General features: G+C 40.1%; 1 protein-coding gene across 1 annotated transcript; it reads right to left on the bottom strand.

The window, feature by feature from the left end:
- Positions 1-31,370: 31,370 nt before the first annotated feature.
- LOC115783911 (voltage-dependent T-type calcium channel subunit alpha-1I-like) lies at positions 31,371-117,817 on the bottom strand. Its single transcript, XM_030734905.1, has 35 exons — positions 117,711-117,817; positions 109,129-109,262; positions 102,607-102,704; positions 95,329-95,488; positions 86,856-87,204; positions 84,525-84,617; positions 79,446-79,770; positions 78,782-79,170; positions 74,883-75,034; positions 74,199-74,384; positions 72,611-72,728; positions 72,300-72,455; positions 71,210-71,300; positions 70,115-70,269; positions 69,174-69,878; positions 68,481-68,581; positions 67,363-67,486; positions 67,080-67,148; positions 65,558-65,736; positions 65,038-65,164; positions 64,741-64,866; positions 64,533-64,622; positions 64,197-64,389; positions 63,170-63,321; positions 62,030-62,139; positions 58,381-58,514; positions 57,869-57,939; positions 52,625-52,703; positions 52,238-52,359; positions 50,317-50,772; positions 44,199-44,348; positions 38,661-38,795; positions 36,369-36,570; positions 35,693-35,814; positions 31,371-35,451 (listed from the first exon to the last, which is right to left on the bottom strand). The coding sequence occupies exons 1-35, from the start codon at positions 117,798-117,800 to the stop codon at positions 34,726-34,728; spliced, it is 6,669 nt and encodes a 2,222-aa protein (XP_030590765.1). The 5' UTR covers positions 117,801-117,817; the 3' UTR covers positions 31,371-34,725.
- Between the last annotated feature and the right edge of the window lie 25,085 nt (positions 117,818-142,902).

Here is a 142,902-nt window from a genome sequence, read left to right as displayed (position 1 = left end):
GTGTATTTGTGCTGGTGTCCCAACAACTCATATATGATGAATTATTGGCAAACCACTGATTTTTGTGACGTGCAGTTGCTCAAAAATCAACATTTTCTTTTTTTTTTTTTTTGTCATTCCAGGCAGGTGGCTTCTGGCCAGGATACAGTTCACCATTAGCTTCTGTCTTACTTGCTGAGTTGGCATTATCAGAATGCCTCTGCTGTCTGTTCCCTATTGGTTACAAAGCCTGATGAACATGCAGCTTTTCGAATGGATATTTTTTATTTTAATGTGTATAGAGCTATTCAGGCTTACTGGACCTTGCACAACATACACAGTTTATTGCTGAGCAAGATGAAAATATTATGTGAATGCTTCGAATACAGTTTACAGCTTTGAATTTGCACAGTCTGCAGGAATCTGCTTTCTCGAGGAGGCATTTAAAAAGTGGCTGCTTCAAAAACCTACAAAATCACACAGTCTTTTGTAGGTTTACATTAATATTTTATGGGTAGGTTTATTTCAAAATAATGATAATCTAAGAGGTTAATATATTTTTAAATGGCTAGAAATGTTTTATCTTGAGGAAGCCTTTATTTTCCACTCAGTTTGGCTCTGGAGCTATGAACACAGGGCAGGCAGAGAGAAAACCTGTTGTAAATGATCATCTTTAATTGCACTGAAAAACGTGTGATGCTAAATGGACCAGATTCATATAGCAGTATTTGGGTATTCAGAATCACTTCACTTCAGTGGCCGGCACAGTCTCTGGATCTGAACCCTATTGAGCTGTTGTGGGAGCAGCTTGACCGTATGGTACGGAGGAAGACACCACCAAGCCAATCCATCTCCAGGAAGCATGGGATGAAATCTAATCATATTAATTTGAAAGATTTGACAGCTAGAATGCCAAAAGTGTGCCAGGCTATAATTGCTGCAAAAGTTTGTTTTTTTTTTTAAATGAAGGCAAAGCTTCAAGAAGACATTCATCATTTCCATTTAAATCATTATTTCTGACTCTGACAATGTCAACATGTCCTATTCATTTGCTATATTTCCTATTCAGTCTTATTTCATGTGTTTCTATGGAAAACAAGACAATTTCCAAGTGATCCCAAACTTTTGAGCGGTAGTGTATGTCCATGTTGATCACACTGTCCATAAACCAGACTTATTTTGCATGGAACTGACCTTTCCAAACCCGGTGCCTGTGGAGAAAGTGGCAGGGGTTTGTCAAAGTTCATTTAAGTATAATTCCTGTCTACAGGTCACCTAGGTGGGTGTACAGCTGGGGGTGTCTTACCCACTCCCTGCAGATTCACAACTGACTGGACTCGAGCCATGAGAGGAAATGGCAGAAATGGATTAAAATGGTTGTTATCCCATTCGCTGTTACAAAAGCACAACATGTTACAGATTAGTAACACATCCAAACAAAAAGCAATAATACTTAAGCAATAATAATAATAAAAAGCCCTTGTGTTAGAAATGGGGGGTAATAAGGCTTGACAAAAAAAAACAGAAAATCCCCCTGCCATTGACTAAATGCCTAAAACTCATCTCTATTCATCAAAATTACATATTTAGAATTTTTCCCCCCATGAAAATAATTCATTCAAATGAATTGAATTGATGTAACTCTACATCACTGTCTCATTCACTATGTGCAGGACTATCAATATGCAAATTAGTCACAGCCTGGCCACGTCTTTCTCTCTTTATGAGCACCAATGTATCACAAGTTCTTTTGCTATATTGAGGGAGGAAAGCACAGAGTTGTTGCAGGGGAGCGGAAACAAGTTACAGAACACAGTTTAAAGATTCCACACTGCAATTGTATTGGACGAGGCCTCTTTGGCAGCTGTTAAAACTAAATTGTCACTACAAATAAAGAGCAAATAAGGAGATCCATTCAGACACACAGTGAAACAGAGAGCAGAGGAGCTAAGCAAAACTGCTTGGTCCATATTGATATGATAGTATCACTCCATGATATGAATTTGCCATTCCACCACATTCCAAAATTGCTCTGTTGGACTGACATCTGGTGACTGTGGAGGCCATTTGAGTGCAGTGAACTCGCTGTCATTTTCGAGAAACCAGTTTGAGATGATTTGAGCTTTGTGACATGGTAAATTATCCTGCTGGAAGCAGCCATCAGAAGATGGGTGCACTGTGGCCATAAAGGGATGGACACAGTCAGCAACAATACTCAGGCAGGCTGTGGTGTTTAACCTTGTTCCCTATTGCTAGTAGTTACTCCCACCAAGCAAGCTAGTGCAGTTAGTTCTAGAGGTCTTGATTTATGAAAGTCTGGCTCTCTGGGTCAGTGTTTAAGAGTGTGTCATTGGCACTCACTGGACCGCTACTTTAGCTCAAAAAGACCATATGGACATGTTAACAAAGGTAGAGGCTTGATTTTTATTTAAATTGGTCTTTGACTACAGGTGACAGATGTAAACTTTACCTGTCATAAAGTGACCAGTTTACTTTAGCAGGAAAACAGTTGAGACAGACATTGAAGATCAATAAGCTGATCGACTATCCTCAATACACAGTCAACTATGTTCTGAGCTGCTTCCCAGAAAGAAAAAAAAAAAGTGGTTTGGCCAAGCACATATTTGTTTAACCTCTTTGTTCCTGTTGTTAGAGGGGATATAACAGTTTCAAATGGTCCCCACAGGGTTCAGTATGTGTTTGAAAGGTCATACGATAATTATCCATCAATTACACATGCCCATGCTTGAATGTTCACCTGAACCGGCCCAGCTGTGACCTCTGATTCTATCTGTCTCATGTGACTGCTCAGCTTCACTGTGCTGCTGCCTGAGCCCTCTGGCCCTGGAATTGCTCACTTCTCCCAGAATACCAAAGAGGCAGGTGGGCTTCATGTGGTCTGTTAACTTCTGGGACTAATATCGGAATATAAAACAATGACCTGTGGATGGGAGGACCTGTTTAGGAGCCAAGCTCAGAGCTTATTAAGGAATATATATTGACATAAGGCAGCAACCAATAAGGATGGTTAAGGCTGTTCATTATGCAGGTGAAGGTGATTCAGTGAATTTGGTTTTCTGCTCTTGCAACTCTGAAACTTATTTTATATATTACTATACTGCAGCACTAATCTTTTGCCATGCTGAACAGCAGGAGGCAGTATTTACCTTTGTTTCCCCCCCAAATGGCTTTAACTGCAAAATGTGTGAGGAAGTTGCCTCACAGCATTGCAGATACAGTATTTTATATCAGACATGTTGTGTCTATTATTGCATCCACGTTCATGCAGGAGCAGGGAGGAACAGCGAGAACAGTAACTTCTTTGAAACAGTGTCACACTGAGGCAACGTTACCATCCCACTCTCTGCAACACAATCTGCACGTCATTAGCAAAGCAGCGTTTCCCCAGGGTGAGAGTTAGAGGAAAAACAGGGGGAAGCAACATCAGGAAGATAGTGTGCTGAAAAGACAGGGGAAATGGAAAAAGTGAAAGAGCAGGAAACAAAGGGAGAGTCAGCCCGGTGTGATTTTAAAGAACCTGGTTAAAAAAGAAGAAGAAAAATGGAGATAGACTGTCTTCTCCCTTCCCTACTTTTACTCTCTTTTACATAGACAGCCAGTTGATCTGAAGTGAAGGTCGAGGGGGAAAGCAGCACATAGATTATGCAGCAGAGCAGGCAATTCATCAGCGCTGTTGGCATGCTGTCTGATTAATAATCGAAACTCCAACACGCGCTTGCAGCTTATGTCAGCTGTCAGTCATGTTCTGATGGAAGAGTATAATTTCCCCCTTAAGGCATCTGTCATTTGTGCTGAGCTAATGCCAACTGCATACTTCTTGCACAACCATGGCACCACTTATCCAAGAGGGGTATAGCAATACTCTGGCTTAAAAGTATACAGATATTTTTTACACATGCCACAAGTTTTGACTTGTCAGGTGCAGCACCCTTTAACAGAATAACAACCCCAGACCATCATTCATGCTCAGTATTTTCTTGCTATTAAACCCAGTGTCCTGTGTAGCCACCAGTTAACTGTGTGCAGCAAAACTCTGCAGCAGTGTCAGATTTCCAAACTACTTGGGTTTCCTTAAGACTAAGGATACTATATGTATCCTCCACATGCTTATGTGAAGATACATTTTGAATGTGTTGCACAGGAAAGATGTACTTTTTGGAAAAATTGCTTTGAATCTTTAAAAAAAAAAAAAAACATTTCCAGTAGCTTAATGAAAACCTTGGCTCCTGCCTCAAGCAGTCTTTTCTTAAAATTATCTTAACAAGAAGCATAATTGTTATGCCAGCATGGACCCACACGCTCTGTCTGGTTTGCACTCTGCATGGTAAAGGTTAGGTAAGCCTCCAAAGTGCTGCAGATTTGAGTCATCTCTCTAACACAGTATCATCGCTATCACAGATTGCAGTGCTGTTCGTTCATCTCTCACTCAGTTCTATGGGAACTTGTTTTTCTGCGTTTGTTCCAGCTGCCTGTGTTTTTAATTAAAAATTCAGTGTGTTTTTTTTTTCCTGCACACTATTAAATGTAAAATTTCATTGACAGTAAATGGGCTCATGCCTTAGTGTTTGCACTGCACTCCATCTCTCTCCTCTCCTTCCCTCAGCAGATGGCTCCACCACAGGAATGGGCTCAGAATCGTCAAGTAAGAGCCCAGCAGCTTTCTTTTTGTCTTTCTTTCTATCTCTTCCTTCGTATTCTCTCTCTCTCTCCTTTTTTTCCCCCCATTTTTGTCCTGCAGTGTTTGCATTTCTGGCCATGGATGAGCGGATGGAAGCCAGCAAGAGTTTTCAGTCCTTCCACCTGAGCATCAAAGTCCTTCTGTGGGTGATGGAGTAAGGACAAGTCTGTCCTCACTGTGCTCTTTCCTCATCTGAAAGCTGCACAGACAGAGATACAAGAAGAAAAAAAAAAGGAGGAAGAAATGTTTCCAGAGAATGACATTGCTTTTTTTTTTTTTTAGAAGGTGAATTACATGAAGCATAGATAAAGAGACAAGGCTGTGAGTATGCACAGAAAAAATACAGAGAGAAGGGATACATTCTGAAAATGGTGCTAAAAATAACCAAAAAGCAAACAAACAAACAAAAGAAATTTAATCTAAAAGTCAGGAAGAGGGAAAAAGAGAAACTGGCAGGGTGTGCAAAAATAACACAAACGCTTTAGTTTCAGACTCTGTTTAGGGGTAAATTGCTGCATCTGATATGGTGGTGGGATCACCTCATGCTCATGAAGAACACATTCACTGACACATGTGAAATTCAGGGCAAGATCAAATCATCCCCTGGTGTAACCTCATCTCCATGGCAACAGCTCAAGTGACCTTGCCTAATTTGTACCATAACAACCGACAGTCGTGGAAATATGCACCAGGTGAAATGAAAATAATTCTGCACACAGAGCTACCTGCCTCTGCGTCTCCTCAGCTAGCAGGGCAGATAAACCTGGAGGAGAGCTGAAGCTGAACAAATGACAATTACCAGCAAAGTCTGCCTGACTAATGCAAAACAATGAAAAGGGCATCGCTGGAAGAGATTGTTGTTTTCATTTATATGAAGCCACAGATGACAAAGGTGAGCAAATAAACGCGTGCTTCTTTTCTGCATGATCGAGAAGGGTGACTTTTTCAGTACTTTGATGAGCTGCAGCATCATTAGAAGACCATTAGCATCCCCTGTGTTTAGTTATTGATCTCGGGCTGTGGCACCCAAAGCTTTCTCATTACGCGCTGAATCCACGATGCTCTTATTCTAATCTTTGTCAGTCACTAGTGATCATTGTCCTCGAGGTGTATTGGCTTTTAGCTGCTCATTACTAGTTGATTGCCATTCATTCTGTTTTCATCGGTATGGATGCAGCATCGATCTGATTCCTGTGTATCACGGACCGCAACAGGCATTGGGTGCTTTTACTGTTAAAAAAAATATATTGGAGACATTTATAACATGTCAGTTTTCTTTGATTCAAAACCTGCTGCCCAACCTCTCCATTACATCATGCTTTACTTGGCGACTCTTAAGTTATCTAATCTTAATCTGGCTGCTGTCTGACTTGCGATAACTACAGTGATGTGAAAAAGAAAGTTTTCACAGTCCTGTGAACATTACAAACCATGCTTCAAAAGAGTGTAGAACCACCTTTAGTAGCCATAACTTTAAGTAATCACTTTCTCTGTGTCTTTATGTCACTCATGTTGTTGTGGAGGACTTTTGCCCCACTCATTTTATAATGTTGCTTTAGTTCATTGAGGTTTCGGGGCATTTGTTTATGCACATCTCTCTAAAGGTCCCACCACAGCATTTCAATTAGTATGAGGTCTGGAGTTTGTTGCTGTCGCAGCATCTTGATTCTGTTCTTATGCTGTAGATTTGCTGCTATGTATGGGATCATTGTCCTTTTGCATCACCAGTTTCAGTCAAGCTTTAGCTGTTACATACTGTCATATTTGACTCTAGAACACTTTGATATACAGGGGAGTTCATGATCACCTCAATGACTGCAAGGTGCCACCAGGCTTGACAGTTGGTATGAGGTGTTTGTGTGCACAAACATGATGTTTGTGAACTATGTTTTGCCAAACATGGTGCTGTGAATTATGGCCAAACATCCTCACTTTGGTCTCATCTTTCCAAAGCACATTGTTCCAGGAGTCTTGTGGTTTGTTCAGATGCAGCTTTACACACCTAAGCTGTGCTGCCATGTTCTTTTCAGAGAGAGAAGAGTCTTTCTCCTGGCAGCCCTTCCAAACAAGCCATATTTGTTCAGTCTTTTTCTAATTGTACTGTCATGAACTTTAACGGTTGACATGCTAACTGAGGTCTGTAGATTCTAAGATATAGCTTTCGCATTTTTGCAGTTTCTCTGAGCATTGCACTGTCTAACCTTGGGGTGAATTTGCTGGAATGCCCACTCCTGGGAAGATTGTGCCATTGTGTTAACACGCATCTTAATACTGCAGAACTGCCAAAACCTCTGCTTTTACAGAGGTGCTCACACTTGCTGAAGATCACTGAATCAAGTGCATTTGATTAGCAGCACCTGGCTGCTACTTATCCTCTTAATTCCTATGGAAGCAGTAAGACTGTACATTGTTTTTCACAGGACAGTATCAGTCCTGTGAAAACTTTCCATGAGTGTAACTGGAGACCTAAATATGGTCTTGGAAAACACTTTGCTCATTGGTGGGTTAACACTGAAGATTTCATAAGAATTCATTTATGTATATATAAGGGAATGGGGCAACCTCTGGTACTGAAAAATTAATTCAATGTGGAAATGCCAAAACTTGCAGTTGAAGTGGCCAATTGAGGCTTTCACCACTAGGTGATGTCACAGCATCTAAGTCCATCATTATATACAGTCTTTTGATTCAGGGTCATTAATCTAATATTTCTCTTGCAGTTACTGTAAGGTTTATAGTTTTTAGGATGGTAATTTTATGACTGAAGGCAAGGTAGCTGAAAATGTAGCTGAGTTTGCATTTGATTGACAAATAGTAGTCTTTGATTTAACAACGCCAAACACACAATAGTGGAAGATGCTTAGGTTCAACTCACATAAGGTTAACATTGTGACAGATTCTTTGATTTTATTATTCCAACACATGCTTTGGTCATAACGGCATCTTCATTGCCATGTTGATGAAGCACAGGCTGTAGTGTGTTCTCCTCTGTTTACTCCTTTCCAGGAAAATGCTGATGGTGCAGTTTTCTAACCCATCCCCTCTCCTTCACAGCACACTTTTCTGTCCCATGAATTATGTATATGATTAATTAGGCACATCATTACAGTATATGGTCAACTGGAAACTCCCCTTTGTTCTAGTTCAAACATGCAATGGACATTTTTTTTTCCTTCCCCTCTTTCCTGCCATCATTGTCGGCTGTGTGTGTGTGTGTGTGTTATGGATGAGAGGGAGGGCCCTGGGTATTTGTTGTATCCCTTGGGATGCTGCATGGCATTGCGCAGGGGAATACAATAAAATAGCAAGATAACAAGATAAAAGCCTCATGTTGGACTTCAAAGCGGAACAGCTGCTTGAATAGAAGCAGAGTGAAACACAGTCTGCGCCTTGGTGATTTCAAAGAACAAGTCCACACTGATGGAAGGCTTGAAGAGGACACACGGGATGCTGTGTACAAACACACAGGTGTACACGTGATTGTGTGAATATTTAAACACGGTGCTGCACCAAAGAATGCACCTCAAATCACACTGTACTTAATTCGAAGCAACCAGCCTCTTCTTGCTGCTGCCTTTTGTACTCTTCTGCTTATCCTCACTGGAATGATCAAGTTGAGCCATATTAATCCAAACCTCACTGAACTCCACTTCTTTATGATACACAATGTCACATGAATGTTTAGCACTAAGTCACCTTAAGGTATAAATCTCCCTGCGAACAACAATAAATAAATAGATTCTCGGTAGATGCCAAATTCCTCAGCTCAAGGTGCCTCATCATTTATTGATCGATGCTGTGCTCACGAAGGTGGGCTCTCCTGGCTCCTTGGAGACAGTTAAACAGACACATAAATCCTTTTGCTCATGACAGGAGGGACGGGATGTTCGGACACTTTTCTGCGCCAAATGCCCCAAGCAAAGCTTGCATTTTCTCAAATATATGCACGCACTCACACATTTTACAAGCTTTTAATGCAGTAGGCTTGCACCATGAAGTAACAGGAGGTGTTGGTGGGTGGTTCTGCATTGTGAATTCTGTGGCCTTTCATCGATCCCGGGCTTCAATAGCTCTGTATTGATTGTCCCTCTTTTCTTGTACAAAGATCAGTCATATACAGTACCTGTCCACTGATGCTCTGCAGCCAGCAGTGCTGTCTTTTATCTTTGCCCAGCGGTGAGATTATGCAGACAAGTCGGGGATGAACAAAAATTAAAAGGCTATAGTGCTAATTGTGTCTCATAGCAGCAGCTTTTGAAAGGCCTTAAGATTTAAGTGTCAAAATGGTGAGGCGATGAATGCGTATGTGACTGGGTCTGTTATCATCCGCGCTACTGCTCAGCTACAAATACTATCAGATGGCATTACTCTGATGTACAGTATTTGTGCGCACCTGTGCGTCTCAGCGTGGGTGTTTACGCCTGGCTCCGACCATTTTCCTGTAATCATCTTGTGTGCTTTTGCGATGAGTAATGAAGCACTGGCTGTCTGGCGGATGCTGTTTGATCATGCAAATCAGCACCACACTCATTCCCTGCAAGGATATTGCAGCCAATGCTGGACACTGAGCAAGGCCGACCTCCTCCTGGCTGATTTACTCTGCCCTCTTCCCGCTGCCCCTGTGAATGACACCACAGCACTAATGGAAAGGATGATGGGGAAGGAGGGAGGCATAAAGAAGGACAAGGAAGGTGTGGAGAAGAGGGTGAAGGAAAGAAAGTTAAAAATGGAATAGAGTAGAAAATTAGCAGCAGGGGAAGAAAAAAGAAATCTGTGTACACTCAGTCCAAGGTATGGACTGCTTTTCAAATGAAATCGTCACTTATCCTTGCATTTCACCTAGTAAAGCATACACACAAACATGTTTTCTGACTCTTCCACTTAATCCACTCATGGATGCACCAGTTAGCTCGAGATATTATAAAGCTGAGTAGCATGTGGCATGACCACACATTAAAAAGGAAATAGGAAACAAGAACAAATGCAAAGAATAGAATCCAGTTCTGTTAAGGTGTGGCATCTGAGAGCTGGACTACCCACATCTATGTCTGCGCGTATGTGCAAGTCACTTGTTTCCAAATATGCGATTGTGTGTGTGCTGGGAGATGAAGTCAATGAGTACTGACATTTGCACTGATGTGCACTGAAATGGAAAATTCGGTGCGGACTGACAAACACCTGTCTCTCACCTCAAAACGATGAGCAGGTCCACTCTAAAATTCGACACAGAAGCATATACCAGCATTTGTATATGTAATGATGCATGTAGCTTTTGCTTTCACAGAGGTTGGCTTTCATAGTTCGGTAGCTTCCTCATGTCGGTGTGTTTGATAACATAAATGAAAGTAGGAAATTTTGACCTTTGAGGACACTGAGCCAAATATTTAACATCAATATCAACCAGAGATGAAAACAAATTCATTCCAAATGATATGCTACATGTACACTTATCACATGGTTTTGAAATGTTGTGAGTCATGATATTCTGCTTGATGATTGGTTAACATTTTTCTTTCAGGTTCAGTTGATTCCCACTGGTTACATCTCGGACCTGAAGCCAGTGGGTAAAACTTAGCACACAAAATGTAGTCTGACTTAACAAGGTTCAAATCCAGCAAAAAGATGAATTCAGCACATTACTGTGTCGAATGTTTAGACAGGGTCCCTTTCTAATCGATTTTTCCCACTTGCTCAAATTTAATTTCCGTATCATAACAGATAACAGTTCTGTGACAGTTCTGCTCCTGCTAAGTGTTTCATCAACCTAAAAAGCTGTGAGTGCCTTAAAAGCAAATCAACAACGTCCAAAGCTAAAAGATGAAGCTGCTGCAGAAATGCCAAAAACAGTTCCTCTAATAGCTACTTGAGGTTGGCTCTAAAAGCGAGTTATTCTCCATAGACCACCAACTTTACAGCAGAAACAAACATTTAAAACCTTGTAAAAAAAAAAAACCCGAAAAGACAAACAACAACAAAAAACCCTTTTAGTAACTACAGTAGTGATTCTAGGCAAAATCACAGGGGGCCTTCCAACCAGTGTTCAACCCTGTTATGCTATAAATAATATGACACCACCACTATCAACAACAGTCCTATAATATGACAAGTAAAACATTACCCTAGATATGGCAGACTGTATTTATTTCAGTAACAATTCCCAAGACCAAGTTGACCAGTTATAAAGTGTTAACACACCAGCTACTAGCTTCTATGTTCTTTCAGCCTGATAGCTATGCTAACAACTCTACTGTTAGTATATCAACTCTGACATAACTGGCCTGAGGCCCCCAACCTGTTGTCTTCCTTTGTCTGATGGCAAGTGCTGCCTCTGTGTAATTGTAGCTAATTCTCCCCTTCATTTGAATAAGGATAGATCACTTGGAAGAATTGAACATGATTTATTGAAATACCGAATTCAATTATTGAGCTATTTGGCAATTAGATGCTGATGAACCATCATAGCAGAATGGAATCCCAGTAATGACAGGAATTAGATCAGGAACCCCTGGAGTGTAGACACTGTTGGTGGAGGAGGAAGTGAAGATAGAGGCTTGGATGGGGCTCTGCCTGACCAGAGTGAGGTGGAGGATGAGGAGGAGGTGTGTTGCATGAATGAGAGTCTGAAATGCAGAATGATAGAAGAGCGCTGAGATGGAGGCCGATTGGCTCAGGGAAAGCAGGCAAGACAATTATTGGACTAAAGTAATGATGTCAGTATTGAGTTTGACAGTGTGGGAAAGTGGAAGCGATTTAAAAAATAGACTAGCATCCTGAACATGCAGAAAATGTGTGATTACAGAGCTTCCTTACAGAACTTACACATAAGCTTCGTGACACTGTCCCCATTTAAATGTGATCACAAACTAAAGATGTGGATTTTTTTAAGTGTCAGGTGTGACACCAACGCAGGCAGCTACATCAGGTGGCTTTCTACTAGGCCTTACCTCTGCAAATTTGAGTGACTGAACTTGACCTCTTGACCACATCGGTGGTGTTCAGGGGCGTAGGAATGAGTTTCCTATTGGGGGGGGACACATATCAGAAACCTGACAGATCCATAAATACTCTGAGAAAAGCACTAAAAAAATGCTATTTGATCTTTTACTTTCTTATTTTTCAAATGTTTCTTGGAAAAATAGTGTTGTGTACACTTATATGATTGCATGTATAATTTACACATGTATATGTTTTATAATCGTAGAACGTGGGCAAACTGGCTTGATCACAGATAAATGTTACCAGTGCATAGATAACTGTTACCAGTGCATAGTTACCAATGCACAGATAACTGTTACCAGTGCACAGATAAATGTTACCAGTGCACAGATAAATGTTACCAGTGCAGAGATAAATGTTACCAGTGCACAGATAATTGTTACCAATGCACAGATAAATGTTACCAATGCATAGATAATTGTTATCAGTGCATACACAAATATTACCAGTGCATAGATAATTGTTACAAATGTATAGGTAATTGTTACCAGTGCACACATAAATGTTACCAATGCATAGTTACCAGTGCACAGATAATTGTTACCAATGCATAGATAATTGTTACCAGTGCATAGACAAATGTTACCAGTGCACTAGCATAAAGTTTCATTACAAATGTATGGAGCTTGGGGGCCCCCTGGTAGTGGTAGCCGCATATGTCGCCTGTGCCTCAGTCCGGCCCTGTTCGTGGCAATGATCCCGACAGACTGTTTTACCTCATTCAAGAGTTTCTGACTGCTGCCGCTGTCTCCCACCTCCCAAACACTCAGAGCCATTCAGAGGAAGGGGGGAGCGCATGTTGTGCCTTCAAAATAAAAGCACGTGAGTTAAAGATTTCAAAATCAAGTATTTTTCTCCTCTGCTGTGTAATTTTTGGTTGGGACAAATGCACCTGTCTCCAATATTGGGGGGGACCTCCATCCCACCCGGTTCCTACGCCTATGGTGGTGTTAGTGCCTTATGGAGCATTTTCAGTGGAATTATCTGATAAGCAATATGGCTTGATGTAAAATTCTAGTATTTTATAAGTCTCTTTCTAATTAGCAGGTATCTGTATGATGCAGCTTGCTAACCAGGGTAGCTACACTTAGCACATAACTTGGCAATTCAAATTGTCATCCAAAGGGGGTGGGGTGGGGGGGGTCACTTTCAATTCCAAGAAAAACCAGGAGACAACAAACTGATGGGTGTCATCAAATTGCCTGTCTTTCTTTTCTGTAGTGAGTGAGCGGTTCAAAATAAACAGCGTGAGCGACTGTGAGTTTGATCTGAATGAAATGAAAAACCTCAATTGACTGTGAGAGCCACAGTTCAAGCTGCAAAAAGTGTATGACAGATTTTATGCTTCACCTAGTGTACACCATATCCCCTCTGTTACTACAGCACACAGCTTTGTGAAAATAATGAGATCACACGTCCCAGGTGAGTGCTGGACCGCTGGAAAGCCTGTGTGGGCTTGGAAAGCGGGAGATCCTTATTAAGCTGTTTGTTGCTGTCAGAATCAAAACGGGTCATACTCAATACCAAACACAATTCAAGGCCATGTAAGTACTGTATTTTTGCAGCATTAAGTAATTTAACAGGCATGTTTGCAACTTATTGTGGTCTAGAAGAAGTGCACATATCATGTGAATGTAGACATGCATGCCAGAGAGGGGAGCATGTGATGACACCCAAAGAAACATTACTAACTCATGTACACAGTCATCACTTTAATACTGCAAAAATACAGTACTTCCAGTTTCTTTACAAGTCATATTAAACATTAAATAATGTGGATTCTAAGTCTTTCTAGACAATGGGACTTGATAATCTAAGCTTTATGCATACCCGAATTACCCCTCGGGCATACAGTGGCAAAAAGAGTGGACATCCATGTTACTGTTTTTAGCTGGCTGCATACCATATGTGCAAGAGAGTGAACATCTGCCACAAAGCAGGGAGGATACATACGCATGGACAACAGATCAGCAGCAAGTAGATCCATTCCCTGGAGAGAGCAGAACAGGGTCACGTGGCACAATTCCAGTTCCAGCAAAGAAACCAAAGAAAATAGCTCACAGTGTCACTTGAGACTAGGGAAGTAATAAAATACCCAATCTTTTATCCAATGTGCAATGCCTAAACAAGGACGAGCTGATCTGGAAGTCCAAATTAGATTTTATTTGTTTTGTAATAAATTTAAATCAAAGCAGGTTTAAATTTTCTTTTTATATGGCAGCAACATATTTGTGGCTGTAGTATTCGTTTGAAAGAGGAAAAACAGATCTGTTAGTGGAGGGCTTTGGGTACTGATAGATGTCAGAATGTAACAGAAAAATGATTAAAACAGTCTGAATACAGTATTGACTGAACCTCCTTTACATTTAGATATGTGACTAAATAAGCAGCTCTATAGGTCCAATTCAAGAAAACAAGAGTGAGAGCACAGGTTCAGATGAACTGGAAACATTGTACTCAAGGAATCCTGGCCATTTTCTTTTCTCCACTGTATACTATCTCACCATTGGCTTTTTATTAAAATTTACAGTATCAAAGTGTCTATCCTCTGAACAGAGCATGAACACTGATGAACAAGAAAGCCTATCCAACAGTGTGACCATTAAAGGAAGAGACAAAAAAACTCCCTCCAGGTTCTTGTTCCATCACTGATCTTAGCATCCTCATATCAGTCATTTAATAAATTCATCTCCTTGAAGCATGCCTGCGTCACATCTTTCCTCTTATCTGCCCATTAGTATCTGCCCTCACCTCATCTCCCTTTCCGCCACATTACCATCAAAGGAACTGACATCAAAAGTGCCACATAGCGACCCATTTGAATGCACTTGCTGCTTTGCTCATGCTTACAAGACTAAATAACACAGCATTCATGTGCACGTCTTTTTTATGACTTGTAGTCCACTGTAGTTAAAGTCAGACTTTGAAGGCTGAAATGATTTCACTGATAAATGTGGTTAAGTGGAGAACCACTTTAAAGATGAATATGGTGAAATTAAAAGCATTTAGGTAAAAGCTGAGAGTTTCAAAATGTCTTTTCGTGTGAAAGAGCTTTTTATTTTTGGACACTCACGGACATTTTTCATCTCCAGCTGTTTCATATTTGATTATGCAGGTAAGGTAGCAAGAGTGCAGCATCACACCTGGCTGTAGCTCCCATTTGAGTGAAATGTCATTTTTTTAAAAGTAACAGACTGTGTGAAAACTTGCCTGTTATAACCTGTCTAAACACCTGAAGCTGTTTTATTCTATGCCACAGTTCTTTGGACTGTTAACTTTTAACATGTGAGGTCACCAACCATTGAGCTAAAGGTAATGTTTGCTAACTTTATCAACATGTGCTAAAGATGTTATCTCACAGTGATAATGGCTTATTGGCCCAATGCAAATATACCTAAAAATGGTATCAATTTTCAGTAAATTGACCCACCTGTTCTATAGTTTCTTTTTTGTAATTATGTATTGTTAGCATTTTATGTGATGACTGATGCACACGGATTAATTCTACTGCCTTAAGTGCACTGTATCGATTAGCTTACTAAGACTAATTAGTATGGCTTCATGATGCTTAGGATGAGATTGTCATTTATTGCTACCAAGCATTTATTTAATGCTTGGTGGTATAGCTAATTTAGAAATGGAACATAAATCGCTAACTACACTTCACCTTAATTTGTGTTGCAGTAATGTTCATGGTTAACCTGTAGCAAAAGGGTGTTACAACTGTGCCCTTCATGAGACGTCACAATACCAGACTTTTTGTAGTCAGTACCAATACCAGTAGAAATACACAATACCAAACTCCATACCAAAACAAAGTGATTGTCCCATGTACTTAAACCTAACCTTCTTTGTTAAAAAGTCATTTTAAAACACCAACATGGAGGCAGATCATTCAGTTTAAATGTGAATATTATATTTTGCTGTCAAGACACAGACTGAAATGTTAGGATGGTTTCTGAGTAGCCTACTAATGTTACGGTTGCATTATGTTAGCATAAGCATTTAATGTTAGCCATTGGTAATATTTTAGCTGATGGAACAAAGTTGATTTCATAATGTGCGTTTCAGGATAACTAAGAAGTCAAATACTTTGGATTTTTTTTTTATTGTGAACTGAAACTTACTCAGCTTGAATGCTTTGAACAGATCAGGATGTCAGTCTTTTAGGTGCTTTGCAAAATTAAAAGTATTTCTTCCCTTGGTCCAAAAAAAAAAAAAAAATCCCAAACAAAAAAAACCATGATAATATTGTTTGCATATTGCCTTTTGTATAGTTCCCTTGAACACAAAGGACTTCCACAGCTGAATCTGCCTTTTATATCACCCTCCGAATCACCCTCGGAATATCACTCTCCCTCTGCCGCTGGGTCTTGGACTTCCTTACAGACAGACCTCAGGCAGTCAGAGTTGGTACCAGGACATCAGAAACAAAGACAGTGAGCACTGGGACCCCACAAGGCTGTGTGCTCAGTCCTCTCCTGTACACCCTCTTCACCTACGACTGCATCCCCTCCCAAAGCAACACCTCCATCGTCAAGTTTGCTGATGACACCACCGTCGTTGGGCTGATTACTGGGGAAGAGGAAGCAGCCCAATGACGGTGGTGTCGTCATTGGGCTGATTACTGGGGGAGAGGAAGCAGCTTACAGGGAAGAGGTGGCCCAGCTGGTGTCCTGGTGCCAGGAAAATAATCTCTCCTTAAATACAGAGAAGACTAAGGAGATGATTATTGACCCGAGGAAGAGAAGAGACCAGCATGCTCCATTATTCATCAACGGGACTCAGGTGGAGAGAGTGAAGACCTTCAAATTCCTTGGCACCCACATCAGTGAAGACCTCACCTGGACCTACAACACAGCACAGACTGTCAAGAAAGCTCAACAGAGACTCTTCTTCTTAAGGAAACTGAGGAAATTCGGATTATCCCCCAAGCTCCTCAGCAACTTTTACAGATGCACTGTGGAGAGCATCCTGACAAACTCCATCACGGTGTGATATGGAAACTGCACCACTCAGGACAGGAAGGCTCTCCAGCGTGTCATCAAAACAGCACAATTCATCTGTGGAGCTGCCTTCCCATCACTACAGGACACTTATAATACCCGGGTAATAAAGAGGGCACACAACATCATCAAGGACCGTACCCACCCACAGCACACACTGTTCACACTCCTGCCGTCTGGCAGACGTTACAGGAGTGTAAAAGCAAGAACAACCAGACTAAAAAACAGTTTCTATCCACAGGCCATCAGGCTACTGAACCACTGACTGATTACCAAACTGTGATTACCTGCCTTTCTTTTCATCTGTATATATAATATATATCTGTATATATTGCACTTGCTTTATTATTTATTTATTTTTATTTTCTACTTTTACTTTCCTAATATACTAGTTCTTAAATTTTATTTTAACTTAGTTGCTTATTTCAATTGTTTGTAAGGCAGTCGCAAGTAAGAATTTCATTGCTCAGCATAACCACAGTGTTTTGCGGTGTACATGACAATAAACTTCTTGAATCTTGAATCTTGAATCTATCAGTCAGTCTGAACAGAGCTGTCAAAGCAGTCGTCATCGTCTACGTGTAGTTTTGGTCTGTCATTTGTAGTTGTGCTTGTAGGCTTCCTTCTTCTTCGTCTTCAGCATGTAAGAATAGACTAGAACCCCCTTAAGTGTCAGAAGAACTGCCACCTCAGTACATGCTGTCTACGGTACCTGCAGTACCAAAGAAAAACAAGTTACACTGTGTTTTTGGTGTTTTGGTATCAAATGGTATTGGTTCTGGTCACATTCCTGCCATAGACAGGACCCATAGAAGATGATGGCAAAAAGCCATTTCCCAATCAGCTTCCAATGAAAGATGAATAAGACCTTGTTCTGAGTTTATGTGAAGCTAGTGTGAGTCTTCAACAGTTTGAGAGTCAAATCATATAGAGTTACCATATTGTTTAGATAAAAGTCCCTTCGTTGCTGAGCTGGCTGGAACACAAACACAAAAATTGGGGATTTCTTACTAAACAGACTGTAACTTTGACAAATATCCACTGATGTGTCTTGCTCATATTAGCCACAGATAAACACTGAAATATATTTTCTTTGCTAAGAACCAGATTTGGATTTTGTTTTCTGTCACTTACATTGGAAGCACACTAAGAACAGATTTCAGCCAATCTGGACAGAAGGATTGATTACAGCAAGCAATATCTGTTCAGTATTCACATGGCACATTATTCCTTTTTTTTTTTTCCTTTTGCTAGATAATTATATTTATCTGAAAATAGGATGTTTAATGGCTGTAAAACAAAACTATAATGGCAGCTGCCATTTAAGAAATACAAGGTTTAGGTTATACATGCCTTAAGTAGCTGATACGGAGGTGCCAGGGTTAAGTATAATGATTAAAATGCTTATGGCACACCCTAATGATAAGTGTAGGGATGGATGTGTGTTTTCTTTTTTTCTTTTATTAGTCTCTTTTCTTCTGTGCCTGACTATCTTACTATTTCTTGCATCTTGTCATCTCCCGCCTTTTTCTCCTTGTGTTTATTTCACATTATATGATCTGTTTTTCCTCCGTAACCTTTCTCCCTCTCGTGTACCCCCTTTCTTTGCCCTCTTTAGTTAATGCAGACATGGCAGACGCAACTCCAATATGGATACATCCTGTGCATGAAGTGTTGGCTTCAGTTTCACTTCCTGAGCTCCTGTGGTTATACAACATATGTTCAAATACTAAATTTGGCCATTTTTTTTTTTTAATTTACCAGTCAAGTGGCTGTATAGCAGTGTGACACACTCAGTTTTACTTTGCCTCACTGATGCTCTCCTAAATGTTTTTGGCACGTGTCTTCAGTGCTTTCTTTCTTTTTCTTCAACCTCATTCATCTTTTCGCCTGGTTTTGTCTGCAGCGCAGCCTTCCTGTGTCCATCTGTCTCTTTCGCTCTTTCCTTGTTTTTTACTCACTCACTAAACTAGCTCTGTCTGTCAGTGATATTGTCCCTGTATAGATGCAGACACAGAAAGGACAAAAGGCAACATTTGCTGCAAAAGAGGCCAGGGTGGCTTCTTGATCCGAGTTTCAGCAAAAGGCAGGAATATTTGACAGCACACGTGTTTGCAGCAAAGATGACAAAGTGTCTGCCTCTTACTCACATGTGCATGTACACACAGCAGACTCTTAAGTAAACAGGGCACACAGGCTCTCCAGTGGAGAAGAAATGCTTTCCCAGTGTGGGCCTACGTGCTTAGCTGAGTGACTAATTGCAGTGATAAAAATGAGGTAATGAGAAGGGAGATAAAAAACTTGCTGGATTCAACCTGGGGAGGTGCGTCGCTTAACACAAATTCATAGAGATTAAAGAAGTAAAATGTAGTGATGCAGATGGGCAGTAAATGAGATAAAACACAACTTTCAAACACAATGACAACACATCAACATGATATTGCTTCTAAATAGCGTGCTGCCTCTGCTTCCAGCTTTTTACTTTTCATGTTACATGACCAGAAATGGTTAGCGTTAGGTAATGGACAGGGACAGAATGTCGGCTTTGCATAAAACTGATGTGTAGGCTGCTTTAAACAAGACTGGACAACCCAAAGACTGTACAGAAAAGATGAATGTAGCCGCCAATTTGACACACATAGGTTTCTGGACTTTTTGAAGCCTAAACCTCAGTGTTCACTGCCATGTTGATCTTTTAGAGTCAGAAGTGATTATGTTTGGATGAGAGGGTGGCATGCAAAGCAATAATCTATAATGCTTATTTAGTGCTAAGAAACATATTAATAAACCACTAGAAATTTAACAAAACTGAAGCACAATCTTACAGGATGGGCTGTATCTCACAGCCCTCTATTTGTCAGATAATTCCATGAAAAAAGAGAGGCAAGAGGCACTGCTACCACAAACATGACGGATAAGTCCAGTTCAGTGACTTGAATAAGTGAAGTTGAGGCCTAGAAGACAGCTATCAATAGAGTGTACTGTGCCTGCACACTAGGGTTGGGTGATTTCCTCCATAGTCCTATTGTCCCCGTGGCATCGCCAATCACCCATAGCAAAAAACAAAAAACAAACCAAAAACAACCCCAAAACAAAACACAGAATAACCAGTTCAGTTGACAGATAACACACACATTAGGAGCATTTTTCATTACCGACATGAAGAAATGTTCACATTTTCACATACAATGGTGAATGCTTTAACCTATTGTCATTTCTCATTCTCAATTAGGCAACATAAGTGGACAGATATCAGCTGAACAGCTAAAACTGTATTAAGTCATAACACTTGCTGGCTCTTTACTAATTTATCTTAGACCTGTAGTTCTGTTGTGTGGTCCAGTTTTCCACAGACAAAAATGCCTAATGGGGAAAAAAGTTAAGGAGACAAGATAAATGAGTGTCTCTGCAAATGCTTAAAAATCAGTCCAGTAGTCAGAAAGAACCTGTTTTCTCTAATTTGACTGTGATGGATCAGCATCGCTGCTTCACATTTTAAAAGTGCACAGACATCCGGGCATGAATTTCTGTGTGTTTGCTCGTGCACGCCCAGACGCACCCATGTTACAGGGGTCTGTTATATGTGGAAAGTCACCATGAAAACTATAGTGGGGCAGATTCTGTTTATTAGGGTCATAATGCTGAGATTAATTTAATGCATCAATGGGGAAATGAGCTAAAAAAATCACCTTAATTGGTAAGTTATCCCCATTCATTTGTCAATTATTGATCCCTGTTATCATCGTCTTATTGGCACAACCCTGCCATACACCTATCAATCAAAGCGCCCATGCCCCAATAACTTTAAATGGTTAAAGCTGAATGGCTGATCTATTAAAAAGGGGTGGGGTGGGGGGAGACTATCCATAGAGACCAAACCTGTTTTGTACCAGGCTGCAAACACGCTCTTCTTAAGGCACTTTGAGATGAATTTCTATGGGGATTTACTCCCTTTTGGACGCTTGGGGAAGAAACAGACCAGGGAACATGCACTATTAGGCACACATACATGACATTAATTAACATGCAAACAGCAAAAAAAAAAAAAAAAGCACAGTATGCCATGTTATTATTTTGTGATACCAGACTGTCCTGCAGTACATCACAAACACTAAAGTTTCACTTCAGTCTGAACTTCTTAAATCTTCTTTCTTAAATATGTATATTTGAAAAAGACATTGATGCATCAAAACCCTTGACTCTGCCCTTAAATTGAGACATGAGTTCAGTAGTCAAGATAACAAGAATATTACATAAAATGCCAACATAGTTGTATTTATAATGAAATGAATAGGCATGATGAAGAGTATAACTTATTCCAGACCTATGCATGCAAACTTAAGGTGCTTGAAATTCATGTGTGTCTTCATAGTTTGCCCTTCACTGCAACCTTGTGTTGCGCATTATGCAAATTCACGTGTGTCTGAGTTCAAGCTGATGTTCTGCCCCGTACTTTTACTCTCAGTGGGCTCATAGCTCTGCATGCATGGGAGCTTACAGCTGAAAGCTCTTAACACCAGGACTCAGGTGTAAAAAAAACTGAAGCTTTTCAAAATGCAACAGACATCAAACTGAAACGTCATTAAATCCACCTAGCACCTCTGGCGTGGTTCAATAATACTGGCTCAGTTGCTTCACTTTAACCCGAGACAGAAGGTCAGTTCATGCATATTGATTAAACTGTACTCAGTAAAAACACAGTTCGGTCATACATATTTACAGTACTGGAACATGCTGAGATAAGTAAAACGTCAACAAAGAGGTCCGGGTTCGTATACCGCCCGACTTTGAAATAACATTCATGTATAACTGCTTTGAAGCTCAAAGATTACCAAGGTTGCCATATTTAGGTCCAACTAAATATGAAATAAATACATTGCATGAATTTAAAAAAACTGCCTTTGTTGCCCAGGATGCTCCATAATTAGGAGGCCAAAGGATGAACTTTGTTTTGTTCATTATAATTCACAACAGAGGAGAGCTAAAAATAAATAAATAAAAAATAAACCAAAAGTGCATCAGACAATATTCAGTAATCTTATATAACTTTCCTTAGCCAGCATGATTTAAATTTCTTCTGATGCGTTAGCTTTGTTAACCGAAGTGAATTTTTAAAGGTAGTGTTTCTGCTTGCTTTCACTTATCCTCAGAAAAATAATAGGCCAGTAAAATACATATTTAGTGTCAATGAAAACATGTAGGACTTTTTAGAAAAGTAGAAAATGAAGGACACACTTCCCAAGTCCTCTAATTCTGATTAAATATCACATCGTTTTTACAGTTTGGCAACAGAATTGGACTCAATCTTCAATAAAATACTTCATGAGGACAAATGAATTACATGTTTCAGGCAATATGGCTGCAGCGGTACAGCTGCCTCCCTAGCCTGGACCCTCAAGTATTTTGTACTCAACACACACGCTTTAGTAAAACAAAGGTCTTGAGTCTGAAGAATCTTCTGTTCTATCTTTACTGAAGAAAGCAAAGTACAAAACATTAAGGAAATCTTGACTTTTTTAATTTAACTTAATTTTACCGCATAGTACAGTGTAATGTAGGTTGAAAACTGTGTTGCTCTAGGGTCCAGTGACTTCTGGTGCCTTTTCCTCATTTCCTACTAGTATACAAAACCTCATAACATCATAACCAGCTTCTTCCCACAGTCCAAAGACATGCAGTTAGTGGGGTTAGGTTAATTGTTGTTTCTAAATTGCCCATAGAAGTGAATGGTTGTTTCACTCTGTTGACTGGCAACCTGTTCAGGGTGTACCCGCCTCTTTAATTTAAGCTTTAATCACTAGAAAGAATAATGTCATACTCCGTCTTCATGTGGAACAAAGGCCCCAAAAGGCCATGGTGAATTCAACTCTTCTATTTACTCATAAAACTGCAACCCAAAAATGTGCATCTAAAATTGTAGTGTGTATTTCCTGTCTTTTTTAATCCTTATTTTGGATGTTATAATCCTTAATTTTTCTGTATTTCCCAGTTTTTCTTTGCATGTCTCAGTTTTCCAAGTTTCATCCCTACAGTAAATGGCTAAATGCTGCAGAGGTTGGGAGCATCCCATTATCTGCTGGTCCAGCTGTGCAAAGGACTGTGGGAAGTGCCTGCAGAACTCTGGTGCTACTAGTACTTGATCAGTAGCACTCCCAGAAAGTTGCTATTTTCACTGTTCTTATTCAGATTTTTCCCAATTTATTTATTCATCATTAGCATTCAGCTACAAATAAAAATAAGGGCAATCAATGGCCAACATTAGAACACAGTGTAGGCACAGACTGTATATAAAAGGTAGATGTATTCCAGGTCTGAAAAGTAAAGCCAGCAGGTTGCAGCTGCTCTGTTTAGAAAAAAAAGTCAGATTGTATAGAAGTCAATGGGAAAATTATGCTTTATGTCCTTTTATCTATGACCTCAAAATACTTTCCTCATAGTTTTATGAATAAAACATTTTTCTTATGTTGTAAATTGTGGTCCTGAGTGTAGTTCAAAAGTATGATAAACCAGTGTACATTTTAGTGAGGGCATACTGTGTGATTGGCAAGTTGCTACCCTATGAGTGTGCAATGTCCTTCGATTTCCCAGTCTGATCCACTCCTGGTTCACAGCAGTATGGTGACAGCCAAAATGCTCAGCTCGAGACTTTGCAGCAGAACTTCACTAACCACTGGGTGACATCACGGTGGTTACATCTGTGGGCTGTACACAGTTGATGGACGGTGCTGGCGAGCACAAGACTTTTGACTAATTTCAAATATCCTTGAATCTTTACCATATGCCAGTAATATTTCTCTGTCTAATCATAATGATGTTTGTGCAAGTACAAAACTGACCCTGCGATATCAGAAATCCAGCTATAAGATGTTAAGGAGGAAGTTCTTTTGTGATTGTTTTTGTTGATGAATAAAATAAAAAAGCAGTTGTGATGATGAACTCTGCCACATTCATCCATAGTATCCGGCAAAGAGCTGGATTTATTTATATCTTGAAAACCTCCTCCTAGAATTAATGGTCTGTCCTTGAATTTTAATAAACACTTTGAGATGTAAGAATATTATGGTTTGAAGCTTTTATTTTTCTCTCGTCATTTTTAACATTTGCAAACCAGTGAGGGCATGAAGCAATTCCTGCACACAGCATCACACAGTGGATTACCTGCAAAAGCCCATGACTGTTTTTGTCTCTCAAGATATTCTCCATAAACATTTCAGTGCCATTAGGAGATCAGTCCTTGTGTCACTGCTTGCAAACAACACTGTCAATATGCAGCTTAGCCATGGCTAATAGTGCTTAGACGTGCTGCAGTTTGTAAGTGTGGGCTTTGATGGCAATGACTGAAAAAGAACGAGGCTGCCCTGTGCATTTTAAGTTATATGGCATGTTACTCGTGTATGTGGGAGATTGATTGCAAGAGATTGGATAAGATTCGCATACGCCTTTCCTGCTTTTGCTGTAATTTGTCAACAGACCCTGTCACTATTAGAGAAAAGATTCTTTTGCAGCACTGAGTAGCACAAAGAAAAGTAACACAACACAGCAGACACATGCAAAGGCTGCCTTAGATGTCTTTCAATGTTCCATCGAAAAGGAAGAAAATCTGCAACCTGTCAGACTACACTGTAATTCACTATACAGCGTTGCATACAAAATTCTGCCTGAGAGTGGTTACATTTTTGAAATGTTTGATTTTTTTCTCCTTTGTGCTATGCACCTCTGCAAAGTTTTCTTGCTGCTTTTCCTGTAATACGACGGGATCACATCACAACAGAAGTGTGCAGAAAACATGTTTGACAGGTTAAGACAGTTTGTTTAGCCATGTTGCATGTGCTATCCTACACAACAAAGCAACATTTAGGGTGTCAGACTATTCAGCAGATACCCACCATAATGCATTTTGATCAACACAGGAAATTAATAATGCAGGAAACAGCAGTCCATTGTACACAATTGTCTGCTTGAGTGTGCAGAAAGCATTTGCAATTTGATAAACTGCTTTCATGATATGCACACAGCAGGTGCATGTGTCGATGACATTGAGATTAAACTGGTAGTTTCGATAAAGTAGGTTCCGCAAGAAGACTCATGTCTTTGTGCACTTAAAACAGTACTATGTAGAACCACGGATGGAACCCTGCCTGCTTTCTTTAGAAGTAGAACTATACAAAATCGGTCTCTGGAGCTTGAAAAAGGCGACTGGACTTCTTTTTGTTTCTTGAAGACGTTTCACCTCTCATCCGAAAGGCTTCTTCAGTTCTCAACCAAATGGTGGAGAGACCCACGCCCCCTTCACACCTGGGCACATGTGTTCCAGCACATGATCAATAGAGGGTCATAACCACCTCCAGGGGACTACGCCCACAGGGGTTTAAATACCTGGGTCTCTCCACCATTTGGTTGAGAACTGAAGAAGCCTTTCGGATGAGAGGTGAAACGTCTTCAAGAAACAAAAAGAAGTCCAGTCGCCTTTTTCAAGCTCCAGAGACTACTATGACCTGGATAACTGAGAATCTACACAGACATATACAAAATCGCATTTCTCTGGTTTTCACATTTAAATATAACAGTGGTGTCCCAAGCTGTGCGTGCCATTTGATGGCGCAGCTACAGACATTCTGAGAGCAGTGAGAAGGAACCAAAAGAGTAAAAAGGCACCCAACCAGATGACTCAACAATGAGCTGAAACTTGCTGCATAATTGAGTGGGTTTATAGGAGTAGAGACAGATCATCTGGGGCAAATGGAGCAAACGGAAACCAGCTGTCAAGGGGAAAAAAGTAATGCAACTGGAAATCCTAATTAATGTATGAGAGAGATTGTTGTTATTCTACAGTAATGTTAGACCTGTGTGGGGTGGCGCCTTGTTTATCCAAACTTACCACCTGAATGAGGAAAATGGGATTATGCCAACTATTAGATTTTGTTTTGCAGGTGAAATAAAGGTCAGCGACATTGTTTTCTTTCCTGAAGCTGTGTGTCACTCAGTGTCATATGTGCTAAAAAGAAAAAAAAAAGTTTTCTCAGAAAAACTGAGGGAGTTTTGCCAATCTTCAAATTTGTTTTCATGTTAAGGAAAACAGCAGAGTTCTATATTATAACAAAGCAGAGATATGACAGCTGGGGTTTTAAATCTGGCTCCTGCAAACAGTGCTACCATATTAGAGAACTGTTGGAGCTTGCGTCAAATAAATCTTTCAAAGCAGTCACTCAGCATTGTTACAGTATTATTTTTCACTATTATCTTACAAAACAGCAGGCCAGGTGTTGAGGAAACCAGTCAATCATCCATCACAATGAAAGCGTAGCAAGGCTAAAACTAGCAATGTCAGCGCTGCTCCCAATCTCACAGTTTCAGCTGTCACAGCTCCTCTTTCTCAGCTAATGGCTTTAGGTTGCAGAGAAAAAGTGGAAGAAACAGGGAGAAGAGAGTGAGTGGGGGGAAAATGGTGTCTGTGAAGGGATAAGTTTCAGGCATTAGCAGTGACAAGCCAACTACCTTGGAGAATCGTGTTGGGTGCAGCCACCCCTGCTAGCACGCATAGGTGGGCCCCATATGGGATAAGTAAGGGCAAACATTATGGGCCCCATAAGGTTTTGTCCGCGGTTTCCATGGTGGCCCTACAGGGATTTGCCCAGATAGATTTTAACCGGCCCTGAATATGTGTTCATTGGGACCCAGACGGTCCATGCATGCATGGGCTATGCATGGACCCTGCATGGGCCTCATGTAAGTCAACCATCTGGGTCCCAATGAACACATATTCAGGGCCGGTTAAAATCTATCTGGGCAAATCCCTGTAGGGCCACCATGGAAACTGCGGACAAAACCTTATGGGGCCCATAATGTTTGCCCTTACTTATCCCATATGGGGCCCACCTATTAGGGTTTAATCCCGGGATCCGGGATTCCCGGGAAATGCGATCAGAACCATTTCCCGTTTCCCGGGAAACGTTAGACGGGAAACCGGGGAAAAAGTCGCGCGCGTCGATTTGACTTTCAGAAAGAAAAGAAAGCTAAAGTTAAATTTAAGGAAATATTGAGAGAAGGGTTCGTTTAATGCGAAAAGCATTACTCTTCATTTCAGGCACGTTCAGCCTCCGTTTAAGGCTGGCTTCAGCCTTCATCTCAAGCGTTTTAATAGAGGTATTACACAGTTGTGCTTTTTTCCTCTTTAATTTGTTGAAATCGTAGGCAATGTGTTTACCCTAAGGTATTTTGTATTATATAATTTTATATTATTATATATTGTTATATTGCATTATATAGCCTATAAAATATGCCTGCCCTGAACAATAAAGAAATATCTGTTTAACTTCGAGTGTTTCTTTTCCTCGTTTGCAGCTTACTAACAATCATGAATTAGGATACGGGCCTAATGTGTGAAGAAATTATCATGAAATAGATTGCTTTAACATATTTCGCTTTTAAAATGGAGTTGAGTAAAATGTATATTTTTTAGGCTATAAGGATTGGCCAGTTTTTCAATAGACGATTCACAGCGAACCTACTTTAACCCTCAGACACGGTGTTATAAATTTGTTGTTGCCAGAATGGCAATGACCAAGTCGTGGTGCATTACTCAAGGCCCTGTGTTATGCCATATTATAGTGAAGTACGGTAGTTAACTTTTCAATGACTATTACAGCGTTCCACTGGTGGAGATATAGCGCAACAGATGTCGCCACGACAGCGTGGCTGAGCCTTTATCAATGCTGTGGAGATGAACCGTATTGTTTTGCACCAGCAGTTGTAAAATATCTTGGTATAATTCCATGTACAATGGAGGAATATTCGAATTATATTTGTTAAGGGAGTGTTGAGGAACGATACAACACCGCATAGCTCGAGCACTCCAATGTCGAGATGTAGGTTTTATTGCGTTAATCAAGCCAACGTTGCCCCCTACTGGGCATAACAGGACATAGCTGGAAAGCTACCTCTACAATATCACAATAGGTTAAGGCCGACACAGGCTACAGAAGGCCTAATTAAAATAAAAAAATAAATAAACTTTTTCCCGGGATTCCCGGGAAATGGCTCGTCATTTCCCGGGATTTAATTCATGTCATTTTCGGGAAAAATATTAAACCCTACCACCTATGTGTGCTGGCAGGGCACAGACTGCATATAAACATAGCTGCTGGGATGTCATCCATTGGTTTGTAAAGCCCAGTTTAGAGCCTCGGTCATGTCAGGATTTTGGTGACTCCCATGTTTTTTTGGATCCAGAAGTAACCTTCTTTAGATGAGTACAAAAAATACCTGCTAATTATCCATACACCCTCTTCTGCTTATCTTGTTCAGAGTCGGGGCTGGGTGGGGTGGGGCTGGAACCTATCCCAGCTGTCATAGGGCAAGAGGCAGGGTACACCCTGTACAGGTCGCGTGACTTCATTGCCACATCAAGAGTCGCCATGTCATAGTGGACGTGATGCAACCAAGGAGGGAAAAATATGTATTCAACCAAAGGTAAGTTGTTTCTGGAGGTTGCTGGCTGTTGCTGGGTGAAATTGGTTACAAAGTGGCTGGACCAAAAACCTCCTCATGATTGCTTTGACTTCTAGCAGATTGTTGTAGTCACCTGTAGTTTCCACGGAGGACAGCTGACTTGCCTGTAAACACTCGCCAACTACTTGCAGAGCTGCAGTAAATCTTGAAAAACTGTGAGGCAAATTGGAAATGTAGAATGTTCACCTTCAAGGTAAAAGCTTTGCTGTAACCAACACATTTCAAAAAACACAACTTTTACTTTGAAGGCCAGCAATCTCTGTTTGTGGTTTGTATTACACTTTTCATTGTTTCACTACCACTCAGAGAGTAACTGAGAGTAGTGTTTGCAGTCTCCGGACAATTGCAGCAATCTGGTAGCAACCAAAGAAATCGAAAGGAGGCGTTTGTCAACCATTTGGGGAATACACAATTTCCTCTAGCACCTAGTTGCTAACTACTACTAGCTGGTGATTGCTAGGGGTTGGTGGGGTCACTGACTGGTCTCTGGGCTTTAGCAATCGATTTCCCAGCAACTGCCACCAGTCTCCAGCAACCACTCCCCAACTGATCGGGGAATGCATGTTTTTGCCTCACAGCCAGTGGTTACCAAATGGTCACAGACTGGTCTCTAAGCCTGTGTGACTGGGACCTCATTCGCCTCAAAATGGCAGACAAGTTAACATCATGAGGTTAGCGGTCACGTGTCTGCCAAACCTCACACTACAAATGCTTTTTGTCTAAGTGACCAAATTCCAAACTTAAAAAAGTATAAAAAGTGGTACATTAGCTACATGTTCCTGGCCTGTAAACATATTTATTTCCGCTGTAAAGGTGGAAGTGTATGATAGTTTATGTCACTGTTCAAGCCAGTTTCAAGCAGCCCTGCAGTTTTTTGGTAGAACCTTGTAGTTACTGTGGCGGTGGAGAAGCTGGAAAGGACTAACACACAAACATTGATGCAAATTATGTAAAAAGTTCATAAAGGCCAGAGAGCTGCCTATTTGAATTAGAGCAAATAGGGAAAAGTGTGGCTACTGTGCCTGTTTAATTCATCCTCTGAAGTCACAGAGAGAGGAGCTGGGAAAGAGAAGACAGAGAAAAGAGTGGGCACAAACAACAAAGAGACATTCAAATGAGACAAAGAAAATGTAAGAACTGGTTTAGATTTCAAAAAGTTTAAATACTGTCTGGAGATTGATAGCTATTTTCTCTGATCTTACACATTCAGCTCATTTCACTGCCACTTTATTCATCTTTTTATTGTGCCACCTTCACAACCTGCCTTTATCTGACTTTCTCCCTCGAGCTTGCGATGCAATCAGTGGGTCTGGACAACTCCCATGGGCAGTTAGCCTTGACAGCTGACAGCGACTGGTTTCAATACATGCCCTTGATGTGTGTGTATGTGTGTGTGTGTGTGTCAGGAAAGACTCAGGTGTGGACTGAGAGTAAAGGATTCAATGACTGACATGATTAGATAGATGAAAAAAGAGAGAAGTAAGGGAAGTGGACTTCATTTTTACAGTAATAATCCCACACAGCTGCATCAGGAAATGGAATGGCATTCATTTATCATCATTTTCCGAACCTTCAAAGGGAAGAAAATTTTCTCCATAACATTTTCCTTCAGTTTGACTTCTCTCACATCAGCAGCTTGATATCACCGTTTCACGGTCCACGTTACTTCCTTAAAAATGGACAGGCAGGCCATCTCCTCGCACATCAAAACATTCTGCTGGCTTACGTGACTCATTAAGTGACAGAGCACTAAAAAACACATCCTAATTTACTCACTTTTTTGGGGTGAATAAAAGGCTTCTCCCCCCACCCCCCACGCCCTCCTGGGAAAAAGCAAAAAAGCAAAAAAAAAAAAAAAAAAAAAAAAAAAAAAAGCATATCTGCAGTTTGAAAACAAGTTGGATGTTGTCAGAAGTTTGTTGTTCCTCCCTTTCTTCCTCCCTCCTTGCCCAGAGAAAAACTCAGTAATGAGACATATCTGTGTGGATCTTGTTTATCAGTTTGACAAAACTTTGGGGTAAGAATTCCTTTGACAGTGCACTGTTTGTCTTGATTTTTCAACTACCTTTTGACCTAACATCTTTGGCAGACAAATTTGAGATAAATGAGAAAGGATTTTTTTTTTCTTCTTTGCAAAGAAGCCTTAACCCACTTTAATACATTTCATCCAAGACAGTGATAACATATCTCGACTGAGGTGTTTGGGGCATTTTTTTCTAATCAGACATACTGTAAATAAAACAAGGGTGAGCATCAACAGTCTAAAAATCTCCCTTTCCTGCAGGGTCTTGCTGCACAGAAGCACAGTAAAGTTAAGCAGCAGGCATCTAGGTGAGGTGAACATCTTATTTATTTTTTTTAACCAAAGAAGGCCTGATGTGTCAGGGGGCCTGTGTGCTGCCATAGGAAATAATCAATCAAAGAAGCGCATAAGCCCCCCCAAAGGCTTGGATATTGACCTTTGGAGTTAATGAGGCTACTTGTACTCATCTGGAGTTGGAAGGAAGCCAGACAAAAAGCTGCAAAAATTTCAGATGACAGGACTTGCAGATAACTGAAGTAATGACACTACCACTTGCACATTTACACTTGCATCCACACATACTTTTGGAGACTCATGCACATTTGCCACTCACCACACACACACACACGCACACACCTCTACTCTCCTGCGGTGACATTTGAAGGACAGGGGCCTGGAGGGAGAACAGGTTTTGAGAGGTTAGATGAGGTGGAGGGCTGGCTGGTTGAGGGTGTGAGGTAAACAACACCTCTGAGTTCAGCGTGCATGCCTAATGCGCTCTCTCGCGCTGACGGCTCCGCTGGGCAAGACTGCCGATGACAGGCTGTCTGGAGAAGTCTCCTACTCCTGCACCATCTCACTACCTCGGTCTCTCGCGCTGTCTGTTAGCTTTACTCTGTCCAGCTGTCCGTGTCGGGTGTGGACAGCTTTTGGTGCAGTCTCTGGCTTTGTCTTCCCTGCTTGACATAATCCAACCTCTTTCCTCCTGCTGTCATGCCACAAGCTTAATAATTAAAAAAAAAAACACACACACACAGGCATACAAATGAAGACTGAATGTATGTGATTTTACATAAAATGTAATATTTTATCATTTTATATTTGTGTGTTGGAGGAGAAACATTTTCTTTTTTCTGGTGACTGATTTTCAGTGGTCTCAAAGCAGCAGTTAAAAACATCCGGGGCATTCCCTTCACCTTTTTACAGCTTTATGAAATGCATACTAATGATATATTCATGGTCACTGGCAGCAATGCACACATGCAGATCAAAATACAAAGATATGTACAAATGTGAATTGTACACTCTTAAGGTGTGTTCAGACTGAAGGTGAAGCAAATTTTAGAGACGGACATGACTTTATACAATATAGAGTGTACAGGTGGACATGGGTTTGATAAAGGCAGCGTGGACGGGGGGAGCAAAAACACATTTGAAAAGATGTGCGCTTTTTCTGAGTCTTTGCACTCATAAATATACAAGAAGACAAGGAGGGGGGAAAAAAAAGGTCTCAGAGCAAACGGCAGAAACATCTTGGTAGGTTTTGAAAGTAAGTCTAAGTGAGAGTTGTAGCACACACGTAGTGTATGAAGGCACACTCTACTCATGCACAAATTTGGTGCGTTGTTAGCTTGTTGTGTCTAATTTCCGATGCCTGTAGTGTGTAAACCCACAGTGCACAAAACACTCAAGCCGTCAAACCTGTGCGAATAAAGCAAGGCGAAAATTTGCTTTGCTTTCTGTCTGAGCACAACTTTACAGCTATCTTTAAAATTTAACTAGTGGTTTTTACCCCCCGACCTGAGTTTGTTAGCCTCATTTACTCATATTATCCAATTGGAGCCCATCTCCCTACTGACTGGTTTTAGAGAGGGCAGAGGTGACCTGTTGGAAGTTGAGACGAGCAGAAGCGAAAACAGACAGTAATGAGTACTGTTGTGTTCTGAGGAGATAAAAATCACATTGACATCATTTACTCAGGGCATACACATAGAACATTTATTGCTGTGAAGTCAGGCTTTAACCTTTGATGCCATATTCAGTGACACAAGGATTTGTCTCAGAAAGATAGGAGGATATATCTTTGATGCTAAAACAGCCCTTGGTTGCTTCGTGTTTTCCCTCTTCGACCTTTAACTCCAGGTACCCTCAGTGACAAACAGGACACTTCAGGAAAAGGCAAACACTTCACCTGAAGTTACAAACGCACATGCGCATGCACTCCCTCACACAGACGCACACACACGCACGCGCGCACACACAAATGCCTCACTTAATACCCAACACCATGTGCTAAAACATAGTCATCAAAGTGATTTTGCATGATTAAAAAAGGTCAAACCCTCAGATTTTCTCACATCACCTCATTCCTCTTGAGAAATGAAAAAAAAAATAAGGTAATGATCGAAACACCAGGGATACAACAGTCTACCTCTGGAAATCAGGCTTAAAGATGAGCGTCTCCTTTTCGGATGGAGTAGTTAATCAAGTGGTGGAAGCCAAAATAAGTTTCCATTAAAAGACGCAAAGTCTTGTTCCGCTGTTACAGTTTCAGCTTTTCATATCAAACCATGGTGTGTTGAAAGGGCTGCTACAACATACTGTATGTGTGAAGAGATGGGGAAAAAAGAGAAGATGAGTGCATCGCGGTGTCATTTCAAGAATAAGCATACTGTATTGCAATCCCAGAATCATGCTTAAGGGACACAAATGTGCCCATAATCGATATGTTATGGTGTAACGCTCAAATTAAAGCTTTCATAGAGATGGTGCACGCTGTTTGTGGTTTTTAGCATAGGAGACTAAAAGCAAACAAAGTTCCCTGGTGTGCAGGAAATGTCTTTGAGCTAGAGAGTCCCCATGTGGTGAGTGAGTATGGCTGGTCCCACCTCTGGTTGTCCTCTGAGACTCCAACATCTGGAAAATAAAATCACGAGGAACCAGTGTTCCCAAAGAGAAATGTGCTGGAGGGAACAATCACTTCAGCGCACAAAGTTTGTTTGAAATTTTTTGCTTCGTTGTTTTATACACTGTCCACACCTTAGAAAAAATGTTAGAAAACTGGAAGCCACTGGCAGACAAAAAAAAGTCCTAGACAACAAAGTCAAAGACACTGCATGGGTTAAATTAAATAGGGACAAATTAACGGCAACACTTGCACGTGCCTATTCTCTTTTCTACAAAAATAGTGGAATAGAAATCACATGGTTATCACCCAACATTGACATCTCAATACACTTCTTTATATAGTTAAAAATCGTGGTTAAATGCAAACCCATCATGCAGTCAAGGTCAACACTTGAGTTTTTTTGTCCATTCGCTTTAAATCCTTAAACATAGTGAGAGGAAGTGGTGCCAAAAGGTGTGTGCTTTAAGTCTCACTTGAGTGAGGGAGCTGCACATTTTCAGTGCAAGAAAAGCCGCCCCATGCACACAATGCGTGCGTCTTCTGACCGGGTTTGTGAATCTCCATCCAACCTAGCTCTCCGTTATGCTATATTTCTTCATGTTCATGAGTGAGAAATGCTGGCAATAGAAAGGAAAATAACCAATTTCACGAATCACGCCATGCACAGTTATACCTCCATAGTCAGTTAATTTATTTTCATTTTCCGGTGCCACCGAAGACCGAGTTGACAGACAGCACAAAACTTTCCTCGGTTGATACCTCTCTCCCTCGTTTCAAAAACACAGAGGTACGGTGCAGTGGTGAGAATGATTTAATTCATGCCTTGGATACCTGAGGCAGTGCTCTCACACACAAACGTGAGCAAACATTCCTGAACTTTCCTCCACCCTCGTATTTTACTCTGATCTCAGCAGAAGCTCCTGTGCCAGAGTGAGTAAGACCTGTTGTTTCCGTCTGCCAGAACAGATGGACATTAGATCCGGTTTCTGCTTTTCCAGCCAAACAAATGACCTGCCTTCTCCTTTCCCAGTCTTCCTTCCGCCTTCATATATTCCGCCATCACAAAGCCACCGCCCACGTACTTGCCACACTGCCTCTGAGACATAAGAGAATCAAAACATCCTCTGTTGGCATGGATAGCTATTTCTCGTTTGGGTACTTCTATTTTTGGATTTTCAACCTCGGTGAACCTTTCACAGAGAAAGGAAATTACAGTCGAGCAACATCAAGACTCTTTGTTGTGTCTTTGAGTTCAAACCCTTTTGTATCTCCTCCTGGGTTTCCCACGTGAACAGGAGCTTCCGTGGCCTCCTCTGCTGGTACAGCCCCAAGTGGGTTGGAGAACCTGCCTTCAGATCTTGGGCCTTAAAAGGCCACTTCCACACTAACAGACCATAAGCAAGACCACTCCCCTAGATAACACAAAATAGGATATGGGCTTGTCACAAATGTATAGAAATGGGTTGAGGGGGCAAGATGAGGGTTTGGTTTTGGAATCATGTGTCATCAAACCTCTCTCTCACTGATGAGGCAGAGAGAGTGAGAGGGATAGCAATGGGTTCAGATCCAAGGAATGGAGAGACAAAGAAAAAGTAAACATTAGGTTTCATCTGTTTTTTCGACAAGGCCCTACTGTTGTTTGGCTTGAGCTCTTCCCCTTCATTCCTTGGTCTCCATCGCCTATTTCCCCTCTTCCTTCTCCTCTTCTTGTATCCACCCCAGTCCATGGGTTGGCCAAGAAGCCCTGGGGGTCCATAAGTTCCAGACCCATAATCTCTCTGCGACCCTCCCTGCTCCTGGAAGACAGCAGAATCCCCCCTTGGTCCAGGCTGCCTGTGCTGTTGCACTTCTTTACTGCTCCTCCTGGGTAAACCAGGGAGCTGGGTGACAGCAGTGATGTCAGCGACAAGCTGCTCAGTGCCTCTGACAAGTGTTCACTGTTGCCCGCTTGACTGGAGCCACAACCACCAATAGACGATCCAATCCCTATGCCCAGGTCCTCATCTGAAGGGTCGATTGAGTCATCACGGGTGTAGCCTGGGCTGGTGCTCCCACGCCCGCTGCTTTGGCTCCGCTGGTGACCCCTGGTGGCCAGAAGGGTTAGACCCGATGATGGACTCGGTCGTGGTCTCAGTGTCTGGACTGGAGAAGAAATGGAGGTGGCGTCTTCAGGCAGAGGGAGAGGACACATAAGTGGCAATGGAGCTGACGACAATGGAAAGTCTAAATTCTGAGGGGGAGACACACTGAAGCTCAGTCCTTCTTCCAAGGTGGTCTGAAGGCTGCCTTCAGAGCTGCCTGTAGCAAGGGATGAATCACTGTGGGAGGGGTACTGAAGAGAAAAGAGACAGAGTGGAGAAAGATAATGAGTTCATCAATCCAACTCTCTTTTTCATTAAGGCCTGTAACAATACTGATTACAAGCCTGCTTTCATTACATTTACTTCATCAGCATTTGTTGTTAGCGAATACTGAAATACATCTCAATAAAACCTCGCAACTGTCTTTTTATGTTTCCACATCAAATATCATCCAACTTACCGTAATCTGCCTGGTCCCTCTTCCCCTCTTACCTGCGTGCAGAGCTTCTTTCTATGAGCTCCAGGCGAGCGGAACGAAGCCCAGGAGGCTCGGGAGGCCAGCCTAAGGCCCCTTGACAAACGTAGGCTTCTACTGCGGGGAGGTACTGGGATGGCTGCTTAAGAGACCAGTAGAGGAGGTTACTCGTAGGTTGTCCCAACCAGATTTTGTTGTACGGTTTAATAGACAGATTTTGCATGTGTGATGATGAATGAATATGTAGTTTGGGCCTGCGTATGCTCAATATGATGCCATCAGATGTCAAAACAAACTTTTATAAAATAAATAATATTAGGAATACTGGAATCCAGCTGTGCATGTGTACATGTTGAGCAAATCATATTGTAGAGGTCAATTTCTTCCATAGAGTCCCTTCTCCTCACTGTTTAGAAGTTTGAGACCTAGTGTATGTGGACTTTTTTCTTTAAATACTGCTATGTAAATACTTGAATTGAATTAATCATTTTATTCTTTGATTGCTTAAATGTTGTTTAACCAAATTATACAGTATTTTGTTGAGAATGTCATTGAAGATTATACACATACATAGTAACAAAGAAATCACACTAGGCTTTAACTTATGTGTTTGTACATATATTAGTCATGAAAACCAGTAAAACCAGTGTGCTCACACAACAACAACAAAAACCTTGTGGTGGATTTACTCACCGGGACTGCACTGAGGTGAACACACATGCGGTTGGTGTATTTGCATTTCCATCTCCTGTAGTACAATCTCCATCTCAATGCCTGTGCTGAGGGCCCTGCATGGCTGGCTCTGCACCACAGTCTGGATCTGGTGGCCTCCTTCGAGACTTCCTCCACCTTCAACCTCCTCAGAGCTGCTTGGAGAGTCACTGCTGCACTTTACCTTTAAGAGAAAAGATTATCTGACATTGAAGAAAAAGCTAAAAAAGGAAAAACATCCCGAATAGATTAATGAAGAAAGTTGCTGCATTTTCCTACATGTATAAATAAGGCACATAGGCTCAATTTGTACTGCAAACTGCTGCGACCTGTGTTGCAAAAGCTTATATGATTAAGGTGATCGTTAACATAAAATTTGCCTTAAACACTCATTTAATCTCCAAGGGAATAATTAATTCAGAATTCATTTGATATATTTTAAATTGATGGTTCCTAGTTTTTACCAAGTCTTACTGAAAAAAAAAAACAGCCCCTCAGGTGCTGCGCAGATATTAGACATGGCCCCTGATTCAATTAATCCTTCTGGCTTTTTATTGCAGTGCTATTGTAAGTGTGAGCACGAGCTGTTAATTGTTGTGTCAATCCCATAGTTTATGACTTAAAATGTTTTAGGTTTGAAATTTGTGAGTGTTTGTGAAATGGCCTCGATAACTCGAAGTGAGAAGCAGGAGGGAGATGAAGGTGAGCGTTTGAAAATAAGCGTGTACGCGTGTGAGAGTTAGTGTGCAAAAATGCTTTTGTGCTTTCATTAGTGTATTGTACCTCTGAGTCATTCAACCCGAGCCTCTGAACAGCCCCATTTCAAGGGCTACAAATCTCAAACAGCATTAGCAAGCATTCACGTATACCCGTGCACACACACACACACACACACACACACACACACACACATACACATGCACACACACAGTGTTCTTATCACCATCTTAATTATTAGTATCCCTAACCCTAACATTAAACCAGGTTTTAAGCAAAAATGGTGAGATTTATATTGTAAGGGCTTGCTTTGGGTGCTCCAGAAGGGAGGTGACTTCCCTCAGTGTGACTGTGTAAAACAGATTTATTTATTTATTTAACACCGTATTTCTTTTAATCAAACAGCGCTGGGCAAATTAAAACCCTAACCTTACATCCTTTCTCACCTTCTGTCGTTCCCTCTTTCTCTTTCTTTTCTCATCTCCTTTCCTCTCCTCTAATGAGCAGTGGTTCACAGCCATGCTTGGCGATGGCAGGCTTATCTAGCTCTCCAGAACCAAGGAGCATTACCCCATTACAGAGGAGGATATCTAGGTAGGGCGGATGATAAGGGATGGAGATAGTGGGGCTAGGGGGAGGTGCAGAGCAGGTGTGCAATTACCAGAGGAGTAACACTGTGAAAGGAGAAGCATAAAAGATAAAGTCTAAAGGGGGGAGAGTGGGTTCAAGAAACGCAGGCATGAAGAGCCACCAGGAATAGCGACCGGGGAGAGCTTGGTGGAAAGATTTATTCATGTGAGGGTCTGTCGAGGATAGAGACTGTGGGTTCTTCAAAGACAAGATAGTTACCCTGATACATGGAGAGAAAGCGATAAAGGCATCTTTGGAACCTAAAGGTTTATATCTGCAAATCGCAAGAGAGCCTACAGCGTAGCCATGAAAACGATTTTATGAGAGTCATTTGTTTTGTGCTTCCTGGAAGTAATAATAAAAAAAATCTCCTGTGGGGTTCGAACAAAGTGCTGGTAAACTGCTGTATGTAAGTCAAGTATAAAACAATCAGGAAACCTACAGGCTATTATCCAATGACCAGTACCACATGTGGTACCCGGTGGAACTTGTGATGCAGTCTGTGCAGTAATCATCCTCTTTTTTTTCTATTCGCACAAAGTGTTTTACTCACATGAAACCGATCTCTGGCTTAAAATTCTGCTAGAGATGACAACCACGTGTGCAGCATAGCAAAATTATAATAATAGTAATATCCTCATAGTGACATTAAAGCAGACGCTTACTCCCTGCACCTTTGTTACTCAGAGCTGTGTAGAGACAGCTTAATGTTGTAAATCAAAGCTGGTGTACAAAACCTTAGTACCTCTAAAAAGGCAGGATTACTAAATCTACCTAATGTGAAAAAACCCCCCAAAAAACCAACCCTCATACACTTTCAGTTTGGCTGCACTGAAAATTAGTCCTATATAGCTGTATATAAATACATTCCACATTAAGAGCGTAGATCTTTATTCGCCCTTTCCTCTTCACTCTGTTTATACCCACCTCGCCTTCTTGTGCCAGCAGCTGGTAGGCAGTATGCTCATCTAGGCTGAGGTCATCCGGCAGGGCAGGGGACGAGGACTTGTCTGAGAGTTGCTCTGACTTCAGGGAAGCCTGTTCAATCTCTGCCATTCTGATCTGCTGGAAAGAATTTACTTCAGTTATTCGTGTCTTTGAAAGACTGGGAACAGGAACGGTAGCTACTTGTGTGCTCAGTAAAATTATAGGTTATGTTTAGTGTTAGGTTCATAGCAACCAGCCATGATTTCAGTGTCTTACATTTTGGTGTATAAAGAAATGAAACTTTTAAAAGGTTTAGTTTATTTTGAGAATATTTTGCATGGTTTTGTTTGTTTGTTTGTTTGTTAAAAGGCCGACATGAGCTACACAGACAAGATCGATAAAACCTCCACCAAGCTGGTTCACCAGATGCTGACAATTCAAAGTTGCCAAAATGCCGTGGCACCTGTCTGTAAAGAGAGCAGGATGAGAGATTTCAAGAAGCAGTAACATTATCATCATCAACTGAACAATTGTTTTCCAGTGGAATAAATATACGTAAATAAGGAGGCTGGATGGGAAGCTGGATGAGGTGGGTATCCATGCAATGTTTTTGTGTGAGTGCCAGCACCTGCGCTATCTTCATGTTTATGCAAGAGAGAGAGAGAAGGTGTTTATTTTTCCTATTGAGTGTGGTGATGTAAAAAATCTTGTTGTACGGTACGTGCTTGCCATATCTGTACAGCAATCCTAAAGAGACAACATTACCAAGCACACTGTTGTCACTCAGATGTGGCAATAGTGTTACTTTCTCCTTTCTCTGTTGCGACACCAGCTCCAGCTAGGTTCATTTCGTTAGAGCTGCAGGTAACTTGGTCCACAAGGCTGTTGAATTGCTTTTAAATTATCAGCCTCACATGAGCTTCAAGGTTCCCTGCTGGCACTCTTCGCTTCCTCTGCTCTTGTAGTACTTTTTTGTGCACAGTTTCAAAACATACTGCAAACCATAAACTGGAGTGGAATTTCAGTGTTCTGGAGATGCAACGCTCAGGCAGTGTTTCTTTAAAGAAACAGAGCAATGAATAGCCAGAGAAGAGGGAATTAAAAGGGGAACTTAAAAAGGGCCAAGTGAAATCCAATGAAGTGAGGCCGGCTAGCGATACATTAACACATGCCGATAGGCGAGAAAGACAAAGAGTTTCATAAAGAAAGATTCATGGCTAATATGAGGCAGTAAATTACCATTGCCCATGCCCCTAAGGAGAGAGTGAGCAAGAAAGTGAGAGAAAGAGATAAAGAGATGGGATGAGGCAAGGCGAGGAATCAAGGCAGAAGCACAGCAACCCAACTCATTAATTTAAAGGAGCACTCTCTGTTTTGCCTCCATATATTGCTCCTCACTTGTGCTACAATATGAGAGCACCATATCTGTGACTTTCTCTGCATCTCAGAGGTAAGGCTGTAAATAGCTTTGGAAAAGGTCCCTGCAAGTCATCAGCTGGTTTATTTATCGACAGGTAAAGGAAACTTTCTTTTCCTGTATTCTTGGCTGTGCCTCCAGAGGTAACAAAAAAAGCACAATAGGTACAGGAAGAGTTGCTACACCAGTGCTTCCAAGGTAACTGGAGAAATATTGAAGGCTTCACTAACAAGATAGGGGACTCAGGCAAGGAACCCAATTGAAGGTGTCCACTGCAGCCTTAGAGCAGTGAAGCAAGGTATTGTTCCATTCAATGCTGCTGAGGGGGGGATGAGAGGAGAAGATTCTGCGACTCCAGAGAAAATAAGCATGATTAATATCTCATGGCTACATTGCATGAATCTCACTGGTCACAACATAGTAAATCTATGGAATATCATACCAGTCCACCAGTAGCCACACACTTGCACAAACAGGCACAGCTCCTGCTCGTTTAGATTGCTGTCTGCTTAGCTTTTACTGATTTGTATTTCTGAAATATGTCAACAAATGATCATTTACCAGAGTCTATTCACTCTATCATCACAGTACAGTTATCACTTAACTTCATACAAACTGCAGCAAGCAGAAAGAAATCTTTTATATTAATTCAGCACAAATTCTCCTTGGTGTATAGTTTTTCTAGGTACCAATAGGTGTTGTTCCAAACATCTTGGAGAGCTCACCACTGCCGTCTGTTTAGACACATATTTATAGACTATTCCCATGATGCTGAGATCAGAGCTCTATGGCAACCATAGCATCTGGTGCCGAACTCTTGTGCTTCCTAAATATATAGTCCCTACATATATGTATCATAAATGTAATGACTGTACGACGGTCTCATACTCCAAAATGAATTTGTGGCATTACACATAGCACTGCATAAAGAGAGATGAGAAATAAGAATTTATACATATGTAAGGTGGGATCAAAAGCTTTAGGCCTGCCCTTGATAAGCACAATCTCAAGGTGGTCTCCCTGTGCACCTCTGGACCGCTAACAGTGCTTCTGCTACATTTGAACTGTCCCAAGTTCTGACCTCTTGCATTTAGTCATTTGCAATTCCACCATTGGCCTTTCACAATGAGCTACACTTACTTACACAATGAGTAATCATCAACCTTTTTCACTAAGTGACCCTGCCTTCATGTTGAGGATCAGTACTGGTGATAACTGCCAGGCTCATACACCATGCAGAAATTGTCAGTATAAGAACCAACGGTGTAGAAGCAGTAATACAGTGCATCAGGTGAGGAATCCTGCAACTTCCTCCTCTTATCCCAAAATGAAACCAAAGATGAAGGGTCACTATTTTGATAGAGAAGAAGAGATCCAGATGATGCAGATATGTAAGCGCAAGTGCTCACAGCAGATGGTCTTGTAAAAAGAAATGAAGTAGTCCACGGGTCCACTAGCAGATGGCCCTGAAGGAGCCTGTGGCCTAAATTAAATCAGGTAAGGTTTCTAGTTTTTATGAGTAAAGGCACAAAAGTTCTTAATAATTTCCAGAACTTTTACAAAACTACATCATTTTGCCCAACCACAGTCACCTCAAGGCACTTTATATTGTAAGGTAAAGACCCTACAATACTTCAAAACGACCCCCTGTGAGCAAGCATTTGGTGACAGTGGGAAGGAAAAACTCCCTCTTAACAGGAAGAAACTTCCAGCCTCCAACCTCTAGCTGAGATGCATATATTATCACATTGTGAAATAACATTATGTGTAGTTTCAACTTTGAATTGCCTTTTATAGCAGCATTTTCCAGTGGTTTGATTCATTTTCTTTAGTTCCAAAAGTAGCTTCAGTGAAAATTATATTAAGGAGCTTTCATATAGTCTTGAGTAGTGGTCTTTTATATTTGCAACCAAATTAATAGCAAAGACCTACTCTGCTCCACTGAACTGTTCCCTGCAGACCAAACTGCAGTCACTCTCATGCTGTGGATCATCCCTGGTGCTTATTAGGCAGTTGCTTGATGAAAATTTCCAGTGTCATACACACTGCACCCAGGTGTCCCGCTGTGCCTTGCTGTTTGCTCAAACAGCAAGACACAGTACAGTACATTGCACAGTACTCTCAGCAGTGAAAGACTCAACCCTTGTACCCACCCATGCTAGCTCTCTCTCTCACATACACACACAAAAAACACCCAATTTGCAAGTCTCATGTTGAAAGGACGTAGCAAATTAAAGGAGATCAGCACCAGATCAGAGAGAGTAAATCTGAACTAGACAAAGAGATTGCCAGAGGAGAGCAGGTACTGAAGGAAAAGAGGAAAGCATATAAAAGAGCGAGGAAAGATTGATGGTTTGACAGCATCTGCAGACAGGCAGAAAGCAGGGCTGACAGATGAGGAGGTGTAGAGCCCAGTTATTGCTTCTTCTGCGATGACCTGCTGCACTTTGTCATTGTGATAGACAACACTGACACAGGACAGTATGTTTGCGGGTGTGTGGATCTCCTGTTTACAAAACGCCCCCAAAATACAAGAACAAATAAAGGAGGTTGTTGGTGGGTGCCCGCATGCATACATCAGTATGAATGGGTGCTTGTGTGCACGCATGCAGTGGGTCTCATTGAGTCACATTACTGCACATATGGAAAGTTGCTCTAATCTTATGCTGCTGAGTTTCATTAAGGGCTTTAATTTTCTGTTATGCTGCAACATAATAGCACATGGAGCAGCTGACGCGCTTTATAAAGCATGAACTTTGACAGCACTTTCCATTCAGACTGCTTCGTGTGATTAATGAAGCCCCGTGTATATCCCCGAAAGTACGTGCAACAAATGCGTGTTCTTGCGTACCTCCCTACGTGCTTCCAATCTATTTAAGAGACCATTGTTTTGTTTTAGTGCATGTATTTCTTTGTGCATGAATTGGTGCATCTGGTATAGGAGTGTGTGCATTCAGGGGATTCTGTGTTTTACAAGGTAATCCCAACTTTTTTGTTTGATGCAGCCAAAAATTTGATTTTCCAGACTACACAAGCCCCCGCTCGCTACTCAGTGAAACCCCAAAATCAACATTAGCAAATGCTGTTAGCTGTATATGTATGTGCATTTACACAGATACAAAGAAAAGTAGATGTTTTCAGGATTAAATTACTACCTCAACACTTACTTGGAGCTAATGTTGCAATTTTTTTTTTTCTATCCAAAACCTGGAGGCATTTTTATAAAGCATCTCAGAGCAAAGAATTAAATGTCTCAGGACGATGTTTGGTTTTTCCCTTCAGAGTGCAGGTGTAAAAGTATTTTATTTATAGACTAGTCTTTTCCCTAACAGGACTGAGGAGAGCTGCTGTAATCTGGCATGCCCAACATACAGGTTTGTACAAGAATGTTCCACTGCGAGGAAATCAACATCTTAAAATAAATTTGAAATAGCAGCTTTAACCACAATATTCTCAATCTCTCATTTCTGCCAATGCATATGTCCATTTTTCCACTTTCAGAGCCTGTCTGCGCCTTCCGCTAAACACAATAATAAAAGAAGACTTGGTAAGCCTGGTTTTGCCAATGCAAAGTTAAAGATATTACAGACACTCTGGCTACTGTGTGCTCCCTCCCACTCCCTGAATGCAGCTGTCAACCCAGAGAACTGCAGCTACAGTGAACAAGGAGGACTGAAGATTCACCTGCAGCTCGCTTGAAGGGAAAGTAAAATGTTTTCCCAGAAAGTCACTAGATTTGTTGGAAGCTCAATGTGAAATAGCATTGCTAATGGGGTCATTAAAGTGTCGAAACCTTGCTAAATTGGCAACACGAGTAGCTTATTTACAGCCTTAATGTGATGTGGGAGTTTTTTTAGTACTAGTAAATTATTCAGTGTGATTAATAGGAGTGATTCTCAGATGTTTGTCCTGTAAACCTGAGCCCATCACAAACAATTTGTTGATTGAACTCCAAAACACGTCACATCAACGAAATATTTGACTGAAAAATCAATACTTCAGTTTTTGCTTGTAAATGTGACCACATTTGAGACGATGTTACTATCTGGTAACGCTGCCCTCCTCAGGTCCCGTGTGTGTGCCGCAGACATGCTTGTATTCATGTGTGTTTAGGGTTGTACCTCTTGTGGTTGGCCCTTGCAGTCTTTGCAGATGGGCTGAGGAGAGGAGTAGTGGTGGAAGACAGAACCGGAGAGGTTGTCGATCATCAGCATCTCCCCCTCTAAGGTATCCTTGATCAGGAGAGATACACTGTCCAACCACTGGCTCTCCTGGAACACATACGCACACGCACACGCGCGCACATACACACACACGGACACATACGCAGGGGACGCGGGGGCGGCAGACCAGAATGCACGCAGGCGCAAACATGTGCACATGCGGACATGCGAGGACAAAGAAACACGCAGGGAAATGCATACACCATCGAAAGGGTTATAAAAGTGCCCGTGTGCACACGCTGGTATGCTTTTGCAGTTTTCTTATACTCTGTGCTCACACACAAATACACACTCATGTCACTCACGTGCACATTCACCCCCACGACAGTACATTTCACATTGCATACACCTTCCTTTCTGACATTCCTGCACTTAAATAAAAAAAAATAAAAAAATCCCTCACACACTGTCAGAGATTATGTACAAATAAATGAGAACAAGTCTTCCTCTCATATTCTGTTGGCCTTTAGGGCTAAACACTGTTCTCTTTTGGAAAAAAGAAAAAAAAAAAAGCCCCTCAATAATATAACTCCAAACCCTCATTAGCCAAGTAACACATAATTTTACTATCAAAGCCTTGAGCAGTGAGAGCGGTGCAATTACATTTGATATATCACCTCAATTAGGCTGTTCAATACCTTGTTGAAACAATTTAAGATTTAAGCATTTGCTTTGTGAGTTGGATATTATTAGGTTTAAAGCAATTTAGACTGAATCACTCAGGGCTTTTTCTGTGACTTAAATGATCCCTCCTTGCTTGAATCTCATCTGCCAGATTGGTTTTCCCAGAAACCAATCTGGTGGAAAAAGGAAACTACTGACAGAAAAAAAAAGAAAAAAGAAAAAAAGAAACTACTTTAAAAATGATGTCTGTGACTCGCAGCGGGGCGCCATATTTCACAATGAATTGGATGCATTGTGCTTGTAGCACATTCTTAACAGCCAAAATAACTGTATTACATCAGCAGATGTATCCGAAAAGATGCTGTGAAACAGGGTCACTCCTCTTCAATCCCCACGCAAGCCTACTTTCATAACACGTTTCTACAACGCTGCATATGCCTATACTTAGACCTGTTATGCAAACACACATTTCTGACTCATGTGGTTATATTACAATCACTCATGGTTCATGTTCTGAAAATGAGTGGGCTAGCAATTCAAAAGACAGGTTACTGTACTCCCAGCAATATAAATATACCTAAATCATGCTGGTTTATGAAACTAGAGTTGCACTGCCGCATTTTGGCACAAAGACAAACTGACTCTGCTACAACCAGCTTAGTGTATGCATGTGTAAAAAAAAAAACACACTCTTCTCTGTTTCTCCCTCACTCGCTCTCTGACAGGCCTGAGGTAGTCCATTCTGTGTAGGTTGAGAGCTTAATATAAAAATAATGTTTGATTGACTGTGGTGGCCTATGTGGTGGCCTCCATTAATAACTGTATTAGTGGACAACAATAGGGCTCGTCTGCAGGGAACGGAAGCTGAGAGAGAGGGAGAGGAGAGAGAGAGCTGAAATTAATTACTGCCTCTATCTGACTGTCACTGGCTCGCCTATTATCTGTCCTCTCTCATGCCCGTACTCTCTCACTGTGCACGTGTCAACTTCCTGTAGTGGCTCCTTTAGTCCCTGTGCAGTGCATTACTGGGGTTTCATGATGCACATAAAAAAAGCACTTTTTCACTGTCTAATTTGGCACATTATAGATTGCATTAGTTGTAGCAAGAATCTTTTTAAAATCTCAAAGTAAAGCTGAGCAGTTTTGTAGATGAATACAAAATATTACAGCCATAGTTGTAATTCTAAAAATACAATACTGTGCAAAAATCTTGAGCCATCCGTCATCTTTTTATATTTTGGTAGGAAAATGGGAAATCCCCTGTGAATCAGATGCCTTCCAGGTGGTATTACATGGTGTATCGAGATCTGATGGTATGTTTCTGCATTCATAATTCCATCAATTTTGACAAGATCTCCAACAATCACTGGCTGAAATGCAGCCCTAAACCATGACAGAGCTTCCATTGTGCAGATAATTGCAGGCGCTCACTAATGGACCTCTCTTCTGACCTGACAATTTCTAAAAAAAAAAATTCAAATTTGAATTCATCTCTCCATAAGTCATAAATTCTTTTAATGTGGCATACCTCAGCCTTTTCTCCCTGTTTCCCTTCCTCAGGAATGGCTTCTTAACAGCCACCCTTCCACTGAGACCATTTCTGATGAGGCTTCAGCGAACAGTAGGTGGATCAGCTGAAGGGGCAGATCCATCTCTCAGGTCCTGTGTCAGGTCTTTGCTGCATTTTCAGATACTGTTCATCTACTGTAAAAAAAAATTTTTGAAGCCTGCCAATTCTGCTTGTCCGCTTTTTTGAGGACACGCTGCACCATGCTGAAATATCCCATGTTTTTAGCTCTTTGGGAATCACTTTGTTGGTACAAAAATACAATTTTACGTCCGTGTTATCTTTGTCAGCAAAAGACGTGGAAACAAATGATGTGTTTTTGTAGCAGACTGCTAGTAACAAAGTGCCTAAAGATACAATTTTCTTTGCTAAACTGTCTTTTATTGTAGACACAACACTGGTTCATCCCTTGAGTTAGGTGCGTTTTTATACTTGAATGATTCATTGTTCAGAGTTAAGTGGCTTAACAAACCAGCAACATTATTCAGGTACAAGGACTGGACTGAAAATGAGTGAAAAAGCAGCCAATGTCCAAAGACAAACTTTGAAAGACCCTCAGAAAGCTGGAGAACTGTTGATCAAAGCCACTTTGTAAATTACAAGAAAGTCTGTCTCCTTGGAAACAAAATATAAAGAAATGAGGGATGTCTCAAGATTTCCAAACAGCACTGTATAATAAAATCATTTATATTCATCGTAGGAGTAATATTACGGCAGCTTATGTCACAGTTTGTGATTACACACTTCTTCACGCGATCACTTGCACACAGACATTCAAACCGGTACACGCATACACACTCAAACCCCAGGACCTGTGCTCTGAAGATATTACATCGCTCCACCAGATCCCTTACTGCATAACTTGTGAGACAGACAACCAAAGAGAGCGAGAGAGAGAGAGACAGGATGCTGCCAGTTTATTCTCCCTGGTCTGCATTAAGTTCCTTCGTCAGCCAACACTGAACTAAAAATGGCTCCATGCAGCCAAGTTTAGCCCTACAAAGGTGAAATTCCTCATGGCAGCTGGTGAGTCATCTTTATGTGTGTGTTTCTGTGTGGAAATCTCAGGCTATCATTAGCGATTTCATAATGAAAGTGTTTGTCTCTGCTGACTGTGAGCAGAAATGAGGGACCCTCCACTCGCTTCTCACGCACACACACGCACACACGCACACAAGTGCGCAGATGTAGGCAGTGAAATTATGATTTCAAAAGCGTAACCTGTGCACATATGTATGCAAGCTCACATAGTCTCAAATGAGTATTGAAAGGTTAATAAAGCTTAAACAAAAAAAAAAGCTTCAGTTACTAAGTGATTAATATTTTTCCTCTCTCCTTGCTGACTACACTGGCTGCAATGACTACAATAAAGAAGGGGAAAACTTTAATACACAATATCTGCATGATATCACTTCAGTTGTTTAGTTTGATTTTTGGAAAGTGCCTTTAATTTCTTCCTAATGTCTTAACATTTCTATTATTCGGCTTATTCAAACAATTGCCTTTGTGCAACATTGCCACTAAGTCACTGCTAAGGGTCTCTTTCTTCCCTTCCCTTTATGCGCCTTTTCTGTTCCTCCCTACTATTTGTGTAAATGTTTAACCTTCCATGCCCTCGATTCCATCTCTCAAAATCTCTTAAAGAAAAAGAACAAAAGTTCTAACAAATTATACAAAGAGATTGACTGATTGAGCGTACTCAAGCAATGCGGCTGTCAGTAAATTTTTACTAAAAAAGAAATCAAGCAATGATTCTCTCTTCTCTCTCTGACATCAGGACCATTCAAACAGAAATTACTGACATTGTTTATCACTTTTGTATTCTTCCAGCTTGTTCGTCAAATATGTAATTTTCCCTGCATGAGCTGCTCCATTGATACCATGTGAAGAGAAGCAAACTGACAGCCAGAGAGAAAGAAATATTACAGTAATAATACATACAAGCGCTGTCTGCTCATAGTCTGGGCTATACCTGTGCATTTTTATTGACCTGCATAATCCCCACATACTCAGCCCTGAGGAAGCCTACATTAAAAAAAATTATAGCAGCTCTTACAGCAAAATATATAACGTCTATGTAGAATAACAACCCTGTTTCTTAAAAGGTGTAAAATGCCACTAAAAACTGTTTACAGTGTTTTGCAAATCATTTCTGTGTAGCTGAAACGCACAATAAAAACAAAACAAATGTTGAAACTGAGATTTATTTTCAAAGATGCTTATTCTGAATTTAATGCAAGCAACATGCAGACAGGTTTTTATCCCTTTCTTTAACAGCAGTCTGTATGTATTCAGTTAATGGTGAGAAGAATAGCTGTAGATTTATGATATATTTTCCAGTCTTCCTTAAATAAGCGATAAGCCTTCTCTTGGAGAGACACTGCTTCAGTGGCATCAAAAAGCATCAATGATGAGTTCACATATGCACAAGTTACCGATGTGCACTAATCCACTCCTGCCACATGTATATTGGCTTTTGAACATTATAACTGATAACAAGCCAGACTGTCTCTCTCTTTTTTTAGCCTGGTTGCATTCATGATCTCCAAAAAATGATTGGTTAGACTGCATAACAGTTTTCCACTTCACCTCGGCCCATCTTAAATACGTTCATGCCCGGAGAAGGTGGCAGTGTTTCTGGATCTTGTTTATATGCGTTTTCTCTTCATGGGGTTTTAACTTCCATTTGATGAAATCCACAGATCTGTTTCAGCTTTACATTTAGGTTTAAATTGTTAAAGTATTTGCCCACACACATACACTCTACAACCAGTTTACTGTATTTGAAAGTCTTAGGTACATTTGTTCAACTGCTCGTTAATGGAAATATCTGATCAGCCAATCACATGGCAGCTACTCCATGCATTTAGGCATGAAGACATGGCCAAGACGACCTGCTGAAGTTCAAACCAAGAACCACAATGGGGGAAGAAAGGTGATTTAATTGACTTTGAATGTGTCGTGGTTGTTGGTACCAAACATACTGGTCTGAGTGTTTCAGAAGCTGCTCATCGACTGGGATTTATGCCCACAACCATCTCTAGGGTTTACAGAGAGTGGTCCAAAAAAGAGAAAATATCCAGTGAGCAGCAGTTCTCTGGGCCAAAATGCCACAGGTCAGAGGAGAATGACCAGACTGCTTTGAGTTGGAAAGCTTACAGTAATCAGGTACTACTCAGTTTCCGCATTTGATATATTTTCTTTGTACTAATTTCAATTAAATATAAGCTTTAAATGATTTGCAAATTATTGAATTGTTTATATTAGTTTTACATCCCAATATCAAAAGGAAGGTTGCACTTGGTCTGTGTCTGAGTTTCCATGGTTTCCAAGTATGTATTGTACAGTGCTTTGTGGTACTTTCTATAATCTTCTTGCAATAAGCAGAATTCACTCATTTTTTTGTTTTTTTAAAACAATGGACACTGCAGAAAGGAGTAAATATTTCGGCAACTATTCTTTATCCCCATTAGAGATGCAGAACTACTGCAGTACTACTGCAGATCCTAAACAATAGAAATTCTCTGCAGATAACTCAGCACTGATGCTAAAAAACAAAACAAAAAACTAGTGGTAATATTTATCTCATCCTTACTTTCAGACACAAACACATACACACGTTTATTCACTCAAATATACACAAAAACCCCCACCATTTACACCATCACAAAACAAACAAGGATGCTTGTGTACTGTCTTATGCTCTCTCTCACATGCGCACACACACACACACACACACACACACACACACACACACACACACACACACACACACACACACACACACACACACACACACACACACACACACACACACAGACTCACTTGTGCTGGTGAGTACATAGTCTGGCTGGAGTCACTGGAGTTATACGGTCCTTGGTGTGCAATAGGCACTGCATGTCGCATCTTTCTCACGCCTTCTCCCTTCTCTCCTCTGGCACTCCCTCTGTCTCTTCCCCTTGCTGGTCCTCCAGGCCCTGATCCAGCAACGACTAGTCCTTTGTCCACCCCCCCACCCCCACAACCGGGGGCGCCCATGCAACAGAGGGTGCCCTGGGCCAACTCCAGCTCAATTTCTGCATCCATCTCCGCCTCCTCTTGGGCCTCCTTGTTGGAGTCGTCCAGGTGCTTCATCAGCACAGCCACCACCACGTTGATGAGCACAAACTGGGCGGTGAGCACGAAGGAGACAAAGTACATTGGCGAGATAAACTGAAGGCTTGGATTGCAGGCATAGTCCACATCAGTACCGTGGTCTGGTGGGCACTCCCGCAATGTATCCTGGTCAGGCAGAGGATGAGGAGAGAGGCTGGTCAAGGGTAGTTTATGTAAAAGGGCAACAAAATAAATAAGATATCAGGTGTACCACATTTTTTTTTTTGTTGATAGGGCCTGCTGAAGATACAGGAAGTAGCAGGACTATTTTTTTTTAATATTTGGAAAGTGGCGGAGATGATGAGAAGACAAGTCAAAATTTAAATGTCATCACCTATTGCTGCGAGCTCAGTCACACCACAACTTAATCAGAGTCTGCATTCACCAAAAAAGTAATTTTAATGGTAGAATTATCTTTCTCCTGCTAACAAGGCTCTTTGTAATCACGGCAGCTTGTATTATCATTGTACACTTCTATGCAAAACAACAGGGGCTGTTTTTTTTTTCCTTTTGAAAAGTTATTAGTGGTTTTCCGGTCTGGTTAACATGTGCGCAGCAGAGTTCAGGCAGAGAAGAACCAAAGTGACAAGTGTTTTCTGGAGGAAGTACACATATCTCACCCAGGCTGTGACCACACATAACAATTTTAGCCCTCTGAGCTGAAGCTGGTCTTTTCTGTCTAATTTGCTTTGACATTTACACACCCTGTGCCCCTTCACAAAACTCCCATCATTTCTGCATCCTTTTTCATTTTCTTCTTTTTTTTTTTTTTTTTTACATATTTCTACTCTCTCCCCATTCGAGTTTTCGTTTTCTAATGCAGTCTCCCTGCTTTGCATTTTGCTGTAATCCCCCCACCCCCAGAAAGGAGGAAGCATAATAACTGGTCAGCTCTTTTAACCCCTTTCAGTTCCTCTCATCTTCCCTCTTATTACAGTCAGCGAGTGCCTCCTTTTCTCCCCACTGCACTCTCCCTCATTATTTCCTCCCCTACTATCGTCACTGCATGACTAATTACCGCTTTCCTTTTCACTAAACCAAAGCAGGTCTAACCTTTCTCACAGCCCAGGTAGCAAGTTGATGGATAAAATGGCTAAGATTTACTCTGAGGGGCACCATCTGTGGCCCGCTGTCCTGCTTCGTGGCCCGCTACGGTCCACACTGCTTGCATCAAGTGTGTGTTTAATGGCCCACAGCCGACACGTGCCAGCATTATCGCCATCTCCTGCGCAGCCTAGGTGCGTGGGGGAGACGTGATAACTCCTGATGGAAATGGATGTGATTTCAGAGGAAATTGGTGTGGGTGTGTGTGTGTGTATGTGAGGCACTGACTCCCCTCATCAACACGGAAATCTGTGATCCCGGTGCTGAGCTAACACATTTCCTTTTCATTGCTATCATTAGGGAGAAGGCTAGGATAGTTGAAAGTTTACTATTAAAGTGTTTTCTTTCAATTGCAGTGAAAAGCATACTAGTATGAAGTTTGTCACTTTGTTACTACGCTGTGTAGCATCAAATTGGAGCCTTTCACATACACTAAATCTGCTAAAGTAGACTGAACCAAATATGTTCTGATACTATAAGTTTGTACCTTCATGATGCCATTCCAGTTGTCGCCCGTTGAGACTTGAAACAAGGTAAGAAAGGCCATGCCAAAGTTTTCAAAGGTAGCGTGACGACTCATACCCTCACATGGGTAGTCTTCATTGCAAACTGAGAATATGAGTGAGAGGAGAAGTAAAAAAAGTGGGGTGAGAGGACCAAAGGACAAAGGGGGATTGTTAATTTAACAATCAACACTTTCCTTTCTAAAAAACTGCAGCATGCAAGCATAATCTCTCTAAGTAAGCTCACCATGTAAAAATACTGTCTGTTATCAAATCAATAGCAGAGTGACCAAACACTATCTGATTCTGAGAGCGCAAAAAACTTTAGCTTATATCTCAAGACAATCTTTAGTGCTGTTACACGAACTCACCTAGTTCTCCAAAAAGCTCTACTCCTAAGGCGGCGTAGATGAAAAACAGCAGCATGAAGAGCAGGCCCAGGTTACCCACCTACAACAGGCACACACAGAAGGAAAGACGTCTTATCATGTGCTTGTCTTATTCATAAGGAGTATTCTAATATCTGAAGGAATTAAAAACTTTCTAAAGAGTGCTATGGCAGGATCAAACTGCACAAGATACAGTCTTTTTAGTGAAAAGCAATAAAAAATGTAAACACTAATTTATGCACATATTTAATAACTAAATACACTCACCAGACACTTTACTAAGTACAACTGTTCAACTGATTGTTAATGCAAATATCTAATCAGTCAATCACATGGCAGCAACTCAATGCATTTCGTCATGTAGACATGACAAAATTGACCTTCTGAAGTTCAAAATAAGCATCAGAATGGGGAAGAAAGCTGATTTAAGTGACTCTGAACCACCTGACCAAAATCAGAGAGTAGAAGATTGGAAAACTGTTTCCTGGTCTGATGAGTCTCAATTTCTGCTGCAAAATTCAGATGGCTGAGGTTAGAATTTGGTGTAAACAACATGAAAGTATGGATCCATCCTGCCTTGTATCAACAGTTCAGGCTGCTGCTGGTGGTGATATTTTCTTGGCACATGGTAATTATACAGCATATACATTGACAATAGTATAGTACACATATTACTATTGTCACACATTATGTGAAATATCTTTTACAGGACACATTTTATTTTCCAGTGTGTATAGTCCTTTGGAAGAAAACCCTTCTTTTCATTAAACAAATCAGCAAGAAATATCAAACACTGAGTGATGGATATGCATGAACCTCATCCATTATTCCAGCTTGTTCTGTCATGCTCCTCTCACCCTGCTTGGTTCTGTAAACACAGACTAAAGCCATAATGCTTCTGTGAATTTTTCAGCTTGAGCTTCTGGGACTTGGCTTGGTTCCGTGCCACAAAGCAGCCTTCTGTTGCTACAACTTAATAGTGATGATGCTGTATGGTGAAAACTCAAAAATTTCTAATCCTATTAAAGAAACACTAAAGCTAGCCTTCTATTCACTGCCTTTAATGCTCTGCAAGCAGCACTGTTCCACTGAGAATGAGGAGATGCTCTGTACTCAATGCACAGAGGTTTTTCAAGGAAACTGTACTCGAGATTTTCTGCAGTTCAGCTGAAGAATACTGCATCAACATTATGGCAAAGACAGAATTTGTTCAGAGGAAATTACACATCAGCTGTTGTGCAAATGAAGTTTATAAAGAAAATTATGTTGGGACGCTTTGCCAGAATTTTGTTGGCTCTGTTTGAAGTGTGGTTTATAATGATGCCTTGTTGAAGAGGAAAATAATAGTGAAAAAGAGAGCTTTGATAGTAATATCTGGTTTAGAGGGAGTGCATCCAGTAAATGGAAGCCAAGTCAAACAGCTGTGAATATGATTTAGTTTATTTGTCAAGAAATTTCAGACAAGGACATTTCCAACAAAGAAAAAAAATCTAGTGGAATTCATTAAAATTATCTCTTCATGCTCAGGGTTTAAACATGCTCAAGGCTTATTTTTGTTTCTCTATCTTATAAAAATGATTTCAAAATGTGTTAAAATTGTTTTTGTTTTTTTCCAAATAAATTCATTATCAATTTGAGAATTCATTAAGACTTTCTCCTTACTTTTATTTTAATTCTGCCACTGGAGATATCATATATGGCCTTCAATTTGCAAGTCAACAACATTAATAATGCCAGATTTATAAAGACACTAAAGAGATTTAAAATGTAGGGGGAAAAAAGCACAAAAAGGAGCACAGCATTAGCTCAGGTTTGCCACAAAGGCAAGCTCAGCTACAATTCCAGCAAAGGTGCTGGTCTCAGTCCACATCAGCTGGTGGATCAGCTGATAACACCCTATACACTCTTATTTAAGTTGCTTATTTAAGTTGCTTCAGCCTTTCCACATTTCTTGTGCACTGCAAGCTGCTCTGCAACCCAGCTCCACTTTTCATGGTGTCTTTTGGTTATTGTGGTTCTGGGTGGACTACACTCATAAGGCCTCAGGCACACATGCTTGGCACCGTTTGTGAGGGAAGAATGTATATTCTCTGACTGTGAGTGGTTGCTGGCAGCTGCTATGAAATTGATTGTTATATCTCAGTCACACAGGCCTACAGACTGGTCAGTGATCCCCTGATAACGACCTGTCACTAAGGAAAAGAGTGTATTTCACAACGAGGAGGGGAGTGATTACAGGAGGTTGCTGGCGGTTGCTAGTGTGAAATTGATTGGCAAGAAGTATCTGGTGCTTCACTGAAAACTGCTTTGATTGCTTTGGTTGCTACCAGGTTGTTGCAGTCACCATGGAAGATGGCAACTTATCTGCAAACACTTGCCAAGCGGTGGTGAAACTGTGAAATGTGTAATGCAAACCTGAAATACAGAATGTTCACCTTCAAAGTAAAAGTTGCACCTTTTGAAATGCAGTGGTTGCAGTGGTAAGGCACAACTTTTAGTTGTGAAAGGTGACTGTTGTCCATTTCCAGTTTGCGTCACTACAGCTTGGAGAGTAAACTGGGGAGAGTTTGCAGACAAGTTGGCATCTTCCATGCAAACTTCATGCAACAGCAATCTGCTAGTGACCAAAGGAATCACAAGGTTTTCAGTGCAGCACCCTCTTTGTGACAGATTTCACCTAGTGTCAACTAGCAACCTCCAGCAACCACTTACCAACAGTTAGGGAATACATATTTTCCCCCAGCAGGGGGCCTGTGGGACTGAAGCCTAAGGTGATGGAGACACCTGACAAAATGTGTCTTATAAGCTATAAAAATGAACTTTTTATGTAGGCAAATACATCATATTACAGTTAGGGGTTGGTGACTCCCCTTGGACTGAAAATAATGGCAGTAAATGCATCGTGTCTACACAGCTTGCACCTCTTTGTGCTGTTCTGCCTAGATTGCTTAGCAAATCAATAATCACACAGTAACAATAAGGACAAGTTTTGCTAGTCTAGTATTAAGGCTAATAATCTATTACTTGAAAATTATTGGCTACTTTGCTCCTTCTTTATAATCCCTTTTGCAAAGAGACGAGACTGAGCTTCCATTATTTTGATGATTTCATTTGGTAACAAACATGGAGACTAACTGCTCCTTTTCAAAGCGTGATTGTCTTCGCAAGAGAAAATGGCTTTCTAAGTGGCATCTATAGTTTCAACAGGCCTTCCTGGAGTTTTGTCAGCCATATCCAGAAAAAACAAAGCAAACAAAAAAACAAATACTCATGTGGCTTGACTTTACTGCTAACATGGCATAACTGTTCACTGTTAGTGAATGACGGGTTGCAGTCATTTTGCAGTTAGGGAGGAAAGATTAATGGATAACGCTTGTGGGTAAATGACTTTGTCTTGCTGCCTATTTGTAAAGACAAGCCATGAAAATGCATTTCTTAACATGCCACTTGAGCTATTAAGTTTACACACCCATTCAGTGTATGAATCCCTCATTATGTCTCATTGTCTTGTCATGACCTATTAACTGCATAAACTGACTGTGTTACTTGTGAAGTATTCAAATGATGTTTTATCTCATAAATTATTATTGTAGCGAGACATCTGTCACCGTGTGCCACGGTAGCATTATTCATATTCCACACCCTCCTCTGGCATTATCAAGCATTTGCCTGTTCAGCTGAATCCCTAAGCCTTTGTTGAAATGTCAATATTCTTCTCAATATCCTATGTGATGCAATGAAATAAAGCTGGCAGCTAGCCATTTCATTTTCACTGTGAAATATAGCATAGTGTCACCTGAGGTTAAATCTCTCACTAGATGTAATGCACTCACTCTCACTGTTTCAATACCTCACTACACACACACACACACACACACACACACACACACACACACACACACACACACACACACACACACACACACACACACACACACACACACACACACACCTACCTCCTGGAACTGTTTAATTAGCCCTAGTTTTAATTACCTCCCCTGTTGCCCTTGGGATAGAGAGAAGGGCTCAGTGTTAATGAGAGGGGGATCAATAGAAAAGAAAGACAAGGAATCTGTTCTCCCTCACCTCTGCCTGCCCTCCTTTCAACACACCACCTGTTTCCCTCTGTTTGCTTCATCTTAGTTTTGATGGTCAATGGATCAAACTGCCTGTAAGTGTGTACGTGTGTGTGTGTGTGTGGGGGGGGTGAGTCATAAATGAGGCTCTATACTTTTTGTGGAGAACCTGTTGGTCTGGATCAGTAAGTAGTTCTGTCCTAGTTATGTCTAGTTATGTCCATGACACACACCACATTACTTTTTATCATTAACAATTAAAAGGACTCAAGTTGAATTTGAATGAAAACCAAGTTAGAATGATAGCATCTGCAAACTGTTCCCCCTTTCTTCCATAAATCATATTAACTTAGTTTCACTCCGTACATTTCCCCTGGTACTGCCTGACGCACCTGCAGTTGCTGCATGCCCCTCCAGTGGGACGCACTCCACAGTTTGAGAACCACTGCTCAAGACATGCAGTGTAAATGATACAGTATGCAGTTGGAAGAGAAGATGTTAGTGTGGATGAGTAATGTAGCTGCAGGCTCTCGCTACTTAATTACTATAGAGATGTGAGAGTGTCCTCCATTGTCTCATTTAGCTTGCTATATAAAATCTAATAAGAAACTTCCGAGAAATTGGAAACTATTGCTTAACTTTTTGGCAGGTAAAGTGATGACAGTGTCAATGAAGTGAAAAAGGAATGCTCCAAGAAAGACATCAGCATACAATGAATAAAGTTTTAGTCCAAGAATATTAACAAATAAATGTTGAGACACTGAAAGAGATGGCATACAAATAGAAATATAATATATGCTTTCTACAATAGAGTAAACTACAGACCAGTTTACAAGCTGTTTCTAACACACTGTGGTCTCAGTGGGAATCTGGGTACTCTCCGTGGTGCTGAAAGTGAAAACAAGGCAAAACTTGCGTGTGTGTGTGTGTGTGTGTATCTATGTACATGCATATGTGTGTTCCAGGCTCCCAGTGTGTGTGGTAAATGAGTCATCCATTAGAGTTGCCTACAGGCCAACAAAGAAAGAGAAGAGGGGCTAGTACCCCCCCTTGGCTATTGACTGAGACCGGCCAACTTTCTCTTGGGGGAGTGTGTGTGTGTGTGTGTGTGTGTGTCTGAGGAGAGAAAGAGAAAGACTCAGTGTTTTACCTGAGGCAGGGCTTGGACTACTGTATCCAACAGGGCTCTCATTCCTGTTGCCATTTTCAGCAGCTTCAGTACTGAGGGAGAGAGAGAAAGATTGTGTGTGAGGGTGGGAATTTAGAAGGAAGTCCCTCAGTTTCAATTATATGCTCTGTACATACAGTGGAAAATACTGATAGGTGGAAACATCAGTTTATAATTTGGCCTTGTAAAACAAACACATGCATCTCAGAGTTTTTTCTGCATAAAAACCATTTTGGCACCCACCAATGAAGCTGTGGCCTTCAACCAAAGGAAAGTCGGCAGGGCTGTGATAAAATATTAACCAGTAATTTTTTAAAAGTTGAGTTTCATTTACCCAAGCTTACATGTATTTTTGTTTATCAAATGTCCAAAAATAACAGGAAAAAAATGCATAACCTTCTGTTAAACCAATAGAGCCAGTGTGTGAGTTGAAAGGGCTATATTTAAATATGCCAGTTAAAAATGTTTGTGGTTATTTGTCACAGCATATGTACCTCGTGCTATCCTCAGCACTCTCATGATCCTGATGATGGTGGGGTTGATGGGCAGGGCAGCGCTGATCTCAATCTCTTCCAGTGTGATGCCCATCAATGACAGGAGCACTATGGCCAGGTCCAACTGGTTCCACCTAGCGCAAGTTCACATGCACATTCTTATGTGGTGGAAAGCATTGCACTAAACTCGCAACATAAAGCAACTGCAAAACACAAATGCTCTGCTTCACTGGTAAACAAATAAGTCACACTTATTAAAATGCATGCTGCAGACACAAATAGGCTGTTCACCGGCTTTGAGTTCTAAGCTTTATTCTTTGAGGAGGTATCTATGCATGTTACTCTCCTTTGAGATTTACGCATTGCTGACAGTGTTGCTACAGTTCCTCAGACCCAAGAGTCCTCAAAGACATCATGTGCAGCAAAGCTTCTTGTCAGACAATTTAATTTTAAGGCTCGAGGACAGATGGGAAACAGATGGTGCCAACAATTTCAGGAAACCATAGCCACCGCAACATCTGACTTAAAGGTGCGGTACACCGTTCTAATCCAATACACTTTTTGTCAAATTCAGCTAATATTTCCTCTGGGCCTGCTTGCTCTCTGTGCGTGCGTGCATTAAAAAAAAAAAATAAAAAGGCTGCACATGGCCCTGGTTCTGTAAATTGGGGAAAAAACAAAATCCCATGGATTAAGCCACACAGCAAAACAGCCAATCTATGAATTTAGGGGGTAGAGAGTCTGAAGCAGCACTAAAGGGAGGTGTATATTTGTTTGGCTGTTGGCTTTCTCAGGAATGTCTCCTATGAATTTTAAGGGCTAGCATTTAATCCTGATGAAACTACCCCACATTGGCAAGGCTTCCATCTTTTCACATGCAAGAAAGTCCTCATGTTTCCAAAAGACTGACTGACCAACTGTGGGCAACAACTGATTGACTGTTAATTCATCTATACTGTTTAGGATTAGGACTATGTGAGTGTTTATGGGAAACAGTAGATATGATGTAAGATCACACAAAGCTCCAGCATCGCCAGTGTAGTCACTTAAAACGCTCTCCGTTTTTTTAAAATGCGCATGACAACAGTGCAAAAATACCACCTGTGACTCCTTATCACGACACACATCATCAGGTTTCCGTCCGCTGTGACACTGTCTGACTGTGGGTCAACTTTGTTTTGCCCATTTTTAAAATGACACTGCCCACCCATTCACAGGAGGAAAAGAAACATAATTTAATCACATCAGAAACACTAGATCACATCTGGAAACTCCTCACAAAAAGGTTTCATTCAAGTTGTGTTTTGTTTTTTTATTATCTACACTGTTATGCTCACATTTTTCTCATGATGCACACTCACCAGTTAACCACCTGTATCTTCAGTTTTAGATGTTGTCATGTGCTACCTGCTACTCCATTGACCCAGTTCTAAAGCTGGCCTGAGAGTCACCCCAGCATATACAGTAAATCACACTATGCACAGTGACTGCTCACGGCTGTTGCTGACACTACATAAAAAGAGATAAAGTGCGAGCTGATCACTGCATGATAAATTCTCTCTGTATCCGCCCATCTCTTTCTCATTTCATCACTCATTTGTCCTCTTCCTTTTTTTGTCTTTGATCACTGCAGCTTCCCCCTTCTATATATTATCTGTCTTTTTTTCTGCATCTCTCTCTCCATCTTCCACCTTTATCTCTTTTACAAACCATTTTTTTTCGCTATTCTTTTCCTGCAGTCTGCTCTCTCTTCGGTAACTAAAATAGGTCAATGACATTAAACTACCATCAGTATAATATGAGCTCCCAAATCTGTTTCTGCCTAAATTAGTCACCGCATAGCTCTCAAAAGAATAGGACATCAGTGTCATCATTGTGCAGTAACAGATGAGTCTGTAAATAGGGAAGTGCTGAGGTGATTTTCCTACAGAAGTCAAACAAAGGTGAGTACAGAAAGATGGAGAGATTAAAGGTGTATTAATTTGACAGGCACACAATTAACAGGCAAATTTGATTTTAAGCTCCATATGTTTATGGATTATACCAGAGTAGCTTTGCTTGATTCAAAGTTCAAAATAATCCCTGTTTATCTTCTGCTGCCCTCAGTTCATCCTTTCTCTGAAACAAGCCATTTTAGCTTCTCCCCCTTTAAGGACCACTTGCAAACAGAAGATCATATTTAATATAAGCATCCACCAGTTTGCCACTTCCTCTAGTTCAGTTTCCTCAATTTTTTTGATGATCACACTACATACCATGCCAAAATATGCCAAATTTTTTAACTAATAGTTGTTTAGGAATGACCTTGTTGGTCCAAAAAGACTATTTTATGACTATCAAACTGCGTCATCTTTGGCACTTTTGTAAATTCAACTAAAAAAATTGGAGCAAATGTTTTTCTGACAGGCTGCTGTCAAATGCCTAAAGATGCAATTTAAAAGTGGTTCTTTGCTAAGTTGCCTGTTATTTGTAGACACAGCATTGGTTCATCCCTTGAGTCAGGTGCCTTTTTATGCTTGAATGGTTCACAGGTCAGTGAACAACAAACAAACAAACAAACAAACAAAAACCCCATCTGAAAATGTACAAGGTAAAAGAACTGGATTGAAAATGAGTGAAAAAGAAACCAGTGTTCAAAGAAAAACTTTGAAAGACCTTCAGAAAGTCTGAAGAGCTATTGTTTAAGGCCACTTTAAAAAATTACAAAGTCTGACTCATTGGATGCAAAATATGAAGAAATAAGGGATGGGAGAAGACGTTTGCACAGTACTGTAATTATTTCATTAATGTAATTAAAAGCACTCCTAAAAATAAGCCTGTTAACTGTAAGTGATTTAAGGTTTATTCAGTATTTGCACAGGATAACATGATGGAAAAGGGGCATGATAGAGGGTTTTAGTGGTCATGAAAGAAGCTAAGTAGGCCAATGTTTTAAAAAACAACAACAAAAAACAGCTCTTTTTATTACTTAGAGTTTCCTTAACTTCCAGCCAAGCAGACTGATGTACTATGCTCTTTATACTACCTAGAAAATTATAGACAGAACTGATGATGTGTCATATTTGCAATGCAGCACGCTTTAGTTGCCTAACAACAGAATGTTTGAGAGTCAGTGCAAATATTTCAACATATTCATAATCCTTGATGCCGTCAAAGCTGTTATTTCACTTATAATGATCAAAGCAAAAGGCAGATTTATTTAGCATTACACTCTGAACTAAATAACTGTTTATTGTGGCACTTTTTTTTATATTTTATATTAACTCAAGAGATTTTAGCATGTGCCTAGAACCCTGATAGTTGCCTTAATGTTTTTTTTTTAATGTGATAAGTAGCTTAGCTGAACAGACAGAAACACTGAATGACATTGTAATGTTTACTGACATAAATGCCAACATCTAATCCAAAGGCCGCTTCAGGTTAGACACTGTAAAGGCTGTAAGAAAAGCTGTCTATCATTCAGAAACAATATAGTCTATCTGCGGACAGCAGATTAACAGATCCTCAGTGGAAGGATGAGATCAGCTGTGCTTCCAGGCTGTTTGTATTCAAACACACTGCTACAAACAAGTGCTATTACACTTAGACAGGAAAATGCTTTCAAACAGTATCACACCACCATCATAAGAAGTAGAAACACACACTGTACCTGTCTTTGAAGAAGCGACGGACGCCGAAGGCAATGAGTTTGAGCACTGCTTCCAGCACAAACATGGAGGTGAAGAAATAGTTGCAGTATTTCAGGGCAAGATCCAAAGACTGAAAAGAGAGAGTGGAAATGGGGCGTGTGTGTGTGTGTGTGTGTGTGTGTGTGTGTGTGTGTGTGTGTGTGTGTGTGAGATGGGGGAGAATGAATTATTAGTTGCATCAGCAAATTGGAATTTTTCCAATTGTTTGTACAGTAAAATCAAATGTGCCAGAGGCCAAAATAGAGCACACTCCTTTCACAGCACCAGAAACACTCACACATTATATCTGCTAAAGTATAAAACAGTATTTGCAGACTCTTTAAATGTCCCAAATGCAAACATGTTTTTTTTTTTTAAACCTAGTCCAGCTTCCAGTCATTGCAGAGGCTATTTTCCTCCTTTTATAAATAGAGCTGTGTTTTCTAACAAGTGGGAGGCTCCCAAATGTCAGGACCAACAGCTGACAAACACAGCCAAGACCTGTGATATTTATCTGATGCTCGGTCAGTTTTAGAAAGCTTGCTCCATTTTAAAGGTCAAATGGGCATCTTATCTCAAGGATAATCACTTTTCTCTCCCTTACAAAAGCGCTGTCAGGCTTTTAAACCTCCATGTGCCACACAGATACTGTACCGGTAACACCACTCTGACAGCAGCCCTTGTCAAATCGGCAGTGCAATCACAGCTCCTTTGTATGGACTTCAGATACTCACAATACATGCTATGGAGACAGTTTTCTGATGCTTTGACTACTCAGTGGAATTTAAGATTCTGCTGTTTGTAGAAGGGAAAGAAGAGTGGGAGACTGAAAGCTGTAGCATGATGCAGGAAAGAAATTAGGAAGATTTGACAGATATTTATACTCAGCATAAAAACCCTGCATACATTCTTTCTACTCTGATGCAGCTTGCAGAAATCTTCCCATTTCTGCTTTTATGAAAAGCAGATGTAAGCTGAACAAATCACCTAACTTGCATGACACACATAACTGAGCCTATGTCCACTGCACTCCCCAAATATTAAATTAGTTCTTCTGTAAGCCTCCTTTATATATCATAAACATACACTCATTTGGAACATGCAGGTAAACGTCTTCTTACATGAGGTTGATTGTAGTGCTCTAAGGACATGGTGATAACGTTGATGCAGATGATGAAGGTGATGATGAGATCCAAGTAGTGGTTTGTGCACAGTGTGTGGATCATCAGGCGCATGTGGCCATAGCTGGAATAGTAGGGCAGTTTCTGGGCCTCTATTAAAAAAAAAAGAAAAAAAAAAAAGTAAAATAATGACATTTTTAAAGTGGACCTACATAAGCTCCTTAATTTTTTTTTTCTTGGACACTACTAGAGTAGCTTTGCATGAGTCAGCACCAACCCCAATTCCAAAAAAAAAGAAAAAAGTGACACTGTGTCTTGAATATGCAAGGCCTTCCCAGTGTCTGAAACAAGGTGATTCAGCTCCACTCCCTTTCAGGCCACCCTCACTTTAAGCCAGCTTTCTTCCAATTGGCTGCCAAATTGTAAACAGAAGGTTTAAGAGACAGATGGGTGGGTGGGGCTGCTGTGCTCACGGCAAGAGATGTATGAAGGTCCCCTCTCTTCAGTGTCTGCAAGATGCTGAAAATTGTAAGTGTACATATATGACAGAATCATAGAAATGAAAATTGAAATGACCAAGCTAGAATCAGAAATAAATGAAGAGAGCATGTTACAAGCCATGAGAGTTGCTGTTTATGTTTTCATTATCAGGCTGTCTCAATTTCCATCTCTCTGTTTTTATAGCACAAATTTTCATCAGTGTTGATCTCAGCTGAAGAAAATGGGTCTAGTAATGTGTCATAATAACAGCAGAGCTAAAATAAGCTATTAAATTTCTTCTTTTCAAGCCCTTTGTGTGTTGTATCACTGTGTCTTATTTTATGGTAAGTGTAATAGTTTTTCATTTGATTTTAGCTGTTCTCACTTTCTAAATGTCTGTCTTTTTCTGATTTCTTAGCAGACCCCTTCCTTTCAGCCCCTGTGCTCTTCTCCACCAGCTGCTTTTGTGTTCTTTTTTTTTAAATTATCTTCCAGCTTTTAGCCTTTTTATGCTCTGTGCCCATTTGCCATCAAACTTCTCTCTTACTCCTCCTCTTCTTCTCCATGCGCCGCTGACGTTTCTCCTCACGCCTCTTGGCTTCCTCCACCTCCTGGTGTTGACGGCACTTGTGGAAGTTCTCCACCACCACGCCAACAAACATATTGAGGACAAAAAAGCTAACAATGAGGAGGAAGGAGATGAAATACAGCAACATCCATGGGTTGTTGTTGGTTATCGGCTGGGGTTGGAGACGTGGAAGTGTTTTGTTGTGGTGGGAAGAGACAAAAAGAAACTTAGTTAGATAAAAAATATTGCAGAGAAGACTTTGCCTGGAGATTTTTCTCATAAAAATCTGTTGTTCTACAGCTTGTATTCAGGTACCTGCTGGTCCACAGCCACAGCATCCAAACCGTGGTACATGATATTGACCCAGCCGTCTTTGGAGGCGAGTACAAACAGAGACATCAGAGCCTAGACAACAGAGGGGTGGGTAAAAAACACTGTTACCCTTACCTTACCCTGAAAAGTACACACTTTTTTAATGTGTACTGAAAACCATGTAAGTGCAGAAAACACACGTGGTACTCACCTGTCCCAGGTTGTCAAAGTTGTACTTATGGTGAACCCACTTATAGTTGGCTTGCAGACAGTCAGACTTGTTTGTGATGTTTTTGACATCGGGACCCAAGCAGTAGAAGAACTTGCCTTTAAAGAGCTGTCAGTAAAAGGACAAAGACACCAAGTCTTTGAAGCTCTCTATTTACATATAAGACTTGGAGAGAGTGGATCTCTTAAAGGGTGAAATAATGATCTGGACAAACATCAGAGCAGCTGAAAATGTTGTGCAGTGAGGGAAGAAGTAGTACTTAAAGAGAGCTATTCCTACCTGGACCCCGAGAATGCCAAAGATGATGAAGAATGCACAACAGATGAGGACAATGTTGCCAATGGGTTTGAGGGAAGTGATGAGAGTTTCCACCACCAGCTTCAGGCCTGGAGCTCTGCTAATCACTCTGAAGAAAGGAGAGGGATGAGTGAATGAGGCTTCAGCAAACAGTAGATGGATCAACTGCAGACTGACGCAGGTCCCGTGTCAGGTTTTTTCTAGATTTTATCCACAAAACAGTCAGGTAAAAAAACTGGATCTGTTTTCACTGATTAGCCCACACAGTTGCAGAAATCCTGCATAATTTTTCCTACATTATATTTTTAAATAGGCTTGCAAATGGATTTAGCATATATGTGTGAGGGCATTACTCTTTGGCCATTTTTAGCTAAAAAGATATTCAACTGTACAAACTGTATAGACAACAAAACACAGGTGCATGATTTTCAGTTTCAGGAGATAACGCAAAAAAAGATACAATAAAAACATAATTTAAAAAAATACACTGCTTGGTGCCAACCTGAGGGGACGCAGTGTTCTCAGCAGCCTGAGCACTCTGAGCACACCCAGGATCTTGGCTCCTCCGGCCATGGACACGACAATATCAATCAAAGACACAAAAACCAGGAAACCATCCAGAATGTTCCAGCTGCTCCGCAGATAAGCCTGTTCCCCCATATACAGACCCATGGAAACCACCTGGAGATAAGAAAACAGAAGTGAAGCACCATATTATGGACTCCACTGGTGCAGTGATGACACCCAAAAGACCAGTGCCCTTATTAATGACTCATGAAAAAAATATTAAAGTATCATCATATTAGCATATGATGGGATGTTACTTCTCTGTGAGTTTAAATGTTACTGCTGTGCATTGCACAGGCCTTGTATCACACATGATCACAGATAGATGCCTGTGTTTTGCTAAGCAGCAGTGGGAGCATTATGCCTGCTTCGGCAAAAATCTGCAACTGACATTTGAAGCTGTTTGCTGAGTGTCCGCTAAAGCTTTAGAGGGACCGTGGGGCTTAGTGTGCAAACATCAAGATGGCTGAAAGATCAGTGCCTGGCACACATATTAGCTCTGAATGCCAAAAATGTTAACAGCCCTCAATAATAAACGTGAAAATGAATTTATAATAAGTGTGCCTTTGAATTTGCAATTCTAATTATGGGGTATAGCTACATGTTTATATAATATGACTCATATTCACTCTGTAAAAACTTTCTATGTGAAATTATATCTTTCAAATCTTCAAAACTAATAAATATATTATGCAATAAAGCATCAAAAGATGCCTCAGACATGCTGGCCAACCCTGCAGTGTTGTTCATTTATGTAGCTGCATTTTGTATACATCGTTAGACTACACGGTGGAGTCCTATAGGGAGATTAATGTTACACAAACAAACACACACTGGCATACAATGTGTAACCACACAAGGTCCAGACAGACAGAGACATGAAGGGAGACATGCACGGCTCAGCCAGGGGGCTGACAAGGCTGTAGCTCCTTGACGTGCTGTGGTTGGTTAATAATTGATTGTGGGAGTGCATAATTGATGGCCCACTTGTGCCAGAGCCTTTCCGAGAGAATACAGACTCAGTAGTGGAGGGAAGGAGGGAAAGAAAATTAAAGAGGGAAAGAATGGGGAAACAAAAATATTTGAGAGTCAGAAAAAAATACACGGTGAGAACAGAAGGAATCTCATGAAGTGGAAAAACAGACTTAAAAAAAGGACCACTTAATATAGAAGTGGACAGGAGGAGGAACAGAGTGTGGGGGAGTGCTGAAGATGTACTGCTTCCATAGGAGTAGACTAGCCCCTAATTAATGACATTGCTTAATTGCTCTATTCTCCAAAGGAACAAGGGAATTACTGAGAAAGAAAGGAGGAGTAGAGGATGGGCTGTGGGTCACTAAGGCAAAGTCAATTCAGAGCGAGAGAGAGCCCTGAACACAGGGGAGGAAACACACAGAAACGATGCCTCTGTGTTGCCTGCATTGGCAGTAATAGAGAGACAGGTTGTAAAATGTTACCTTGAGTGTCATCTCGCCCACAAAGATGGCAGTAAAGATGTAGTTGGAGATGGTAAGAAAGACTCTTTCCTGGACAAAAATAGGAGGGGGGAAGAGGGAGGGTTGACAGTCAGAAAGTGAGGATGGGCCAATTAGGAGTAGTAAAACAGCACTTACTGCACCTTATAGATCATAAAAAATGAATTCATCCTCAGAGACTAAAAACAGTTACCACACAGAAACTGCAGGAAGGAGCTGGAGCTTCAAACACATGCATGCAAACACAAAATTTAGATAGATTTACCAAGCTGCCCTGTAGTATCTTGGGTCTTTCCAGCGCCACTGTAATGCAGTTGGAGAAGATGAAGGCCAGTACTACGTAGTCAAACAGCTTGTGGGCAATGATAGATTGGCACATCTGTCTGAACCTGGTGGAAGAGTCGAGAGGGGAGATGAACTGAAAGCAGTACATAAATAAATAAATAAATAGAGGGGAACAATATGAGGCTCCACTCTGCCCAGATGCATTTTTAAAATCACTTCCATCCAATCAGAATGAGAGCCAAGGTTCCTGAATGTGCATGGGAGCTCCCTGACATCTTGGTGAGTAAATAGCTTCATTCAGTCCCTGTTTACATCTCTCCTAATTCAAAACAAATTACATTAACAACACTCTCAAAAGTAGCAGACTCCTGAGTACAGTGCTCTGCAGGGAGAACAGAATAGAGAGATAAGAGAGAAACAAACCTGAGGGGGAGGAGGACGACGCCAAGAGATGGGACGTATAAATACTGAATATGCATTTCAAAACTTAGCATGTGATGCTGTGCACTGCCAAAAAGCAATTAAATGTCTCCACTGCAGTGTAAGGGACAGATGAAAAGAAACGGAGTGAATATGAAAATGAATTGACTAGAAGAGTGATGGAATTTATTCTAAACTGTTCAGGGACACACATGGACACATTTAAATGGCTTTTATTAAAATACTCAACCGTGTCTAGTCAAACTCTTTCTCGCAGATTGTAACACAGCATCACTACAAGTTAATGCATAATTTAATGAACTGCCTACAGTATTAAATTTACCCCCCCCGAGGCCCTCTTCTTGCTCTCTGACTGAGTTCAGAAGAGATCACTTTGTTATTTGCAAGGTGGCAATCAATGCTCGAATGCAGAGATCCTTTGCGGGAGCTTGGCGAACTGTCCTTCCTGATGATGAGCTGAGGAACAGAATCTGGCAATCCATTGTTAATGAATTTGGTGGGATACATCCCGCGGGCAGCTAATACTGCTTGTATAAAAGGCTGTGGTGACATTTGGCATTGAAACAGACAAAAATTTGGAATGGACACAGCGTTGAGCACACAGTTTCTACATCACTAAAGGCACTGTATAAAGCAGAGGGGAAAACAGCGGCTCACTTGTTCTGCGGGGAGAAAAGGAAAACGGACCAGTCTTCTCTCGTCTCACACCAGTCCGGTCTGTACGCTTCTAACATCTTCTGGATGCGGAAACACAAGCTCTGCAATGGATACACATATCAACGTGGATCATGACACACACTCACACACCCCAAAGCAGTGACACAGAACGGCAGAGAGAAACCGTCTGTTTAGATTCCATAATTCAATTATTTACCAAAGTGAAACATTTCTATAGCAACAGCTCAAAGCATCTTCCAACATTACCATCTGCAAAGCTCTTTCCCCCCGCTGTCTAAATAGTCCTTTCTAATTAACCTTGTTTCCCTCATGCACAGACTTGTTTATAATGAAAACAATGAGGCTCCCATGAGGCCCAGGTGATAGGGAGTGCAGGCTTTACACAAAGTAGTTGAAAATCCTACACAAGAGAGCAAGAGATTATTGCATGTGTAAAGCCTTATACTTGAACATAAAAGCTAATGGTTTGGTTGTTGTGAATTGCAAGCTTAGATTGTGTTTCTTTGTTCTCTTTAAATGCTCTCACATAGTGTCTTAGAGATGCTTATCTGCATCTGAGGAGTATCACAGGAAACACTTATTGCATATCCTTATTTCGCTCACTCGCACCTCTTATCCTAATGCAATTGAACCTAATTTCCTCAGTCGCACAGGCGCACAACAGTAACCTACATAGTCAATGTCATCATCCAGGTCCTCCCGGTCCTTGCTGCGTGCGTTAACCTGAGGGAAGACATCAGCCATCAGGTGGCTCTGGGGATTTGACCCTCCTGTGTGCTCAGTCTGATGTCTAGGAGGGGGCTGAAGGAGCTGTGACAGTGGAGTCTTCCCATTACAGTCTTGGTGAAGCCCTCCAAAGTTGCCACCGCTGCTGATTATCATCCCTCCAGAGAGGCTCTTCTTTCTGTGGTTGGCATTAAGAGTCATGGAGGGATGCGGGTGCTGAGGAGGGTGAGTTTGTCCAGGGACCTGTAACAGATGGGGCAGCTCTAGCGACAGAGCTCTGCGGTCCTTCCTGGGTCCAAAAGAACCCGGGAGCATTGGGTGGGGAAGGTGGAGGGAGTGGGGAGCGACAGCAGGCGGAGAGAGAAGAGACTCCTCCTCATCTGGCTGGATATGGTGTATGTGGTGGTGTGGGGATGAGGAGGCACGGGGACCCCGGATTCGCAGGCTTCCTCCAACCACCCCTCCTAGACCTCCCAAGCCGTAGCCATAAAAGGGCCTTGAAGAAGTGGGAGTGAAGGCGGGACTAGCAGAGGGGGATGAGGAGGAGCACGGCCGGCCTCCTAGGCTGTTCCAGCTAGAACGGCGGGCCCACAAGGCGTGAGGCTGGGGAGGCAGTGGACGGCCCCAGTTGTGGTAACCACGACCTGGATACTGAGAAGGAAGGACCAATATTATAGCTGGAAGACCAGTTAGTCACTTGTCACTGTTCTTAGAATTGTAAAACCTCAGAATGGGATGAAAAGCTGCGGTAGTGACTCTATAAATACTGATGTTAAATTGTACTGATCCATAAAATTTTTTTCACACATTTTAAGTCATAAGAACTAACGATCAGCAGAAATGTTTCTTCTCCTTTAGCTTCTTTCTGCACAGTCCCTTCCACTTACCATAGCCCTCTGCTCCAGGTTGGCCCTGCCAAGTGAAATGACACTATTCTTCCTGGAGCTGAGCGCAAAGGTCAACCTCTCTCCAGGAAACAAACTGGCCGGCAATGGGGATAGGTCCAGGTGCCCATTAGGAGTCAGTGTACATATCTTTGGGTCTGTGGGAAAGAAGAAGAAGGAAGAAATGTAGAAAGTTAGCCACAGTGCTAAATGCTGGGAGGAAGAGAGATAAGATGGATGAGTGGAAAAAAAGGAGTAAATAACCCCTTCCCTCCTTTTGTTTGCCTTATCTTTGTTGCTGCCATGAAAAGCAAAGCTCCACACTCTCCATCACTGTATGCAATAAATGTCTTAAAACAATGTTACCGTCAGCTCCAAGAGGAAGAGGAAGATTTCATTTACACTAAATTGCCTTACAGGACCAGAGAGGAACTCATAATAGTGAAACAGAAGGATAGTGCTTGTCCATTCTCAAACATATCTTCTGATGGAATAGGTCTCAATAAAAAATTGCCATTCCAAATGTGTTTCTCTTCCATGTACGCTGACATTTTCGGACCAGCTTTGGAGTCGGGAGAATTGCGGTCAGACATCATCAGAGGACTCGCTAATACGCCGCTAAATGCTACTCAGTACAGCAAGATGTTGGTTCTTGGTGAGTTCACTTTTCTTACGCCGGGGGATATGTGGGGAGAGGAGTGGATGGAGAAATGACATCAGTCATGCATTATTTAAAGTTTGCTCTGCTTACATTCCAAGCTGGAAAAAAAGGTGCTTAGGCATGTTTGTTGTGGAACTCATACCAAGTTTTTGATGCCCGAGGCACAACAAATCACCTGACGCCACAAAACTTGAATATGATGGTGCCCCTCGAGCAAACAGATTTAGGTATTGCAAAGTTGGTGCTGGATAATAATACGAATTCTTATTTATTTTATAGTTGGCACTTTTGTTAAGAGGAAAATGAAAATTGTTATGCTTGCAAAGTTGGAAGGAGTGGGGAGAAATTCAAAAAAAAAAAAAAAAAAATCAGATTTGGGAAAAAAAAAATTGCCTGATAGCAAAAGGATGTGCAACGCTGTGGGAGGTGGCATTCACCTGAGAGGTGTAGGGAGTCTTTCTGCTTATCACTCTCATCGAAATTGCAGGAGGACCTGTCATCGTCTGAGTAAGACCGGTTTGCGTCACCCTGTTTTGGGGACAGTGAGAGAAAAGAAATGAGTGATTCAGAGACAGAGAAGAAACAACCAGGAAACAAAGAGTGTAAAAACATTTTTTTTTTTAAAAAAAAAAGAGAGAAATAATGAGCAATTACAAGCTAACAATTACAAGCTTATACATCCCTAATGTTCAGTCCTCTCTTTATTACCCAATTATCTAAGAGACATTTTCTCCCAGGCCTATTGGTCACACAGTCACACAGTTTGCTGAGGTTCACTATTCCAGTTCACTCTTAAGTGAATGTGGATTTTTGTCAGATGACATCACTGTAATAAAATCAGTATTTTAGGGGTGCAGTGCAGCAGGCTGCAAAATGGCTTAAAGTGACTGGTTGTTTCTTTTACTCTTAAAGGCCACTGCTTGCATTATTATTTCATACTCATCCTGCTGTCTCAAACATTTCAATGAGGACCGCTTTATTTTGAATTTGGCTAAGTTAAAATACATTACATGTCAGTACAGAGAATCAGAGATAATGAAAGTAATGGTAACATTAGCTGCATTAGTTGCACAGCATACTAATAGTAATGCATTTTCTATTGTTGTGGGGAAATTTCTATTAAAGTGAAAGTAATCTGGGTCCATGGTTCCTCAGATGTGAGGAGTGCTTACACACACTTGTTTATTCATGCAGCCAATAACAGAAAATTTGTTGTGCTTTAGTCATAGTTTAAGCATTTTAGAGTTAAAAGAAGTAGCTCTAGCAAGAAATAATAAAAAAGTATGCTGGCTGCATTAAGTCAGCTCCTTATTATTTGTTTGAGGGCATACCAAACCGGCCACCATGAAGGCTGTGAAACTTTGCAAAACTGTTACAGATCCAAAGAGTCCCTGTAGCAGCCTGAAAAGATGTGGTAAAACCCAAAAGGCCAAAGATGGCCACTTGTTTTATATTGTTTTGGCTAATTTTCTTGGTAATTTTCTCTCAACTCCATACTGTTCAGTGCCCTAAATCAAGGTGTCTTACCTCCGCTTGAAAACCCTCAACCAAGATGGCAACTAGCAAATTGAAGAGCACATAGTTTCCAAACGTCATAAGAGCTACGAAGTAGAGAGCGGCGCAGGGAGAGGTGGATGCCATGCCATTGTACAGCACCATGTTCCAGTCCTCCTGAGTCAGAATCTGCAGCAAACATGTGCACAGAGTGAAACAGGGGACACACAGAAACAGAACACCCACAAACATTGATCCAAAAAAAGTGTAGGTGCAATCATAAGCACATTTATTCATGCTGTGCGATAGAGGTGTATGGGTTTGCATGCTTTAAATATTCTTACCTGAAAAACAGTGACGATAGCCCAAAGCAAGGAGTCAAAGTTCTTCCTGTCAGGCACTGTGTCTCCTGCTTCTGTCTTCAAACTAAACTTACAGCCAAATATGTGCATCCCCAAGATGCTGCAACACAAACAGGGGTTTTGTCCAATAATTACTTATTTCAGTCATGGATCCTATCACAGAGTAAGAACACAATTATGCTGTTAATTTGAACAAATCCAGACAATACCATTAATATGACTGCTGTTAAGAGGAATTATGAAGATTTTTTATTTTAAGGTTAAAGTCTCTGTAGCAATATGATTTAAAGGGGACACTAATAGCTCTAATAATTAGAAGTATCGGCCAAATGCCAGTAGCTCAGGATATCATTAGCTGACTAAAAGCTCAGAATTGTTTTCACACACTTATGCTTCATTGGATATGGATACACACATACAGAGGATTAGGCAACAATCTGTATACAAGCATAACATCATTATGCTGCAGCATGTAGCTCATCTATCAATGTCAAATTGACTTGCACCAGTTATGATACATTCTTCAACAAGTATGATCCTGATCATAAACAATCTTTCTATTATTTTAAAGATAATATGGTAAGTTACAGTTTTCAGTGGATACATCATACTATTTTCTTAGGTATAATATAAAAGTGGAATGGATGTTTAAGTGATACATGTACCTGGGTGAATAATTAAATGAAGTGTTAGTGTAATTCACCCTTCCTACAGTATGACTTAGATTTTACAGTTGACCTAGTGGAATGATTGGTACCAGGAAAGCATTGCTAATGGTGTACTACAAGCAATTTGAAAACTGTCCAAACTTAAATTAAACCAACTTATTAATATGCTGAACTGGAACTTGGATATGACAACTTGATATAATAGTTACAGGTTACCTTTATCACAGTTTTTTGGCCTGAGACCTATCTGTCTAAAGTAATAGAGATTCAAATATTAAATGAACAATTCTCATAACCTTCATGGCAGAAGTAAAGCTGGAAAGGGAGGCAGGTCCAAAAAGAAAAGCCTTGACAGCTGAAACATGTTCTGGCAAAAATGCAATGGAACTCTGCTGTTGTAAGTCAATACTATTGTTTTGTAAAAACTATGTTCAGGCCTTAATTTATGTCTGTCTGCATCAACAACTCTACTTTTATGTTAATCTGCTGCTATTCTAAGAGGGCTTTTATTTTAGTACTTCCAAACAAGCCATACATGTTCAGTCTTCTTCTAATTGTACTGACATAAACTTTAATATTTAACTTACTGAGGCCTGCAGAGTCTGAGATGTAGTACTTTGGTTTCTCTGAGCATTGCATGGTCTGGCATTGGCACCTGGCTGCTACTTACACTGTTAATTCCAATGGAATCAAAGGTGTAGTTATTTTTTCACAGGACTTTTCATAGAATCCTATGAAAACTTTCATTTTCACATGACTGCATATACTGCATATTCATACACACAGACACATTGATGGGTACACACACACTAGAGTCTTTGTACTCCGCACATTCTTATTATCGTCTTGTTAATTGTTGTTCTCCCTGCAATGTTATCAGTAAATACATGCCCCAGAGTTACCTGAAGATGAAGATAAACAGCATGAGCAGCATACAGAAGGTGGCCACATTGTCCATCGTCTTCATCAGAACCACAAGCTGCCGCCTCAGCGCAGGCATGAACCTCACCAGCTTAATGACCCTCAAAAGCCTGAATGTCCTCAGCACTGACAGACCACCGTCTGCCTGGCCGATGATCTCACACACACTGGGGTGTGTGCATGCATGTTTAACAAAGAGATAAAATGAGAAGATGTGGCAAGACGTGGTGAAAATTGTAAAAATAAATGTGTCATTTTCAAAAGAAATATGGGGAAAGGTAGATCAAAATGAATAACAGTCAAGAAAAAGGAGGGAAAATAGATGAGAAAAGATTAGACAGAAAGCTAAATTAGTCTATAAAATAAAAAATTAATACTATATTCATCAAGAGAGAAATTTGTGATACTACAATTATACATACTAGGGTGATAAGGAATACTGGTACATGTAACATATTTGTCCTCTTGCTGGTAGGGGTTACTTAAATCACTTTACAGATAAAATATTTAGTGTAATTTTATGCACTATAACTTAAAACTTGTAAATTATCTAAAGATGAACATTTGTGTTAAAATTTACACGTAGATGTACATTAAACGTACATTTGGTCTGTGATTATAAACTTAGCATCCCAGGTTATCAATCAGCCAATCTTTTTACAGACCTGATGATGACGATGATGCCATCAAAGATGTTGTATGGGTTCCTCAAGTATTCAAAGAAGCCAAAGGCAGTCAGCTTCAGGATCATCTCCAGCGTGAACATGCTGGTGAAGACAATGTTACAGATCTCCAGGACATTGGTCAGCTCCTCAGGCTTGTTGAACAGGTGGGAGTGTGAGGGCACAGAAACATTAAAACAAAAGTGTAAGATTTGGAACTGGATATAGACAGGTACCTGTTTTCCACCAATGCAGTGCCATAAAGCTGGCACCATAAAATAGCTGGACCCAAAGTTGGAGCCGCTAGTGTAGGGGTTATTACAAGAAATTTACCAATTCTATCTACCATTATTTTCTTATCCCAACATCAAGTCTGTAATACTGGGGTGTGGTTCTTAAAGATGTTCAAAGGAGGGGCAGCTGTTAAGGGCTCTGCACAAGCACAGGTGCCACATCAGTGGAAAAAAGGTAAGAGTGACACAAACAGTGGAAGGCCAGAGGTCACAGGTGCTAAAACTGCAAGTATCCCAGTTAAAAACAGAACCAAGTACAGACAAGGAGATATTAAACCAGTGCTTTACAGTCACTGCTGCTGTAACAAAAGATACCAGAGCCACTGAGAAGACAACTGTGCTCACATTACTTTTCTCCGCTTGCTGCCAGTCAAGCTGTCAGTCACTCGAAGAGAGAATGTACCTTTACCTGACACATAAAATTAACACATACATCTTATCTGAAAAAGGCAGCAGTCAGAGATCAAGAGAAGAGGCTGAAAAGCAAGAAAACAAACAGTGTTTCCTGGCACAGCTGTTTATGTGAAATTGTAAAGGAAAACTCACATCAGGGAAAAATAAGCAGGAAATGAGAAAGGGAATGGAGTGTGTGTATTGTCTGTGTAGCACATGGTGTCAAACACAGGCTGAATAGGCCAGCCTGTTATCTGGAATTGCCAAAGCAGCTCATACATATATGAACACGGCACACATAAAACAGACACACACACGCGCGCATGTGTGCGTGCGTGTGTGCTTGCACCAGTCAATTCTGAGTTTATTTCCATTTCTATGTGCAGACTGTCTTTATGCAAGTATGCTTTGTGTGAGTAGATGTGTGTTATGCGCGATATGGATCAGATGCTTTCTGTGATACCCCCTGTGAATTTTTGTTTCAAAAGCCAGTAGAGAAATAGCCAGATCAACCCTGCCAAAGTTAGCAAACCATGTCAGAGAAACACACACTCTCAACCCTCCCCTAATCCGCTTTTTCTCCCAGTCTATCTCCATCCCCTTAGTTCTTCATGCCTTTTTCTCTTTTCTGAGTCTCACTATCAGGCAGACACATCTCTTCCCAATCAATATCTTCCTGTCAATCAGGTGGAGAATGAGAGAGGGAGAGGGAGAAGGGAAAAAAATGGAAGGATTGCTTGGAAGTAGATGATGACATGACGGGTGAGGAGGAGAGAAACAGGTTTAATCAGAGGTGAAGAAGAAAGTGTAAAATTAGTTTCATAGCTTGAAGGTGGCCACAGAGCAGTTATGATGGCATGATTTAACATTTTAAAAACAAACATTAAAGGATGTGTTAAAAAAAAGTAGTAGATCAGTGGTAGTGTGAAATAGAAAAAACACACATAGATACAAACACAGAGGCACAAACAAGTTGTGTCCCTTAGCAACTGCTCTAACCTTGACCTATGTCCATAACTCCCTCACAAGTCTTAAGTACAAACACAGGATATGAGATTTATTGCTGTTGACAGAACCATCACGGCCATTGACACCACAGTTTAACTCAGACAAAATACCATCATTACCCCCTCCCTGTTGCTTTCTCCTCCTCTGTACTTCCCTTCCTCTTGCCCGTTACCTTTCATTCCCCACCAATGCTTCTCCTCATATTCTTATGCCCATGTTCTCACATGTTAGTGCAGGAACAGGTGAAAAACTGTCCCCTGAAAATTTTGTATTCCACCCCATGAAACAAGTGTCCTCTCTCCGTTTCTCTCCTGAAATGTGCCCTCAGTCAGCATGAGGGTTTCATGAATATGAATGAATGAGCTGCGCCCTCAAGTACGACTGCAAATGGGCAGCTTCTTTTTAAAATTAATGAATTAGTAATAATTAGTAGTCCAACATAAATACATATATATATACATATACATATATATACATATATATATACATATACATATATATATACATATACATATATATACATATATATATATATATATATATATATATATATATATATATATATATATATATATATATATATATATATATATATATATATATATATATGCATAAAATATTCCACTGTCAAAGGTCACAATTATACAGAACAATACGCATTATTAATTTGAAATCACGTTCTGTATGCAAACATTTTCCTTAAGTCGCTGTGGTGCAAGTACAGCAGCTGCTGTGCGGTTAGTCACGTTTCGGGTTTCAGACTTCTCGTTTTAAAACAAAACACATGAGATAAGGCTTTTCTCTCGCAAAGCCAACACACACACCTGTGTAAATGCTTCTGTCAGTCTTGCAGAGGGAGAACGACTCAAAAGACAAGACAGACAAAGAGTCTGCGAGTGTGTGCATGCAAATGCGTGTGTACCCACTCTGAAATGCACACACTCACTCGCATACACGGAATCGCACAGGGAATAGAGCTGAAAACTGCTGTGTAACCGGCATCTGCCTCGCACTTCCTCTCTCGCTTGTCTCCTCCTCTTCTTTCCCCCACACAACCCTCGTTTATTTTTAGAGTCTTCGGAGATGAGAGTGAGAGAGAGAGAGAGAGAGAGAGAGAGAGAGAGAGAGAGGGAGAGAGAGAGAGAGAGAGAGAGAGAGAGAGAGAGAGCGAGCAACTACTCTGTACGCTGTCAAAGAGTGCGTGGGCGGATGAGAGAGGGAGAAGCGGGGAGACGAAGGGTGATACTGAGGGAGGTAAAAAAGAGTCAGCGAGTAGATGAGACACTTGGGGTAAGGCAAGAAGGATGGAAGGAAGGGAGACAGTGAGGAACAAAGAAACAAGTGGGGGAAAGTGCAAAGGAAAGGTGCACAGGGGGATTTGTGGAGAGAATAAGGGGAAAGAGGTGGAAGTAAAATTAGCAAGGGAGGGAGCATGAAAGAGACAGAAAACAGAATGGCATGAGCTGAGAGAGAAAGAGAGAAAGAGAGAGAATTGAGGAAAAAGAAAAAAAGCTGTCTTATGTAACAGCTTGTGAATCCATGTGTTTCTGTTGGTGCATGTGCAAGAATATAAAAAGATATTTTGTTTATGCGCTTGCACATGGTTTGCAAAAAAAGAGAGAGAATCTGTATTGTGTGTTTGCGCGTGCACTTATTTGCGTTCATGTGTGCGTGCGTGTTCTTGGCAGGCTTCTCCCTCTCTCGCTTTCCGACACCTGCCTTGTCTGCCTCTGAGGAGGCTTGGCCCATGTTAAAAGCCAGCTCGGTTACGTCTACCGCTAGGCTAAATGTTTACACCTCGATCATGAAACTGTTAGGCACCGACGCTCCTCCAATCCCACACTCGTCATTCTGAATGTCATCTGCCATTATGCTGTTTCTTTCTTCTGATTTGTTGGAGTGAGAGAAATGATTACAGTAACACACTGCATTGATACTGTCACTCTCAAAGATTCTGGGCGATGATCCAGAACAATCACTATCTTTGGTGGCTCACAGCTTTTGGAATCAGTTCAGAAATAAATAATGACGAGGACTAGACTAAAAAACAGATGCATGTGTAAAAAAAACCTGACCACTGTCTATGACCTGATGTCAACTGTCTAACCACTGTGAAAAGACAAGAGGCATGAAGACAGGGCAGGTCTCTTAATCTAGTGTGAACAAATGAAAGCTTTGTTTGTTTCACAAATTTTTAGCTGATCTTACCTGGTTATGATGCTCAATACCCATGCTGATGGTGTTAATGAGAATAGCAATCATAATGCCCCGGCTGAAGTACTTGCTCTCCACAATGCCCCAAAGCTTCCTCCTTATACTGTTCCAAAGGTCCTTACAATGTCCAAAGCACGTCCTTTTCCGCTTCCTCTCTCCATCTCCCCTCTCCTCCAAGTGGTTCTCCTCTTTGCTCGTCTCCTTAACAGCATCCTCTTCATTTTCCTCACCATTGGCAGAATCTCCCACAGTCCTCACCCCCTCCTTCAATGATAATGCACATATAGGGCAGTCCTCAGGATTCTGAGGGACAGACAGACTGATGGAATTGGCTTGTGGCTGAGAGTCATGGTCTTGCTTGTTTTGGTGCGGGCAGTGGAATGCTACAGAAACACAGTGACAGGAAAAAGATAGAGATGTTTTTTTTTGTTTTTTTTAAAAATGCAATTAGATAAATGTATAAAGATCAGGTATGCAGTAGTAGCAGCACTGTGTGAGATTTATTATCTAAGAAATGCATGATCCAATCAGACATGTTTTGAAAAACCTAAAATCTATTCAGCTCTTGATCTTATGCAATTGTATCTGAAATAGAACTGCAAAATGTTACATAAATAAGAATATTCTTATTGTTATTTTCCGAGGCCCTCCTACTCACATCTCGGATGCCTCAAATGATGCCGTTCTCCGTTCACATTGCCTCCACCCCGCCTATTACCCCTGCCTCCACCAGCCGGCGGGGGCTTGCCCCTCAGCGTGTAGTAGAGAGCTGCCGATCTCCTCTTAGCCTTGCGGAGGACATGGCAGACCAGCTGGAAGATCTCCTCATAGCAATCTCCTGGCTCAGCCATGCTGGCCAAGGTGGAGGAGGACAGGCACTGCGCCCTTTGCTCCTGCATCAGCTGGTGCTCCCGCTGTTTGGTCTCTGAGAACTGGGTGGCAATAACCACTAGGCACAAGTTGATCATGAAGAATGAACCAATCTGGATGAACAAAGAAAAGGTTGACCCTGTGAGATAAACCCAGTGCAACCGAAGGGAAAATCCTGCAGGCATAGCTGAAGTTTATTGTTTTGTTGTAAAACTGCATAAATCAAGGTTCAACAAAATGAATTAAAACAAAAAGCACAGATTTGCCTTATTTGAATAATCAGCCCATGGCTAAAGCAGATGTTGCTCATTTAAGAAAAATAAAAAGTGTGAAGAATTGCAGTGTTCCTTCAATGGTAAATATGCAGTTGTTTGTGCATTAAACTCACACACTTGCCTGTTCTAATAATGTGTTGTATTCCCCCTTTAGAAATGGTAGCACACATGCTAAAGGTCTCTGAAGGCTGGCTTCCCACCAAACCGAGACTAATTGGAGCAGACAGACAGAGCCAACACATGCCCAAAGCACAGTTCAGCGTCTGGCAATCTCTCTTTCTCTTTTTATTCTCTGACTCGACTTAATGCTCCCTCCCCTCCGTGCACTCAACATTATTTTTTTTACTTTTCTCACGCCTTTGCTTGACAAGCATTCCCTTACCACTCACTCACTCTCACTTTCTCGCACTCTCTTTTTTTTTTCTTTTCCACAAAAGAACTTTGATTTTCTTATCATGAGTTAAAATAAGGTTTAGCGGCAGAGAGGAGATGCGGTTCACTGTGAACCTTATGTGCTGACTGACCCTTTTAGTGGCAGTAATGGGAATCACTACAGGACTGCTGAAACTGCCTTTATTGGTGTGCTCTGAGCAGGTTACAGACCAATGAATAGATCAATACTGGCTAATGGTGAACAACTCAAAAAAAACAGACTACTGGATGGATAGAGCAGCTTCTTACTGTGTCTCACTTTTGTTCATCAAAAATCTGATCATGTACCTCTGCTTCAGTGATACAGATTGATTGATATTGAGAACGCACATAGACATACTGTACATAACAAACCTACTAGACCAAAGCATTTTGAGAAGGATTGCTTAATAAATCATGCACAGATATAAAATCCAAACCTAATGACCTTCCACTTGTAGACTTTCATCCACAGTGATCAAAGATGCAAAGGCAAGGTGAAGGAGAGCGTGAGGAAACTGGGAGGGGTGGGGGGGAATGAGATAAAGCGACTCCAGAGATATTTACAAAGAGAGAGGAAACATAGATGGGAAGTGTGTTTGTAGAGAGAAGGAGGAGAGATACCCATCTGTGGCCTGTGGGTCAAAGCAGGTCTGCAGGTGTTTGGGGCTTTGATTTCCCTCCAGGCTTGCATCTGTGTGCGTGTGTCTATTCTGTGATTCTGATCAGTAGACAGCTTTACGCATAATCAGGGAGGGCAGCCCAATATCACGCATTCAGATGATCACTACATTATGCATGCATGCAAACACACACACACAAACACATACATATTCACATAGACAAAAGCATGGGTGATCAAACACACGCACCACTTAGGCGGGCTTATATGCACACACCTCCACTAATATTTGGTTAAATGTTCTTAAGCAAGTTGTACTTTGACTAGATGTGTTTGGTAGCCAGCAACAAGCTTCTGGCATAATTCTGGTTGGATATTTGACTGTTCTTCTTGGCAGAATTGGTAGAGTTCATTTAAACAGGTTGGTTTCCTGGGAAGAACCCAGCTTTGAAGTGTAGTCTACAAACTTTCATTAGAGTTCAGGTTGGGGCTTTGGGAAGGCCATTCCAGAAGCTTAATGCTAGCCTGCTTCATCCATTCCAAAACCAGCTCTGATGTGTGTTTGGGGTCATTTTCCTGTTAAAGTGCCCAACTGTGTCCAAGTTTCAACTATCTAGCTGTTGATTTGAGGTGAAGTTGAAGAATTTGGAGGTAGTCTCCTTCTTCAACGTTACTTCATAGACTTTGTGCAGTGTACCAGTACCACTGGTAGCAAAACATCCCCAGAGCATTATGCTACCACCACTGTGCTTGGGAGTTAGGTTTGAAAGCCCCACCTTTACTCCTCCAAACATACCTCTTGTCATTGTGACCAAATAGCTCAATCGCCATCTCATCTGACCATAAAACTTTTCTCCAGAAGGCATTTGGCTTGTTCTTGTGGGCAGCTTCAATTTTGGAGCATGGGATTGTTTTTTGGTCGGCACCCTCTCTGTCCAAACTCCCTTCACTGTGGACACTGTGACCCAGCAGTTTCCAGTTCATGGCAAGTTTGAGCCTTTTGTGGTTCCTGGGTTGCTCCTGAATATCCTGAATAACCAATTTCCTCTCATCTGAGGGTGACAGTTTAGGTTTTCTTCCAGACCTTGGCAAAGTGGTGACACATACAAAAAATTTGTACTTGTGTACAAGTTTCAAGAAGAAACACAAGAACCTGCAGAAATGGCTCAGAGAGACCTTCCCAGGTTGTGAAAAACTACAGTTGTTCTTCCTTTGACTTTCCCATTGTTCTGAGTAATGGCCAATCCAATGAGTGCTGTCAAACAAACCCGTTTCATGCAAAAAAGAAAGTTGTAGTCAACTTGTAGTCAATCATGATCACTAATGAGACGTTAATAGGCCTCAGATTTGTCAAGATAAAAGACACTGTTGAACATTCAGCACCACTTATTAAAAGATTTGAGTGTTTGTATATATTTAAGCCTGTATGTATACTTTTGATCATGTGTGGTTTAGAGAAAAATCCAAAATAAATTCAAACATGTGCATGTAGTTCTTGTTTTTTTTTTTTGTTTGTTTTTTTAAATCTTAATAAAACTGTTTGCTGTAAAATCATTCCACCCTGGAAAAAGAACTCATTAAAAGCTCCAAATTATGGCATTCATGCCCATGATGAGGATATGTATACTTTTGACCACAATTGCATGTGCTCCTATGCTGCAGCTATCACATACATTTATGTGAATACTCTTTTCACATACAAACAGAAAACTTCCCAATAAATGTCCTCTTGGTAGTGTTTAGCATTTATACACTTCCATTTACTCACACTCTTCAATCTGATGCCATTATAGCTACTTGGGTTCCACACTCAACAGTATATCAAGCTTCAAGCAGGCAAAGATGAGACTGTGCCACTGTGGAGGTCAAACTTCTTTTTGTCTGTCAGTTTTGTACCCCAAACCACACACTTACATGACTGATTAACAGGCTTTAAAGCACAGGGTACTGCAACTTACTAATGACACAACAGACAGAGAGAAGGGGTAGAGGAGGGAGTGAGAGTTTGATGAGTAAAAGACAATAAATGAAAGGACTACAAAGGAAAAGAATGAGAGTATTCAAGGTGACCCTGACAGTGTGTAGAGCTCAATGAGAGCCCACTGAAGTGTGTGGCTGAAAACTTCTCATGGTGTCAGCAATGCTTTCAAGGCATCACTTAAGACCGCTGGGTGGCTGCCAAACAGACGGGAGCTTTGCAAGGAAGCTCAAAAGAAGTACTGCATTTGTGTCACTTAGTTATAGCAAAACTATGTGGCCATTTGCACCACAAACGGAGCAGTTTGTCTCTAGCTGTTAGGTGATGTGCAATCTCTTAATCCCCGTAGCGCTTATACAGAACCTGAAAGCAAATTATCTTGTTTTGTTAGTGCCAGATTGTAGCAGTTTAGGCACGAAATCTGCCTTCAAATCAGTGTGATGATGTAATCATCTGTTGGCCCTTAATGTAATTGTAATAAGAGGGTGTTTGTTTAATGTACGTGACATGAGACTGGAATCAGTAGGGTAGTACAAACCAGGAAAATTGATTATGCTGTAATGTGACACGATGTCAGCTATCTTGTCAAAAGGCGCTTCTTGCACTGTCAATGCCAGGATTAGGTTTGATCAGCCACACAGTGGCTGACCTTTAGCCAATAATCACATCACCAATAAGAAAGTACTGGAAGCAGGAAAAAAAATCTAAATGCTCAGAAAAAAATTTCTATTCCCTCTGATAATAAATGTTTATATTTTTTATGTATTGTATGTGTTATGAGATTAATATCTCTCAAAGTAACATTCATTAATGATAAAAAATCACTTTTGCATTTTCCCCACACATCATAACAGATGGAATTAGGCATAAATCAAGGTATGATTTATGTATGAAAGTGAAGAGCAACCAACAGTATTACATATATGCTCCATACAGTGTCTTTCATTTAATAATTAAGTGGTCTGTACTTACTTGTGGAGTGGTACTTCTTGTGTATAATACTTTTCTACTCAATTTGAGCACTCAAGCGTTCATAGACACATTCATGCCTAAGCACTTTTAACCTAACATTCACACACGCCAAAGGATGCATCAGGGGAAACTTGGGGTCCAGCATCTTGTCCAAGAATACTTTCACATAAAGAGGAGCCAGGGATCAAACCATCAACCTGGGACATCTATGGTACTGTACTGTACATTTTACTGACACAGAAGGACTGAATGCAGTTTACAGGCAGTCAAAAGCATGCGACTGCAGCAACACAATGCAACCTTTATTGTATTGCTGGCACTGCATGTCCCATACAGCTTTTGCACAGAGCATGCACATAATGTTTCCGTTTAGACACTTCTCTTTTTTTGTATTTTTCAGCAACCTGTCTTCTTCTATACAAATTTATTAGACATTTACATTTTTCTATCACTAAGTCAAAAAAAAAATTCACTGTATACTTCAATTCACCACTCAGGGAGGGAATCCTCACCAGATTTACTGACATTAAAAGACAAGAGTCTGTTTTTATCCAACATTTTCTAATAATTAAAACATATGCTGCATATGTTAGCATATAAAGTACTTACAATGATGAGTAAGATGAAGTAGATGAAGTTGTAGAAGGAATGGGCATCCATTACATAATACATTATCTCAACCCAGCCCTCTAGAGTGATCACCTAGGAGGAAAGATTTGACTCAGAGTTAACGCTTGCAAATTGTGCTTTAGGGCTTGCTTAGCATTATAAAATTAAAGCAAAAAGTACTTACTTTGCCAAATATTTACCTACTAGTGAAGGAGAGTTTTTATCATCTTTAAATCAAATGCACTGTAAAAGAAACTCCTCAAGAAAAAAAGAAATCTCTCTCTCTCTCTCTCTCTCTCTCTCTCTCTCTCTCTCTCTCTCTCTCTCTCTCTCTCTCTCTCTCTCTATATATATATATATATATATATATATATATATATATATATATATATATATATATATATATATATATATATATATATATATAGCACCAAAAAAATTCAAGTGACCCTTTTTAAACAGAGTATAGCACCAAGTCAGTCAAACTTCTCTCATACTGATCTGGTCACTTAAGTACAGTAGCAGCTGCTTTGGTGTTAGTGAAATTAACAACAGGTGCACTTGAGGTGCAAAAAGGAGACAACACCAAAACATGAACAGGTGGAGACCACTGGTTCTTCACTAGTTTTGCATTTGGGTCAGTGTCGCTACTGGTAGCATGAAATGATACCTGGACTCTACAGATATTGCACAGATAGTCCAACCCCACCAGGATGGCACATCAATATGTACCATTGCCAGAAGGTTTGCTGTGTCTCCCAGCACAGTCTTATGAGCATGGAAGAGATTCCAGGAGACAGGCAGTTGCTCTGGGAGAGCTGGACAGGGTTTTAGAAGGTCCTTAACCCATTAGCAGGACCAGTATCTGCTCCTTTGTGCAAGAAGGAACATGATGAGCACTGCCAGAACTGTACAAAAAGATCTCCTGTAGGCCACTGGTGTGAATGTCTCTGACAATCAGAAACAGATTTCATGAGAGTGGCCTGCGGGCCTGAGGTCCTCTAATGAGTCCTGTGCTCACTGTCCGGTACTGTGGAGTCTGACTGGCATTTGCCATAGAATAGCAGAACTGGCAGGTCCAACACTGGTGCCCTGTGCATTTCACAGATGAGAGCAGGTTGTCCCTGAGCACATGTGACAGACATGAAAGGGTGTGGAGAACATTATGCTGTCTGTAACATTGTTAAGCATAACCAGTTTAATGGTGGGTTCAGTGATGGTCCGGGGAGGCATATCCATGGATGGACGCACAGTCTCTACAGTCTTGGCAACAACACCCTGACTGCTATTAGGTAGCAGGATGAAATCCTTGGACTCATTGTCAGATCTTACACTGGTGCAGTGGGTCCTGGGTTCCTCCTGGTGCATAACAATGCCCGGTCTCATGTGGCAAGAGTCTGCAGGCAGTTCCTAGAGGCTACAGGAAATGTCATAGGCCTCCGCACTCGCCTGACCTAAATCCAATAGAACACCTCTGGGACATCATGTTTCAGTCCATTTGACACCACCAGGTTGCACCTCAGACTATCCAGGAGCTCAGCAATGCCCTGCTCCAGATCTGGGAGGAGATACCCCAAAACAACATCCATTGTCTTATTAGAAGTACTCCCTGACATCATCAGGCATTTGAGTAGCTGCAATGAAATTTCAGCAAAACTGACTAACCTGCTGTATTTTTTTTTTTTCAGTTTGATTTTCAGGGTGTCTTTGAATTCAGCTCTCTGTAGGTTGATAATTCTCATTTCTATCAAATGATGCAACATCCTTTCATTCCATTCCATTACTCAGTACATATCATTATTGATATCAACACGATTTTTTTTTTTGCCATTAAGTTTTGATGTGTTTTCAAAGTGATCCATATATATACACCCCCAACCAGTTGTGGCAGATGACCCCCCCCCGGTCTGCTGGAGGTTCCTTCCTGTTAAAAGGGAGTTTTGCTCGTAGAGCCTTGTCTGATTGCTGGAGTTTTCCCTGTATTATTGTAAAGTCTTTACCTTACAATATAAATTGCCTTGAGGTGACTGTTATTGTGATTTGGTGCTATACAAATAACACTGAATTCAAGTGAATTCATGAAATATTAATTTGTGGGTTTTGTTGATTCAATCACCCAATTCTTCAAGTCAAATCAAAGAAGATATTTTGGGAAAAAAATACATGCAGTGATGAAAATGTAAGTAAATGCTTCTTATGTGCAAAAAGAAGGCAGATATTTATTTAAAAATAAATAAAATAACACTGTAAGTCAACAGCACCAAAGAACCACAGTCCAAATTAAACTTTTCTATTACTACTCATTACTTTAAGCACATAAACTGAACCTACCTGGAAAATTACAATCCAGGCGTAGACAATGTTGTCAAAGTTGATGGCACCTTTGTGGGGGTTAGTATTCCCAGTGTGGCACCGAGTGTAATACTGGTTCCAGTTAATGCATAGCCCTATTGCTTCACCAGGACTACTGCTATTGGCAAGAGGCTCAGGACTCAGGCCCAGTGCCTGTCTGTGGAGAGCATCCTCCTTATCCAGGCAGCATATGCGTCCTCCTTCACGCCTTGCTGGCACATCAGTACATGACATTATACCATTATCAGATGCCAGGGAGCAGATGAAGGGGCGTTCATCATCTTCCTCTGGCCGGTAGTATGGCGCAGGTAAGGTCATACCTGAAGGGCTAGACGAGGGACAAATAAGAACATAGGTGAAATGGTTAGGGATTTGAATCCATATACATAAAATGGTACATAATCTTTTCTCTTTTTTTTTTGTCCTTTTTTACTAATTCATTTAAGGTGTACCAAGAGGGGAGAATGGATATGAGAGATGTTACAAAGTGCATTAACTGAAGCAAATCCCTGGAAGTAATCAAACAAGCCTTTGGAAAGAATGCATCACTTAAGGCAAGCGTGCAAGTACAGGGAATACTCCCTTGCTTTCCTTCTCTCTGTCGCACATAGACACAAGTATATACATAAACACATCCATTTTTTTATTTCCTCTTATAGCTTTCCTACATGGCCCTGTCTGTTTGGACCATTTTCTTTACAATCCAGTGAAGTTATAAACAGACACATGCATTCACACTAAAACGTTTACAACCTTGCATGGTTGGATTGCTGTACAGCTTTGGGTGATATATACTGTACAGTATATCTATGGAGGCCAAACCAAGCAGTAACCTTGCAAACAGTGCCTGAAGCTGCTGCATCAGACCAAAGGTGTGCTGACAGGTGTGGTAAGGAGGGTTAGGTCATGTGTTGGTCAGGATATTACAAAAAGAATCACCTGAGGAATGGTCAGGTAGCACAACTTCATATTTAATTACACATTACCCCTTTTCGTTGGTAATTTTAGAGAAGTATATGTCAAATGTCAAAAAAAAGGATTCAAATAATGAATCACAATATTAGCATATTTTTTCTCTGCACAAACTCAAGACAAAGCACGATATACAAATAGTTCTAAAATTATATAATAGTTTATATAAGCAAAGTATTTTCATGTATTCATGTAATCTCACCTACTGTACTTGCTCTATCTCACAGAAATAATACAACAAATTCTGCTTTTCTCCAAAACAGAAAGCAGCGGTAATGTTAGACTCAGACCTAGCTTCCTCTGCTTCCCACAGAGGAAGCACTTTAACTATTCTCTACTGAACAATCAAAACGGAAAATCTGAATTAATGATGTCCCATATCTGCAAGCTCTATTCCAGAGGGTTTTGAGTTCAATACAAATATTGCTGAGGACTAAATATTTTGTGAAAATATTTGAAGAGGTTTTTGCTTCCAAACACCACCTCAGAAAGTGCGTAGTACACAATAATCGATTGCTTTTGCTTCACATCCCACTAAATCAGACACTAAATATCTACCAAGATATGTTTTTAGGGTAAAAACCTCTAAATGCCACTTCCTGTGGTCAGCAAAAGCCAACGCCAATCAGAAGATGCAAGTCGGATTGTGAGATATTCAAATAGGTAAAGTGCTATTTACCAGTTTTTTCAGACTGTTATCATAATGCTGCTTGCCAGCTTCAGGCACTACTTTGCATCTTAACTTACTCTACATGACAACAGCAGACTCTTTTTTGTAGTTATTTCATTTTATTTCTTGCTTTTTCTTTATTTTTAGATACATCATATTATTTTATATCCATTTCATATTTGTCTGTATTTTGAGCACAGTATGGTACATTTAAAAAACAATAAAATGACTTAACCCTTGCATACTGTATAGATGTAATTTGACCTGTTTTTGCACTTTAAAAGCACTAAAATTACCCTGAATGTCATTCTTTTAGCCCAAAATTTTATTACTTTTTTCTAAAGTGACTGAAAATACACCAAACATAATCATTTAATTTATAAAATTTTATACTGTTGTACAGGCACACTGAGGCTGCGCCAGGTCACATTTTATCCATTCAGATGGAGTTTTAGACACACCATTGTAGGTCAAATCAAGGAAAATAGTGGGTTTAGGGAATCTTGAAACTGTACAGACTGCTAGGCCTGTGTGTATTTTTTATGGGACTGTGGTGACAGAGTTCAAGGGGGAAATTGACACAGTCGCCAGAAGTGTCTATGTTCCCACCGCATTTGCCCAGATTCCCACAGAGACAGGCACCTGCTAGCCTTTGAAGGATCCTGGGGGAATCTTGAAGCAGTGAAATAGTAAAACAGCAAAGGGCCCTCCACATACAATGTGACAATGGCACCACTGCTCTCTGAAACCTATAATTTCCTATGGTTTGCACTGCACCATTTGCTCCTATGTCAAGCAAAGAGTAGCACAAGCATGCCAACTCAAATGTGCTGTCACTGTGGCACGCCACAACATACATTCATACACCCAATAGAAATTAACAATGAGTGGGAGATTTATACATAAACATAGATCTCAAAAAGACCATTAACAGGGGCATAAATAAATTATAATATTATAAAGGCACTTGAACTGATATTTCAGTGAGTGTGGTATTTATATTGTGCTTTTCTACTTGAGCACTTTCTTACAACAAGCCTCATTCCCCAATTCATACTAGTGCTTTTTTTCTATGCCTAACTAACTTTTAACATTGACACACTCACACAGATGTTTGGGACAACTCTGGGTTCAGTATCTTGCCCAAGGACACTTTGATATGCAAACTAGAGGTGCCAGAGATTGAACCACTGACCTTCCGAATAGTAGACAACCTGCTCTACCTCCTGAACCACAGCCACCCCTGATAATTAGAAATGGGAGTTATGAGGATTTTTTTTTTTTTTGATACAGCAGTGATAACAGCGTTTAATGATTATACATGGTTATATAATGAATCCCAGTAGTTCCAGGTCAATAAAAATATATTGAACTAATCGTGGCTGTTATGTTGTCATGTCTCTGAAGCATTACTTAAGGATCATATATATATATATATATATATATATATATATATATATATATATATATATATATATATATATATATATATATATATATATATATATATATATGATCATATATATATATATATATATATATAGTTTAGAATTTGATATGTACAGTTGTTATGAGGGAATTCTTGGAACCGGATCTTTGGATCTGAATTCTTCATTTATAGATATTAATTTTATTTACATAATGAAACAATAGCAGAATTTCAGTAATGTTCCCTTGCCACTGTTCTCTTTTGCAGACACCATAAAATTGAGTTCATCTGCAAATCTTCAGCAAACAAAACAAACAAACAAAAAATAATGCATTTTCCTTTATGTTATACTGAATAAGACCCAAATATCTTAGCAGGGTAGCATTAACCTTATTCCAAGGCTTTCTGGATAAATAATTGGTCTGGGCTTGACAAAGCAAAAATAACAAGTGAGGTTTTCTATTTGAAGCAGAGACAGCTCTGCACTGTTGCCCTGACTACCTTGCTAAAAACACGGACCTCATTTGACTGGGACTGTGATAGGTGGAGATAATCACGCATCACTTTCTCAGATGTTCAGATGTTTTTAGAAATAGGATTTTAATGAGTGCCAAGAAGTCATGGAAGGGGAGCTCTGGAATGACCGTGTCCACATACTGCTTGCTGTAATGGAATAGTAGCGTGTACTGTTGTGAGTCTCAGTGTGTGTGTGACATCATGGCAAAATGTGATCCTGTTTATATCTGCTTGTCTGTCTGTGGACAGAGTTTGCAAACATGACAGAATCACAGCTATGTAAGATGCAACTGTGAAACTTTGTAGGTGTGTAGGAGTTCAAAGATGGGTTTGGTATGACTCATGAGTTTTAAAGTAATAATGCAGTAACAATGTAGTACTGACTACTTAGTATTCATCGGCTGAAACGTCAACATGCCGACAAGCACTGCAGCTTATGTAATCTCATCTGTGTGCTCTTATTTGGAGAAAAGTATAGCAGCTCCTTCATTATGTATAGATTAAGATTGTTGTTGGATGTCCTGACAGAACCAGCTGTATAATTAGCAGTCAGAGACAGACAAAAAAACAAAACAAAAAAAAAACAGACAATATATCAATTAGACTATGTGGTGAGTATCTGCTCATGCATGTACAATTATTACACATGTAAACTATACGCACCATTACACCCTAGAAAGGGACTCTAATGAGTAAGAGAGTATTATCTTTGGTTTCTGTCAAGTTTAATGGTAACATTTCAAAATTGTGCCGCTATCTGATTGTCGCCATCTGAAACATTTCATCCTTTCCTAACATGTCTCTCATGCATCTCAGTCTTAGAAAGAAGCACGCCAAATCTTTGAGTGGCTTAATTTAAATAAAATCTTGGCTGTCAATACAGTTTTGCGTGGATGTGACTGTTTTACAAGAAGTGCCAGAAAAAAGAGAGAAAAAAGTAAAGCATGTCTCCACAAAAACACAAAGGGCTTGTTAATTTCAGTCCAATGACTGAAAGCACAAAAAAGGGAATGCAATGGGAAGCCAGAGGATGATCATCCACTGTAAAATGTAGGTAAGTAGAAAAAGCACTAAGCCAATCAGGAAGTTTTATGGGGGTTGTGTGTGTTCTGACATGGCTATGGAGTAATTGAGGGCAGGGTGTGGATGCTCATACAAAGGTCTGGGTGTGAGAAGGATAAAAATAGACCCTTTTCATCAATAGATCAATAACTGAACAAACACATTCACTGTCTCCAGACCTACAGTGTTTACTCACTGCTCTGTCTCTATGCGTCACTTCAGTCCTCCTTCTTTCTTCTCTCATTTTATTCGTCTAACAGGAAAGGGCTGGCTAAAGACCAAGTGCATGTAAAGCACTCACAGTTGTTTTATCACTCAGTGCATGTAGTATACACTGAGTAAAACTGTGGCCATGCAATCCGTGCAAGAAATCTGTAAAAATGTTTATGGGCATTTCCATAAATATGATGTGTGTTTAAAAAAAAAATAATGTAGAAACTTCCTTGAGTTTAAATTGATAGATTGTACTGTATTTTTTTTACTGATTTCTTCTCAGTGTACATGAGCTCTTTTATGTTTTTTATGCTGTTCATTTCTTAGTTTTACAGTTTCTTAACCCCTTTGTTTGTCTTTCTCTGTATTTTCCCTCTGCCCTTCCTATAATCCCTTTCTTCTTGTTTTAACAATCCCCTACTTCCCACTCCTCTCTCGTTTTTCTCTCATCCCCCTCTTTCCTCTTTAATTCCCTTGTTCTTACCCTGTATCCTGCAGTCAATAGCAAGACAGATACTGCTGACATATATGGTGGTAGAATATCTCCTGTTAACCCCACTGCAAACTGCGCACATAAGCTCACGACACACGCGTGATCAATAGAAACAGCGACCTTCACTGTGAGAGTCGCTTACAAACCATGCATGCATTGATTTGGTGGCACAACAAAGTTTTTGAGGTATGCACTCACACCCTATGCTTACAATGGCTTATATTGTAAGCTCAGTGTAGAGTTAATATACCACAAGTGGGGGCAAAGGGAGTTACAACAGGGGACATAAACGAGAGTTTGTCAAAGTAATTCAAATTGGTGCTTTGCTAGCAGTGCTTAAATGGAAGAAACGATAAATACTTGAAGGCAGAAAAGAAAAAAAAAGACAGAGAGCCACTGTCAGAGTAGTGGAGCATGAATCAAGTGTGTTCCCCCCTGCTGGTGACTTGGCATTGCGCAGCATGGCACTTGAAAACCTAGCATCACACTGAGAACACACCTGCCAATAGAAGGCGAGGTGGTGGGAAGGCTAAAGAGTGGCAGAAAAGAGTGACAGTTTACAGAAACAGAATTAAGTAAAACTGTGGGATACTGGGGATACTGTGGTCAGAAAAAAACGTGTCAGAACAAGCCTAACTAGAGAGAGAGACTCAGGTCATTGTTTTTTGCAATGACCTTGTGGCCATTAGCACAAGATATTTGCAGTAGCTGGGAATCTTGGATGTATAACCATAGTTTTCACTAAAAACAACTAAACATAATGGAATATAACCAACAAGGCAAGCAGGCTGATAGAGGCTGAAATACAACCACATGGCAAGTTTGTATGATTAAGCCAAAAGAAATCACAAAGAAAGGGAGAAATCAAAAGAGAAAAGGTACAAAATTGTAAACTGAATGCTGCACTTGACTGCCCACTCCATTATAACCTCTCAAAGAATTAATATCAACCCTTTATTTAGCATAATAGTCCTCAAGCGCTAACACACTAAGACCTTTCTAATTAAACACTCAAGCACCCTGATCAACCTGAATAATATGTTAATACACCACTCTAAAAGAAATATGCAAAATCATAGTTTGTTTTAAAAATAAGCAACACTGCTAAAAACCTGCTGTTGCATAATCAGCAAATGTGTGGGAGTCAAGTGTGTACTGGCAAGTAGTCACAGTAAAAAGAAAATACACCCTCTGTCAATTCTAAGGTATTACATATCAGGACATAATGAAAAAGTATCCAGTCCTTAACAAATCTAAATTTAGGTAAATATAACATAAGATGAACAATAACACATTATTTATTTAACAAAAATTAAGCCAAACAAGTGTTTGAAAATTAAAGTACACCCCATGATTCAAACCACCTTCAGTAGCAGTAACTTACAGTAATCATTTTCTGTATGACTTTATCAGTCCCTTACGTCACTGTGGAGAATTTTTGGCTCAGTCTTCTTTGCAGTGTTGTTTAAGTTCTTTGAAGTTTGACTGGACTTTGACTGCAACACCTCGATTCTTTCCTTTTTCAGCCATATTGTTGGAAATTTTCTGCTGTGCTTGCAATTGTACTGATGACTGATCCAAATTTAGCAGAGTTTATGGTTGACTCAGTAACTGCGAGGTGTCCAGGTCCTGTGGCTGCAAAACAAGCCCAAATCATCACTCCTCCACCACGGTGCTCGTTGAGTTGTTTGTGCTGAAATGTTGTGCTTGGCTTTCACCAAACATGCTGCTGCTGTGTTATGACCAAACATCTCCGCTTTGGTCTCATCTGTCCATTTGTCATCTCATCTGTCTGAACTGTAGCATCTAAGATGCAGCTCTTGGGTTTTTGCAGTTTTTTTTGATCATTGTCTGATCTTCGGGTTAATTTCCTGGGACATCCACTTCTGATTGGCAGCTGTTTTGGCTGTCTTCCACTTGACCTGAAATTGTTTGGAAATGACCTTATAACCCTTCCCAGGCAGCGGCAGCTGCTTCTTTAAAATCATCACTGATGTCTTTCCTCTTTGGCTTTCCTCTCATGCTAATACACGCCTGAATGCTCAAGTCCTGCAAACTGCCTAAACATCTGTTTTTATAGAGGTCACATTTGGTGATGATCAGTTAACCAAGTGCATTTGATTAGCAGCATCTGGCTGCTACTTACTCTCTTCATTCCTATGAAACAGTAAGGTTGTAATTAGTTTTTCACACACAGCTTCTGCCTTTTGGCCTAATTTTTGTCAACTTAACAACACAATGTAAGAGTCACCTGAAGTTGTATTTTTACATTCATGTACCCTGACTGCATACTAGAAGAAATTTGTTTTCTAAAGCAGGACTCAAACATTGTAGCTGTATACTGACAATCAAAATACGGTAGGTTTCTTTAGTGGAGATAAATTCAGAAAATTTTGGTCAGAAAGTTAAAGCACATAAAGTCACTCTCGCAGAGGTGTAAATGTCAACTCTATGCTTTAAAGACAGGACAAAACAGGCCGGACAGCACTGGCTCGTAGACTCGTGTCACATTTCATCTGGCTCTGAGATGTGCCATTAGAATATACTGTGTCAGCATAACCAGAGACAATACAAAGAGATTCAGTCTGGTATACATGACTTATATACTGTACACCTTAGAACACTCACATCAGAAGTGGGCACCTTTCTAATAAGCTGATGCCAGCATAAGGAAACTAATAAAATGACATCAAATACTGCTGATCACTGGCGAATGTCACTCACACAAACATAGACACAGTGGGTGATGCTGTCACACAGGGTCATGAATATTGAGGCATGCAGCTGGGACCTAATCACCTTCTCAGCAGCAAAGTGGGACAACTACTGTTAGAGTTGCTTTGTAACTTAAAAGCGAAATGAAAAATGGAAGACACACTGGAGGACAGATTTATGATAATGTATATACTAAATTGAAATATTCATTTACCTTGTATGAAAGCCATGAAATTGGGATTCACTTTCTGGTATGTGTGATATAGATTTTTTGCATACATGACTTGCATGCAGTTTAATGCAGGGCCAAATCACTATCATCTCTGTCAATAAGGTTTTTGGATACACAACTGTACATACAGATGCACGGAGTTTCACTCACACAGTGAAGTTCTCCTCAGGGTAGCAACGGTTTCTCAGAAGTCCAGCCCACAGCTGCACCCCGATGATGCCGAAGATAAAGAAGACGAAGAAGCACAGCAGCAGCACATTGCCCAGCATGGGTAGAGTGTCTAGCAGCAGGTTCACCAGGATACGCATACCTATGTAATTCAGGAGATCAATTAATCAATATCAGATTATCACAGTCTAAGAACACTGATTAAAAAAAAGAGTACATTTCCCTGTAAGGGGATGATCATGGTCATGATGTGCAGTCATGTGAAAAAGAAAGGACACCCTTTGTCTGTTCCAAGGTTTTACATATCACAACATAGTAAAGAATCACCCAGTCCTTATCAGGTTCTAAAATTATTTAAATTCGACCTTGGATGAAGAACAACACATGACACATTACACCATGTCATTATTTAGTTAATTAAAAATATGCGGAAATGCAGAAGCAGTATGTAAAAAGGCACACCCCATGATGAAATAGCTCTTAGAACCACTTTTAGCAGCATTAACTTCAAGTAACTGTTTTCTGTTTGATTTTCTTAGTCTCTCACACTGTTGTTGAGGAATTTTGGCCCACTCTCCTTTACAAAGTTGTTTTAATTCATCAAGGTTTGTGGGCATTCATTTATGCACAGCTCTGTCTCCCATCACAACATTTCAGTCAGGTTGAGGCCTGGACTTTGACTGGGCCATTGCAACACCTTGATTCTTTTCTTTTTCTGACATTGTACTTGGGATGATTGTCCTGTTGGATGACCCAATTTCAGAATACTTTGGCATAAAGAGTTCATGATCAGCTTAATGACTTGAAAGGTGCCCAGGTCCTGTGGCTGGAAAATAAGCCCATATCATCACCTCTCCACCACTGTTTTGACAGATGGCATGAGGTGTTTGTGCCTAGTCTGTGCATTATGGCCAAACATCTCCACTTTGCTCTTGTCTGTTCCAGGAGTCTTGTGGTTTGTTCAGATTCAACTTGGTCAACCTAAGTTGTTCTGTCACGTTCTTTTTACAGAGAAGCGGCGTCCTCCCAGCAACCCTTTCAAACAAGACAAAATTGCTCAGTCTTTTTCTAATTGTACTGTCATGAACTTTAATATTTGGGTAGGGTTTTAAATGTAGCTCTTGGGCTATAAGCAAAATCCCTGACCATTGCACGGTCTGACCTTGGGGTGAATTTAATGGGACGTCCACTACTGGGAAGATTGCCAACTGTCTTGAATGTTTTCCGCTTGTGAATAATCTTTCTCACTGTGGAACGGTGGACTTCAAACTGTTTGGAAATAGTCTTATAACTAGATCAACGGACCGTAACAATTGTTTCTATAAGATCATTGCTGATCTTTCTTCCTTGGTTTTCACACACCCGAATGCTCCAAACCAAACTGCCAAAGCTTCTGCTTTTATAGAGGTGCTCACACTTGCTGATGATCCGTTAATCAAGTGCATTTGATTAGCAACACCTGGCTGCTACTTAGCCTCTTAATGGTAAGTGTTTTTCAGTATTTTTCACACACTCTTTCTGGATTTTGGCCTCATTTTTGTTAACTGAATAATTACAGAGTGTAATAGTCATGCACCGTTGTTCATCTGAATTTTGTGTATTTTCACCAAATTATTTTTTACTATATGCTGACATGTAAAACCTTAGAATTTAAAGATGGTGTACTTTTACACTGGACTTTTCAAGTTGTACATGCAACTAATGAACTCCATTCAAGGTACTCTTGCCTCTTACACATTACATGCGTAAATAATGTTTTACTGTTTTGAGGGAACCATGGATGATGACTTAAAGAATATAGTCTATGTCCTTCTTTGTGATATTTTCATGCTTTTCATGCTCAGACCAATGAGGAAGGTACAGTAGGTGGATGGTTGGTTTAAAAAAAGCAAAAAAAAAAAAAAAAAAACAGAACATGGTTTATAAACTGAGTCTGACATGTAGTTTTTTAGTGTCTATACTCCAAAAAAAATACATTGGCTAAATGGTGAACAAAGTAAGGACATCACTGGAGATATGTTCATATCCTTTACAATCCTTTTGAGGTAATTTAGAAATAATTATACATAATTCATAGATGTTTAAAGTGTTGTTTTCTCACAGATTTGGATGTTTAAGTGAGATAACCACAGCAGAAGTGCAGATTTAGCCTCTGACTGCAAACTGACGTGAAAACACACATTGAAATCTACTAAAAAGTGGGAAAACGACATGTACACGCATTGGACACATATTAAAGTAGCATATCAAACAGCAGCAGATAGCAGTTTGAAATGGAAGTTAACAACCTCTCCAGAGGAGTCGGTTTGTAAGAAAAACACATCTTAGGCAACTGTAGGAGATGAACCATTCCCTAAAAGATCAAGAGCTCTAAAGCTAGAATATCAGTGACACAGCAGCATAATCAGGCTACACAAGGTCTTATTCATGATTAGACAAAACCTAATTGCAGAAATAAAAGCGTGTCTCCTGTCGAATGATGATGACCTCATTCCCTGTGGATTGGCCTGTCCTGCTGTGATGACACATTGAGACTGTGATTAGTGGAACATAATGACATCTGATTGGACTAACGAGACAGAGAGGTGAGACCCACTGATGAGATCACAGTGATCCCGCAATGACACCTGAGAGTGGTTTGTCTGTGTGTTGGTGTTACTATGAGCATGATTGCCTGTGTGTATATCTCTGTTTATCCGGTGGCATGTGCGTTTGTGTTTTTTGGTGGCATAGTGGGATCCGTGAATAACAACTCCACAGTAGGTTAATGTGTCACAACAGTGCATCTAAACTGCCAACAGACTGAATGACAGGAGAGAAGCTGAGAGAGTGATGATGACGATAGCTTTACACAAGGATGCAAACACCTGTAGCTCAATGATGATCCAAACACAAAACCCTACAAGCACAAGCATTGGCAGGAAACAAAAATCTCTTTAAAGTTCTTTATGAAGGTTTCCATTTCCCTAATTGGTGATCATTACTATTATAAGGTTTTGATCTTTGTTACAAAAAGTAGAGTTTAAACCTTCATGTGTAGAATTGCATATTATGCATCTCTTGAACTACCCCTCATTTCTTCATATTTTACTAGCAAAGTGGGGAAAAGATGCAGCAATTTACTGATACATACATGGAAATACAATATATAAGGCAAAAACAGAGTTTGAACTCTCTTAGGCAGCTTTCTTGTCATTTCTTTAAGTAGTCTTCAGGAATAGTTTTCCAGACTTCTTGAAGGACATTCAAAGCTCCTCTTCGGATGTTTGTTGCTTTTTGCTCCATTCTCTGTTAAGATGATGCCACACTGCTTCAATACTGTTGAGGTCTGGGCTCTGGGGAGGCCAACATATGATTGATAAATGAAAATGAAGCCACTGTTACTCAGACCTTTTCCAGATGGTATTGCATGGTGAATTAAAGCTAGATAGTACTTTTCTGCATTCGTAATTATCTCAATTTTGACAAGATACCCAACACCACTGGTTGGCATGCATGACACAGCCTCCACTGTGTTTTATGGATTTCTGTAGACACTAACTACTGTAAATCTCTCGTGAACTCCTCAGTATATACGTACATGCCATTGACGTTTAGTCCAGTTCTTGTGTAATTTGGTATATGCTAGCCCTTTGTTCCTGTTTCCATTCCTTCAGAATGGCTTCTTGACAGCCATCCTTCCACTGAGACCATTTCTGATGAGGTATTGGTCAACAGTATCTGGATTAACTGAAGGTCCTGAAAAAAATCCAACAAATTTGTTGGATTTTTTTTCTTCCCTGTTTCTCAAGGATGTGACTTTCAGATACTGTTCTTCAGCCCTAGATACGTTTTTTGGCCTGCCACTATGTCATTTGTCCTCCATATGTCCAGTTTTCTCAAATTTTGTCAAAAAAATAAATAAAAAATTCTCTCTCACACACTGCAGAACTAGACTGAGTTTTCAGCTAACAGCTCTTTGGGAATCACCTTGTTGCTGCAAAAATACTATTGTATCCCTTTCAAACTGTCATCATTGGCACTTTTCATCTTTTTAAAAATTTTTGCCACAGGATGTTTGTAACAAAGTATCTCAAGATACTGAGATGAGTCAGGTGCCTTTTTTGCCTGCCTGAATGACTCATAGGTCAGTGTAAGGTAAGTGGCTTAATAAACAAACAAACAAAAACATTCCTCTGAATTACAAGAAAGTCTGACTCTTTGGAAGTGAAGAAATGAGGGCTGGTTCAAGACATTTGCACAGTCCTAAAATTGATATTTGTTTGCTTGCGTGGTCTACCAATTGGTACAATGTGCTTCACTGATTTGAAGTCTAATATGATGTGTTTCTAATCTTTCTAGGAATAGAAAGTGGAATTTCCATCTGAAGAGCACAGATGAAATAATTTTTTTGAGTGCACATCTGTTTTCCTCCCCTGGCTAATTTGTCTCATCAACTGGTATTAAATGGAAATCAGTAGTGTTGGTAGCATATATGCGTCTCTGGCGGTGGCTGGAGGCGAGTCTAAATGTATTTGTTCCCCCGGGTCCTTGTCATTAGGCCACTGTTCCATTAGGCCTAATTGGGTGAAGAGAGGGAGAGATGGATGGAGGGCAGAACAAGAACAAGAACAAGACAGGGCCTGGGGGTGTGTTGAAAAAAAAAGTGAGAGCCAAAGAAGAATTAAAAAAAAAAAAAAAAAGCAAATAGAAAAAAAAAAAGAAAGAAAAAAAGATGCATGCAAACTAAAGAGAAATATTGAATGGAAGGAAACCAAACAAAAGTAACCAGAGAGAAAAGAAAGTCTTTTTCTAAACCTTTTTATGTATTGGTTCCTTCTCTCTCTTTTTCTACCAGCCTCCATCTCTGTACCCTCTTGGTGACTCTGCTGGTTTGCCAGCTCCTGCTGTTCCCAAATAAAGATGGATGCCTCCCCTTGCTTCACATAGGAAACATATTTACAGCTACCTGCCTGTGCTATTCATTCAAGACCATGAGACTTCTCTTCTCTTCTCTTCTCTTCTCTTCTCTTCTCTTCTCTTCTCTTCTCTTCTCTTCTCTTCTCTTCTCTTCTCTTCTCTTCTCTTCTCTTCTCTTCTCTTCTCTTCTCTTCTCTTCTCTTCTCTTCTCTTCTCTTCTCTCCTCCCATCAGTTTAATTTCCATACTGTCTGTTGTCCTTCCCATCACCATTCCATCTAACACTCCTGCTATCTCACATCAATTTCATCAAAAAAAAAAAGTCTAACACAAAAGCACACATACACACCACACACAGGACTATTATCTGCCATTTTGTTATAAATTGATGTGTGTGAGGGGTCAGGATGTGCTCATGCTCCCTGTGTACCTGTGGGCAAAGTAGCTATCCAACAAAACAAGGAACAAATAGCTTTGTCCCCACGCTTCCTCCCCTCTAATAGGGTCACAAATAGGGGATGGAATCAAACTACCGCTCACTCATTACGTGCAACTTACTGATAACAAGATAAATAACAACGATATCCATTTACAGCACGCAGACAACTACAGTATGAATAAATATAAACAAAAGAAATTAAGAGTGCAGTCATGCACATGTAGCTACCTATGCAAGTGTGTTCGTTTGCTGCATATCAACAAAACCATTCAGCAGGAAATTCATGGTACGGCACATAATCATCTCCTTACAGGCATATTTGTTGCAATCTGTGCATTCATCCCTGGCACAACATATGAAGTCTGCTGCATCTTTTAATCATACAACCAGAATTAACGTGTATCTTCTGACTGCCGCTGTGTGACGTCTGAGATATTCTGCTCAGCAAGTTCTTCATTTTTGGTCCCACCTGCAAGACTCTCCTTCAAACTGTGTGTTAAACTAAAATCAATCGATGTGAGTATATAGTGACAGGAAGTGAATAGGTTAAAAATGAGCAAAGAGATATCTGACACGCTGTCTTGTGGCTATCACACAAACTTGCATCTCTGCAAAGCCACAGATAAAGTATTTTACATGCAAGCCTGAACAACCACTCAGTCTGCTCACCCCTCTCTCCTCTGTCTGCATCTTTATTTCCCAGTTATTATACCACAGTCATTATCTATCTCTGAAATGTGCCTGCTTAACTGTGAAGTTGAACTATGAAGTTCAAACTATAATTTTATATGCCTTGTCAACCTACACTTAACAGCCACTTTGTTATGTACACCCGTTCAACCACTCATTAAAGCAGATATCTCATCAGCCAGTCAGATGGCAGCAACTCGATGCATTTAGGCATGGTCAAGATGACCTGCTGTAGTTCAAACCGAGCATTTGAACATTGTATGGAAGTTGGTGCCAGACAGGCTGGTCTGAGTATTTGAAAAACTGAAGGTCTACAGGGATTTTCCCACACAGTCATGTCTAGGGTTTACAGAGAATGGTCCAAAAAAACAGAAAAATATCCAGTGAGCGACAGTTCTCTGGGTAAAGATGTGAATTTCATGATTTAAATGTCAAAGATATAGCCTAAGAACTGAGATATTGAGGGAATATTTTGAAATATAATATATTCCCTCAGCAATAATAATAATGATTAATAATAATTTTAATAACTACTACAGCAAAGTGAAGAAGAAATCTGGACCTCTTGATGAGGACTGAATACAAGTGCCTGATTGCTTCACTTAGTTTTATTACCCTTAAGGAGTGATTTCCTATAATACGAACAAAAAAAAGATACAATTTTTGACTATTTTCTTCAAATGCATTCTCCAAAATTGGCATTAGCTGCTAATGCTCAGCCTATCACTCAAATGTTGGAACAAAGTGATCGGACAGGTCTGAAACCAGCAGGCTAATTGCTGCTTGCAATGATTAGGAGAGGCCTGTCACGGCTGCAGGACAAATAAATCAATTGGAGTTAAAAAGTTTAGCCAAGTGCTGAGTTTTTGATGAGAGAAACAGGGTTATGGTCACACGCCGATCAGTGAAGCAGCATTAATGGACGGTTTGTAAATCTGATAAAGCCATGACTCACAGTTTGAACTGACTGTGTGATTAAGCATACGATAAATGTTTAATGATGCCTGCAGGGAACAGGTGACATGTGAATGCAGAAAAAGCAAAAGAAGTAATACATATACATGAATTTCCATGCAGATGCATTTGGACTCTATGTGAACTGACAGAAATACAGATCTACAAAGAGAAACTACAAGCAAAAGTATACTTAAAAAGGCCACATGGGCACATGAAAAAAACATTAAACAGCAAGGGATTTGCCCTTACAAACACACAAAATATTGATGTTCTCACTTGGCACTCTGTTAATGGCTTTAAGTGGCCGAAGAACCCTCACTGTCCGAATCGCTGACAGGTTGATGTTCTGCAGGTCCAGTGAGTACTCTACCATCCTGGATTTACAGAAAAAGAGCAAGAGAAAAAGAGAGATCATTTAATCATTTAGTCATGAATTGTGGTTGCCTTGATCAGTTACTGGTTCAACCTAGGGGAAAAATAGATTAATATAGCCCCAACTTCAACACAGATCTCTGTCCATGATTCAAAGCCAGGGGTCTTTCTTTGATCTAGTCTTACCTGTGCCCTTCCCGAGCTGTATGAATCTCAGTTGTATGGGAAATCTGGGAAATTTACTGCAGGTACAACCCTCCACAAAAAATGTTGGGGGGTGGGGGAGTGGGGGGACATAAAGTGACAAAGCATCAAAAAGGGAGAATAACATGAAAGAGAGGTGAGGAAGAAAAGAGCATGGAAAAAAGGGATTCATTCTATTCTAAGTGTTGCCTGCAGGATGTTGCGGCTCAGTTAGAGCCTGGCATCTGTTAGCAAGTCATTTCCACAGCATGGCTAAGCTGTTTGTGCCCCCAAACCCAAACCACTTTCACAGGAGAACGGTCACGGTATGAAAGCACTGTGTACGTTTGAATGTGCCATACACTACTACATGACCGTAATCGCACAGATTCAAGTGAATGTTTGAATTTTACAGTATACGTGTAATAAATGAGTAAATACCAGTGTGTGCATGCATATGTGTACAAACAGTGTGGCTTGTGTAGTACTTAAGTGTGTTTGTCCAAGAGCGCGCACAAAATAAATGTGCCTGGGGCTACGACAATGTCAGGACAGCATGATACCAACGACAGCACATCCAACACAAGCTAATAACACCCAAAGCACATCCACTGGCTTTGAAAAAACAAGCCAAGCTCACTGTCTCTCACATAGATAGACTTATGAACCATGTCATTTCCAATAATGTGAAACTTTATTGATCCCACAGGGAAGCTCTTTCCGTTTGCCCTTCAACAACAGCACAGAGTCATCAGCCAAGGAGCACCCCAGCTCTCACTTAAGTAGGATTGCTTGTTGTGCAAGGGTGGTTGAACTTCTGCACAACCTACAGGGAGTTGCTCTAACCACTAGCAATTTATTCATATGGTTCTGAAATATTTAAACACCAGGACCACGTTGCTTGCTCTTTTTTTTTTTTAAAACAACTTGTGCCTATAGTAGTGTTTTTTTGTATTTCATGAGTCCCATACTGTGGTTGGATGAATCCATCTTTGCAAGAACCAATTTTCTCAGCCAAAAAAAGGCCACACAGGAGCTTGATGGAAATGTTAAAGCACAGAGAAGAGCAGAGCAGTTGTTTTGGGGATGGGACTAGTTGTTCCAACTGGGCATATTGGTTTTATTGCAACCTGCCTCCAAAAAAAAAAAAAAAGAAAAGAAAAAAAGAACAATGATATCTGTGCCAGTTGTAATGATTTGATATGGGCTGCTGGGAGACTGAATAGAGGATTAAAGTGTCAAAAGGGAGCTCTAAAGCCAATAAAATACATATGTCCCTCTCTTAGTTTGCTCAAGGACAAATGCTTGATTTTTTTTTATAATGTTGGCTGATTAGGTTAAAGGCTGAGTGGTAAACTACAGTATAAGATAGAAACAACCTACCATAACACATACAATTGCTTAGATAAGCACATATATTGCTTTAATAGTGATGCAATTACATCCTGATGACACACAGAGTAACAATGACAATACAAACAAGACCAGAAGATCACTAATGTACTTTCATGTGTCTGGATCTTTAGACGTGTGATTGTGTTTGCGTGTGCATGCATTGTGTATGCATTCTATCTATAGAAGTGTCTCTTCCTGTGCACATCAATCAGGCTAGTGTGTTTGGGAGGGTAATTAGTGGACTGCCGCAAGCAACCTTTTTATTATTATTGCTTTTTTTTTTGCTTGTGATACTTTCATCTCATTCATGCTTTTATGTATCCAGACTGCGTGTGTCTCTGTGTGAACGTGCATGTCTATGTCAGTGTAAAATGTAGAGCTTCAGCCGAAACCTCGAGCAGGTCTAGTGTGAGAAATGAAGAGCGCCTTTAGTATGAAGGAAGAGAAAACCAAGGGGATCGTTAATCTAGACGTGTGAAATATGCGGTGACTTGAGAGCAAAACTAGCAATTAGCCTCAATCAAAGTTAACATAAAGGTTTAAGTTCTGCATCAATATGCATTTTTGTCATAATTTATATAAGAAACACACACACACAAAAAAGAAGTCTGCTCAGCTCTGGTGAGCTCCTTGGAAAATGAAGAAAACTGTGAAGCACAGCTGCAGTGCTTTCCTGTTTTGTTCCCTGTAATTGTGAATTTCAGCTGAGTTTCTAAAAGCTGATAGAATAGCTAATAGGCCATTTCCTACCATTTATATCCTAATAGAGATCATTTTGATCTTTATAGTGTCATCTAGGTAATAAGGCTTTTTAAATAAGATCTCTCCTTTTTATGGAAAGGTCCTAAAGGGTCAACCCTACTCTGTAACTCATCGTTACAGTCTATAATGTAATGAGTGGGCTCTACTGATGGCCTCAGAATCTTGGCATTGCCTATCTTGCTTGCATAAGCAGAAACATAAAGGTCAGAAAGCTGAGGTTTGGGTCACAGAGTCACCACGTTATCTAGAATAAACATTGACTATCTGTCTGAAATACACTAATCCTCCATGTGGAGGGGAGCCCTCAGAACCAAGGTGACAATATAACCTCTGGAAGTGTCGTTTCCTTTTCCCCCTTGGTACCAAGATAGAGTAAAAATTTTAACAATTTAAAACTGAGTCTCCTGAACAGTCCTTTCTGCATGAGGGAAACCTGGTCTCATCAAGTCTGTAGGTTCTCAGTCATCCAGGTCATGGAAGTCTTGAAAAGAAGGCAGCTGGACTCCTTAAGGTTTTTGAAGATGTTTCACCTCTCATCCAAGAGGTTTCTTCAGTTCTAAAAAAAAACTAGTGGAGAGTCCCAGGTAATTAAACCCCTAGTGGGAGCTGTCCCCTTTGGAGGTGGTCCTGATGGTCATTAACCCACTGTTGGTCATGTGAGTCATCACATGAGCCAAGGTGCGACAAAAGGCGTGGGTCATTACCATCACCAGAGCTGACTGGTGAAACCACTGCGAGTCATTGCCCCACCCCATCATCATGGGAGCTATTGAGGTCACCTGAAAGAAGAAGTCCAGTTGCCTTCTTTTCGAGCTCTCCAGACTTGGGGGGTGGGGGGGTGGGGGGTGTTGGACCTTGTCCTAGCTGTCATGCAGCGAAATGCAAGGTACACCCTGGACAGATCACCAGTCAAGGCTAATACATCCTTGGCACATATTAGAAAAAAAATCAGAAGTCAAAACTTCATTTTGCTCAATAAAAAATGTTGTGCTTCATTGCAGAATCAAGAATTTCAGTGGTATGGGCACAAATATATGCTGGGATTTGTATGCTATCACTGCAGATATTAAACAAAGTGGGAAAGAAATTAATGTCAGTGCTGTGGGGTTAAAAAAAAAAGAAATCAGAACTTTCTGTGTGGCAGTGTTAAAGAGCAAAACCCCTCTGGACAAAAGAAAGGAGTATATAAGGGTGGATGTTCATCTGAGCATGTCAAGAAGAAAGAAAAAATGGAGTGGTGCCTGTAGGTAAGAGGCATGGAGCTCATGGCAGAGTGTTGACTGTGATTTGGCCTGGAAAAGCTGGCACTGCCCTCTACAATTAGCCTAGACGCTAATCTAGTTGCCGCTGCCAAGAGGCAAACGAAGACCGAGGTGTTCGCACAAATGCATACACAAACACAGACACGCACACACAGATTCAACACAGCAAAGGCATAAGCTGACAGACTGTAATCTGTGTGGGTAATTCTATGCCACAAACACACACATAGACTCGTGTGCGCTGTGTTTGAGCATCCACTGAGGATAAACTGATTCAGCTCAAATGAAGATGAATGTCCCTCCACCAACCCTGGAAAGTCTGTAGCTTTATCGTTATTTGTATGCCATTATACCAGCTACTCCTCCCATCCGTCTCCCTCTCTCTCACATACTCGTCAATTCAGAGGACATTACAGTTCCTTACATTCATTTTCCAGAGACTTTTTAAACCAAGTCTACATACTAAAAGGCTTTATGTATTTACAGTATGAGGGCTTCCATTTTTCCTCAGAATAGAGTTGAGTCCCTCAAAATGTGAGCATGCACCCTCCCCTCCCCTGCCTATCCCCCACCCCCTACCCCCCATCCCCCAGCACCAACACACAAACACACCACACACACGCACTGATACAGAGACTTTATCACCTGTCGTGTCTGAGCCTCTCATTTCACTTGGGTCAAAGCAGGTGTTTGAGCAGGTGTGCTTGCTTTTGTTTTGTGCACATGCATCCATCTAGCACATCTGCCCTGTATGTGTTCCCACATGAACAGCATGTGTGATGAATGCTTTGCAAGAACAAGGTAACCCTGCACAACAACTTAAAGACTACATGACCGCGGATGCACGTTTTTTTTGCTGATATGTGAATGCTAAATGTTCTTAAATTGATTGTTGTTGTTGCTTCTAAAATACTACTGTGCCCTCTCATTTTTAGTCAATGTCTGGTGAATACCCCGTACTGTACTGTGTCATGTGATAGTGTGGTGTCTGCGGCAGAATACCAAAGACTGTTTAATACCACAGGTACTTTTGATTTATTTATTCATCGTTTTAATTTCTGCAAAATGAATGTGATGCAGTCAGCTGACAGTTTAACAAAAGCTGATGTCTCACTCTGCTGGAGCTGCAGAAAATACAGAAACAGTTGATAAAACCACGGCATAATCACAGCAAAGTGGATGACTGTGATTGTGCAGTGGTTTTGGCATTTCTTTTGCCCCACAAAATGGCTTTCTCTGGCTGAGTGTTGCGTCAAAAGCTGTTTTCCAAACAGCTTTTAAAGACACATTAGCGATGGCAGAGCTTCTCAGTGGCCTGCCATCAAGTTAATTCAGTGGCAGCTAAAAGTGGAAAGCTGCTACCTGAAGGTTTTCCTCACTGACCTTTGCTTCTTTCAGAACACAAGCATCGCTCACAGTTGTGCCACATCCGAAGTTACAGTCTTGTGTATAAAGTAATAAAACACCTACTTGTAAAATGTCTCTATTGTTCTATTTCACATTTTGACTGCATCTGTGGTCCACACAGGTTCATACCACAAATTGAAAACATTTTCTAATGTCATCATCAGTGCATAAAGCTATATGAACTTCATGCAAAATTGTGCCCTTTTTTTCCTTCTAAATTTGCATTACACAAATGTGCCGTGAAGCTACATGCTACACAGCTCAGCTCATTCATTTGACACTTTTGGTCACCTATAATCCTTCTTAATTAGTGTTCAATAGACATGGGGCTGGAAAATTTCCAGATTGACTGAAAATTGTGGTGCACAGCATTTAATTAATCTTCCTTCTATTTTTTTTTTCAAGACGCTTAGAAAACAAATAGTGTTTCTAAGTAAACAGTAGAAGAGACTAGACCTGAGTAATAGAGACAGATTGTAATAATTAAAGCTGGGTAACAGCAAGTCAGTCAGCCAAAAAGTCATTCAAATTAAATGGCAAAATAGGCTGTTAATCTTTGCTCTCTAAAATAACACATGTAAGTGTTTTCTATATTTGACCTCCAACAAACAGGACAGCATAATTTGATAGAGCCCTACAAAACCCATTATAAAATATAGGATTTTAAAGATTAAATATATATTTTTAATCTGAGTTATAATAGTTATATGTGCTAGAAGGCATTGCCACTTATATTACAACATGTTGTCTATTGTGTTTGCAGAAATTGCTGATGTGGAAATTTTTGTTAGTATTAATGTTGTGTTGGTCCAGATCTTTTACTATGATAATGTTTTCACCTTGTAAAATTATCCACACAAAGTAGGAAGTTCTTCAGATTTATAGATATTAACATGGTTCCCAACATTTCAACTATCAATCACATTTTTAACTTTTTCTTTCCCACTTTGACCATCACTTATCTTTTTCAGTCATACAGAGTATGAATTTTGGCTGTCTATTTGTAACTTTATTTGTTTATTTTTTCCCTAAGATTAGTCTAGCAGCTCTATCCACGTACTCTTTGTCTACTGCGCAGGTATGCACTAGGGTAGTTCCTCTGGTTGGGAATCAGTATATTATTAGAAAAGTTAACTAATCCACCCATGGACTAATGACATATATCATAATAGTATCTAATAGAGTGTTAAAATTATCAGCCATTATACCTCAATTTTTTTTAAAGATTTATTTTAATTTATCAATTTATTTCAGCCTTAATTTTTGACAGGACAGTAGACAGGGAATACAACATGGCATAGGGGGTCTCAAACCCAAGACCTCTGTTATGACCTTTCAGTATATGGATTGTTACCCCCATGCCTCAATTTCTAAGGCCACACATTAAATGAATGCTTGCATTATGATAGTTGCTTACCCTGCCATGACTATGAAGAAGTCCAGTCTGTTCCAGGTGTCTCCCAGGTAACAGCGACGGCCAAAGATCCCAAGAGCCACCATCTTTACCACCATCTCCAAGGCAAAGAATATGTAGATGAATGCATCAAAGGCCTATGAGCAGTGGGGAGGAGTGGGGACGGAGGGAGATAAACACAAAAGCAAAATGAGCAGAAGATGAAAAAAAAATGCTTTTATATATTTATATATTTCACATGAAACACATGGGCCAGGCATCTGTTTTATCTGGTGTGTTCAAGAGATTAGTAGGCTCAAGCTGTTGATAAAGCTCCCTCCTTCATTTTTTCAACTCTGATTTTCAGTATTGGAAGAACGCTCATTCTCTGGTGAACAAATTGCCTGGATTTTAAAAAGTTGCTCCTAATTGTTAACAGTGCAATTTGAGAAAAAGAAAAATCACAGATCGTGTTATGAAAACTGAAAGATTGAAACAAAATGGTACATGTGCCCCGAAGCAAGCTTCAAGCAATTCCTTAGTTCAACCCTGTATCTAGTCAAACACTTCCAATCAATGCATGACCTTTTATTCTCAACAGCCAACATCAAATTATTATTTTATTCCCAACACAGTGCCCTTTAAACACCACAGATTATGAGCTAATCACTCACAAACAAAACATGTGATGTTCAAGACTGATGTGCTCTAATGTGTGTGTGTGTGTGTGCGCGTGCGTGTGTATGCTTCCTGGTGGCTATTGATGGAACCAAGTTTGCTGGGATGTGAAAGGCTTAAAAGAGCTAAATGTGTGCATGCACTGAGAACATGCTCCATACTACCATAATAGAGCATCACACAAGACACACAGTATTTGGTTTGAACCAGCCCACGCTACAATACTTGAATTACAAAACAAGTAGGAAGTGAACAGGAATAAGAAAGAAGAAGATCCAGGTCAAACCTCAGAGAAAACAAAGATGAAGAGAGAAAACATGGTGAGATACCCAGAGAGAGCGAGAGAGAGAGAGAGATAAGAACACATTTCTTAAAAAAAAAAAAAAAAAAAAAAAAGAACACATTTCTGCCATGTCGTGATTACGCTATTATACTCAGATCACTAGCTAAACCACCTATTGTATTTTGGTAACAAAAATCTTTCCCAGTGCCTTGCCACAGGCTCTATGACTGTGACTTCCTGCCTAGTCACATATTCCTACACCATATAACTCAAGCTGCTACGTCTTGACATGTAGATTACCAAGACCTAGAAATTCAAATGAAGTTATGCCTCCTAGCTAAAAAAAAAAAAAAAAAAAAAATCAGTGGTCATAATTTGGCTTTTTAGCTTGATAAATACGACAGCAATAAACAGACAACTAGAATTATAGATGGGGTAAACATATAGCACCTAAAGATTTCCCACAGACAGTACATTTCATAAAGAAATAACAGGATAGTTCACCAAAAGAAACTCTAAGGTTATTATTACCTTCTCCAAGTTTTGGGAAGAGATAAAATGACTTCAGTGATAGAAACAACATTCTTTCCCACTCAGTAATGATGAACAATTGCAAGATGGTGTTTGCAGCTATAGACCAAATAGAATGAGACAAATGGTGTGTGAAATTTTGAGGATTTATTCATGCTGCAGCACTGGCACAAGCCTGCGATGTTTTTTGTCTCCATCTAGAAATAGCAAGAGTCAAGAGATTGGATTCAGAAACAGTAATCTATTCTCTTGTTGGGTATTGTCTGTATTGTTTGTTATTTTCAAAGATCAAAATCTATAAAAGCAGGGACAGAGGTGAGCTGGTGCAAATTTATACACCGCGAATATATAAATCTCTGCTTTTGAGCATGCAAGGAGGTTTTGTGTGTAAATATATGGGCACAAATGTGTCTTGTAATGCATTGGAAGCCAACATGTGTGTTCCGTCGTTGCTGATTCACACACATACAGAAAAGCCACACACACTGGCTCATACACAGCCAGCATACAGAGCTGGCAGCTTTCAATGGGAAAGATGAGAAAATCAGTCTCACATGCTGTTTAAATGATGTTTTGATAAATAATGCAGCCTGCACGCTTCACATGTAATCCGACATTGGCTGCACCAGTTGAATCCCTGTCGTGCTCTGCACTGAGTGAAAGGGGAATGAATTCATCATCGTTATTTGTCACTACCACCGGCTTCCTCTTCAGTCAACCTATCAGGTTTCATCATCAACATGATTTGTATAGAGGTTGAGGCTGTCTTGTGATGGGCCCTTTCATGATTTGAAATAGGAGCTGGTGAGGAAGCTACTTTATATGCTGTCATTGTGCCACTTATTTGGCAGGAGGAAAGGACGTGGTAAGTAGGTCATAAGGATTGTGGTGTTGGACCATTTAAAAATAAAATTATGTTATGTGTGTCTTACTCTACTTGTGACTGACAAAATTAATCAGTGTATAAAAGTAAAGGCACCACAGGGACAAATACTCACTTAACAAAATAGGGCAGGACAGGGAATACCAGACAGGGAATATCTGAACATCTGAAGCTCTTCTAAAAACTTTGAACAGGTGTGGAGTTGAAAATATAATGAATCCAAATCCATGTACCACCCAAATCAATCAGTGAACAATAACTCTTTTTTTGTGAGAAATAACTGCAAATACAAACTGGAGTTTTTTTTGTTTTGTTTTGTTTTGTTTTATCTGGTCCTTGTGAATTTTTCTCATCAGCTGCAGCTGTTGAATGGAAATCTATTGACTTCTGGTGCTTAAGAGGTAATCTATTAATATCTATCTATTAAACAGTTAAAAGGAGTTTTATGTATTTTGTCCTGCTTACCCCACTCCTCCATCCATCCATTCTCTTATCTCTTGTTTATTCATATTAATTTAGGCCCATACAGTTTTCAAGATTATCACACTATATTCAGACTTTCTCTGCCATGATTCTAGAATCTGAAATAAACTCTCAACTGAAACAGTACCTGCCTGACAATAATATCTTAAGTGAAACAGTCTGGCTTTAGATTGGTTCAAAGTACCACAACAGCAGTTATGTTAACAACAAATTATATTATTAATAATGACTTGGGCAGGAAACAGCATTATGTCGCCCTGTTTATTGATCTATACAAGGTATTTGATTCTGTTGCCCATGAGCTGCTGTTAGGCAGACTCAATGGGCAACGTGGCAATGGGTTTGGGGCTAAAGTGTGGTTAAGGAGCTACCTTTCAGATAGAGCACAATGTGTTTATACAAGCCAAGTTTCCTGAAAATTGTAAAAGGAATCTCCCACAATTCAATTTTACATCCTGTTTTAATTTCTATTTTATTAATAACTTTGGGAAGATTATGTCTAAAGCTACAGTGCATTTTTATGCAGATGACACTATAATTTACTCAGTAGGCTCTATTCTGAGTCAGGCTGTTGAGGAGCTTCTAACTACCTTTCAGAAACTGCAGGCATCATTGCATGGTTTAAAGTTGGTTGTTAATGTTAACAAAACCAAATTAATGTTGTTTTCCAATAATCACTCTCATTTGTCAGATTGATATTCATACCCTAGGGGGAGACTTAATTGAAAGAATACTGTCCTGTAAATCTTTGGGTATCTGGTTGGATGATAGACTTTTCTTGAGAGCGCAAATTAAGCATTTAGTAAAAAAGCCGACAGCCTGGATTTATATTATCAACATACAGCCTGTCTTAATTTATCAGTTAGGAAATGACTTGTACAGACTACATTCTTAAATGTTTTTGATAATGGTGATAACATTTACATGCTTGCTGCTTCCTCTGCACGTTGTCGTCCAGTACACATCACTGTGCATTTTTTAATCTGGATTCTTGGCCTTCATTAAGCCTAAGCAGATACCAGCACTGGTATATTTTTATGTACGAAGCCATACTGGGTAAACTCCCTTGTTATCGGTATAAACACCTAACACCTTCAAACAGCTCCTATGATTTGCACTCTTTGAAATGGTTTCTCTGTAGGGATCCCAGGATTTTTCTGAACTTAGGAGAAAAACATTGTTATTTTGCACCTTGGTCATGGAATAACCTTCAGGGCACATTAAAGCCGAATGGTTTTGTCTCTCTGGGAAAGTTCAGAGCTATAAAGGCTTCTGTAACTGAAGAGTGCAATTACTATGCAGAAGATGTTATATTTGATTTTATAATTTGCATTTTTTTAATGGTGTGCCTTCTTGGCTAGGACTCCCTTGAAAAAGTGACTTTAATCTTGGAGGGCAGGAAGGAGATGGACAAAGACAAATCTTCAGGTACATTATCAAGAAATGCAATAAAAGAAATTAAAGTGTTAATGATTTGCTTTTAATGAGCAGGTTAGGAAGGCAAGGGGCAACTATTTCTCTACTTAAATTTGTACTAATATGCACAGCCCCAGAGTTCTTTTTAACACAGCGGACTGTTTAAATTCTATAAATTTAAATCAGATCACGACAGCAAGTAAAGAATGCGTTCACTTTTTAAACTTTTTTAAGGATAAAATTAATGACATCAAATCCAAGACAGTAGCTCCTGATTCTTTTATTTATGCCCCCTGCCCCAGCCATACTAGTTTATCTTCTTTTCTGCCAGACCCTGTGGATGAGCTTTTAAGTACTGTGGCACAACTGAAACACTCATCAAGCTGATATGATACTTCCAAAATTTCCCCCAGAAAGTTTGGATGTCACTGCCCTTTGATTGGATTCAACAATTAACAATTCTCTGTCCTCTGGCCGTGTCTTCAGACTGTGTGCAACTGTGTGGAATGAGGTTAAATAAAAAATTTAAAAAAAAAAGCAGATATAACTATAAGTAATAACTATAAAGTCAAATAATATTATAATAAGTACTAAAAGCTCCTGGTTTGATTATGTATTCAATTCAATTCAAGTTTATTTATATAGCATCAAATCACAACAACAGTCACCTCAAAGTGTTTTATACTACAAGGTAAATGTCCCTAACTGTTCTGGAGAAAACCTCAGCATTCAGATGAGCCCCAGCAAACATGCACTAGGAAACGGTGGGAGGGAAACTTTTAACAGGTAGAAACCTCCAGCAGAACCAGGCTCAGAGAGGGGCAGCTGTCTGCTGTGGCCAGTTGTGGCTAGAACACATACTGTGGGAGAGAAGACAGCACATTTTTTAGTTCATGTGCCTCACAGTGGTTTGGTCCCTGCCTTCCATCTCCTAGCTCCTTCACTTTGCAAAGATGAACTTAAAACAAAAGATATGTAAAACATTGCTGTTCTCATTATGGCGCAAATAAATATATACACACCTTTAACCAGGCTGAATTTTTCCTTGTATTATGCTTCAATGTCACCACCATATTGAGTCATTGAAATGCTAAGCCAGAGGTTTGGTACTTTAAATCTGGTATCTTTCCATAGCGCAGATCTATGTTTAGGTATTGACCAGGGGTCACACTAATTGAAGCCTTTTAACTTTTGAGGTCCAGGGCACTCCCTTATTACATATCCCAAATTAACCCCTGCAAACACATATCCAAACTGATGTTTATACTATTTGTGGCCTTTTTTTTTTCTTTCCCCCAGGAAGTAAGGCAGGTCTGCTGTATTCTCAGAGAGCCAGAGAAGTATGTGAGGGCCGGTCTTAACTATCTAAGCCCTGTCAGCAAAATCCCTCCTGTTACCATTAGCAACCACCAGAATAGGGCCCCCCACACTACCTGGGGAGAAAATATGCTTGTTAGAGAGACAAAAGATGCAGGGAGCGAGAGGGAGTTTGTAGGAAGGGGGAATGGGAACATAGGGAGGGGTTAAGATGACATTAGGGCGGAAGACGCGAGTAGGAAAAGGGAGAGCGAAGCAGAAGGATGTGCTGCACAGCCTCAAAACAATACAAAATAAATATTTATGTTAAATCTCTGCACAATGAAGAGAAAATCCGATGAGATAAATAAACCTATTACAGTTTGGTCTGGAGGGCTTTATTTGATGTTATAATCCACCCTAATGTGCTGTAGGCAAGTGAGATATGGCAAAACAACGAGCCAAAACATAACAACAGACAAACGAGCAACAGAAAGCTCACATGCAGGTTACTGTAGAAAGATTTTCAGTGTCACTGGGCATTAAAAATCCACAACCAAAAGCATGTGAGGCAGAATCAGGTCGTCTTTGTCACACCTGAAATTGAGCCTGCCAAATTTACTTCAGTGCAAAGCAATTACAATCCCAGAGGTACACAGTAAGTCGTCAGCCAGCTGGCAAATCACCCATCACTCATCAGTAACACATCACACAGCACCCAGCACAAGCACATACCTTCATACCTTATAAAAACAATGGGGAAATATTTGAAAAGCCCAATACTGAGTCTGTGATCTAACGTCAACCTGTGAGCAACACATTTGGTAGTGAGAATCTAGCACAGCAACAGGGAAGTCGATAAAAAAAAAAAGAATAAATTGCCTTTTAACAAGTCTGATAGTGAATGTGATGCACTGTATTCCTATTAGTCATAGGGACTACATGTGGCCTTCAACACTCAGCTTATACGGAACTCAATATAGAACAAGGGAATATTTCTCAGTGTTGAAGTAAACCATCTTCCCAGTGGTAAAATTGTCAAAAGGACACCTCTCATCTCACCTTTGGTGTCAGGATGGTCACTTTCCAGATAACAACTAATCCTCCCAATCCAAGGGAAAGGCCATGCTGTGACACGGTAATCAATTTAACAGCCTGAGCACAGAACCACATGATGACCCTTTAGATAATCTTGGTGTGGGTTGCAAGGAAAGATGGTACAAAGGAACAAATGTCTTTTAGTAGGGACCGATCTTTCATTCAAAAGACTGAAATTTAATTTCAGAGAAAAAAAAGCAAACAATCAGAAATAAAACAAATATTAGTGATTGTTAGCCTTTTTCTCTCTTTATGACCACACAAGCAGCCAAACAACACTTTCCACGTCTTCTTTCCAAACATGGAAATACATTTCTGCATTTGGATCATCTGCCTCCCCTCCATCTCACTCTTCTGTCACACCAACCCTCTGCATCTTTTCATCCTGCCTGGCAGCTCCATCTTCAACATCTTTTGTCCACTATATCCACTATTCCTCCTCTGCACATGTCCAAACCATCTCATCCTTGCCTCTCTAACATTGTTTCCAAACCACTCAACCTGAGCTGTCCCTCTGATGTACTCATTTCTAATCTTGTCCATCCTGGTCACTCCCAATGAAAATCTTAACATCTTCAACTCTAGCATTATGTTTTTATTGTTCTAATTATTTCTTTTGGTAGGCTACACCCACTCGCAAGTAAAACCAAGTAAAAATGAATTCAACACAGCGATGTGTTTACAACCTTGTACAAAACCAGTTCATAGCTAATTCAGTCCTGTACGGCAACTGTACAGGAGATATTTTTCCATGTTTAACCTCCTGAGACCAAGCTCTTGTATATATTCATATACAGTATATTTTTAATTTCACCTAGCTATCTGTTATTAGTTGGACATTTGAACAGGAAATTGTTACTTTGTTACAAAGTTGTTCTATACTTTTTTTTTTTTTAAATGTCCTCATATGGGGACAATGGAAACATTTTTTTTGCAGCATAACACAATACCATCAAAACTTCTTAACAAAGTATAAAACTCTATTGAATAGAATGAAGTATAAGGTGCAGAACAGACAAAATGTAATGTTCCCATATGATGATGCAGGGTCTCAACAGGATATAGCATCAATTTTAAACTTAATTATGGCTTCAATCAGGTGTCTGGTTGGTAGGAAAATGCCAACACAGGCAGCTATAGCCGGTAGCCTAGTCCACATGATGCACCCATATGTGGTATGGATGCAGCTTGCTAACTAAGCTTTCTAGCATTAGCTGATAAGACAGCATTACAAGCCCCTTATACAAATATGGTCATCACTACTACTGTGCTATAAACTCCAGTGTCCAAAAGGCAAAGTAACACTAACACATCCTACCATTGATAAACATGGCTGTTCATGGGCTAGATGATTCATCCCATAATAAGTCATCACTGAAATGCAATTTTAGAGATTTTTCCTTTGGCAAGAGTAAAAGATCTGTCTCTGGGCTGCCAAGCAGCTTCAACAAGCTGTTCACTTTCACACTCTACTGCATCAAAACTCAATTGCTTTTGCTACCTGTTATTTCCTTTACAAGTTAAAGTCTGCACTGTTTATTAGAGTTTAGTAATATTGTTGTGACTCTATTATTTTACTGTTTGGGTATTTCTGCGTAATAATTCTGATCAACACCATATTTCTCCAAACAAAGCTATCTTTCCCTACTTGGGCATGTACAGTTTAAACAGCTGGCACTTCTCTCCACAAAATCACATGTGGCTCCAGAGGACTATATTTCAACAAACCAAGTCCCATTTCTCTGTTCAGAGAGTAGGAAAAAATATAAACATTACAGGAGGGAAAAAAAAAAAAAAAACCTGTCTGTAGTGTGTATGAATCACAGCTTAAGGAATAGTGACAGGAAGAGAGGTGAGCTGCTTTGAGTTTGTGTCAATTAGCTGATCATTTTTTCTCATCTCGTCACGATGGCACATAAACACAGCACTCCATCTTACCTGCAGTATCTGGCAGCGGTCCGAGGTGCAATCGATGTTCTCGCAGGGCTGGTACATGCCCAGTGTCACACAGTTGAGCAGGATCACCATGATGCTAATCCTCTCGAACCACGTATTAACAAGACTGGGGTTAAGGAGCATTGCAGCTGAGGAGAAATGCACACCCATACACACACTTTTGCCTTTGTGCATCTTTCAAACAGGGCTGCAGTGATTAAAGAAGAAAAACAAGGAAAAGAAGAGCGAAATATACAACATGTATCAATTTTTCAATACTATTGTGTTTGAACAACCCACAAACACCACAAGGGAATAATAACTTCATTGCAGCTGTTCCTTACACCCAAATCATCTGCATTACTCAGCACGATTATTGGAAAAGTAATATTGCACATTGCCACAAATTGCCAGTTATCTGATTCTGTCATCTTGAAATTACACTTTAACACAGTGCCACATTATTTTCATTTTTCTGTTAACATACAACATAATATAGTATGTATGTTTAGCCAAGTTACCTTTATTCATCAAGGTATGCATAAAAACTAAGATATAAATATTGACATAAAATTTTTTTTTCATAGCTTACTGACTCATTCACAGCAGCTGACTCATTCACAGCATATATGCACCACATCGGGAGTGAAGGCATCATGCCATGGGGTAATTCATCAATGAAAATGAGATTAAAAGAATTTTTCCAGCCCACCTACTTTTGCTATTTGATTGTATGACTCTCAGATGCATAACAGAGTGAATGTTTATATTACTGCTTGAGTCTGCCAAGGTAACAACAATATCTACTAAAAAAAACCATCAACTTCAAAACAGTGCTAATGTAATTAAGATGGTAAATCATCATTCTGCAAGCAAATTTAGCAATGTGTTTCCTATGCAGGCAGGAAGCACACTACTTAACTTCAGTTTCCATCTATATTGTTTCCTGTTTCTTCATATTTTTTTTTTTTTTAAAGCCACTTTTTCACCCTGCTGGGTTCTCTGCACTGCTGGTTTAACCTGCTTCTCCACACAGTGTGCACGTGCAGTAAGAGCACAAGCCATCCTCAACCATTAATATAATTACGTCATGCATGTAATGAATATAAATGAGCTCCGTATACCATGTGTATGATAGTGGGGGGTATGTATGTGTGCTTTAATGACTTTAATGTAATTTTAAAAGTCTTTCACAGCTTTTCCCTTCTCCTAATATTTTAAGCTGTCACCTTATGTTCCTTTAGTTATGTTCCTCTATCCTCTTAAGTCTTTATTTTGTGTCTTTTCTGTATTTGTTCCCTTCACAAAATGAGCTTAAAGTCTTTTGTTCTTCTAAACCTTGATACCAACTGAACCTATGCTCTCTGGTACTGAGTTGTAGCAGTGTGCATGAGACATGCAAGTGAAAGCATGTTAGCCTGTATTAAAATACAATAGATATGAGCACAGAAAGTAGAGAAGCAAACAGATGTATGCCTGACAAAATACAGCTGAGTTTAGCTCAGTAACACACACCTATTTCTTCTTCATTAGTTTCAAATTCACCTTTTGGTTCTTCCCAACTTCCAGTTTACCCCCTAAATTAGAATTTCATTGTTGTGGCCCAGAGGCATATTCAGTTCAGTTTTATTTATATAGCGCCAAATCACAACACGCAGTTGCCTCAAGGCATATGATCAGAAATTATTAGCCATGTTAGCTGCGCAGCTGGCTAATACAAAGGATTTTTATGAGGACATCCAAACCAAAGATTATCCAATAGATTTTTAGTTCCTCAGATGTCAGAGGTGCAGGAGTGCCTTCACTCTGCAGTCAATAAAAAAAGAATTTGATGTGCTTTGTTCATAGCAGAGACGTTTCACTTAGAGAAAGCAGAAGTTGCTGCAGCAAGGAAATAAAGGAAACAACTGACTGCGGCTGCTGCAACATGATCAGAAATGTTTTGCTTCACAGTGAATGTATTCCATACAGGAACTCACGTTAGCTTCCTTGGATATTCATTATTTTTGATATTCCACTTGTTTAATCAGATACATGAGTTAGTCGACAGCAGGCAGTAAGAGCCAGTGAGGCATGTAAAGTACCGTGACGAGTGGCTGGAAACTGGACTGAACATATATGATAGTATAATGACATGCCAGAACTGAGGGAGGGACCCAGTTGAGTGAGCGAGTGGGAGAGAGAAGATTTCGTGCTTACATTGGCATTTTGATTACTTAGATGAACAACGAGAAAAATGTAGCTTTTATGAAAATAGCTACTGTTGTAGCTCAGTGCAGCAATTTCTATGGGACGTAGGGGTGCAAATAATTTAAAAGAAGCACAGAGATTAAAAAAACACAAACTCAGCAGTACAGAAGACTGCGTCTTTAACCAGAAAAAAAGAGAGAACAAGAATAAAAGCTAATAACAGTTTTAATTGGATTGAGAGGAACAGCTAACTACAAATAGGTTTTACAGTAGGCTTGCATGTGTGAAGAAAGGTTGTGTTTTGGTGATAATGCTGAGAAGGAGCATTGACTATCAGGACTCACATATTTAAAACTGCCAGTAGGCATGCAGTGCTTTTTGTGTGACTAATGGCAAAAATAATAAATGATTGTAAGGTATTTAAAAGTAGAATGGGAACCAGAGCCTTGAGCTTTCAGGCCCCTCTTCTGTGAAACCAGCTCCCAGTTTGGATTCCAGAGACTCTCTATTTTTAAGATTAGGCTTAAAACTTACTTTTTTGATCAAGCTTATAGTTAGGGCTGGATCAGGTGACTCTGAACCATCCCTTTGTTACACTGCAATAGGTGGTGGTGGTGGGGGGGGGGGGGTCCCATGATGCACTCAGTATTTCTTCTTTATGCACCTCTTTTCACTCTGTCTGTGTTTATACGCCACTCTGAATTTAATCATTAGTTATTATTAGGGGTGGGACTCGATTAAAAAAATTAATCGAATTAATTACAAGCTTTGTAATTAATTAATCGAAATTAATCGCATTTTAATCGCATTTCAATATTAGACATGATAAATATTAATTTAAGTTTAGTTGATGAATAAATCAATATACATAAGCTTTAACTTCAAAATTTTGTTTATTTTCCCACCAGTCTACTACACGGACCAATGAAGGGTGGAAGTGCTCCTGTGATAAGCAAACACCTGAAATTAAAGTTAAGCATCGTAACTGGATAGTTTTATTCAACATTAATGTCTCACTTGTTATAGTTGGAAATTAATCATTCTCTCAGCTGTATTCCTTGATGTTGAAATGTGTTATGCTTGTTTTAACAGCTTATTTTGAATTAAAGACTTAAAATTAAATCACAAAAAGGAGAAAAAGTTCGTTCTCCGTTTAACAGCTGCTTTTACACAGCTGTGCTTCACACTCACGTTGTTAGGCGACATGAGCTACGCAGAGGTGACGGCAGCTGATATGAAGGCTAGACGCTCACTTCCGGCCTTTGTGGCGTTCGTGGGCTGCGAAAGAAGTGGGCGGGTCCTTCGCAGATTGCGGCCCCTAATTTGGACATTGTGCGTCGATATAATCTGTATGCCGGGAACTCGCGCACTGAGAAACGTTCCACGGTGCAAAGTGCGATTAAAATGCGTTAAAAATTTTAACGCGTTAATTTCCCCGTAATTAATTAATCGAAATTAACGCGTTAAAGTCCCAGCCCTAGTTATTATTCATCTCTGGCTCTCTTCCACAGTGTGTCTTTTGTCCTGTCTCCACTCACCCTGGCAGTAGATGGTCCCTGAGCCTGGTTCTGCCAGAGATTTATTCCTGTTAAATATGAGGTTTTCCTTCCCACTGTCACCAAGTGCTTGCTGATAGGGGGTCATTTGATTTTTGGATTTTCTCTGTATTATTGTAGTGTCTTTACATTACAATATAAGGCACCTTGCAATGTTTGTTGTGATTTGGTGCTGTACAAATACAATTAAATTGAAATTGAATTTAACTGAATTGCAGCTGTTATTTTTTTCTTTTAAATTTTGGATCGCCAGGTTTAATTTAATGAGCATAAACACCCTAGCTGAACCACAGATAAAGAGTACTGCACAAAAAAAACAAATCTAATTTCCTTATATTTTGCTTTCAATGAGCCAGACATTCTTCTAATTTTTTTTAAAGTGGTCTTGAACAATAGTTATCTGGGCTTTCTGAAGGTCTTTCAAAGTTTTCTTTGGATATTCACTGCTTTTCACTCATTCTCCAAATGTTTTTCTTTTTTTTGTTTGTTTTTTTGCTAAGCCGCTTAACACTGACCTGTGAATCATTCAAGCACAAAAAAGGCACCCACATTAAGGGATGAACCAATAATGAGTTTACACATAGCAAAGAACCAGTTTTAAATGGGATCTTTTGGCACTTTGTTACTAGCAGTCTGTTGCAAAAACACAGAATTTGTTCCTATGCCTTTAGTCAAATCTACAAAATATGCCAAAGATAAGAGTTCGACAGTCATCAAATGGTATTTTTGCACCAAAAAAGTGATTCCCAAAGAGCTAATGAGTCAAAAACTTGATATATCTTGGCCTGGTGATTAGTGTGTCCTTAAAAATCACTATCTACAGCAGATGAACTGTATCTGAAATTCATGTCAAAATAAGAAATAGAATCAAACTAACAAAGACCTGACACAGGACCTGAGAGATGCATTTGGCCCATCAGTTGATCTATCTGCTGTTTCCTGAAGCCTCATCAGAAATGGAAGGGAAACAAAGAGAAAAGGGTGACTGAAAGTCAGTGGCAACAGATCTCATGTAGTTATGAATCCAAATGTGAAATTCTTGGTTCAAATCATCATCGATATCTACAGAGGAGGTCCTGAGAGAGGTGCAACAGTGTCTACAGCCATCTGTAAAACCTCTTTAGAACAAAGGCTCTGTCATTTCCCTGACTGCATTTCAGCCAGTGGTGTTGGGGATCTTGTCAAGATTCACAGTATTATAAACATAGAAAAGTACAGTCAGATTTGATCTACTATGGAACACCATCTGGAAAGTGTCTGATTAGCAATGTCTTCATTTTTCAGCATGACAATAATCCCAAACACACTGCCAGTGCAGTAAAAGCATACCTGGATAGAAAAACACACAATGGAACACCATCAGTCATGGACTGACCTCCTCAGAGCCTGTACCTCAACATTATTGAAGCAGTGTTGTGGGATCATCTTGACAGAGAACAGAACAAAAGGCAGAAACATCCAAAGAAGAGCTTTGAATGTCCTTCAAGAAGCCTGGAGAACTATTCCTGAAGACTAATTAAAGAAAGGACAAGAAAGCTGCCAAAGAGAGTTCAGGCTGTGTGGAAGAATAAAGGTGGTCACACCAAATATTGACTTTCAAGCTCATTAGAAATGTGAAAACTCTCTATTTTTGGCCAATATACTATATTTTCATGTATGTTTGCACGTTTCAGTGAATCACTCCACCTATTTTCCATTTTCCAAGCAAAATATACGGAAATGAGGGGTAGTTCAAGGCCTTCGCACAGTACTGTACACCTGCCCACCTATGATCTTATGCAAAATGGATATATTACATGTACAATATCAAATGAATTTACCCCCACCAGAAAAAAAAAACAGTAGTTTTTTTCTATCACAAAGATATTCAGGTGATCTGCTCAGTAGCTGGGTTGCTGTACTTCTCCAGTTTTTGTGGTCACTATTGGATGATTGGGCTGGAGGAGATGATGTTTTGTCATATTGTGTGGGTTTCTGGACACAATGGGAATAATTTATGTTCAACGACAAATACAAAAAAAGATTTACTGTTGCGATAAGTTGTGTACACAAAAGATTTTTTTTTAATTCAAAATAAACACAAAAAGCATTAACAATCATTTATGTAACATGTTTTTATGTGGGCAACATCTCCCTGAACCTGCCATATCCAGAGATGAACCTCAGCTCTAATCAAATGTATCAAAAACAAAATCTGCAAATGGACAATAACATGAAACGGTATCGTTTAAATTGGGAATGTACTTTCTCTCTCTAATACACACGCACGCACATATGCACACATACACACTTTTTATATTCAGGAAATATGTGGTTGAAAACATCTTTGTTATTCTGCATCCACTACCCATTAATCTGAATGTCTCTCCATCCTGCTTGTGCCGCGTCGCTGTTTCGGCTATCGCTTAGGCACTTCTCTCTTGGGCAACAATGAAATATAGAGAAATAATATCAGAACAATGTGTTCAGAGAAACATTTTTAAAAAGCCAGTCTGCCTTCTCTCCATTGTCTCCCCATCTATCCACCAATTTCTGCTTTGAAATAAGGGTCTTGTCCCCTTTGGGTTACAGTGTTTTCTTTTCTTTGTGTTCTGTAACTCTTCATTCTCGATATCATTTCCATTTTCCCACCTGTCACTTCTCCCCCTTCTTCTGTTTTTTTTTCTCTACTTTTTTTATTTTCATTCCCACCAAATGATGGACAATTTTGGCCTACTAGCAAAACACACACACACACACACACACACACAAAAATGCAAACACTTTGGGACATATTATACCTTGGCAGGCAATGAAAAATCAATCAGGCCTCTGCGTGTAAAAATGTGTGTGCACGTATGAGAACGTGTGTTTATGTGTTTGTGTATCACTCCCATAGCACCACTAAAGAACGTGCCCTGAGGTTCTGTGTTAGCAAAGTGAGAGCCAAAAACAGAGGAATGGTATGAACCTGCAGCGGGAGAGAAGAAGTGAGGCAGACAAAAGAAGGAGGAAGCATGTAAACAAAACCAAGACAGGGGACGATGGACAGAAGCCAGCGCGCAGCGTCTCAAACTGCGTGTTGAACGAACTCAAAAAAATCGCTTCACAGTCTAGACATCTACAAGCAGAGCATCTTCTTCTATACTCCTTCATTACCAGCAAAACAACTCCCTCACACCTCGTGGACACCTCACCTCCAACTCATTAAAGCCAGCAGTATCAGCAACATCTGCACTGACATGTGCAGTGACTCAGCATTGGTTTGATTTCACTTTCTTTGTCATACTGACCCTGAACCTTTCTCTCCCCAGGGAGCGAAGCAGCAGGCGGCTGACTCACGCCCAGCTGATTCCAGAGCTCTAGCTGTTGCGTGGTCATGTCACTCCTTAATCATGTAGGGCGGGCGCTAACAGAGGCTGACATCAAGGATGCTTTGAGGAGAAAAGGAGGGAGGCATGCTGTTATTGAACTTCAGCATTTAATTTGATTGTTCTTTTAAAGCTATTACATGTGCAATATTAACTCAAAATGTAACCCACGCAGAGACAGTCCAAGTGCGACTGAGGATGTTCTGTCGCTTTCTTTTTTCTCTCTTTAGCATCTTCTTCTCCCCTCACTGTACGTCTAATCTTCTTAGGATGCGGGCAGGGCCTCCTCTCTGTCTTTATTCTCTTCTCATCTTCTCCCTTCTCTTCTTCTCAACGTCTCTACCTATTTTTATGCCTATCCCTCTGCGTCAATACACATTTCGTCAGACATTTGCCCTCCTCTTTCATCCTGTTTTTTTTTTTTTCTATTTGGGGCTTTCTGCCTTTATCAAGCTCTCGGTCTTCGTTTTTGACAAAACACTTCAGGATCCTCACTTTGTCTCTCTGACTCTTTTTCTGTCTCTCTGTCTGCCTTTGTGATGGATTCAAGCAACAAAATGATGCTTGAGCCTCATTTCCCCTACTTTTGGAAGTAGGAAAATATCTTTAAAAAAAACCCCAAAAAACATTTGATTCAGAAAAATGGTGAGCTCTGATGCAAAAAACAATTTATTACCTGAGTACATTTCTTATTTATTTTTGTCCCTATGAATCCCCTGCTGACTGCAGCATCTGAACATTTTACAGTTGTAGTCTTGAAGCTGAGATTAATTATAAAATGAAAAATATTTAACCTGTCAATAGATAGGAGGAGTGCTATTTAGAATTCTTCAAAGACGTATTCCTGCAAAAAATTGCTTTACAATTTGAAACCTTTGTGTCTGTCTGACAAGATGCAAAGGTTTCAAGATAAGAGAGTTTAAGGCCACTAGTGATATTTCTATATGAATGATTATGCCCCTGTTCCAAGGACACAAAAAAACATTTCCATAAAATATTTATATCACTTATTATATAAATATTATTTTCCTTTTAATCTTCTTCAACAATGCAAAGAAAGTATGTGTCCAGAAAATAAACTTTAAAAAGCATTTGCACTTTTGCATTTTCTTAACATTCAAAAATCTAACTAACTTAGTAAGAGCTTTTATTAACAGAAAAAAGACATTTTGCTGTAGACAGAGTGCCATATGTCATACTCTAAAAACACTGGAGGGGAAAACAATCAGTAGGAGCCAATGCATTTAGCTTTCTGTGAAAGCACGACATTGTTGTGCAAAAATCTTCAGTCGCCCTTCAATCCTGAGCAATAGTTCTTCAGGCTTTCTGAATTGGCTGCTTGGTGCTTGTTTTCGTAGCCTGATCTATGAATCATTCAGGCATATAAAATGAAAAACACCTCAATCAAGGTATGAACCAGTGTTGTGTCTACACATAACAGACAACTTTGCAAACAACCCATTTTAAATTGTATCATTAGGCACTTTGTTACTAGGAGCCTAGTAAAAACAAATATATGTCTTTAGTTGAATCTACAGAAAATGACAAAGATAACAGTCATCAGATAAGCGTCATCAGAAATGGTGTCAGTGTAAGGGCAGCGCTCCAGAAGGCTGAGGTATGCCAAATCACACAAGCTCTGGACTGAAAATCATTGGCAACAGGTCTGATGGAGTAATGAATCCTGTTTTGAATTTTTTTTTGTTCAAATTGTTGTCACTTGTCAATCACTGACAAAATGTACAAAGGAGGTCAGGAGAGAGGTCCAACAGTGAGTGTCTACAGCCATCTGTAAAACATGGTGGAGGTTCTGTCATGGTTTTGGGCTGCATTTCAGCCAGTGGTGTTGGAGGTCTTGTCAAAGTTTATGGAATTATAAACACAGAAAATTAGATTAGTCAGATTTTGATCCACCATGTAATACCATGTGGCAAGTGTTTGATTGGCAGCAGCATCATTTTCATTTATCAGTCATCTATTGGCCTCTCCAGAGTGTGGAACTCAACATTATTGAAGCAGTGTGGGATCATGTGGGAACACAAGGAATGAAACAAAAGGGAGTCAACATCCAAAGAAGAGCTTTGAATGTCCTTCAAGTAGCCTGAAGATTACCTACAGAAATTACAAGAAAGCTGGCTAAGAGAGTTCAGCTCACATAGAGTATGTGCTGTGATGCTGCACGTTGCATGCTTTGAGTTACTCATGAAGTATGCATTCTTAGGTAAATGTGTTCTTTTTCCTGTGCAGCGTAATGTGAAATGACTGAGAATGAGCAGGAAAAGGTGGACTGTGTGATAATAATTTGGCTTCCTTTTGTGTAAATAATTCAGGAACCAAATTCTATTTCTGTATGGTTCTTATCTCTTTTATAAAAGTAGTACATCTCTCCCCACTCTCTCTCTCTCTCTCTCTGTGTGCGTGTAGGGGGTGCAGGGCTTTATGTAATCAATAGAAAATGCAGGACTCCATTAAATGATTGCACCAAATTAATCAAATCTAATATTATAGCATCTATGACACTACAAAGCACCCCGAGAAGACTGTTGTTGTAAACTGGTGTTGTTGGTATAACTTATGACTGGAATAAATCTGCAATAGCACTTTTTTGTCAGATTTCTCCTCCTTTTGCCTGCATGTGCATGCATGCGTATGTGTGTGTGTGTGTGTGTGTGTGTGTGTGTGTGTGTGTGTGTGTGTGTGTGTGTGTGTGTGTGTGTGTGTGTGTGTGTGTGTGTGTGTGTGTGTGGATGTTCTATTGAGGACAAAGTGAATCATAATGATAGCCTGATTCTTGCTGAAGGCAGTCAAGCTTGTCTCTGTGAGAACAAAGCATGATAAGACACATACTGTTACACACATACAGTACGCGCTTACATTTAAGGGTAGTCCAGTAAACGAGGAATTTATTCTCTTCCTTTTCACAACATACACACAAGCAGACAGGTAGTCATACACACGTCTTCCTCTCAGCATTTCTCTGACAACCACTATCCCATCGAGTTGGCTGCATTTTGAAATAAATTGTCTTCAGAAAAGCTGTGGTTGCACTGTGTGTCACAACTTCAGCTACTGTGCGTGAAACATCAAAGAGGGTTCCAGCTGCTGGAGGAAGAATCTGTCAGTACGGATGAGTGACGCCTAGGTCAACTACTGTTCGAACCGATCCAGTTGCGTCTGCCCACTGTCCTTGCCATCAGACAGTCACACTTTTTGTTTTGACTGCATAACTGCTGTATTATGCCCTTGCTTTTCTCCCTGTCGACCCCTCTCTTGGTATCCCTCTCCATGATGTGTGAGTGAGGCAAACTGCCAGGGAGCTCTCCACCTACCTCGTTTAGCTCTCATCCCTCTTTTTATCCCACATAATTTCCTGGTGTCTTGTGGGAAAATTGATCAATGAGCCTATCTATGTGTCTGTCTGGGTGGTTTGCAAAGCTGGTTTTCTCTGTCCTGCCCTCTGGCAGCTTGGCCTCGTTTCTGCTTGCTTGTTGGTCCAGAAAGCCTCTCTGTCCATCCTTCTCTAGTGTCTGCCAACTCTGATCTTTGTGCCTTAAGTTCCCTGCTGAGTCCTCGCTGTCCTTGAGTAGTCAACTGCTAAAAAACTGAGACACAAGAAACTTCTTAAATTCTAAACAAATCCCTTCCCCTGTGCATAATGGGGGGCTAAAAGCAGTCCAGCCAAAAGAGCATGCACACAGTAACACACCTAGCGTAATAGAGTAAACCACCTTCTTAAAAGATTCAAGCAAACTCCAGTATACACTCTGTAAGTGCTGCAGTGCTTGTCTCAGCAAATGTAACTTTCACTTTCCCACTCCTAGAAGAAGTTTGCTTATGAAAATACGCTCTTGCTCCTGTATGCTCTCTCTGCCCCTCCCATTCAAAACACCATTTGAAATTTGAGGGATTATATTTTTGCATATTTCACCCACACTAAAATCCCTTTTTGCTCAATAACAATGTCAGCAGCCTTTATGATAAGGCCTCCCTCATAATACAAAGGCTTTTTGAGAAAGTGTCTGTCATGCAATGAATAGAACTGGGTCTAAAATGTTCAAGAACCACAGATTTGCCTTCCAATACATACATATATATATATATATATATATATATATATATATATATATATATATATATATATATATATATATATATATATATATATATATATATATATATATATATATATGCATTATGACTTCAATATCTGGTAGTGCAGTTAAACAGGGATAGTTTCAGAGATCAAAGGATGAAGTTAAGGTCATTTCAGACTGCCAAATGAAACAGTGTGCTACAGTATGAAGTGCAAAATTTAAAATGAAGGTGGTCATCTAATGGCTAAGCATTTCTACGCTGTGTAATTTTCTCACTAAGGTCACAGATAGCCATGACATGAGGAGGAGAGTGCATAAAACTGCGCACAGGACCATCAATGAAAAATGCATAGGCTTCAAATAAACACAAGGGAAAAAAAGTATTTCTCCAAGCAGCCACTGTAAGTGGCAGGGATAACAGTCACAACTGCAGTACACAATTAAAACAAAGCAAAATGACATCACTGAATGTGACGGTAGAGTGACTAAATTCAGACCCCTAGGCTTGAAAATTTCATTGTATAGTTCATGTGAGCTTTTTCTAAACAGCCCTCTGATTTTTCTCAAAGTTTTACATATTTTACTGTGATGAAGGCACAGTAGTTACACAATCACATGTGAATTTTACAGTACAGCCTCTCAATAAACTCCACTCAGTCTTCAATGTTTTACATTTGTCCAGACAGCCACTAAATAAATAATAGTGGCAACAACTCATCACACAAATTAGAAGAAAATAAAAGAATGACTATGTACAATAAAAAATTTCCAGGTGTTATATAATGGTGAAAAACAATATTAATTTTGAGACGAATAAAAATTTTCTGTAAATTTAATATTCTGATTGCATTGGGGGAAAGCCAGTATTTTTAACCTTTAATTTTAAATTTTGGTAGTCTATAGCTCAAACATGATAACATGTGAACTCTGGATTCAGAGGGCAACTGTGTGTCCGTCCACACAGTCACATTTCAGACAGATTCCTCTGTGATTGCAACAAATGTGTGAGTCCATATTGTCACAGTACCGTGCAAAAGACACTCCTCATTTCTTTAGATTTTGCAAGGAAAATAGGAAGAAGCTGCAGCAGTTTACTGAAACATGTGCAAGCATACATGGACGTACTGTATAGTAGGTAAATAAATAAATACGCAACTAAATAAATCAATAAATAAAATAAAATTAACATAAATAAATATAACAAGGGTAGTGTCACTTACGGTTTGGCCAGTAAAAACATAAATCACCTGATGAATGAATCATAAATAGCAGCTGTGTTGAATACCAAAACCTTTAATCAAATCAGGCCTGTTTTTTTCTTTTTTTAAATTAAGTTCTGACTTTATCAGCTGGTGTTTGCATTTTATTAAATTGCCCATGTTTTCAAAACAAGATAAAAGGGAGCTAATGGATTCAATTTACTTTCAACATTTTCTATGATTAAATGTAGTGAGTTTCACCTCTAATTCAAGGACATAGCAGATTAGCATATCATTTCCTGTATATTTTATAAAGTTAGACATAAGCATTACTGGCAGCTCTTTTAACACTCTTTAAGCATGTAGTCCAGGGCAACATTTCACAAATTGTCATGTCAGCTAATCTTAGCAAAATGGAGACATGCAGACTGTGTTTTTGTTCAATTTAGAGCCATAATTGGAGACTACAGTCAAGCGCACTCCAAGCAGGATGGCTTACAGAAATGTGTAAAGAGAATCAGTTTCTGTGCAGTTGCTGAAGCCGTGCTCTACTGCATAGGAGTGTCTCACTGGAAATCGTGGAAAAAAAAGAAAATACAGAATATGTAAATGGCAGCAACTTTAGTCCAAACAAAGCAAAACCTTCAGGTCTCAATTTAAATGTGCAGTAGTGCTGCCTATAGCACTTGTCTCACAGATGAGAAACACTCGGCCATTTCTGCTTGTGCCAGCATGCTCTTGAAAGGCTTTTTGACATAAGAAAGTAATTATAAAGCAGCAACATAAGGCAGTGGACTCATTACAGGAACCGAGCAACTGCGCTCTCATTTGATAATTGCACTCATGATTTGTTTATTACTTGTAAAATTGCCACATAATGTGCTATGTGCTCTCCAGGAGTGTCGGAAAATACAATCCCATGCACAGACGCACACGTGCCCGCAGAGAGACAAAGGCAGAGAGGAAGAAGACAGAAAGACAGACAAACAGCACCGACTGCACAGCCTGACATGGCAGGCTGAGACCCAGAGCACCTCCCAAGACAAGCCTATGGTGTGTAACCAAGGCAACGGGAGCAGACAGGTTGCCTCCAGCCACAGAGACAACACAAACTGAATGCGTCAATATTGGTGTTTGTGTGCCTGTGTTTTAATATATTTCTGCACGTGTAATTGCAAAACATATGCAGTGGCAAGAAAAATGATGTGAAGCCTTTGAACTGCTAAGGATTTTACATGTGATGGTGATAAATGTGATCTGGCCTTCAAATTGGATTTAGATCATAGAGCGTTTTTAAAGATGGATGGATCACCCAGTGGTTTGTGAACTACAGTTTTGAAACCACAACAGTAGTGTGTTGCACGTGGGAAACTGAACGTGCCCAGTGCTCATACCACCTGTATATCATAAAGTAGCCACGCCCTAAAGCATACGCTGGTTTATTGTCCATTTTACTTTAAGTGGGACCATAATTTACAAAAATGAACATCATGAGGAATTAAGTAAGGCATGAAACCAGCGACTGAGTCAATAAACTCATTAGGGTAATGTCTACTGGGGTCATAAATCAAAGCTGGAAGTAGGGTCATTTTCTCATAGAGTTCTATACAGTCAGATTTCTTTTTCCCAACCACTGGAGACACTGCCCCTACTGTCCATTGTAAAGCCCTTCCATACTGCTTTCACATTTTGGACCTGGAAGTTATGTTCACATTTTATATAACAGACAATATAACAATATTGACAATATAATTTAGCTAAAACACAATTATAATCTTTCATCTATTTAATAAATGCACCTAAAAACATTCACTGTGCTGATGGAAAAAAAAAAGTGATTTAATAACTGGTTGCAGTTCCTTTGGGAGCAATAATCTCAAACGCTCTCTTTTGCTCTCTCACACCTGCACAGTATGAAAGAGGAATTTTGGATGTGTGGTGTAAACGGCTCTCTTGAGGTCATTCCATAGTACATCTTTTGGTTTAAGGTCTAGACTCTAACTGCCTCTGTCCAAAAGACTCCAATCATTCCACTAAGCCTTTAACTGTAACTCTGGGACTTTTTGACTTTACCTTACTGAGCATTCGGCATTTACCCTTAGCTCACTGTTAACTTCTAGGAAGAGTCCAAGTAACACACACATTCAGTCTTGTTTCAGTGATTGGATGGTTGGATGATTTGCTTATCTGACTTCACATTAAGACGCTAAGATTTTTTTTTTCAAAGGGTTCACTTACTTTTTCTTGGCACAGTGATTTTATAATTATGTACAATATCTGCATTAACAGGAAGAGGATGATTGCATTTTCTATCCATATTTGAGCATTTGAAAGCCCACGGTGTGAGTGTGTGTTTGGGTGTGTGACTGTATATGTGTCTCTCTCCTCATATCAGCTCTGCACAGCAGGTGCCTTGCTCCAGTACATTGCTGCTGCCAGTGAAGCTGAATGTATTGCAGATACCATGGGAAATATAAGCCAATACTTTCTGTGCTTGTGTGTTTGTGTGTGTGTGTGTGTGTGTGTGTGTGTGTGTGTGTGTGTGTGTGTGTGTGTGTGTGTGTGTGTGTGTGTGTGTGTGTGTATTAGAGAGAGAAAGAACGGCATGACTCAGTGAGATGAAGAGGAGGAAAGTGAAAGACAGACAGAGGGGAGGCCAATATAAACTGAAAGTATAAAGGCGAGTCAGGGGTGAAAAACGATCTTGGTAAAAGAAGCAAGCAAAGATATTTGAAAAAGACATGCATGAGGAGAATATGAGAAACTAGGAAACAGATAAAGAGGAGAGAATTTGGGAGGCCAGTGGATAGCAGTGTATGCAGTGTACTCACAAGCTATTAGTTTGAATTCGACACAGGGTCAGAGCACTGGAAGACAGAGAGAGAGGGGAAGAAGAAAAAAGATGTGATGACAGGACTATGCTGCTGACATCTACAGGGACTAGTCAGACTCTGATGTGACAAGCAACCATCCTCACCAAACCTCAACCTCCCTCCAGCCATCTGTCTTTCTCTCTGCCTGTAATGTATTCTATCTGTTGTCATGACTAAAATCTTTGCCTCTTTTAAAAGTAAAGATGACAACAATATTATATTCCCATCGAGAAATGCAGTTGATAGTCTCAAAATGGTACATGAACCTCTTTAGTCATTCATAGCAACTTGATTGGTCACATGTGGTGATGCCATCTGCTCCGTGATCTCTCCACCATCCTCCCACCTCATTACAGCTGCTATGGCTGAATTTCATTGGAGCAGTGCTGGACATTGTCTTCTAATCTCTTAGATATCAGAAACACTTCAAGACTTATGGCATTTAGAAATAGTGCTTTCAGCTGATAAATTAGCAAACAAGGTTATCTTCATTAATCCATCCATCCTTCATGGATATGTTTCTCTAGTCTTGACTAATCTGGTCTCAGAGTACTGAAGACTTGTAACACTAAAGTTAACAGATCAAAGCCTTTGTACCAATTCAGCGATGGATCTTTCAGATTCTGCATTGAAAGCCCAAATGCACTGGCCCCGTCCTTAAGACCCAACTGGTGTCCCTCATGATTACAAAATTATTACAAGATAGAATATTTACCTTGTACCAGTCACTGACAAACACCATACACACAATATTGCCAAAAGTGTTCACTCACCCATCCAAATCATTGAATTCAGGTGTTCCAATCACTCTTGTGGCTACAGGTGTGTGAAATCAAGCACCTTGGCATACAGACTACTTCTATGAACATTTGTGAAAGAATGGCTCGCTCTCAGGAACTCAGTGAATTCCAGCATAGTGGTTAGTGGTTTTATAACAAAGGGGAAGTGATTGAGAAAGACAACAATATGGCCACGAAGTGGCACTGGAATAAAAGCCCTAAAATATGGTACTATCCGAGGTCTGACACCGTTGTATCCATCACAGATATTGACAATATCCCGATGAATGTGCACAGCATCTTTGACGGATACGTTTTGGAGATTTCTTCATAAATGGACAATATTGGACCCTGAAAAATCCAAACTCTGAATGAACCTCCATTACTTATCCAGATAATATCCATTTAAACATCTGTGACAGATCAGATCTTCCTGTATTCTCTCCAAAAACATTATGGATACGTGGCAGATCCATAAAGTCGTTTCTGCCATAGAGCATTCTGGAGCGTTCCAGATCTTTCCGGATACAGGCCCTTTTTGTCCATTCTGGTAGGCCACATTAAATCACAGAATGGGGTCAGCAGATGCTGAGGCAGATAGTAAACAGAGGTCACCAACTTTCTGCACAGTTAATCGTTAAAAACCTCCAAAGTTCATGTGGCCTTCAGATTAGCTCAAGAACAGTGCACAGAGAACTTCATAGAATGGGTTTCCATGGCTGAGCAGCTGCACCCAATCATTACATCACTGAACACAGTGCAAAGCATGGGATGCAGTGGTGTAAAGCGTGCTGTTACTGGACTCTAGAGCAGTGGTGATGTGTTCTCTGGGAGACGAATCTCACTGGTGGGGGATTATGGTGTGGGGTTGTTTTTCAGGATTTGGGCTCGGCCCCTTAGTTCCAGGGAAAGAAACACTTAATGCTTCAATATACGAAGACATTTTGGACAATTTTATGCTCCCAACTTTGTGGGAACAGTTTGGGGATGGCATGACTGCACACCAGTGCACAAAGAGAGGTCCATAAAGACATGGAAGAGCAAGTCTGGTAGTCCTGACCTCAACCCAATAGAACACCTTTGGGATGAATTACAGCAAAGACTGTAACATCAGTGTCTGACCTCACAAATGCACTTCTGGAAGAATGGTCAAAAATTTCCATAAACACTCCTAAACCTTGTGGAACAAATTTATGACAGATTTCTATTTCTATTTAATATTTATGTTTTCTTGTTTTTATGGCAGGTGGCCTAATAAATTGGTTAAGCACCGTATGTGGTTGGCACCTGTGTAGCAACCCGTATTGTAAGGCTGAGGCCTTCCATTATGTACTGATACATTTCACAACAAGAGACAACCAGAAAAGTGCAGCATGAGCTTAACAATAACTCTGAGGGAGTCTTTCTGGGAAGCTCACAGCATACAGCTCTCCTCAGGGGCCATGTAATGTGACAAGAGTCACTGTGTAAATCTGCCCATATGGTCTCATAATCTCCGCTCTAAAACCCAGAAACTGTGATTATTTTTTTTAATGGTCTGTTGTTTTCAGAGAGTGCCTGAAGCAAATGGTCACTTTAATTCAAGATAGACCAGCCTGACCAGAACCAACATATTGTAACTGAATAGGCTTAGCTAGAATAACACTGCTTCCTGATAAAAAAACAAACAAAAAAACAAAAAAGGGGGCATCATGTATTAAACATACAGTCAGCAGGAAGATACAACATTATGAAATGAACCAGACAATTCCTTGTGCGAATATGTTTTGTGAAGGTTTTCCTCTGAATAGCAGACAAACAACACACTCATCACTCTCTGAACTGACAGAGGGAAGTGAGGATAACAGAGATCAGAAGGGGAAGATGGGGATGAAGAGGATCGAGCTGAGAAAGGAACTCTAAGCCCTCATCTCTCTCATCTCTTCATCCATATTTCAACAGGGGTCTAATGGGCTGACATGATCCCTTGTTACAAACAGAAGGAGGGGGAAAAAAAAAAGCACTGAGGGTGCAGTAAGAGAAAGAAGCAAGAAAGTATGGCTCAGTCATAGCAAGTGTTGAAATGATAGCTCCAGCGTGAACTGAAATGTTACCCATGTATTTTTTTTTTAAATTTAAGATAATTTCTTTTATATCTCTCAGGATGAAATCACATTTTTTGTTTTCAACAGTAATCCCAGAGGTGACAAGGGGGGAAAAAAATTTGCTCGGATCATATTTATGAGGCGGGAAACGTTGACTAAACAATGGAAAATGAATGTATTGACACAAGCAACATTGTATAGCGTACGACATGAACAATCCCTCTCATTATTACACAAAAGTTAATTGCTTGCTCTTTAAACCACAGGGGTATAGGCTGAACTTTCTGTCTTTGCTCTCTTGCAATCGATTTCCTCGTGATTGGTTAGGCTCCCTGAATATACGCCTCTAATTGCAGGCATGGCGACCGGATCCCCGAGCTTCACAGGTGTTTCATGAAAGGAGAACAAACAATCTGAGAGTAGCACGGTTGATGATTGAGGCGACACAGAGTGGGAGTAGGTGGGAGTGAGACAAAGCGAGATAGACATCATTAACACTGAGATCCATCTATTTGTGATGTTAATTTTTCAACTGCAAGGTGATGGTTCACTGCCTTTTTTGTTTAAGTTACACCTATAAGACAACAACACACGATTTGTACATCATTTTTAATGATAGCGAGTACCAATGTGACTGTTCAAGAAATAATGGTTTTAGTTTTTGTTAGTGTATTATTATTCAGTCATCACATATTAGATACAGTACACAGGAAGTCCACAGTCCGTGAACCAAGTAGTGACATTAGTGGTTAAGGTGGAGGCAGCGCTTAAATACCTGACCTCCAAAAAAAAACATCTACAGCATCATTCACACTATCCCTCAAAAATGTCTTTGTAGAAAATTCTTTTGAAAACAATTAGCAAATTACACATTTTTAAATGTGTGCCACTGTTCCATCACTTAACCCCAACAACAGAGCTGTGGAACTGTTATCAAGTGAAAGTGCTGAACATGTGCAGGTCGCAGATTTCCAGATAATTAAAATGTCCACAGTAATGCACCCAAAGCTTGAAGTCCCTTTCTTTTTACTACTGACTTCACACTTAACTGCCCCCACCCCTAGGTTCATGATGCTGACATCAGGGACAGCAAAGTGATATTTTCAACAGTCTGATGCTTTAACTTAACCATGCAACAAATGAGACAGAATCATAGATGTACATACGTGTAAAATAGCTTTAAAGTGTTTTCTATTTTCTTAATTTCTAGGAATACAAGGCTCTGTATGTGGATATGTTTTGGGGCTGTCTGTTCACAGCTATGTACTAACCAATTTAGTAGCTGTTGTTAAAAAATAATAATAGTAATAAATGAAAATATGCATTTAATTCCTTTGTGGCAATCATATAATCTATATTTCTCACTTTGTAAGAGGCAGCATCTATTCTAAATGGAAACAAACATCCATCTACGGTTCAGGTTTTCATGTTATACTGGGACCAGTTTTGACCAGGGAGATGACGAGTTTCACCCACGGTTGCCGGGATACTAGACTTCGGTCTACCCATATCATACACATTGCTGGTGAGTTTAATAATGCAAACTGTGTCTGGTGATGTTGGAGGAATCCATTCAGACTCCCTGGCAGTGTTCTTACTGGCATGAGAAATGTTTGTGATGTGCAAACATGCCTTGTCAACGCCACATTTTGGAACCAAATGTGAATAATTTACCTAAAATAAAGTTTTAACATCACGTTGTATGCCTCGTACACACGCGGTAATGAGGGATTTCAGAATGAAAGGCTCGACAATCTTATATTCATGTTTCCTCTAGGCTAAGATAACACTGAATACTTCATTCTGTTGTAGAGTCTCACACAGGAAAGCTGTGTGGATTTTACTGCTAACTTGTTATAAATCAATGCAAGCTGCTGTGAACACAAGCTGATGCCAAAGTAAAGAAGTGCAACTGTTGCCTAAATTTCGGGCTGCAGCTCCTGCTCCCTATACAGTCTCTGTGCAAGCCCCCAAACACTGAAGTTGTTGCAGAATGCAGAATGCAGAGCTGACTGACTGATTGAACCCATTTTCTTTACTGGATGCACGTGGTCTAAAACTCCTCAATCCAGCAAACTGAAAGAAAAAAGAAAAAAATCAAAGTAACTTGACTTTGAAGTTGCACAAGTGAGACGGCACTGTGTTCATTTACATGCTTTTCTTTTCAAGAAATGCCCGTAGTCATCCCTGTGCTCAGCGGTGTGTTGAATTTCTGCACTGTGCATGTTTTGCAGATTTTGTTAGCTACTGTGCTTGATCGTTGTTATAAGTGACTAAAGCCTCTATAGAGCGCTCTTGCCAAATTCAAATTGAACATTAAATATCAAATTGAGATTGACAGAGTAAGAAAATCATGGACAAATACACACACACGCACTTACACACACTTACATATGCACACAAACACATGGTACATCATTTCCATTTTCTCTGTCCTTGTTTGCTTTGACCTTGTGCTGCTTGTCATTCCTCCTATTCTTTCTCTAAAGTTATGGAAGCACTTACTTGTGACCCTGCCTTTTTACTGCATTTGCTTTATAAAGTGCCTGCTGCCTGGTTGATGAAGAATGCTAAGCTTTCTCTATTTTTTTTCACCTGTTTTAAAGCTTAAGAAACAATTACACAACCACAAACATTCAAGGCTACCTGTATAAACTAACAGGATCTGCAGTAGAGTGAATGTGTATACACTCGAGATATACACTTGAGAGTTCTTTCAGTAAATAGATGAAATAAAATAAAACAAATAAATTGTAGAAATTTATCTTTTAATCCTCATTACAGGCAGCTAATCTATGTTCTTAAAGCCTAAGCTTAAAAATGCCTTTGATATGAAATATCTGCACTTGAAATTTTGTCTTCTTTTGAGGATATTTGAAAAGCTGTACACACACACACGCACGCACGCACGCACACACACACACACACACACACACACACACACACACACACACACATCTCTTCACCACCTGTAGCGCCATAAAGCAGAAATTTCTATTATGTTCTTCTCACTTGATTCAGTTCAGAAAATCCTGATTACTTCTGTTGCAGCAGAGTATAAAACAAACACTGCAGGTCCAGTGGTTAGTTTGCAGGGCACAATGAACTCTTTATGTCTTGCTAAGTGCCCTGACTCACATGTGCAAATTGCTTGCAAGTTAACTTTGTTGAGAACTTTGATGTTTTGTGTGAAGGGTTCAAAGGGGTAACAAAGTACACCAAAAGCTCTAAGAAACCTATTCTCCTTCTCTACTATAGTTTTACTTTTTTTTGTGCACATCAGACTACTACAATATTAATCCACAACTGCTGCAAGACTAAAATGAAGTAAAAGAAGGAACTCAATAATGCATAGCACTCTCTTCTGTATCCCCACCTTCAGCTGTACAAAACTAGGACACTGAAATTAAGAGAAAGCCTGATTGGCTAAATGAAGTCTTAGTTTACTTTTTAACTGATAAAAAAGTTTCAGCCATGGTGCGGTTGGCTGGAACAAGAGTGTTTTTATTTCCAGTGTGTGTGAGTGTCAGCACAGCGGTAAAGCCAATGTTCCTGTCTTTATTAATTACCACCTGACACATGGACACACGTTTCCCGCACATACACACACTTGTCTGCACATACGACTCCACGAAACACATGCAATTACACTTTTATTCAAACATGCACCTGCTTCCATTAGCATCCCCTCTTTTATTTTAGCAGTAACCACACATTCCACAATATGCACACGCACGTATACATATAAAAGCAAAAGGAAGCTAGTAATTTCGCCCCGCATCCTCGCTGCACTTCTATTTACTCATGCTTGGTTTAGGCCAGAAAGGGCATTGAAGAAGCAGATGAAGCAGAATGAGGAGCCAAGCTGTTAGCCTCAATGGTTGGCAAGACTAACAAAAAACACTATACAGCGTGACACTGCATGACATATTAGATTTATGAGATTCTGATGGGTTCCTTCTTTTTTTCCCTTTTAATGTCAAAACATTTCTAAAGGAAAAAAAACTATGAACCTCTAAGTCTGCATTACCTGCTCTACTGTACATTGCTCGTAATTCTTCTGACTTCCATTTGTTATACATCGAGGCTTCTCCGCAGCGCCGACCCTTATATTCATTTTTATCGCCATCATTATAAGAGTCAGATTGCTTTTCCCTCATTTTAATGGCCCTGATAATCAGCCTACTTGTGAAGGGCACAATGTGAGCACAGCTGCCAAGTAAAAAAAAACAAAAAGAAAGAAAAAAGATAGGGAAAAAAAAATAGGATAGGGCACTCAACACTGGGTTAACTAAGCAACCATGAAAGATAAACATTATGCGATGATACGATCACAGTGTTTTCCATTGGCAGTATTTGAGGAAGTGTTTAAAGCCAGTAGGGAATGCAAGATGCTCACCTGCCTCTCAGCCTTCAAGGTGCCCTTGTCCAAGACATGTAAACCTCAATAGGCTCCAGCGATGCTGTTCAGTAGCTATCGTTACAAGAGTGTGTTTGTACCAGGCAGCACCCTGGTGTGAGGCTGCAGCTGTCAAATTCTCAAAATGTTGATGTCTGTTTATTAACTTGTTCAGTCACGATACAGGAATTTTAGTGGAAAAAAAAAAAACTTTTGTCTTAGGTAGGAGAAGTAAGAAAATTATTCATTTTTCTGCCATATTTATTCTATAGTTATATATTGTATTACAGTACAATACAGTATATAACTAAAAGAAGTGATGTACATGGTGACTGAATGGGATAAAGTTATATATTAAAAAAAAAGCACAACTAAGCCAACATCTGTATTAATCATTAAACAATTAAATGTTAACAACAGCAAAATTATACTTTATGATGATTTTACTCATGTCTCCAATACTCTCTCTGACATGAGAAAGACAAAATACGTTAATGAATTGTGCAAATTGACAAAAGTATGTGCAAAAATGAGTGCCCCCCTTTGCTAACCATTTTAGAGAAAATAACAGGGTTCCTCTTTTATCTCATATTCCAACTTCAAAACTGGCAGAAATTGCAAAAGAAAAAAAAAGCCCATTGAAGCTGTGACACAAAAAGAAAATGAAAGAACAAAAGAGCGTCCTCGTCTTCTTTCATCATTCCATTTGTTTAATAGAAGCAATTTCAGTCATGGTATTGCATTATCTATTTTTTTTCCTTGCTTTTTTCCCTCTCGGGCACTTTAAACCTTCTCCGGCTGTTCTGAGGCTAACTACTCCCTCAAGGCAATGTCAGAGTTTATGTTGCTGATTATGAGTATCATATACACATATATCACCTATACAGTATCTGTTACATTCACATATGGCTGTTTTCTATCTTATTGCAAGCTGTCCACATACTGTTTAATAGGCCTGCACACAGATTTAAAGTCATCACTGAGGATCAAATTTCACAAGCGGCTGTCAAATTTTTTACATAATGTGTCTTTAAGCAATGCTGCAGAAAATCTAACACTGTTATGCAGGCTACATTACATTTCATTAGCTCACAGGTTAGCTAAAGCATAACCAAGGTCAGACATTGCAGCTCAGCTGGTTCCGGTGACATTAATCGGCCCTGGCAGTGACTGCACCCTGTGGGATCGCGCCTCTCTGCAGGTTGGCAAGCTCAGGTACGGGCAAGCAAACTACACACACCTAAACACACATGCACAATCTCACACGCGCACACGTATTACCCTCACACGTGTGCACACACACTTTGACACAAGGAAGAGGAATAGACACTCGAAGGCATAAACTCACACCTGCTCATACGTGCTTTAACTTCAACACACAGGCACGAAGAAAGAATGAGAAGATGAAACAAAAAAAGCATCTAATTTAAAAAAAAATCACTCTCTTTAACTGCTGAGCGCCATGTCTAACCACTAACCCAGACATGACTGGTACCAAAGGAAATTACACAACACATCATTGTTCCCGCTGTCCCAGTCTACCAGTATCTGCTGTCTGCTGATTGACTTGCTGGCAGCTCCTTGAGTGATCTCTGTCAGTTCGTCTCAGTCTTACTTTGCCTTTTTCTGTCACACCCTCTTGCATCTGCTTGACTCTTCCTTGGCTTAAGTAACTCTAACTCAAAGAAAGAGGGGAAAAGAAGATGGAAACGCAGTGACAGAAAAGCATCCAGAGGGAAAGAGAGAGAGACAGAGATCACATGTAGCAAGTAAGCAGTTTGAGCAAATTTGTAGGAGTTACACGTCGGCAGCAATTCTGTCTTTTTCTTGCCCTATCGCTGCCTGCTAACAGCATTAGTCTTTAGGTTGTTTTGGATTTTATTTGCATTGTGCTATGTTGGTGGGCCTTGAATAATAACACCAGGGCTATTGACTCACTGAATTAATTTGGACTCTGGGTTTTGTATGTGCATAAGGAGAACAGATGTTAATGCAGAGAGATAAAAAAGCCACTGCAATCAACAAGAATTCTATCGGCTCAGCTAAACTACATCTAGAGGCTTTCTGGGTTGCATTGTGATAGGATGCAATTAACCCTGCACGGTGAAAGGCCATCTAATTCTGTCAATATTTCAAATCTCATCCAGGAGGCCTCCACGGTTCTGGCTGACTGGTGTGGAGTTCTTGTTGCTTTTTAAGGTCACCTGTGGGTCATTGCTAGTGTAATGTGTTAGTTTGTAATGCAGTGCGTTTGTCTGGAGCAAAGTAATCGAACACCGTACTGTTTCCCAATCAAACAATTAAGTTTACTTGTGTTACATAATCTTCCAGTATCTCCACAATTAGCTGATAAAAAAGTGCATTTTTATAGTGCTCTTATGTAACAATCAGCTGATCCCAGTTTCTGTGGGGGATAGGAAAAAAAAAAAAAGACAAACAGGTCTGCAAGTTTGAGGGGCGGAGCTTTGCACATTGCTTAGTAAAGTGCAAACCGTCCCAAGGCCAGACACAGCTATTCATTGCTGCAACTATCCCTCGGACCCAAAGTGAGGCTCAATCTGAGTGCATGCCAAATGCACCCAAGCAGCCAAATCCTTGTTTCCAGCTAGAAGCACAAGCAGGGATCGAGGTCTTGTACAGAAACATCATACGCAGTGTGAAGTAGAATGGC

The sequence above is a fragment of the Archocentrus centrarchus genome, chromosome 8 (assembly GCF_007364275.1).
Source record: "Archocentrus centrarchus isolate MPI-CPG fArcCen1 chromosome 8, fArcCen1, whole genome shotgun sequence".
In the NCBI taxonomy this organism is placed as follows: domain Eukaryota; kingdom Metazoa; phylum Chordata; class Actinopteri; order Cichliformes; family Cichlidae; genus Archocentrus; species Archocentrus centrarchus.
The sequence above is the reverse complement of the archived record's forward strand: the minus strand, read 5'-3'. Positions and strand labels throughout refer to the sequence as shown.

Excerpts from the sequence above, each read along its gene's own strand:
- LOC115783911 (XM_030734905.1), bottom strand. The coding sequence starts at position 117,800 with ATGGTGATCCTGCTCAACTGTGTGACACTGGGCATGTACCAGCCCTGC. Across the intron at positions 74,385-74,882 it reads GGCATCATCGTCATCATCAG|TGTGTGTGAGATCATCGGCC; the intron begins GTCTGTAAAAAG and ends CACACACCCCAG. Across the intron at positions 35,815-36,368 it reads TTCACCTCAGTGCAGTCCCG|CCATCCCAGTACCTCCCCGC; the intron begins GTGAGTAAATCC and ends TCTCTTAAGCAG.